At 47.6% G+C, this 144179-nt stretch overlaps 3 long non-coding RNA genes across 4 annotated transcripts; 2 read left to right on the top strand and 1 right to left on the bottom strand.

Moving 5' to 3' along the window:
- Positions 1–37189: 37189 nt before the first annotated feature.
- LOC140698465 (uncharacterized) lies at positions 37190–58354 on the top strand. 2 transcript variants are annotated; one of them, XR_012076258.1, is made up of 5 exons: positions 37190–37299; positions 42124–42204; positions 51649–51721; positions 52464–52528; positions 57038–58354. It is a non-coding gene; the product is annotated as an uncharacterized lncRNA (long non-coding RNA). The 2 variants fall into 2 exon arrangements; XR_012076257.1 differs by having other exon boundaries at positions 52451–52528.
- Positions 58355–77575: 19221 nt separating this feature from the next.
- Positions 77576–79727, top strand: LOC140698464 (uncharacterized). The gene is made up of 2 exons (XR_012076256.1): positions 77576–78048; positions 78291–79727. It is a non-coding gene; the product is annotated as an uncharacterized lncRNA (long non-coding RNA).
- Positions 79728–85353: 5626 nt separating this feature from the next.
- LOC140698463 (uncharacterized) lies at positions 85354–141590 on the bottom strand. Its single transcript, XR_012076255.1, has 3 exons — positions 141238–141590; positions 91767–91964; positions 85354–85492 (listed from the first exon to the last, which is right to left on the bottom strand). It is a non-coding gene; the product is annotated as an uncharacterized lncRNA (long non-coding RNA).
- Between the last annotated feature and the right edge of the window lie 2589 nt (positions 141591–144179).

The raw sequence follows: 144179 nt of genomic DNA, 5'->3' as shown, positions 1-144179 counted from the left end.
AACCCTTTCCTGGGACCCCTACGACCACAATTCAGAAATGAAAGTGTCGACCCTAAGCACAGAAGGGGTCCCTCAGGACCCTACACTATCCAAAACCTGGGCAGTGTCATCCTGGCTGGTGATGCCACAGCAGGGCACTTGTTCAATGCTGTCACACCACTCCGACAACTGCCCATGACCGGCTAGGCGATGGAGTGAGGCGGAGGCCAGCCAGGTGGGGCCATTTCAGGGAAGTGAATAAAACCCAATCCCGGGCTGGGCCGTTTGATATATTTGGCACTACAGGCAAAATAGCTAAGCTTTATTTTCACAGACCCTTACTTTTCAAAAAAAAAAAATCTTTCTGGCTCTAAAATACCAAAAGAAAACCCACAAAAATTAAAATTAATATATGTTTAAATATCTACAAACTATAAGCCAACATCAGTGACTCCACTGTAAGCCAGCTCAATTTGTGGAGAGTTATATAAAAATTAGGTTTAATGTGGACTGTGGGTGAGTTTTCATTAGTTCGATAAGGGGGCAGGGACTTCTAAAGGAAAGAGTCCTTGGGGTCAGTGGGGCCATCAAAGCCTCAAACCCGGTCCCAAGAAGGCAGTTCCAGTCCCCATGATCCATGCCTTCTGCTCCTCTGAGCCGCTGACTGTCCCCTTGCAGGGCTGCCCGCTTCCTTGGCCCATTTGACGTGATGGGATGCGTCCTCTTCCTACTCCCCTGACCATTTGTTGCTAGCTCTCTTGCTGTGGTATTTTTGGTATTTGAACTTGAACTGTGAGTATTTGCCCTAACTCAGCCTCAGCTCCCTCCTCCCACACTCTCTCCCTCCAAAAGATCATCCGCCCTGGCTGTATCAGCCATCACCTTGATGTGGCCGGCTTCCAGACCCACGTCTGTCCTCAGCCCCAGCCTCCACCTGAGTCCAGACACCTATCTCCACGCGTGACTGAATGCTTCCTCTCTCAGGTCCCCCACAACACTCTCGTCCAAAGCCACCTCCCTTTACCCGAACTGCTGTGCTCCACCCTTCCAGCCACACCCCATCTCTTCTACAGCGAACAATATCCAAAACATTTTCTCCTCCTTCTAGAACGCCAAGTCATCCCTGACCTCTTCCTCTTCATCTTTCTGTCCATTAGTCCACTTTGCACAGCACATTCCTTCTATCCTTTTATTAGTGCTCACGTCGGTCCATCCCTCTCATCCCCAATCCCACCGTCTTAGTCCAAGGCAGCACGGCAAGCTGGTTTCTTCTCAAGTCCCAGCTCTGACCTGTAGGAGGTAATCACCTGGAGTTCAGGGTGGAGAAGATTTCCAGACTACGTTTGGCCTCAATGGGAAGGTCGGCCATGATCAATTAGTAATGTCTGCCGTGGACACAGGAACAGAGGGCAGTGGTCAGAGCCTGGCCATCCTCAATCTTGGCCTTTTCAAATTGGCACTTGCACAGAGGTGAGTTGCTACCTGCCTGACCTCCCAGCCTTCAAGGGTGCCCTTCCTTCACATTGACTTGTGCACTGTAACAACATCAACCAGGAACAATACTTGCATTCAACCAACCCCTGCCCAGAAACCATCTTTGACAGTTTATCCAACACGAGGTCAAGCCCAGTACTTCCTGGCTGGCATTTGGAGCCCATGTGGTCTGACTCCAACTTCCTTCTTGCCCTTAGTTTCTCGCTAACCCCACTGTGCCAACACCTCGTTCCAACAAACCAGACTAGTCATCGCTCCCTGACTGTGTCCTGCTCCTCCTACCTCCACATTATTGCTCACAAGCCTCTACCAGCCTGGAGTCCCCTCCCCTTTCCACTCCCACCGACCCACGTCTTCCACTCAAGTGTCAGGCTTGCTTAATAATAGCTGACTTGCTGAAAGTTCTCTCTGTGACGAGTGTGATTCTAAGTGATTCACTCAGATGAACTCATTTGACCCCTGCAACAAAGCTATGAGGGAAATATCTATTCTGATCATTCCTATTTTACAGATGAGGAAACTGAGGCACAGAGAGGTTAAGTAACTAATCCAAGGTCACAGAGCTTATCAGGGGCAGAGGTGGAATAAGAACTCAGGAAGTCTAGCTCCAGAGTCTATACCTTGGTTATCATGTTACCTTGTCCCTTAAGTCTCACCTCTTCCAGGCAGACCTCCTTACATGCAGCCCCTCCTCTGTGGTGACTACTGTCTGAGCCACTTGGCTTTGACCATATGCTACCTTTGCTCAACACCATTAGCCTCCTTTGCTATATTTCAGGTATCAGTGAAGACAAGAACAAATCAAGCCCTTGGGTCAGAAGTAATAGCATTAATGACACAAGAACTAACAACCATCTAGTCCCTCCCAAGTTCTGAGAATTCTCTCTCGTGGTGATTTATACCTATTATTTTATTTTATTTCCCTCTGAGAGGCAGAAGGGTATTACTATCCATACTTAATATATAAGGAAACTGGGACCAGAAAAGTTAAGAAATTTACTTAAGCTCACACAGCAATCAGCCATCCTTTCCCCGCTTCCGGACAACTTTCTTTCTCTAGGTTTACAGGGAAGATGAGAGTGTGGAGAGGGTGGGTTTTACTTTTCTGTCCTGATGCACTGAAGTGTCGAGAGGATGAGACCCGTTTGCAGTGCACAGGAGGACACGGATGTCCAGAGCGGCAGGACACAGCTACAGCTTCAGACAAATCTGCAGTAAAAGTGGACACAGTCTGGGTGGTGTCTTGGCCCAGACTCCTCCTCTTTCTGGCTTTTCCTTTCTCTGCTGTTTTTCCTTCATTTATATCTTTTTTCCTGATCTTCCCATCTCCTATAAAATGTGACTTTAGACATCTCTGTGGGAATATGCCTGCCAGGCCCTCTTCATCAGAAAGGCAGCCGCAAGGAGCCACTCGTGGCAGATGCTCAAGTGCAGACGTCTGGGGCGGGGGGGTGGGGTGTGCCTGGCAATGAGTCCAGGTGATCCCCAGAGAAGCGATGTTTCAAAACAGAGGATGCCGAATTCATTTCCAGGATGGAAATCACATCTGTGCTTTTGAGTAACAGGGGGAGCCCCAAAGACCCCCTACTGCCGCCAGCAACCAGCCCAGTCAACTCCGTCAACAGAGTGAGTTCATAAACCATTCTGATCCGAGATCATTTGTATTACCTGAGTTTCCCTGAAAATCCTACATGAGGGTGATTGCCAGCTTCTAAATTTAGGCGTTTGTGGGCGCCTGTTGGCAGAGAGAAGAAAGACTTGCTTCACTGCTGTGGTTTGCCTTGAAACTCAGTCAAGCCCCAAATTCTAAACACAAAGCAGCTGTTTGCCCAGAATCGGAGCTGGGATGTTTCATATCGATGGCTCTTCCCATCCCCACCTCCACCCACCGCCAACCCTGCCACCTCTCCTCTTTTCTTCTCTCTCCTTTTTCATTGCTAAAGTGCCAAAAAAGCTCCGTGTGAATGAAAACGGGGATGGGTGCACATTCAAGCCAGCATTATCTGCCATAGACGATCACGGATGCTGGGGCAGGCCTGCGGGCAAGCCATCCAGGCAGACCTGCCCCAGCGCCACTGTTTACAGAAGAAAGGAAAAAATAGAAATCGATCTGCAGCCTTGGTACAGGGGCCGGGTCAGGTGGGCCAGAGGATTCAGTTGCCGCTCTTTCAGCCCCATGAAATGCCAACTGATCTCTATCGGGCCCCAACCTGGGGTATCTTTAAGGTAAATCTCCTGTTCCACACTCGGAGCCAGAGCCCTACTTTCCGATGCCTTGGGCAGAGCTGTCCACCACTGAATCCGCCCCGATCGGGTGACGTCTCGGGTACCGGGTACCGGAGCGAGGCAGGCATTCTGACACGCCCCCCTCCCCGTGGCTGGTCTGGAGGAAGGTTCCTTTCCTAGACCTGGCTCCAACTGTTTCCATAAAGCCGTGTCACATTCGCATGATGAAGTCCCACAGAGTCTGGCCTCCTCCTCTGAAATGCCCGATTCTCGAAATCATTAAAAATCAGGGGACAGTGGATGTCATAGTGTCATCCTGATGGGAACATGCTGCTGCCCATTTTACAGATGAAGAGGCTGAGGTGAAGAGGTTCGGGAACTTTCCCAAGGTCACGTCACTGAAGCAACAAAGTGAGAATTTGGATGAAAGTACACCTGGTCCTAAAGTTTATTTCTCCTCCTCACCCCGACACCTCCCACCAACATCAATGTTTCTTGATAGCAACTTACAGTTTATTTCTAGGTGTCTACACTTCCCAGGCCTCGGGTTCTCCATCAGTAAATGAGGCAGCTGGAGGAAAGCAGCTCTGGCATTTTCTTTCCAGCTCGGATATTTCTGAAATCGTGTGTCTATGGATACAGTCAGGGGCTTTTGAGCAATAAATCAAGATGTGTGAAAATGACAAATCAGCAATAGAAGCCAGGATTCACAGTGGCTGGGGCCCTTAAGCCGTGCTCTGTGAAAATAAAGACTGACTTGAGAGGTTTACTGTTGGCGGGCCAAGTGCCCAGCTGAACACGGTTCCTGCCCTGACGTCCTTGCACGGAGGCTCCGGAACATGTCTGGATGGAATGAGCTCTCTCTGCCCGTCAGGGTCCTGGTTCCATGTGAACCCTCAGTGGGCCACGGCCAGGAGCCACGTGGGGCGGCATCAGACCGGGTGGCAGCCAGATTTGGCAGGCCCCAGGGTGTTTTCTTTGCACAGGGAGCTCCAAGGAACTAGCTTTCCAACCCCCCTTGGCTCCCATCTATATCCTTCACCTTCCCTCTCCTGCTCCCCCTCTTCCCGCTCTCAACGAGTGTGGCGGGAACCTGGCCAACAACTGGGAGAAAATGAAGACATTTCGCAAATGGCATGTTCCAGTAGCTGAGCCCTGGCAGCCAGAGCCTGGGGGGAGCGGGGCCAATCCCTGTCCATCCCCTAAATATCCGAAGTATGTTCCCTCCTTGGCCGCAAAACCACAGCAATGTCTCCCTTCCCCCTCTCCGCCCTCGGACCCGGGCTCTGCGAGGAGATCAGCCCGCCGCAAGGTCCCCGAGGCGCCACCGCTGTTGAGGGCGGGGCCTCGGCCAGCTTGGCGCTCGTGGGGCCCCAGGGCTGGCGCGGGCCACCAGCGGCACGTCTGTCCTGCCCAAGCTCCCGCCTGCGAGGGCCTGGCCGCCGTTTCAGGAGCACCGCAAGGTCCCCTTGGGGTGGGGGTTGTCCATGGCCTGCTGACCCCATTGTCCCTCCTCCTGGGACAGGCTTCTCTCCTTCCACTCTTCCTTAATCACAACTCTGGGGGCTGCTAGCATCCACCCCCAGGCCCACTGCCAACACTGACCATGTGTGGGACCCCTTGGAATGATACTTCTTCCGTGGGCCTCTGTTGTACCATGAAAACCACAGGGGAGATGAGCAGTCTGGGAACTTTCTTTGGGGACTTTGGTGAAGGGAGTTCAGGCCACCAGAGGGAGATAGGCCACCAGAAGGGTCAGGCCCTCAACTCTCAGAGAAACCCGATTTTACCTGTTTCACATTCCCTCAATCAGCATTCTTAGCATATACCAAGCTTTGCGAGTCAAGACTACTGCTGATGTCACAGGTCCCTGACATGGTGCCTGTCTTCACAGGGGCTTCTAGTGTGACCAAGGATAGCATTTTCACCCACAGCAAAGGTCAGCAGTTGTATCCAATAAAGAAAAAGAGAAGACAGTGGGGTCCCACAGAAGACTTGAAGGAGACGGGACTTGGGCTGTGTGACTGTCCATCCCCGCCCCTCTCCTCAGCGTCCTCCTAGAGCCTTGGGGTCAGAAAGGTATTCTGTGAGGATGTTCCTTGGGACTGGCCACTCCTGCTCCTCTTCCTCGGCACCACCTCCAGATATCAGAGCCTAGAGTCCGGGCTTTTCTCTCTAGAGGTCCTGCTCTCTCTGCCTGGTGGGCTCAACCACGATGATGGCTTCCAATCCCACCCCGAGTCCCTGCGGTCTGCGCTTGCTGCCCCAGGCCGCCGTCAAAGGGCTGGATCTATGATCCTTCCCACCTCTGGCCAGTTTTCCAACGTGCCCTTCTCATACATTTCGCTCAGCATGGCACCAAACCAGCTGGTCAAGAGAAAGGCAGCAGGAGCTCGTGTGTGAGCGCACACACCAGAATGCCTCTCCTTGCACATGCACACGCATTTGTGTGCACATGGGTCTGTGTGCATGTGTGATTGCCCCATCGAGCAGGTGTAGGGGGCTGGGTGTGAGCACTCACCCTTAGCTCCGTCTCTGTGTGTACACGTACCTGAGCAGCTTGGAAAGGAGCTGGAGCCTAGGCCGGGTCACGGGCCTGGGTCTACACTTGGTTTTAGTGCTTTTCTGCAGGTGGCTAAATGAACAAAGACCAGCTTGTGGCCCCCAGCTCATACCTGCTGCCGCTCAGTTCAACCTGCTGTCACTGCCCAACACCCTCAACCTTCAACATCCACACTTTAATCCTCCTTGTTTGAAAGCTCAGCTCACTTTCCTCCTCCTCCAGGAAGTCTTCCAGGATGAAACCTCAGTGACATCCCTAGGGATCCCCAAACCCTTGCCTAAGTCGCTGGTTGTGTTCGTGTTAACTGCTGTCCACAGGGCACCCCTGTTATTTGTGTAAGTACCTGCCTCCACTTTTTGCCCAAAGGCCCCAGGAGGACAGCAGCCACTTTGTGTTCAGTCTTGTGATTTCCCCACCCTCTGCCCTCACACGGTGCCTGTGTGCAGTGGGTGCTCAATCCACACCAGTTGGATCAAAAGCGGTGCAGTCGTCTGTCCCTCTGGAGGCGGGGGATAGGGGCCAAGGAGGCTAGTGGCCTCTCCCCTGGTTGAGAATCACTTTTCCCCAAGCACCCCCAGTCCCACCCCTTCCACGGGTCCTTTTTCCTGTCCCACAGTCACATTAAGCATACACACGCGCGCGTGTGCCGTAAAAGTAGCAATAATCCCCCAAATGAGCTGAGCAGCTACTCCGTAATGGATGCTTACCACCCGGTTTCATCAATTCTAAGAGAATTTTTTTTTCCTTCCCATTTTCACGTTCTGAAATTGGGCCCCATCTCACCAGCGATGATGTCTCAAACCAGCAGCCAAGTGGCTGCCGTGATGCAGTTGTCATCGCCTGGGGAGCGCGGTCATAGCTGTTCCCATTGTTGACACGTCAGGGGAGTGCTCTGCATTGTTGTGCTGCCCGCGCTGAGTGTAATTGCCATTTTACGCATCTTCAGAAAGATCAGACTATGATTCAGCAATGGAATGAAAAGTTACTGTGCGCTCAGAAAGGCGCAGATGAGACGGCGGGCGTGCAGCTGGGATTAGTGAGGCAAATGCTTGTTGTCGGAGAGACCACAATGCATGATTTTCTTGCAAAGCCACAGCAACGTGCATTATGGAACCTAAGACAGGAAGATAACCCAAGGAGGTGAAGTTGTCGTTGCTTTATACGCGCGAGATATGTTTGAAAGAATTGTCTAGCACCTGCCAAGAATGAACCCAAGGCAGAAGAAGTTGCCAAATACCTGGGAATACATTACAAATACAAAAGCAACAAGAGACTGGCTCAGCTAATGATTGCCTCAAGCTATTCTTAAGATACTGCATCATTTTACTCAATATTTTTCTTTCTCGGTGATGCATAGTGCAATGTCGTGTCCTGCAACTGATTCTTAAATGAGATGTCCTATGGCACGTGCCCAGCGACATTTAATCCCCTCAAGACTCTAGGATGTGGGTATTACAGGGGAGTCAGGAGTCCTGATGGTCAAAGCCACTGTAGTCAGCCCAGCAGTGCCCTGCAAGCCCAGAGTGTGTATCTCAGAGGCTGAGACAGTTGACTGAGGCTTCTCTCTGTATCTCGCTTTTGGCTGGTAATCAGCAAACCAAATTGTCCCTTCACTATTCAAATACACCCTCTCCCAGGAAATGTAACAACCTGCTAGCACAAAGGCATTGTTTGCTCCACAAATGTCAGTTATATGCAGAATCCTGTCCTACTTTTTGCCATACCCACATGTTCTCTGCTGTTTCTATCTTAACCACTTTTATTTTAAAATCAACATTCTTTTCACTGTTCTGTACCAGTCAGCATAATTAGGATAATGCTGCAGTAACAAACAACCCCACAAATCTTAGTGCTTTATAGTAGTCTAGGATTCCAGCTCAAGGTGAATGACCTGTCAACAAAGGAAAAGGCTACATGGAGAAAGTCTGCTCTGACCAAAGTAGATGCATCAGAGCCAAAGAAACAAGAGGAAAACATTCCAGTGGGGGGACAGTCAGTCTCCTCTGGGCACCACAATGAGGATTGTCAATTACAGTCAGCCTTCTGTATCCTCAGGTTTCACATCCATGGATTCGGCAAACCACAGATTGAAAATACCTAGGAAAAATTTCCAGAGAGTTCTAAAAAACAAAACTTGAATTTGCTGCATGCTGCCAACTAGTTACTCAGCCACATGATATCACGTACTATAAGTAATCGACTGATGATGCAAGTTGTACTGAAGGATGTGCATAAGTTACATGCAAATACTACGCCGTTTTGTATAAGGAACTTGAGCATCCTTGGACTTCAGTATCTGCAGGGAGTGAGATGTCTTGGAACCAGTCTCCCAGGGATACTGAGGGACGACTGTTATTTCTTCCTTGCCTCCTTCAGACAGATCCAATGAGATTGTGCAGTCATTTGAAAACATTGAATTTTAGCTGTTGTTGGCAATCTTGTTGGTATTCTGTCCATATCTTAAAAGCCTGACCATTTATTCTTGCCCTGACCAGCTCCCAGCTGCCAATATCTGGATAGCTTTGCCTGAGAGCTGTTCCCCAAGACTTGGAAGGCCTTTCGGGCTGTGTGCATATCAGGCTGGACATTCTAGGGCCTCAGTGTTCTGCGGGAGGACTCCTTCACCGATGACTCCTGGAATTTGGCGTCTAGCTCCCCAGGTCCTTCACCCTTTGATAGCATAACTCTAAGGCAGAGTTTTGCCTCATTTTCTGGAGTTTCTGGAGGGATTCCACTCTGGGTGCCCACAGTGACAACTAGCTGAATAATGCACTCTGCCTCTGCTGTCTTCCCTGCCCACCGCCCAGCTGCTCACTCCCTAAGGAAACCACTTGCACTCAAAGCCTTCTCTCCAAATTATCTTCTAGGGAAAGAGAGAGAGCTGTTAAACCTCCATACGTAAGACACATGGAAGAAGCATCACTTGGCTTGTGGCAGAGCTGTGATGCCCTCAGCTGTGATTCCTGCCGCCCGCTATGCAGGCGATGACTGGCTGAGTGTTACTACCGAAGTCTGCTGCCGACACAGCCAGGAGCTGCTGGACTCGGTGGCTGCATGGGCGGGGGCCAGGCTCAAGGAAGTCCTCCTGGAAGGCCCTTAGAACGCTGCCCCAAGTCCAGGTTCACAGATAAGGCCATCAAGGCCCTGAGAAGGGGTGTCCAATGTTGCAGGGACACTTTGAGTGGAGACTAGAGGTTGGGATTTCTTTTAAACACATCTCAGGACACAAACCCACAGATGGAGTGGGCTGGGGCATCTCCTTTCCCTCGTCCAAGTTTAGGGTGCTATTTCCTGGCACAGAGCTCCTAAAGCCCTTGGAACCTCCTGGGTGGCAGGAGTGTCCTTTATTATTCATAAGGACACTTTTCTGCACCCTTGAGTTTATATAAGGAGGAGACTTAGGGTGGGATCCCTTGATAAACAGGGCTGCTCACCAGAAAGGTCAAGTGGCGGGAGGGTTGGAAATTTCAGCCCCATCCACCAACCTCTGGGAAGGAGTCTATAAACACTCTTGAGCAGTAAGATTTGGCGAGTGCCTGGGTTTGTGAACAAAGGAGGGTGGGAGGGTGGTGCACTGGGAGGGGCCGTGGAGGCTCAGTGCCTCCCTCACCCTCATACCTCACCCCAGCCTCTCTTCCATTTGTCTGTTCCTGAGTTGCATCCTCTTAAGTAAAGTATTTCTATAAAGCATTTTCCAGGTGGGAACCCCCTAGTCTTTGTAGCCAAGTCAGACAGAAGGGTGGGCACCCTGGGGACCAATATTCATAACTGACGCTGAAATAGGGACAGTCTTATTGGGATTGAGCCCTTGAATCTGTGGGTCTGAGGCTGACAGTAGGTAGTTAGTGTCAGAACTGGACTGAGTTGTAGCACATCCAGCTGCTGTCTGTGTTACCAAGTCCAAGCTCATATTTACTACTCGGCACATGACAAGCCAATGAATCGAGAGACGAATCGTTGGAACAAGGAACACTGATTTTATTCAGAAAGCCAGCTCACCAAGAAGATGGTGGACTAGTGCCCCAAAGAACCAACCTTCCCAAGTTAGAATTCAGGCTTCTTTTACGCTAAAAGGGAGTTGGGGGTGTGGTTGCTTGTTTCAAACTTCTTGGTGTTGGAATGCTTTGTCCCTGCAACTGTCCATGTGGGTCCGGTCATGACTTTCCTGTAAACCTCAACAAGACAAGGATTATTCTCTGTACTGCAATTTTTTTTATCTCTATATGAACGGAAAAGTGTTACACATTTACAGATCAGAGCCTTGAGAATGGATCTCCTGTACACTTCAGGCTGTAGACGACATTCTTAACTTGTAGCAAAAGCAACAGATTACAATGGTTCAAGAAGCAGATCCAACATGGAGATTTGTTCTTCCCTATTACATCTGGACAATCAGGGAATTGGTTGCTTGGTTGTCAGAAATGCCAGTGTGAGTAGAAACAGTAGGTCAGATCCTTTCCCAGCCTGGGGGCCTGCTCTGGCCCTTGTTAGGAGAGTCTCCCCCTGTCATCTGCTCTCCTGCAGCCTGGCCCCTGCTCACCTGTCCCACCTCTTGTCTCACCACTCTTTGCCCCTCGAAGTCCCTGCATCAGCATCAGGGCTCCATTCAGTTCCCAGAAGGAATGTTTCCTGCTCTTCACACCTGGGCTTCAGCTCTAGAGGATCCCTGCCCACTCTTCTTCCTTCCCTCTCCTTGCCCTGCCTCACCCTGCCAACTCCTGCCCACCCTCCATTCCTCAGCCCAAGCGCCACTTCCTCCAAGAAGCCTCCCTGCTTTGCTCTCTCACCACCCCCACCATTCCTCTTTGACAACTCTCGTCAACCACGTGGCCTGGGTCCACCAGATCACTGGCTCTGTGCCACCAGGACTGCACCCAGATCATGGCAGGCAGGTGTCCGGCATTTGTGGAACGAATAGGTCCACACAGTACCACGGGGAGAGGGGCCAAGGGGCTGAGTATATTGAGATGGGGGCTGGGGAGAGAAAACAAGATCCTCTTTTGACTGAGCCAGTGAAGTCACTGGAGAGAGAGTGAACCCAAGGAGTTATAAATAGCCTTGGAAATCATGCATATTACATTAGGGGTGTTGGTGACAGCTTAAGTATATTTCCATAAGGTTCCATTATATTTACGTATTAGTTAATGGATACTTAAAATATTATGTTACCGTAATGGTCATGTTTTATTAGCAAACTATCACATCAAACGGAGTTGCTAAGTGTGATGGAAAATTGGCTCTGCGGCTAGATTTCTGTATTTTCACACTGAATTTTTGATTTCTAATTCCCCTCCCACCCACTTCTGGTGAGGCGACGATTTTCTTCAAACACTTGTGATCACTGCCCTCCACCTGACTGAGAAGCTCGCAAGTGCAGAGTCAGGACCCCAGCCCTTCACCACAGGGCAAGAGTTTTAGCCTAGGGGGCTTTTTTGAATGATCCAAACACGGTTATTAATCTGCTATGTGACATCAGATAAGTTTATCGCCCTCTCTGTGCCTTAGTACCTCTCTCTATTAAATGAAGAGTTAGAGCTGTGTATTAATATTATTATTATTCAGGGTTCTCCAGAGCAACAGAATCAATAGAATGGATATAAATATAGATGTAGATAAAGATATAAATATTTATTTTAAGGAATTGGCACACGATTGTGGGGACTGGCGAGTGTGAAATCTACAGGTCAGGCTGGCAGGCTGGAGACCCAGGGATGAGTCAGAGTTTGACCAAACACTGGGTATTATGGCCTAGCCCGATACCTAAAATTAATCATCATGGTCTCTAAGCTTCTTAGGGCTCTTTGGGTCGAATTCCAGATTATCTACAAAAGGACTTCAAACTCTGTTGCCTCCAGGCTGAGAAGGTGGCTGGAGGTAGCCATACGTCCAGAGGGACCCCAGGGCTTCCTAAGAGGGGGCAGGACTACACTGATCTTGTCCCCAGTGGGCTTCACTTCTTCCCTCTCCTCATGGTGGCCCAGCCCCAGAGGAGGAGGGTTTGAAGCTTTGTTTCTTACAACCAAAGGGCAGCCCCCAAAGCACCTGCTAAAAGGTCATGTTTCTTTCAGCTTTTGTTCAAGAAGGCAAAGAATCTGAAGAGGAAGAGCCAGGGGAAAGGTGCTCCAGGTGGAGGGAAGAGTGTGTAGGCTGAGGCTGGGTCGGGGAGAAATTGCTGGCATGGGAGGCAGAGTGAGAGCCGGGTCCTGGGAGCGTGGGGACAGGAGGAGGAAAAGTTGGGGTGTCTTCTGTGGCATCCTCATGCCCAGCAGCCCAGAGCCCTTGGGGTCCCCAGGTGTGATGCTAGAAGCAATGGTTTCACCCTGCTCACAGGTAAGTCGAAAACCAGTGAGGGATGAGCTCGGGGCTACCCACCTCCCTACCAGATTTTCCCAGACCCCAGGCTCTCAGTTGTGCCCCAAAGCATAGGACAACAATGAGGCCTGGTGTGGTAAGAGAATGAACTTTGATGAAGATGGTTTAATCCCCCACTTCACCACTTGCTAGCTACCTAACCTCGAGACCAGTGACTTCTCTGAGTCAGTTTCTTCACCTGCATTAGGGTTGCAGAAAGGATTTGACACACCGATACACTGAAACCAATAAATAAGTAAAACTCAGTGAGGACCCCAGGATGTGCTCCAGAACACTTACCAGCTGGATGGCCTTGGACAACTTCTGCAGTTTTCCGATCTTCAGTTTCATCATCTGAAAAATGGGGCTATTAATAGCACATACCTCACAGGGACATCCATTCCTACTAGGTGCCAGACACTGGGCTGGACGCTGGAAATGCAAATGATGAACATGACAGGAAAAAATCCCTGTCCTCGTGGAGCTGACATTCCAGCAGCAGGTGTGGTCGTGGTGGCGGTGGTGAAATTATTATCAACATAGGACAGCAAAAATCTGTTTTAAAATATATGATAAAAGTGATGGAGAAAAATGAAGCAGGAAAGTGGGCTGGGGTCTGCCAAGAGTTTAATTTAATTTTAAATAGTCAGAGAAGTCCCCCCCCGAGAAGGTAACATTTGAGCATTAAATGAGATCATAGCATAAAAACAGAGAGAGCAAACCAAGACCCAGAGGGCCCATCAGGCCACGCCCATTCCTTCACTCATCACCTCTGATGCAGTTGAGTAGTTGTAGGGGATGCCCTACGGCCCACAAAGCCTCAAATAGTTACCCACTGGCCTTTTCCAGAAAAAGTTGGCCAACCACGAGCGGCAGCACGGCAGAGATGATCTGAATTCTACTAGGACTGGAAGATCACTCTTAGGACTATTGTCAGGTGACAGCTAAATAATGGAGGTGCCAGGCACAGGGGACCCCAGGTGGCACCCCCTCCCAGCACCAGGCCAGGGCTATATGTCTCAAATCCTGTTTGAAGAGTGTATAGCATCTTGACAGACAGAGCCGGGGAGAGGAGGGGCTGAGAAAAACAAGGGGAGACCAAAAGATTAGTGGTCGGAAATGACAGATTGTGTTTGGGAAATGGTAAGTGGCACAAGGAAACAGGCCTCCCATTTCCACCTCCCAAAATATCTCTCCCCTGCACGTGGCCAGCAGCAGGGCCCGGCCAGGGGGACCACCGGCTGTCAGCGGCGGCGGGGCGGCCGGCGTGGGCTGGCGGTGCCGGGCGGCCCGTTAGCCGCCTGATTGAGTTATGACAGCTCTTCGCGCCCAACGGGAAGCCGGGCAAGGCGGTCCTAGCGGGGCCCTGCAGACAAATGATGATAAAGTGCTCACTTTAAGGAACCATCTCCATAATATTTCATGCTCACGGCGGGGGGAGGGGGCGGGCAGGCTGCCCTGGTGACACAGCTAACTACTCCATCAATTGATTTGATTCACGGCGGCAGCTACTCCCAGTCATAATATTTCAAATAAATGGGGCCGTGGATAGAAATAATATCTGCATCAATATTAACCCTGAAAGAACTAATGGACATAAGCTATAATTTCCTGGACACCCTAATAACGCATTTTGACCGTGGTTGGCATGGGACAATTTTTCTCTTTTTTTGCCTCTGCTTGTCTGTCCGTCTCTCTCCTCCTTCACCTCTGTCAGATCTGCTTTGTTCACCCCACTCTTATGGTTTGAGGGCCTCAGGGGATCTCCATCCTCACCTCCCACCGACCAGAACACCCGACCTAAAAGGAAAGAGAGGGAGACCAGCGTATTTCTCCTGAGCTGCTTGTGAAAACGCCAGGGGAAGGGGTGAGTAGGGTTGCTTGGCCAAAGACAGCTCACCTGGCAGGCTTGTTAGAAAGGAAGCCTGGCCCTTTTCTATCCTTCAAGCATCCAACAGAGGCTCCTTGTGCACCTACTATGTGCTGGGTACTTTACTGGGTCCTTGGGACACATCAGTGGATAAAAATGGAAAAAGTGTGTCCTGAGGAGGTTACATTAGAGTTGGGTGGGGGAAAGGGATAAACCCCAAACGCAAAAGTGATGAATTGCAGTCTGTAGCAAGGCTGAGATCCCTGGCAGTCCCAGAACTGCCCCGTCCCAGACCCAGAGGAGCACAGTGTGATGGTTGAATCAGAGACGGCACGGACCTGTTCTTTTCTGCAGTGGTCAAGAACCTCAGAGAGCTACACGCAGCCCTCAGGGCGGTGAGAGGGGGGGAGTTGTTTGGTCTGCATACTATTTTTCAAAAATTCATTGATAAAATAGGAAAAGTAGATTTTGCTTAAAATCTGGTTTCCATCTTCTCTTCAGAAATGGGAAGATTCAGCATCACCCACCTTCTCACATAATGACAACTGGCTGGAGATGGTTAGCATCTGCTCCCAGAGAGAGCATCCTCTGCAGTTCACTGCAGTCACCACTGATCCCCAACTGTCGGCCCCGCCCGCCCATCACCGCCCAGGCCGTCCTGGTGGACATCGGTACTCGTGGCCTCTGGTTTTTCATCTCAGCGCTGGTTTCCAAACTTCCCTGTGCTCCCCCAAGCCCTTCTCTCTCTAGACCCTTACTCCTAGTCACACCCTCTGCCCTTTCTTTGTTCCTCCTTTTGATCTCACTGCTTTCTTTCTTTCTTTTTTTTAATCATTTTGTGGCTCTAGAATCACGATGCTTGGGACACTGCATCACTTCCTGGAAACATTTAGAAGTGGGGTTGAAAACCAGGCATCTTCCCTTTCCAGGATTATCCCTGCCACTGCTGTTCGGTTGACTTCTGGCCTTGAAATCTTATTCCCTAATTTAAAAAGTGAACGAATACAAATGTAAATACTTGAATACAGTGATGTATATATACAGGTATATTATATATGTACATATGTATATATAGATATACATTTTATTTAAATTTTAATATTTTACTATATATAAATAAGTGAATAACAGTGTTCAGAATTGGAAGAAGCAGGATTTGTGAGAGTGTGAAAGTTGTGGCTGGAAGCAGGTAGATCTGGGTTAAGCCCAGCTGCTAAACTCCCGCTGTCTGCGGGAACTTGTCCCTTCGCTTCCTTATCTTAAAATGGTAGAGCAACAGAATCTACATCATAGTGTTTTTTTTTGTGGGAATAAAATGAGATAAAGTATTTAATGCATATTGAGTGTCCAATCAGAATAGTGACTATTACACCTTTTCCATGGTTCATACTCTTCCCATTGTATTACTGCTCACTCTCCCTGGGGAGACGGGGCAGGATGGTGTGGGTCTGGGAGCTGGAGGTAAGCTCTGGCGATAACCCAGGGGTCACAGTTTTTTTAGGGCCTGGGTGGCTTTTCAAAGTGGTTTCCTGGCTAAGTTGACCACACTATTGAACGTCTACAAACACTTCCCCTGGAGAGGGGCTTTCGCTCCAACCTGGAGGGCAGATGTGAGGGTTGTGTGTAAGTAACTACCATTCATTCAGACCAGTGGTTTTTGAACTTCAACAGGCATCGGAATCACCCGGAGGGCTTGCCAAAGCCGAAATTAGTTGGCCTCTCCCACAGCATCTGAGAATTTGCATTTCTACCACGGTCAGTCGCCGGTGATGTTGATGCTTCTGGTCCAGCACTTTGGGAACCATTCATTAAGATGATGATGTGGCAAGGAAGTCATGCCGAGGAAGGGTGGTTAGAAAGATGGACCCTCAGGATGCAGGGGCCAGAGAAGGTCTTGCTCTCCGCTGTCTGTGCCAACAGGCTGCACAGATAAGTACGTGAACAAATGCCCCCAGCTCTGTACTCAGAAACCCAGATTCCTCTATGTCTCCAGTGGTTTCCCTGAGTGGGGCAGGCGTAGCCACCAAGGAATGCAGTCTGACTCCGAGGACCCAGTGGCTGATGGCTGGGGCAGGTGGGGGGTCGGTGGGGACAGAGAAGTCTCCATGGGGCAGGATCTCTTCCTGAGATGGGAGGTGAAGTGGGGGTATGACAGGGATGGTGGCTCTAGGTGTGATCTTCGTACCTGCCAGAAAGAGCATACAGTTATCACCCATCCTGTGGATGGGGGAGCTCCCTGCCCCTCCAGTCTGGTCTTGTAGAAAGTTGTTAGCAGGTCACTTCCACCTTCCTTCCACTAAGGGTGCTCCCCATCCACTCCTTGGCTAGAAAGAGGAAGATGCCCATATCGGACACCTCTTGTGCATCACTTCAAAACCTGTCACCCTCACCTCCCATTCTAGCCACTGCTGCAGAAGCCATATCCGCAGAGGCAGCGATAGCTTCGCACAGGTGCAACCCAACAGCACCTCATCTTGACCGGCACCCTGTTGGTCTCACTCCCTGCCAGAGCTCCTCTAATACCGTCTCATGGGATTCCCAGTACCCACGCACGCACAACCCAGAAGTGAATGCCTTTCACTACAGGGGATGGAAACCAATGGATTATTGCTTCCGCCTTTCATCCTCCAGGTGGCAGCTCTGATAGGTATGCCCTAAAGCTCCCCCAAAAGTCCCAGGGGATCAAGTTCAGTCATCCACATCAGTGGCCAACACCATTCAGCATCCTCGCGTTGGCCTTCCGAACTTCCCAGGTTCTTGGCTCTCACCCTGCGTGCCTACTTCCTGGCACCGTTCCTTAATGCACGGGGGAGGGAGTCAACTGGCTAACTTCAGCTTTGAAGGGGAAATAAATGCCATAATCAGGAGAAATGGAGTGGGCACCCAAAGCACTCTGCCCAGAAGAGGTGATATCTGAGCTGAGATCTGTCACTAGACCAGGAAAAAACCCACATTACCTCTTCAGTTTTCAAAGTCCACTCCAGGAGGACAGGAATTGGATACATGCAATGAATATAATTTACTGTGTCATCCTTTCTAGAATATACTACAATCTTCTGATCTGCCCTCAGCTCTCCCTTGAGTCTGAGCAGAGCCTGGCTACTGCTTCAGTTTGTCCATTTTCTCCTGCACTGGTCTTTAAGGAGACGGAGAGGAGCAGTTTCTATACCAGGAGACCAAAATGCAATCAGTCCTGAGATTGTCCCTCACAACCCGGAGGGTCTGTGCTGACCCTGAGCCTCTGTCTTCTCCCACTCTCAGCCACCTTTTCTTCATGTCTTGATTCCACCTGGGTCCAATCCCCTCACTGGCCCACATTTGGCAGAATATTGAAGGGGAACTTGATCCTGCAGGCACCAGACCCACCCGTGTCCATTGCCAGCCATCCTCCTCTCAAGAAGAAATCACATGAGGCCAGTTGGATGACATTCAAGTGTGTGTCGGGGGTGGTGCAGGCGTGTTTTGGCATCCCTGGGCATTCTCCCTCAATTCTCAAAACATTTTTGGTTTTACTTTGCTTAAATTTCTTACAAGAGCACATGAACACAAAAATAAGCTAAAGAGAACTTATTAGATAAAGGGAAAGAGGCAGCCAAGTTAAGTGTCATCTTTCCTAGCTGCACAAAGACTGAGGAGGCTCCAGCTTAGATCCACCTGACCTGGGACAGGGTGACATGGATGAGCGGCTCACCTCAGCCCCAGATGGAGGCGGGGCTCTCTGGGCTAAAGCATCTTCTATGTTTCACAAGGCCACCGTGACATGGTCCCCAGGACCTGCCATCGGGGAGGGGACTTTGCTCTCCTTTGCTGAACTCTTGTTCCTACTCATTCTGGGAAACGTGGGTGCCAGCTCCTTTGGAGAATGTGGGATTTGGTTCTTGGTTTCTGCTGAGAGCCAGCATTTCGTGGGGCTGAAATTCAGCCAAGTCCTCTGTGTGGCACAGTGAATCTTCCTTCTTGTTCCAGCTCTCAGACCCCCTAGGTGGCGGGGTCAGCAAGGTCAGCTTCCTCCCTCCCTGGCACAGGGGGATCTTGGCCAAGGCCAAACCGAGGTCCTGTGGCAGCCAGCCCAGCAAGAGTCAGCTGCGCCTTGGCACAGCTGTCCTAAGGAAGGAAGTCAGCTTACCAGGACGGTGTAGCTTGGGCACTGGCTTGGCAGCCCAGAGACCCGTGTTCTGCTCCCACCTCTGCCATTACCTTGCTGTGTGATCTTGGACAAATCACTTTCTCTCTCTGGGTCTTAATATCTCCATCTGTAGAATGAATAAGCTGGGGCATGTCTCACATTCTGAAAGACTCACTGTGATTCCAGGAGCTCCAGAGAGAATGTCTAGGTCAGTGCAAGTTTCGAGGAAGAACCCAGTAGCCTGCAGCATCCTTCTGAGCAAAGTAATGGATTTGGAATTCAAAGATTGCAAAGGTTCTTTATTGCTGAAGGGGGAAAGGTCCGAATATTGCTTAGCAAATTACCATCTGCTCGGGGCACCATTATGCCTTGACACAACCATTGGTCAGCAAATTGGTCACATTATTGGTTAGTAAATTTGAGGCTGCAGAATTATTTATTGGCAAATTAGAGATGGCAGAATTATTGGTTGGTGAGGCCAGAATTGCAGCGATTGGTTAGCAAATTAGAGATGCCTGTTTTGGTCTGTGAATAAATCACGGCTGGTCAGGGTATTGGAGGCCAAATTAGAGGTGGCCGGGTTATTTATGGTCCAACCAGGAAAGCAAGAAAGCGCATTTGCCAGGCAGAGAGGGGGTCAGCCCTCAACGTGTGGGGCTACTCCTTGAGAGTGACTCCAGGTTGGCACTTTTCAAAGGAGCAATTATTATTTTGTAAGGATGAGGTGGTGTGAGCTGAATTCTTGTTCTGCACCCTCTAGCCCCCATCTCTCACTCGTTGTTTCCAAAAAGAACTGGAAAGATATTTGTAGTCCTGGAGCTGGGCAGTGGGGCAGAGGCTGGAACTCCAACCTAAGAAATGATTTGAGCAGAGCTTCTGGCTAGAGAGGGAGCCAAGTCTGATCCTGGAACATGCTTTCTTCAGACAAGATTTCTCTGACTGTCCTCTGGCTCAGCCTAGGATGGGGAACCATGGGGCATGAGAAATCCCTGACCTCAGGAGCTCAGGATCAAGTTGGAACTTCTCTTGTTCAAGGCTCTGGCCAGATCCCAGGTCCCTGGGAAGCCGGCTTCTTCCCTGGCAGTCTCCAGTGGTCTCACTCCTGTCTGAAACTCTCCTGTCTAGACCACTTATTACTCAGTTACCTCTGTCTTGCTTTCTAGTTGCTTTTGACTCTTGTTGAGTTTTTCACAGCACTGTTGCCAGATGAGAAGTTTTTTAGAGGCAGGGTTCCTTGTTCCACCCAGGGAGCCTGGCACAAGACTGGGCATATTGATGCCGACATGGATATATGGATGGATGGATGGATGGATGGATGGATGGATGGATGGATGGGTGGATGGGTAGATAGGTGGCTGGATGGGTGGTTGGGTGGATGGGTGGTTGGGTGGATGGGTGGATGGGTGGATGGATTGATGAACAGATGGATGAAAAATGGATGAATTAGTGGATGGATGCTGTTTGGATGGTTGGATAAAAGGATGAATAAAGTTGCTGAAGTTGTTTGTAGAAGCCAGGGATCCCAATGTGGAGAAACACAGAATCTCAGAGTTTCAGAGTTAAGAGGGATTTGAAGTCATGCAATCCATGCTCCTTCCCTTGCCTAGTCCAAGTTTTTAAATTAAAAAAAAAAAGGCAGGGGGCGGCTATTGTCACTGTTCAAACACCTGGGAGCAAAAAGAAAAGTCAACCAGGGTCTTCCTGTTACCCCACGAGCAGTGAGTCCCACTCATCCTCAGTCTACACAAGAGAGCAATTTCCAGGGAGAGCCCAGGGAGAATCGGGGTGGAAGGAGGATGATTGTGTCCTGGGGAACTTTGGCCTCCACGGTCACCATGAAGTCCTCGACAAAACAAGGGGGCTTATCACCCTTGTAATGACAAGCTGAGTTTTAACTTTCCAAAGTGGCTGCAACTCACCTGGTTACTTCTCCCACCTCATCTGAGAGGGTAGCTTGGTGGGGACTCCTCATTTTACAGATGAGAAAACTGAAGTTCAAAAGGAAGGCGTGACATCCCCCCTGGGGGCCCACAGTGAGTTAGGCCTAGAATCCAGTCCCCTGATCACTGCTTTTGTGCCCCTCCCACTTCAGCTCAAGGTCATAGAACCTGGTTAGGGAACCACTGGAGATTCGAGTTCAAGTCCATCCGACTCCAAAGCCCCTGCTCTCAAGTGCTTGCTGCCCTGTGTCCACCTGTGGCTTTGTTGTGATGGGTTGGCCTCTCTCCCTAGCACCAGGCCTCTGTCCCCCTGCCTGGGCAAAATGCCTTCCTGGGGTTGTCGGGGAAGAGGCTACACTTGCTCAGGCATGGCTGGAGTGGGGAGGCAGAACCCTCTCAACACCCTTCCCTACCCTGCGGCACTCCAGCCTCTTACAGCTCAAGGGACTCTGAGTAACAGGCTCCTAGAGAGTTAGAACCAGGAGGGACCTTGCAGAGCCCTGAGGCCAAGCCTTTGCTTGCACAGGAATTCACCTGGCACCCACCTCCTGGGGACTTTTCTCAGCCAAGCCCTTCTGAGGCTGGAAGAGAAAAGGCAGGGACGGAAGCCCATGGCAATCAGCTTTTACTGGATGGCCAGGTGAGAGGTGGGGGTGCGGTAGTGAAGCAGATAGGGCTGGTCCTCTGTTCTCCTTTGCCTTTCTCCCCATCATCGGTTTTGCCACACTCTGTTGAAAATCTCACTGTGCAGATTTGGCCACCTGATCCTGATCCTCACAAATCCGAATCCTCTGTAGGTGCACAAATCTACAGCCTTCAGCTCCCAGGGCTCTGAAGGGAGGCAGCGAGTGCAGGGGACGCTTGGTGCCTCCAGGGAAGGAGGGGTCCTGACTGGTCCAACTGGACGTGCTCCCTGGCAGTCCCTGCACAACAGCCTGGGGGCTGGCATCCCACCGTGGCCTCCGTCAGGATCCCAGGACCTTCAAGAGAGGCATTGGTTTCCTACCTCTCTGGCTCTGGGGAGAAACTGCAGGAGCCTCATGGGAGGATTTAGAGCCAAAGCCGAGTTGTCTGTTGGGTCACAAATCAGGCTAGGGGTGGAAAGCTCACGCACAGCTCTGTCCTCTTTCTGGGCTGGGCCAGAGAGGAAAGGCCAGGGCTGGTTCCCCAGAGAGGCTCTAGTCCAACTTCTTCCACTCTGCAGACCTACTGGGGGCTGAGAACCAGGCAAGGCAGGACCACTGGGGCCACGAACTGGACCCCAGTCCCTGACCATCTGTAACATGGGCCCAGCCATGTTCTGTTGGGGCCAAGCAGAGTTCAGAAAAATATAAAATCACAGGCAAACTTTAAACATTAGAAACATGATAATCAGGGTGTCTGGCTGCTACTGAAAAACCCAAACCCCAGAATCCTCACATCAAAACATCTTTTTCAGTGGCCTCTGTACAGCTGGAAATTCCAGCATTAGTACCACTTCTTCCACAATTGCCCTTTTACCTGCACCAAGGCCCTAGGTGGGGAAAACTCTCTAGCCATCAGGGTAGGGGGTAGTGAGGGAGCTGTCACAGTCTGAGACAGGTTAGAGACTGGTGGGAATTGGGGCTGGGGTGAGCCTTAACCTCTGCCTTGTTTAGGGCTGCGGTTTGTCCCTGGGTGGGAAAGACTTCATTGACTTTGATCTTCCAGCCAACAAGCCCTGATTCCATGGTGGTGCTGTCACTCTCCTGCCCCAGCCAGCCCTAATCCAGGTCCTGGTCCACAGACATTGTACAATAAACATTATTAAAGGAAGGAAGGGGAGAAACAAAGGGGACGGAGGGAGGCAGGGAGGAATAAAGCAAAAAATTGGGATGGGGGAAGTAATCTGTTTCCCAAAAGGGAAATGTGGCCATTCATTCTCTCTTGGTTTGGGGTCCCCCAGAGGCAGATCTGGAGGCAAAGTTTCCAATGCAAGTCATTTCCCTGGGAGAGGATTCCAGGTAGGGCTCAGGGAAGTGAAACAAAGAAGGAACAAAAGCGTGCATGAGTGAGCACATCATGCTGTGGGAAACCAGAGTTGGATCCTGCTCAAGATCCTTGGGGATCTGGCACCTAGAACTGGCACCTCAGGATTACTCCTCTCCCAAAGAGAGAGAGCTGGGATATTGATACACCATGTCCATCAGTCATTGCTTGAGGGCTGCTCCCAGGGGGTGTTACTTTCCAGGCCCTTCCAACAGTGCAACCTCAGGCAAATAGTGCAGATTTGCAGGAAGAGATGCAGGGGCAAGCAGTGGACATGAGACACCTTAGTGATGCTCTGAGGGGTATTGGCCAGCACTGACCGTGCCTGCCTTATGGGCTGAATTATGCACCCCCACCAAAATTCATATGTTGAAGTCCTAATCCCTAGTACCTCAGAATGTGACTGTCTTTAGAAATAGGGCTTTAAAAGAGATGACTAAGATAAAATGAGGTCATTTGGTGGGGCCTAATCCCATTTGACTGGTGTCCTTATGAAGGAGGACACAGAAGAAAGACCATGTGAAGGCACAGCAAGCAGATGTCCCCCTCCAAGGCCCTCGGCACCAACCAACCCTGACAACACCTTGATCCTGGGCGGCTAACCCCTAGAACTGTAAGGGAAAACATTTCTGTTGTCTAAGACATCCAGTCTGGTCTGTGGTACTGGGTTACAGACAATACGGTCTGCTTCCCTCTAGGGCAGGACAGATATGCCCATACCTTAGATGCGGGCCCCAGGTTGAGACTGCTGCCCGGGGAATTGTGAACAGGACCATCGAGAGATGTGGGTTCTCATGTCTATTGGATGCACCCACTTGGGTATGTCCCCAACTCATCTATAAAATGGGAGTTGTCAAGATTGGATGAGGGGGTCTACTGAGGCCCCTACAAGCCTGTGCAGCTCTGGCTCTGTGCTTCCAGGAAGGCTCCGGTGAAAGGCAGTTATGCCCTGATAGCCCCCTGAGTACCACCCTCTAGTCTCCTCCATCAGCCATGCCTGGCTCTCCTGGCTTCTCTCTGCAGAGTTTTGCCTCACTGCTCACCAAACGTCTACTGAAAAAAAAACCTCTGGGTTTGGCTCTGTGGGAGTTATAAACATTAGTCAACATGACAATGTGACCCCTTAAAACAAACAAAACTGGTTCCTTCCTTGGGCATCCTCGTTGGGAACAGCTGAGCTAGGGTGAAGCACGGTCCTGGAGGTGAGAGGGTCCAGCAAACGGGAGGCCTGGAATCCTGGTCTGTTCCTTACCTCGCCCGATCTCTGCTCTCCCATCTGCAATGTAAGCAAAATGACAGTTCCCAGCTCCGGGTTGTTGAGAGGGTTAAACGGGTTAATACATGTAAGAGCTTAGAACGCTGCAGACAAGTTTTAGGCATCATTTAAGGGCCAGGCTTTGTTCCTTTGTTCATTCATTCATTCATACTAGAAAGAAACAGAGAGAAAGTGAAATAGAGTTTTTTTCCATTGATCAGAATGAAGCATACAAAGAGAAGGGTCTCGGTGGGGAGGGTATAGCTCAGTGGTAGAGCGCATGCTTAGCATGCACAAGGGCCTAGGTTCAATCCCTGGTAACTCCATTAAAAAAAAATAATCGAATAAATAAACCTAATTACCTCCACCTACCCCCAAAAAAATTAAAAAAAAAAAAAAAGAAGAAGAAAGCAAAGAGAAGGTTCTCTAAACAAAGTAGTCTCTAAAACCTAACTCAGAAAGTCAGAGGCCAAAACGCTCAGAATTTCAGGCTCCAGAACTGGGTGGTGGGAGAGAATTTCGCTGGTGGGTCGTTTGCCAGCAACCAAAGTGTTGTGCTAGGTTGGCACAAACCGGGACAGTGAGTGACACCGTCACCCAACACCACATAATCATCTGGATATTTGAAAATGGAGACAGCCCTTCAGATGGGGGTCCAGGGTAGTGGTAGGCTGGAAAGGTGTTCGTCTGGTAGGGCGTTTTCCTTCTGCACAAAGCCTCCTGCTGTAGCTGCCTCATCACGGGAAAGTAGAAAAATAACCCAGATCTCAGTGGGTCATTCCAAAGGCTTCTAGGTCTAAGTGTGCGTGCACGCATGCATACGTGTATGTGTGTATGCATGTCTGCATGCATATGTGTGTGCGTGGGCACATGCGTGCATGAGGGAGGGATACATTGGAGGGACGCTGAGACTTTCTGAGCTCTCATGGGAGAGCCCCAGGCCCACTGCTCCCTGCTTATTCCGCCTGAGGGTCGGTCCGCCCCCACAGCTGCCCATTACCTGCCACCCAAACCACTGGCTCCGCACTGAACTCAGCTGGCCCAAGGGTCCTCCCAGATTTTGGCTGAACTTCCTCTTTCCCCAGACCATGTGAAGGAATCCAATAGATATTTCAAGATTCTTTTTTCCCTCCTCTTTATCATTTTTCTTTCTTATTTTTTTTTCTTTTTGAGTAAGTTTTTCTCTCTGAGTGGGTTCTCCGCTTGCTTTCTCACAGCCTAATCATTATTACACGAAAAAATAGCTCCTCACACCTAGGAGAGAGGCTCTCTTACTGCAGGAACTAGGAATTTTCAATGGCAGTCACTGAGCAATTACACGCTACGATTTCCACTATATCCTCCAGTCTAGTCTTTGACAAAACGAGTCCCTATTATTAGACAGGCAATAATCAAATGCCTAAAATAGGCTTATAAAAGATCTCTAAACTACAGGAATGGGCTGTTACCAGGAGTTATGACTACAGTTCAGGAGCCGGTTTCCAGAAAAATCTACAGTGACACGCATAACATTCTCTGTTTGCTGGGGAGAGGCTGCATACTACAGAAAACGCAGAAGGAAGGAGCGGGTGCGGGTGGGAGACCACAGATCCATCAAATTATAGTTCTTAGCTCATGGCAAAGCTTCTGGGAGCTAATACATTCTCTGGGGTCTTTTATGCAAAAGGACAATTTGTTTAGACACTGTTTGGATTTCATTACCCAGGAAACCACTTGAAGGTGTTATAAATTCTGTTACAAGACTCTGTTTTAGAAATGCCTACAGATCTACAGACTCATTCTTTCTTCTTTCCGGTCTGTTCTGGAGGCATCTTGATGGACAACAGTGTATCCCAAACCTGGGTCATATTTTTTGACGTATTGTTCTCAGCTTTTTCTTCATATCTGTGTGCCTCCTGTAGTATATCATTGAGTTGTCATTTTTCTTTAAAGAAATTTATTCGAAATAATAAATGCAACTTTAAATTCATTTCTTGGAGTAGGCAACTTTAGAACATTCCTCTAAAGGGAAAACCCATCTGTTTCCTTTCTAGCTGAAAACCTGGGTCACTTCTGTCCCAGCCTCCTCCTGTCTGCCACGGATGAGCCTCCCCCACCACCTCTGTGGCCAAGCTGTTCTCAGCTCTCTCCAGGGTTGGGGTGGGATGGAGAGGCACCTTCTCAAATGGGCAGCAGAAAGTGTTGGCACCACCCATGGACAGATGGGAGTATGTGTGTGAGCCTTGGATGTCTGCTATGTTAATATGTTTTGACCTGAAACCTAAAGCAGTCTGTATCATCTGAAAACTACTCAGCTTCCTTCTGGGCTTCTCTTTCCTAGTGTTGCAAATACAGCAAACTTAGCTCTCTCTCCCATCACCTCATAATCCAACAGAGCAGGAGTACAGGGTCCATCTCCCCCCTTCACTGCTTCAGTATTTTGTTTTTCACTTACTCTTGGTCTAGAAGAATATCCTAAGGAGGAATCTGCACACATTTCAAGTCTTCTCACTGCTCTTTGGAAGAGTTTTAAGTTTGTTGAGATCATCTCCCAAAGAAGAACGTCTCTGGTTTCTGCTGGGTGTGAAATTTGTGACATGGTTGCTATGGGCACAGGACTGGGACGTAAGGAGACGCCATCTTCTCTCAGCCTTTGCCACACTCTGCCCACTGCAGGGTCCAACACTTGGAGAGCATCTAACTCAGTCCCTTGCTTCCCACGCAGGAAAGCAGCACCCTGGCACATCCCGCTATCCCAGCTTCTGCAAAGTTCTCTAGCTCTACCTCTGGGGAAGATACGTGACCTCTCCGCATCTCCATGTCCTTTCACTGTGAAATGGGGAGGATGAGGATGGCTGGGTCCCACATACCCAGCCAGGGGGCCAGGAGGACAGGGGCAGGGGCGCGTGCTAAGCGCCCAGCCCAGCCCTGGCACACCCCTTCCCCAGCTGCATGCTGGTACCTGCCACTGACCTCCCCTCGCTGCTAGGCTCAGGTGGGCCGGCCACGGGAGGGGCTTATCAGTTTCTAACTTTGTTTAACAGAGAGCAAACATGTACCAGTGTGACCTCCCTCGCAGTGACCCTGTATTGTGAGCAGAGTCTTTCCCCTTCTCAAGGGCTGACCCAGGTCAGCCTGACCTTGTCAACATCCCCCCAGGCCCCAAGATTCTGGGGTTGACTGGTCACAGGCTATTTCTCCCATCCCTGGTGAGCAAACAAAACCCTACGGCAGCCCTCCCCCTCCTCCCAGCCCATCCTGCCAGAAGATCGATCCTCCCATTACAACCTCACCAGAGCAGAGAAGGGACAGGGGTCTCCGTCTGGACCAGCCCACGGGAGCTTACTGGCATCCTTATGATCTCCTGGACACATATGAGCGATGGCTGTGGGACGCTGCTGAGATGCAGCACGAGATAAAGGGTTGAAAGCTCTGGCTTTTGTAAGCCATGTGACCCGGGGCAGGTGAATTTGCTTCTTTTTAGGTCTTTTTGCCTATAAAATGAGATTGTTTCTATCTTTCGAGAGAAGACATACTGTCTTTTTAAACTTTTTTCCTTTCTAAAGAAATTATAACAGACAAACAGAAATGGACAAATGTAGATGTATAACCTGGGAGTTGGCTTACTTCCAAGAGCCAAATAGAAAACACTTTAGACTTTGCAGGCCTTACCATTTGTCTTTTTGTTGTTATAATATTTGTTTTAATTGAAGTCTAGTCAGTTTACAATGTTGTGTCAGTTTCTGGTGTACAGCACAATGTTTCAGTCATACATGTATTCATTTTCATATTCTTTTTCAGTATAGGTTACTATAAGATATTGAATAGAGTTCCTTGTGCTATACAGTATAAACTTGTTGTTTATCTATTTTATATATAGTAGTTAGCATCTGCAAATCTTGAACTCCCAATTTATCCCTTCCTGTCCCCTTTCCCCTCTGGTAACCGTAAGTTTGTTTTCTATGTCTGTGAGTCCATTTCTGTTTTGTAAATAAGATCATTTGTGTTTTTTTTTAAGATTCCACATATAGTGGTATCACATGGTATTTTTCTTTCTCTTTCAGGCTTACTTCACTTAGAATAACAATCTCCATGTGGAAAGAGAGCAGAGATGTGGTTGCACTAGAGGCAGAGACCCAGAGCTCATCCCTGCCCCACCTCTCTACATTCTGGGCCCTAATGGTAACCACAGAGGCACTGCCAAAAGCTCTGAGGGTTGCCTTGAACCCAGCTTGGAAATCATGCCTTCAAACATTCATTAATATCTGAATGAGACAAGTACTCAACTTCTAACTCACCATTGATGACCCACCACTTCATGGTCCCCTGGGAAGATGATCAAGGACACAGCGAGGGGTCTGTCAAGGTAATGGCAGACAGGTGAGTGGTGCCAGGTGGCCCTTGTGTCAAAGGAGAAAGGCTGGCCTTGTAGGCATCTGTGGGAAGATGGACAGTGAGAACAGGCAAGTTGAAGATGAATTAGTGACATAATTAGAGAGGCTGACCACTTAAAGAAGAGTTAGAGTCACACCAAAGAGATCTGGGCCTATGGCTTGGCTTCTCCACTCAGCTCCTGTTTGCCTAGCAAAGCTCACTCAATCTCTCTGAACCTCAGTGAACACTGTGTAAAAAGGGAAATCACTCCTTACGTAGGCTCCCTGCTAGAATGTTTGCACTGTTCAGATGGGATAATGGGAATGAAGATGATTTGTCCCTCGAGGACAATTGTTCTCAGCCGGGGAGGGAGGATTTTGCCCACCCCACTATCCCCCAGGGGACATTCAGCAACATCCAGGAACATCTTTGGTTATCATAACTGGAGGATGGGAGAAGATGCTACTGGCATCTAGTGAGTAGAGGCCAGGAAAGCTGCTTAAATGTCTCACAGTGCCCAGGATACCCCCACACACAATAAAGAAGGATCTAGTCCAAATGTCAGTAGTGCTGAGCTGGAGGAATTCTGCTCTAGAATCTTCAGGATGTGTGATTTAAACAGAACGGGCTGTCAATGGACACCTGAGGCAGGGAATGACTGATGGTACCCTGCTTTTGGTTGAGTGTGTATATGTCGGGGGGATGCGGTGACAAGAAAATGTCTCAGATTCCCCTTGGCTGGACCAGCTCTGGAGTTTCAGCCCAGAGAACTTGTCGGCTACAGACAAAAGAAACATGGCCCTCGTCACTAAAAGAAATGTCTTCCCCAGCCCAGAGGCAGGCCATGTGAACATTAACAGCCTTCCGAAGAAATTCATTCATCACAGGGGATCTCGTTACCCACACTTCCCCACTCAAATTCTCCCTCCTCTCTGGATCCCCACACCCCCCTCCACCACCACTAAGTGTCATGGCTTCCCCTCCGGGTTCTGATTAGACCTTATCAGCCATGTGGGGACCAATGAATGGAGATCACTCACAGATCAAGACCCCTGATACCGCTTACATCCTGTCCCCAGTCGCCCCAGTTGCCGGCTGCAAACAGAGCAGATCTGGCTTTGGGTGATATTATTCCATGTCCTCAACCAGAGACATTGAGATAATAACTTTCCAAATATTGTCTTACGAGATGCTTATCATTGTAAAACAATATTTTGTCACTGGGCAGTCGACTGGCAGGATCATCTTGCAGAAACACACAGGTTGGCGAGGGGAAGGGAGGTCATTGAACAGTGGGGAGGGTTGAAGGAAGTAGCCTATGGGGAGAGACAGTGGTCTTTCCAGACACTCAAAGGGCTTCAGGACAAGTCAGGGGCCAGAGGAGCTGGTTTTCAGGCTGTAAACCATGAGTGTCAAATCAGAGGGGACATCCAATGCACTTTTAACCTGGGGTGCAGTGGAAGATGTAGTTACGAAGGACCCCTTCCCTGCTCTCAGGGAGTTTACAGTCTAAAAGGGAAGATGCAGAGCAACGCAGACAAGGTGATGTGTCATTGTCAGACCGTCATCAACTTAACAGCCTTTCAGCAAAAATAAGATAAATAATATTGAACCACATACACATCAGCTCTAAGGTACATTGTCCTTTGGCCTCTGACTCCGTCTTGGTAGCAAAGGGGTCTGCAGGGAGGGGAGCCTCAGGTCTATCAGCGCAGGATTCTGAGTCTGGAGGTGGGGAGAAAGGGCAGAGCAGGGAAGTGATAACAGGATTGAAAGGAACAGGGCAAGCCTGGTGTCAGTGCGGCCACAGAGCTGCACAGGGGCTGAGGCTGTCAAAGTCCACTCCCCAGCACCCACCCCTGTCATCAGAATCCCCTTAGAAAAGTCCAGTCCTCTGTGGGACCCTTTCTAGGAGATCCCCGGCAGGCAAATGCAGATGGAAGAGAAAGGGGAGGGGAAATGCTGTGAATGTGTGTTTTGGTTTTGCTTTGGTTTGGTTTGGGGTTTGAGGAGGGGTGGCGTGGGGGTCTTGCGCTGCTGTGACACAGTGAGACACGCCTTTCATGCTCTTGCTGTGAAGATCAAGTTGTGGTGAAAGGCAAGGCCTCTGTGGGCCGGCTACCTCGGCCCAAACTCTGACTCTGCCACTTACCACTAGCTGGGTAATCTCGGGCAAGTTTCTCAACCTCTCTGTGCTCTCTCATCTATAAAATGGGTACAGCCTTCAGGTTGCTGTGAGGATTAAGACAGAATGAAACCATCATACCTGGTAGGTTTTCTTATTATCCCAGAACTGTCGTAAGGATGGAGTGGGCATCTCCATGGAGCCCACAACATCTGTTAGATTAGCCGCATGATATGTCAGGTCTAAGCAACACCCCTGTCTGCAGGAGCTGATAGTCTAGGGGAGAAGACACATCATGAACGATACTTTAAAAATATCATTTCAGGCCATGATAATGGCTATGAAAACTATCATTGTTATGGAAAAAGGAAAAGAAGAAAGCAAAAGGTTGATAGAGCTGAGAGCTGTTTTAATTGTTTATTTTTTAATTTTTATTGAAGTATAGTCAATTTACAATGTTGTGTTAGTTTCAGGTGTACAGTGTAGTGATTCAGTTATACATACATATTCTTTTTCATTATAGGTTATTACAAGATATGAAATATAGTTCCCTGTGCTATACTACAGGACCTTGTTGTTTATCTATTTTATATGTAGTAGTTTGTATCTGCTAATTCCAAACTCCTAATTTATCCCTCCCCTACCCTTTCCCCTCTGGTAACCATAAGGTTGTTTTCTATGTCTGTGAGTCTGTTTCTGTTTTGCAAATAAGTTCATTTGTATCATATTTAAGAATCCACATATAAGTGATATCGTATGATATTTGTCTTTTTCTGTCTGACACTCTTATCCCACTGTTGAGCTGTTTCAGACAGCATGGCTGGCAGAGGTCCACGGCTGGGGCTGACACTTGAGCAGTGATTTGGAGGAGGCAACGGAGCAGAATGTGAGCCCTGCAGAGAGCCAGAGGCAGCAACCACTGGGCCCCAGGCAGGAACCAGAAACTAGGAGCAATGTGTTTAGGAGGGAGGGAGGATGAGGTGGCAGGAGTGATGCTCAGACAGGTGAGAAGGGGCCAATTCATGTGAGATCTTATGAGCCACGATGAGGACTTCAGATTTTATTCTGGGCCTGTTAGGTTCCTAGGGCTGCTCTAGCAACATACAACAAACTGAGTGGCTTAAAATAATAGAAATGTATTCCCCCACAGCTCTGGAGTCTGGAAAGCTGATGACAGGTTTTGGCTGGACCACATTCCCTCTGAAACTGGGTAGAATCCTTCCTAGGCTCTTCCTAGCAGAAGCTGTCAGTTCTTGGCTTGCTGCTTCATCATGCATATCCCTGTCTCTGATGACACATAGCGTTCTCCTTGTGTGTCTGTGGCTTCTTATAAGGACACCAGCCATACTGCATTAAGTTCCCATCCTACTTCACTGTGACCTCATCTTAACTAATTACATCTCAACTACCCTATTGCCAAATAAGGTCCCATTCTGAAGTACTGGGGGGTCAGGACGTCAACATGTATTTTGGCGCAAAACAATTTAAACTGTAAAACTGGGTAACACAGGAAACCAGTGAAGGATTTGGAACAGTGTCCTGACATAATCTGCCTTCTTTTGTAAAAAGATCATTCCACTTGCTAGATGCAAAGAAAACTCTAGAAGGCTGAGATGGAAGCTGGCATATACTTAGGAAGATGCTGCATTAGCCAGGTGAGCCACAGTTTCAGCTTGGACCAGGAGGGAGCCGTGGAGGAGGTGGGAGTGGCTGCAGTCTGGACCCGTTGTGAGGGAAGGCCTGAGAGGATCTGCTGATGGATTAGATGTCATGTGGATGGCAAGAAATAATTGTTAGGATGGCTCCTTGTTTTCTGACCTGAGTATCTGGGTAGAATCGTGTGGCCGCTTACTGAGATCGTGACCAAAGGGACAGGGGCAGGTTTGTGGTGGGGTGGGGAACTGTGATTCCAGAATCCTTCTTGGTACAAGTTAAGTTGGAGCTGCCTATTAGACATGCAAGTGGAGATGCTGCAGAGAGAATGGGACCCTCAAACTCAATGCATCCAAAACCCAACACATCACCTCTGGTCTCAAGCCAGCTCCTCCTCTAGTTCCGTGTCTCAGCTACTGGTCGCATCACCCATCCAGATGCCCAGGCAGAATTCTAGGGACCACCCCAGCCTCTAATGTGTCACCAAGTCCTGGGGATTCTGCCTGTTACGTGTTCCTTAAATCCATTCACAGGTCTCCGTCTCCACCATCCTCATCCTGGCCGCCTTCCTCTCCTGCCCAGGTGACCACAGTGGCCTCGATGTTCTCCCTGCTCTAAGTCTTGCTCCTTTCTAACCCACTGTCCATCCTGCAACTGGAAGTTGATTACTAAAGATAAAAGGGAACGTTTCTGGGTACCTTCCTTCAGCTGATGGTGTCAGATAGAGAGGCTGGCTCAAGGAAGATTAGGTGGAATTTCACATGCACACATCATTGCATAGAGGGAGTTCTGCAATGACCACATCTGTAGTACCTGGACCTTGAAACCCAAAGTCCCAGGTTCAAGTCCTGACTCCCAGCCTTCTTGGCTGATGACTGTGGTTGGGTGACCCCAGAACGTGCTGTCCTGACTGATGAAAGGGCTGCTGTTGATGATGATGGCAGAGCAATGGGCACGCATTGCTCGGTCGTGGGCTGACCACAGTGTACAATTGCCCTAGATGCTGGGCAGGTTATTAAATCTCTCTGAGCCTCAGGTTCCTCAAGGGCAAAGGAGGATAACCATGTCTAAGTAGGAAGGTTGCCTGAAGATGCAACAAGGCAATGCATGTGCAGACACCTAGGAGGGCGTCCCGCACGTAAGCAAGTACTCACGACTGACCTGCCGCAAAGAACCACCGAAAGCCCTTGTCACACACAGCCATGCCAACTGTCCCCGCAACATTTTTCGATTGGAAGAAGAGCAATTCTGGGAAACTACAGTCATTTGAAGTCCCCCTTCATTATTAATTTTATAGAGAGTTATTTTGTGGTTCTGGGTTTTTTCTTTCTTTTTTTTTTTTTGGTAATTAGATGCTGTAAAAAATTTTTAGTGATTTTCTCTTCTTTGTAATTAGAAATAGCGATTAGGGTATCTTTTATATTACATGGCATTTTTCCTTTAAACAATTGTATACATTTTGTATTCTTTGCTTTTCTCCATACAGACTTTAATGAGAATGGATTCATTGTGTACCATAATTTGCTATTATTATAGTGTGTCATGAAAATGAGTTATTTCCGTCACAGAAATATAATGCCCAGTGTAATGTATTTTTCTTTTTTCTTTTTTTTCCTTTTTTTGCTGGTGGGTTTTTATTTTTTCCCTCTAGGGACAGGGGAAATGTGTTTGCCAAGTTTAGAACCCACTTGAACTTGAAAGGCTGGGGATTTGCAAGGGGAATTCAGGCTTTCTGGAGTCTGAAAGTATTCTCTTTGCTTCCATACAGAGTAAAGCAGAAGGTTGTGGAGAGGTGGTTTTCCAGGTTTCATTAAAAAACACACAGGATTCTAAACTGTTGATTTCCAGAAAATTACATCTGTTCAAGCCAGGCACTGAGAAGCCAGAGCAGCTTGTTTCTTAAGACTTGAGCAAGCTGGGTCATAGCTCAGGTTTGACAGGAAACCAGAAGCATCTCTGGAAATCCACTGTTTCTCTGTGCTGCCCGATGCAGACCGCCCGCCCAGGAGACGCTCCACACCAGTTGTAGGTGGCACAGCCTGGTCAGCCCACAGAATGTGTCAGCCCAGGCTGGGGATGGTGGCCTGTCTGCTCTGACCTTCCAGAGCCACAGCAGGAAGGAGGAGGACATTATCCCTACCCTGAAGAGCGAGATGGGTGCCCAGTGGCTGAGCCACATCCACACTCCTGCCTACTGATGACAGGATGCTCAGCAGAGGTCACTCCCCGGGGCAAAGATATAATTTGGACATTGCTTCCAGGTTCTAGGCAGGTGGGGGTACCACAGAAATAGAGCAGCCATAGTTAGCCTGGGGAGTTCTCTGTGCTGTGATATCTCACAGCCCTGGTTAGGGTGAGTACCATGGACTGGATCACGAGGGCCATGACACAAGTGCCCGTGGGCGGTGGGTGCCGGCAGGATGGCATATGCCTAAAGGGTACCTGGAGAGCTTCCGACAGCCCTCCTCACACAGGTGCGGGCAACAGTAGTTCTGGAAGTACCCCCACCTCCAGTGTGCTGGTGAAGCATGGGGCTTGCAGGGGCTCATTATATATGTTGGAGAGGCAGCCCCCGAGCTGGCCCTCTTCCCATACCAAGCAAGAGAACTCGTCTTTCCTTGGAGATCAGAGGCAGGGTCCCAGGTTGCTACATGATAACAGCCCTCCCTCTGTCCTATAGTCTCTCACTTGCAAACTTCATCTTACCTCCTTCAACTCTCCCCACAGCCCTGGGAGACCACCCTTGGGGAAAATCCTTCCCATTTTATGGAGAGAACCAGGATCTGCCAGCAAATCACCAGAGTTCAAATTCCAGCCCTGCCACCTACTAGCCGTGACCTTGGGCAAACTACCTAACTCCGTGATACCTCAGCTTCCCCATCTGGAATCAGGGATGATCACTGCATCAACCTCCTGGGATCTTTATGAGGATGAAATGAGCTCATTCAGGGAAAGCCCCGGGGGTCACTCCCAGGTGCAGCTGCCCCACGGGTGCGTTGTGCAAAGTGCCCGGTCGGGGGAGACGGGGTGGCGACCTCCCCAAAGACAAACCTTGCACCTGTGAGCTTGTGCCTGCCCAGAGAGGGTACTTTTCCTAATTCATCCTCCAAGATCAGTGCCTTTTCCTCGCTCCTGACGAGATTCGCGGTGGCTAACAATGGCCTGACCCTAGAATGCCAATGCAGTCAAGGTGCTCAATGAATGTTAGTTATTAGGGTTTTTAGTCCCTCAGATATTCTTCTGCCTCCTGCTCAAGCTGTCTTCTGGGAAGGAAGGAGAAAAGCCAAGTGCAGTTGCTGAATCCAGAGGGAAAGGGTGTGATGCGGCCCCCACTGGGTCTTTTCAGTAGATCCCTGTAAATAGCCCAGAGCTTGGACCTGGGATCCCCGACTCTCAGCTGCCTGGAGATCAGCCTAGATTTCCCACACCTCCCACCCTTCCCTGCAGGCGAGCAGAACACAGCCCTGGCCCCGCAGTCTGTTCACCTGGATCTTAGAACAATTCCCTCTGGCTTCCCCTCTCTTCCCAGCTGAGGGCTCATATTTAAGCAGGGCAAAGTGACATTCCATCATTAACACCTAATGCGGGTGTACTGAGTTGTGTAAACTCGCTCCCTGGTGCAGAGCCCTGTCCCCACCCATGCCTGGTGCCCCCTCCTCCATATAATTGTTTTCGCTCCCCTAAATTCAGATGTAATTCGAGCCGGAGAAATCACGGCTGGATTACATCTGCAGCCAGGGAATTATTAGTATGACTTTTTGGCGGCGTGACAGTGATGTTTCGACAATCTATACATATTGATTTAGGTCGATAATAAACAATTTGATTAGCCTCCCCGTCCCTGGGCTGTCATTTCAATCACTGACAGGGGCCCAGCAGAGTGGAAGGGAGGCAGCACACACAAGTGGCAAGGATGCTCAAAATAAGAAACTCCGTCCTGATTAGAGGCCTGGCTTCAGTGAATTGGACAAGACAGCTCAGCTGCCACGTTATTAACTCCCTGGGAAAATACTCGGCCAGTCCCCGGGGCCAGCCCGCATATTCTGATGTGGATCGATAAGCAATCTCCGGTGTATATGGAATTCAGACTCGAATCATTTGTCTCCGGCTCCTTTTTCCAAAGGGAGCCCAGTGGTCAGACCTGGCTTGGCGCCCCACCCCCACCCCCACTCCCACTCACCCACACTCCCCTTTTAACTAATGACCTGCTGCAGAGGAGGCCAGAGAGCGGAAACCTCTTCCATCATCCAGAGAGGCTCTCTCAGGTGGGCCTAATGATGGTAATGGGCTCCTTTCAATTTTTTAAAAATGATGCCCGCCCTGATGTCTTGGGGGTGAATTTGTGTAAGTGATGGGCACGCCCCTCTATGACAGATAGACCGATGTCGGAGTAATGGACGCCCCCTCCCAGACAGTGTCCACACCTGATGGTGACACTGTAATAGGGCAGGAAAATGACCCTTCATCCAGGTCTCAGTGAGGGAGACAGAAGAGTGGGTGCCACCCAAGGGTGCTGGTGGCCTGGACTGGGGCTGGTACAGGACAGAAGAGGTTACACCGCAGAGGTTCCAGGGCTCCCGGTGAGTTGGTTTCTTGGGCTACTGGTCACCAGTTGATGGAGCTCCCTGTGCTACAGCAGGCCTTCTGGACCATTAGACACCACGCCCTTCGGTTACGGGTGGAAACTGAAGAGCACAGAAGGCAGGGGACACACAGGGGACACAGGGCAAGCCAGCTGTTGGCAGGGACCCTGGCTGTCCTTGCTCCCCACAGTCGGGAAGGCATTATAGTTAGTGGGAATGGCAGGCTCTGGGTCAGGGAAATCGAGGGGTCACCTCTGGTGAGTTACTTCACCTTTTGGAACTTTCGTTTCTCCACAGGTAAAATGAGGCTACTAGCACTTACCTTGCATATGTGTGGTAAGAATGTAACAAAATAATGCAGAGAGGAGGTCTAGCACAGTGCTGGTGGCATAAAAGATGCTCAATAAACAGTTATTATATTTGGTATCAACAAATACAGTAAGTTTACACACTTTGATTTACATGTTATTATTACCTTTTATCATCAGACCACCCTCTTTTGAAAAATGAGATCTCAAAAACCCAGTGTGTGACCTAAACAAAAGCAGTGACTCTGCCTGAGGGTGAGGCTGGAAAAGAGGGCTTCCCGCAGCTGGCCACACCCAGCCGGCCACACCCATGAGGCCACGCCCTGTCCACGCCCTCCTAGCCACGCCCCCTCCCATCAACTCCATCTCTGCGGAGCACTGAGGGCTCTCTGCAATCAGTCCAGAAACTATGCGGTGGAAAGATGATGACATCAGGAGGCACGAGGACAGGCTTCTGCCCCCAGCTGTAAGATGCTTGGCGTGTTCCTCTCTAGAGGTCCCTGTTTCCCCAGCTGTAAAATAAGGGTGGACGGGGCATCCCTGAGGGCACCTCAGCTCCTAGGTCCTGTACACCTGTGGAGGGAATGCTCTATAATCTGTAGATTCGACAACACTGAATAGTTAGAACACCAGTGCGACAGAGCCCTGGTCTCCCTGGCCATGGCCTTACGGTCTTCAAGAAGGTCAGGGGGCGGGGCCTGGATCCCCCTTCCCCACAGAGCGGCCGGGATCTCCACCCGGGGAGCCTGTGTCCCGAAGAAAAACAAGCAAAGGGCAGTATCAGAATTGGATTTGGCTGTGAGAAACAAAGACTTAAAATAACAAGACTTAAACAAGATCAGTCTTTATCTCTCTTTTACATAAAAGCCAGGAAGTTGGCTGTCCAGGCCTGGGGTGGCTGACTGCTCAGCTGCGTGAAGTGCTCAGGGACCCGGTTTCCTCCCAGCTCACTGTCCACCGTCCCTAGGGTCTTGGGGCTGATTTGCCTTCATGTTCCAAGATGGCAGCCCCTAGATCCACGTTCCAGGAAGTAAAATGGAGGGAGGGTCAAAACAGATTGGGGCAAAGGGTGCATACCAATTCTTTTTTCAATTAATAGATTTTTAATGAGTTTCAGATTTACAGAAAAATTGTGAAGATAGTATAGGGAGTTCTCACAACAGCCACATCGCGATTCCCCATTGTTAACATCTTGTATAAGTAAGGTATGTTTGTCAACACGAATGAACCAATATTGATACATTATTAACAACTGAAGTCCATACTTTATAAGATTCAGTTTTTATCTAATATCGTTTTTCTGTTCCTGTTTCCAGCTCTCATCTAAGATACCACAATGCATTTAGTTGTCATGTCTTCTTAGGCTCCTCTTGGCTTGATAGTTTCTCAGACTTGCCTTACTTTTCAGTTTTGAGGAGCACTGGTTGAGCAGCTTGCAGAATATCCTTCAATTGGAATCTGTTCAATGTTTTTCTCACGATTAAACTAGAGTTATGGGTTTGGGAGAGGAAGACCACAGACAAAAAGTATCATTCTCATCCCATCATAAACATCTTGGTTGCTTCTGGTTTTTAATGATCATGAGTAAAGCTGATATAAACATCTGCATATAGGTTTTTGTGCAAGTCTTTTTAAAAGATGGTTCTTAGAATTAGCTTGGCAAAATTTCGCCTATACCATAAGTTAAATTTAGTCACCTGGCGTACATTTCTACAAGGGAGGCTGGTAAGAGTAGGCTTTATTCTGCACTCAGATAAAGTGTAGGAATTTTCTTACTATGGAAGAAGGGAGAGAAGAGAGATGGCAGACAACCATCAGTCTCAGCCAAGGGACATAGGCCAAGGAAGGAGGTAGCATGGAGAAAGCAGGAAGGAGAAAATGAACTTCAAGTACCCAACCCCCTTTCACTTAGGGAATCAAGAAAAGGCAGGCCAACTGACACTGAACTGTAAAAGTCTTGTGGTTGGAAAATGTTCAATAACTCACTCATTCAAAAAGATGTACTGATGGTACATTGGAACAATGGAATATAATTCAGCGCTAAAAAGGAAATGAGCGATCAAGCCATGAAAAGCCCTGGAGGAAACTGAAATGCGTATGACTAAGTGAAGGAAGCCAATCTGAAAAGGCTCCATATGGTATGATTCCAACTGTATGACATTCTGGAAAAGGCAAAACTACAGAGGCAGTAAAAAAACAAAGTCAATTGTTGCCAGGCATTGGAGGAGGGAGAGATGAATAACTGGAGCACAGAGGATTTTTAGGGCAGTGAATTTGTCATTATGAATTTGTGCAAACCCATAGGATGTATAACACCGAGAGTGAGGTCTAATGTAATATAAATTATGGACCCCTGGGTGATAATGATGAGTCATTGTAGGTTCATCACTTGTAACAAATGTACCATTCTGCTGGGGATGTTGATAATAGAGGAGTTTATGTATATGAGGTATCAGTATATGGCTCTCAATTAGGCTGTGAACCTAAAGTCTAAAAAATTTAAGCTAAAAAAAATGTATCAAGCATCTCAGGGGACAAAGTGGAAATGGTCCATGGCTGTCCTGAGGTTTATAGCCTCGTGATGAGAGTCTAACAATATTTAGAGTCAGAAAAAAATATTTTGAAGCTCTGAGATCTCTTAACAGGACAGGCAGGAAGTCTGCCGAGGTTCCTACAATGCCAAGATCCACGAATCATTCTCTAAGTGTGATCAGATTTGTAATTGCTGGTTTTAGTAGCTGACCTTCTAAGAATTGTTCATTGGTGTCTAAGTTTCCTGCACAGGAAGCCATTTCCTTGGGCCGGAAAACCCGATGTTCAGCTCTGCGGGTTTGGCGAGGGGCTCTCATGGAGGTGGAAGATCTCTTCTAGATGAAATTCTGTCTCTTGCTTCCCTGGTTCTCGAGGACTTCCAAGAATTTTCCTGGAAAATATTTTTGATGCCATTTCTGAAACCGATGGGGATTACCTGGAACTGCCTGTAGGTACAGGCAAAGTTTTACTCTGGGTGGAATTAAGCACTTTAAGATATTTGTCTCTTTGTGTTCATTTATAAAGCTTCCCAGTGATGCCAAGTGGTGTTTCTCAATAAAGGAATAGGCAAGCTTGAGTCTTCCTAGACTCCCATCTTCAAGATGCCTCTAACGTGTATTGTGACATCAGAGGAGTTTCCTCAGGACCCAGGGCCTGAGGCTGAAGGTGCTCAGCGATATAAAGAACAGGGTGAGGGCAGGGCCTCCCAGGCATTACTCAGGGCTGATGAACATGGCAGGGGAAGCCTAGGTTCTCAAAGGAGTTGGTGGCTCCGCCATGTTGTGAATCAATACAAATAAACACATATAGAAATTTTACCTGCACTGCCCTTGCTAGGAAGCCTGACAAAACTGGGGCCCAACCATCTCTAGACAGTCTCAAAACACATAATATGATATTTCTGACTCTTCATTCCCGAACTGAAGATTGATTCTCTCTGTCTCCTTTGTGCCCCATAATAACTCATAGCTCACAGGACAACTGTAGCATTTACATTGCATCTTGCTTTCTCCTGTTGTGAACTGTATGCAGGTTTGCCTCCTAACTAGATGTAAACTGGTCCAGGGTCTTGGATGTGGTCCCCTTTGCCTTCTCCAGGATGCTTTGTGTTTAGCACCTGCCTGTGGTATGCCGCCCAAAGACCAAACCTTCCTACTTACCTAGTCACGTGATCTGGGACCAGCTGCTGAATTCAACTGAGCCTTACTTCTTCATCTATCCCAATGGGCTAGCATCCTCCCAGGGTATGTGTAAGCCCTAAATGATATAAGAGATCACAATGCTGTGCACCATGACTGTTCCATAGCAAATGGCGAGAAAGCACGGGGTGGAAATAAAAACAGACGCTCCTGAGTGTCAAAGGGCTGAATGCATGCGTGCGTGAATGTTTCTCTCCGGGATAGTACAGGCAGTTAACAAGAAAAGGCTGGCATTCTGTTAATTCCCATTAATATCCTCAGAGGGTGTCGGGCGGGGAAGAAGATGGACTGGCTGGCTTTGCAACCCAATCAGATCCCAGTTTTATCTCCTTTGCTACAGCTTTATTGTCGTGAAATATGTTCGCTCTAGCCGAGGGCAATCACCCTAAACAGACAATGCAGGAGGCATGAGATGCCAGTGGGGATTTTCAGAGCGTCTGCCCTGGACGCCCAGCTCCAGGCCGTTATGGTTTATGTATTAAAACTGCCCACAGATGTGATTGTGGGTAGCCCACTGATGGATATTTGCCGCGGTTAGACTGCATTAGACTCGATTTATCCCCCAGCACTCATTGTTGCTATTGATTGATTTTTAAATTAGATGAAGGCAATCAGTAAATACCACCCAATCACGTTCTAAAAACATACAGGAGATTAGACAATTTAGGGTAATCAATGGAAATATTCCTTGATTTGCTACCACTCAATTTTGGTCATAAATTACAACTATAACTTGCAAGTTAGTAAGCTATAAAGCAAGTGGATGTGACAAGAAAAACTATAAGAAATGAATTAAGGGGCTGGGGAAGAGCCACGGATGTTGTCCGATAATGAGGCAAAATGACTTCCCTCATATCTTGCATTTCTTGCTGGGTCTCGCCACCAGTGTTAAGTCAGGACCTAGAGGAGAGCTCAAGATTTGCCTGGCTTTTTAAACCAAAATAAATAAATAAATAAATAATTTTTTAAAAATTGGGGGAGGGGGAATGGCTGGAAAATTTGTGTGTGATGGAAATAAAACACAATAGTCATTCTTCTAACAGACGAGTTCGAACTATAACTGATCAACCTAGTTTTGCAATTGCTAACAAATGTCGTGTAATTTTAGGCTCCAAACCCCACAGTTTGTTAAAACCCTCACCTACCTCACAGACACTCTCAAATGCTAATTTGATAATCACACTTCTGTACTGTCGTTTCGTACAAAGTCTAAAATGTAGCAATAATGAAATGTAATTTTAGACCAGAACTTCGTACTCTTAAAAGCTCTAATTATCTGATGGGACAATCTGCCCATCTTCCATATTTTGAAGAGACACACATTCAGACTGGTTTTTATTTTTCTCCACCTGACAGGCATATGATATAGAAGAAGTAAGTTTGTTTTCAGGAGTTCATGGTTTCATAGCCAAGGCAGCGATCCCACAGCAGCTGATTTTCATTCATTGATTCATTCATTGATTCATTCATTGACTCATTCATTGGTGAACATGAACATTGAAAGAGAGACAGCTTGCTTCAGGTTTTCTCATCTTCTTTCCTCTTTTTGGTGCTCCTAGGTAAAACTGGGAAATGAATAATCAAACTGGAGTACTCTGCCGACACCAGCAAGAAATCTGAGGACATTCTGAGACAGCAGGGTAAGTGGATCAACTCTTCTATCTCTGCCCTGGACCATGGGCAGGACGGGCCTGGGATGGGTCTCCTTTGGCTTCCGGCTTCAGGGAGGGGGATGGCTTGTTGTGACAGACCTCCAGCTCTAATGGGTCCTACTGACAGGCAAGGGCCATTGGGTTTGGGGACTTGATCAGGAAGTCATGGGGCTCTGCACCTTGGGGATCCCAGAGGGGTCTACTCTGAGAACAGCCTTGGGAATTCAAGACAGAGGAAGACTTCTGAGCACAGGGAGTTCTCTGGAAAGCAGTTGGCTGGGTGGGGAAAGAAAGTTGAAAGCTAATTTTTTTCTCTCTAGAAGACTGGGAACTTAATTTTTGTAAATAAAGTATCCCACTCTGATTTTTAAATTAATACATGCTAACAATGGAAAACTTAGAAAATTCAGAAAATTACATGGTAAAAAATTAAAATCACCTATAATCTGAGGACCCCAAATTACTCCTGTTTTGATACATCACGTTTCTTTCCAGCCTTCAGCCTATGTATACAAACATAAAGTTAGCCTGTCTGGTACCTGCTTTTTCATTTAACACTGAATAATAGACATTGTCTCATACCATTAAATTTTCCAAACAACACAGTCTCCACAGATGCAGAGTTCCCCACGATAGTGATGAGGCTTTTTGAGTGCTGTGAATCAAGAACTTTTGGGCATCCTCGCATTGTGTCCTCGCAACATCCCAGTGACATAGGTACCATTGTCATCATCGTCACCACTTTGCAGATGCCATAACCATGGCTAGTAGCATTTGAGAAAGATGCCCCTGGCAGAGCAGCAGGGGCAGGACCTGAACCTGACTAGTCAAGCTCTGGAGCCCTTGACTCCAACCAGCCACTGATGGATTTATGTCCAGAGCCTTGCAGAGATAGAGAGGGGAGCACTTCCACACCAAGAGGATTCTGACTTCCGGTCCCGACTCTTTCCACTTTTCCTGTTCACACCGTCCGTCTTGGGGTTGCCTCATTTCTCTAATGCATCATTTGCCAAACACACCCTTCCCATTCTTCTAAGAATGGCTAAATCTCCAGTTTGGAACATCATTGTGCACCAGTGCTAGTTGGTTGGCTGGACCCTTTGCTTGGGTACAGCATTCTACAATGATGCAGTCTGATGAACCAACTGGCAACACTTTCCCAGAAAAGACCTCATCTGGTGCTCATAACGGCCCTGGGAGGAAGGATATCAACCAAACACTTTCTCAAGTGAACACAGTCCTAGTCGAGCTATGTGTCAGGCATTCTAATATTTCAAAATCAGAACACTTCAAGGGGGAAAAAAATCCAGATTTCCCCATTGTCTGGGAAAATCAGAAGATGCAACCACTGGACCCACATTCTCACATGGCAGCCGTTGGCTGGAACCAAGAAGAAGCCTGCTTCCACTCAACAGGATGTGCTCCCCAGGGCTCCCCAGTCCTCACCACTCCCTATTGCATCACACCCACCTGCTTCATTCATTGATACTACTTGCCCACCTGTGGGAAGAGTGTGAGTTCACCACCCTCGCACTAAATATTTCTGGGAGACACAAGTCTATTCCCATCTCCTCTAAGTAAGCCTTGTTTACCCTCTGTTTACTGCTACTCAAATATTAGCTTCACAAGGACCGGTCTGTCTGCTGCATTCTTGCTTCATCCCAGCTGGCCCGAGCAGGGGAGATACCCAGTGTTTGTTGTGTTCATGGATAAACAAGAGGGAGGCCAAAGAGGTCTGTAAGAGGCAGGCAGTTTCCAGGGTGACACAGCTGAGAAGTTTGATGAACCAACTGGTATCGGCATCCCAGTGGGTGGAGGCACCTGCATCAAGGTACCTGTGGATGCCAGTCAGGTAGACTGGAAGCCTGGGAAGGCTCAGATGAAAGATAGAACGGGCCAGAAGTCTGCTGCTCCCCAGGGCCTATGGAATAAATTTCTCTTAGTCCTCCTCCAGCAGAAGGGAGGGTGGCCAGATTGCAGGCAAGACTCTCCTGAGATCTATGGAGACAAGGAGAGTAAGTCCTTCCTCGAATCTGTTCTTGACTTTGCCAGTTACAAAGCATCCTCTTGCCCTGTCTTCCTAATGCCTCACCACCACCCTGGGGGATGGAGAAATGCAGGTGGGTGGCTTGCCTGTTGTCTCAGAGTAACTAAGTGGCAGAGCTGAGCTTTTCTCTTGGGTCTCCGGGCTCTGGTCTGGTTCCCTTTGCCACAAAGTCATAGCTGCCTCCAAGAAGGGGATCTGTGATGGTGAGGAGCTGCCTGCTGTGAGCAAAATAGCATCCAGTGAGAGAATGCCGGGGTGCAGGCCCAGAGGCTCTTTCTGCCTCAGCTTAGAACTGCTGTCATCTCTGAACAGACCTAGAGCAGCTATTTCCTATCACGTCGAGGGTGTGGGGAGCTCGCTGGTTAAAGGTTAGAGATCAGCTGGTCTATATCTAATCCTGACTCTGCCCTTTCATTGAAGCTTCAGCAATCTATTTACCTCTTGGTGCCTCAGGTTTTCCTACCTGTGAAATGGGGAGATTAGTGGTCCCTGCCCCTCAGGGCTGCTGAGTGCTACCAACACAGCCAGCACACCTAGAGTTAATATTTCCTGAGTACTTATTATGGGACCAGTGCTGTTCTAGGCCCTGGACATGCATTCATCGTGCCCAGTAAATGCCTGAAGAGCCCGAGGTCAGGCTCTTATTATCCCCACTTTAGAGATGAGGAAACCAAAGCATAAAGAGCTTATATAACTTGCCCAGGATTGTGCAGCAGTTAATACAGAAGCTGAGATCCAAACCAGACAGCACGGCTACAGAATACTGGTTCCGCAGCACCGCCCACCTCTCATTCACAAAGGGTTCCACTCGTAACGTCGAGTTGAACTGTGTGAAGCTACAATGCCTGTCAAATCTCAAATTGTCCAGTCTCAGTCGTTTTGTATGGATCGATGCACACAGGGCTCGGCAAACTCCCCTGATGGAGACGAGGCGGATGAGGATGAGGAGGGCTTGGGTCCAGGGAGGAGGATGTCAGGGCGTGTCCCAGGCTGCATGCTGGCTTCTCCCCAGGGGGTCCTCGGAGGGGCGGGAGCTTTAGAAGAATTGCCTGGGAGGTGACCAGGAGAAGCGAGCTTTACTTTATCATGATACGGAACTAAAAGGGCAGACCAATTAATCATGGAAGTTTCTAAAAGTGCTTTTATTTTGCCATTTAGTATGCCAGCGAGATCATTTCCCTTAATGTATACTCCTGGTATTAACACGCCTTAATCCATCACACGCTGTATTATGAAATTACTGTGTTTTACTCCCGGGTCCTGCTGAAGATCATTAACCCAACTCTTCTCCAGGCCATACATCATCAGAGGGATTACCTCATGGGTCCAGAGACCCCTCTCCCTGGGCCGCGCAGTGGGGCTGCCCTAGTCATTTTTCCTCGCCTCGCCTGACAGACGGGGCTGTTTGCATTAGTGAGCAGATGGCTCCTGGGTGAGAAGCAGACGTCACCTCCCACTCGTCACCTCTCCTTCCAGTGACCCAGGTTTCCAAGGAACACAGCCGAGACTGAAGCAGTGTTCACCCAAAACTGTCCTTCCCCTACCTCTCCCGTTGCCCTCAGGCAAGCCAGGGGCTGTGTTCTTCTGTCCTGAAGCCCATCAGGGACTTTTGCTGTCAGATCGCACCATCCTGTGACTCACCTGCTGAGGGCTCTGCTCTGGGGTCTGGGGGAAGCAGAGGGGGGCCAGAGGCATCCTGCATGAACTGGTCCTAGGGGTCACCCTACCTCATCCATCTGGATGGCCCCATGCCACCCCTGTCTCCTCCCTTCCCCAGGCTGCTTTGTGGCCCCACAACCTACCACGTTCTCAAAGCCAAACTGAGATGTTGCCTCCATTCCTCTCTTGCTCTGACTCATCCCAGTCTCTCCATCAGTGATTCATTGGTTCTTCCAACAAAAAGCACCCTGACTCTTCCATTTTTCTCTGTTTCCACTGCCTCTGCCCTAATCCAAGCCTGGAGGACCACAGTCACCTCTAACTGGTCTCCCTGTTTGCACTGTCATCCGTCTGTGGTATGCTCTCCACCCAGCAGCAGCAGCAGGAAGGAATCTTTTAGAAACACGAATCCCTGGGGTCCTAGAATTGGCCAATACTTTGACCTTGGTGCAGCACAGATGCACGCGTGTGAACACTCACTGGGACGCTAACTAGGGTGTGTGCCCTCAGGCGCTCCTTGCATGTATTTTATCCTTCAATTGTTAAAAATGGGAAAAAATGCAAATCAGATGAATCCTCCTGCCAAAAATCCTCCCGTGAACTCTCCCTGTCCTTACATGGGGCTGTGGCAATCCCAATCCTGGCCCCAGGTGACCAGCCATACTGCCCTTCCTGACACCATGTCTGGCCAGGACCCCTTGTTCCCAGGCTCCAGACCCTCCGCCCTTCTCTCCACATCTGGAGCGCACAGAGCCCACCAGCCTCACCTGACCTGCTGGTTTAAAGCCTTCTTCCCTCCCCATCACTTTCACTCACGTTACCCTGGTTCATCCTCTTCATGGCACCCACCGCTACCCGAAATTATCTTGGATATTTGTGTGTTACTGACTCTCGGTGGCCTACAAGCTCGGTGATAGCTAGAAGCACTTCTGTCTTGTCCATCCCTGCCCCCCAGGGCCCTGCCTGTCACTTCCTGGCCTGGCCCTGCCCAACTTTTGTCTGGGGTGATCATACGTGTTACATGTCTGGGGTGCAACGTGTTACATTGTTCTGAATCAGTGGGAACACGAGGGTGGGGGGGCAACATTGGCTGTGAGAATGGTCTTGGTGGCCGGAGCCCAGGCCCAGGCTCTCTCTGCAGGAGTTGAAATGCAAGGCCCTTTCCTGCTCTGGAGTCCTCCGTTCCCCTGAGCTGAACCCTCCCAAGTCACATGACGCCGGACTTTACATCATGCAGGCGTGAGAAGACACAGCCGGGCCAAGGGCCATTCTGGGTGACTCCAAACACTCCATGCAGAAACCCAGGAATCTGGGCCTCTTGAAGACACCGGTCTAGGGACAGAAAGGAGCAAGAGGAAGGGTAGGGGCCGGTGCCTTTGGCTTAGCCCTTCACCAGGGGAGGGCAGGAGGGCACCTGCCGCCTGTGTGTCGCTGGGGTGCTCAGCCGAGTCGCCCACTCTGGTGGCGAGGGCCTGGGTCCGTGGTGGGCAGGCAGGGTTAGGGTGGGAGGAGAGGCCCTCAGGCCTTCACAGGGGAGGCAGCAGACCGCGAGTCTCTGGCCCAGCACGTGGCTCCCAAGTTGGCCACTTTGGAGCTCTTAGCTGAGGCATCAGGGCACACTGGGTCCCAGGACCCAGGGCAGGTATTTCAGGTCTGTCTTAGTTTAGTTCCTTCCAAAGGCAGATCCCAGCTGGACGCAGGTAGTTCACTAGGGACCTGGTCTCAGGAAGCACAAGTGAGGCAGTGGAGAGAGTGGGCAGGGAAGGAAAGCCAACAGAGGGCTTGCCAACCAGCTGGGATGGTCATGGGCAACGGGGCTCATTCTCACTGGGCCTCGCAATAATCCCCTGGGGATGGAGGCTGGGCCATTTATCTACTGATTCTCATCCCCATTGGCTGAAGTTGGTTCCAGGGCATGTGCACACAAACTCTCTCTCTCTCTTTCTGTCTCACTCACACATACACACACACACACAAACACACTCTTGCCTGGTTGCACTGGCATTTACCCATTCAAGCTCTCTTAATGCCTGAGAAGAAAAGGAAGAGAAAGAGACCGACAGCTGGGATGGGGTGCGGACTGCCTACCAGAGAGGACATGGGGCTGCTGGGCGGGGCATCAACAGAGGATACTAGGGAGGCACCGTGGTCACAGGTCAGGACAGTCACGTGGCACCTCAAGCCGAGGGCCAGCAGCCGCAGCTGTGGACTCAGCCTGTGCGTCCTCCGGGTGGCTCTGTGTTGCCAGGGCCGTGGACCGCCGGATAGCAGCAAGGCCGAGCGGTGCTCCCCACCTCCCCATCCAGGTCACATCATCATACCCTTCAGGGCCAATGCTTAGAGCCTAGGTGTGGGAGGAATCCACCCTTAAGTAATAATCCTCATCTGCATTTGCTTGCAACTTACTGCAACTGCTAAAAGGCATCTTCTCCCATCTCACCCTCACAGAAGCCCAGAGCAGCAAAGGCCATGACTTTCCCACTTTACAGATGAGGACACCAGGGCACCAGGAGGGGCAGTGCCTTGGCCGACACCACACGGTGGAGAGAGCACACCAGGTCCATCTGAGTCTGAAGCTCACTCTCGGAGCAGCTGGGAGGATGCTCCCTGCAGGAGAGGCTCGTAAGCCTCGGGGAGCCCAGGGCATTCGCCTCATGAGCCACCATTTAATCCCATGAGCACCTCAGTTATCCACGGCCACACTCAGCACCCACCTAAGCCCAGCAGAGTGTTAAGGCCAGAGCCACACCACCCTTGTGCCCTAGGGAACACAAGCCGCTGGTCAGAAAGGAGGGAGATGGGGCCTCAGCCTGTGGCGATGGGCCCTGGGCAGCTGCTCTGACAGAGGGCAGCAGCCAGTCCTCGAAAGGCCAGGCCTGAGAACGCGCCACCCAGCCCTGAGTCAGGATGTCACTGCCCCCTTTCCCTGGATCTCAGCCGGGCGTGTCGGCCAAAGCTTGGCATTTGCCCTACTCCCAGGGCTGGATTTGACTGAGATGGACGGGGGTTGTCACCCCTGTTCCCTCTCCTACATCTCTGCGCCTGTGCAGTCCCCTCTTGGGAAGGAGCAGAGTCTCAGGCAACACCAGGAGAGGCGACTGTGACGAGCAGACATGCACGTGTCAGCCAGGAAATTGACATGCTGATGGGTGGCTTTGCCATTAGCCCTTGCACAGACTCTAGGTTTGGTTCCTTTCCCAAACCAGCAGGGAAATGCTTGGTTACAGATGAATGGCCAAAGCCTAAATCGTTCTGGACAAATTGGGTGAAAACCACACAATGGTCTACAGGCAACCAGGCTTATCAGTGACCCCAGGTTGCCTTGTTCTTGGAAGAAAGGACATGAGGATGGGCTACTGGGCTCTGTAACACTAACCCTAAAATGGCCTGGCTGGTCGGGGTTGGAGAAACCAACCAAGGGGCCCGTGAGGAGAGCTGTGCTGGCCCGGGACTGGCGAAAACTTGGCCAGCCTTCTAGGGTTCCCGTCAGTGGGGCAGGTGAGCTGTGGCTTGGACAGCAGCGGGAACAACCCTGGGAGAGCAGCCAAGAGGCCAAGCTCTGATCGGACCCCATCCTAAATTTTCCAAGGGATGGAGCCAAGTTTCTTTGCCTCTCTTGGCCTCGGCTTCCTCTGTGTGTACAAGGGACTAATTGTAAAGCAACACATCACTTACCGGGCAGGACGAGGGAAGAAGGCATTTATTCCCCTCAGGTGACATTCCAGAGAGTGAATCTTTTACCCTCAAAGGTGCCCAAACTCATCTTTTTCTCGCCAAAGTCATGGAAACCTCTTACAGTATCGTGCAGGACACCCTGGAGCCACGGAAGGCCACTCCTGATCTCCTGGTGGTGGCCCACCTGCGCAGCAGGGCCCAGAGCTCAGACATTTCCTGGTCCAGGACCTTGAGCTCACATTTAACCCCACTGGGTTCCTCAGATGCAAAAGGGAAGCAAAACCGCACCCAGTAGCTCTGCCTCCGGGGATTCCCAATGAATGGATGATGAATGAACGCAATCATCTGAGCTGTCCCCACATTTGAAATGGTGCTGTAGTCAACTCAGAAGTCAACCCTTTGGCCTGCCGAAAGAGTTCCCACTTTGCTAGCTTAACCCTGGAGGGTGAGTCTTTAAAGACCACCTACGATGGATGCAAAGTTGATCAGGGCCTTTGGGTATGCTCCCTTTGCCTGCGATTCCTTTCTCCGGGGTCCTCCCTTTGCTCCCCCAACACCAACCCATCTCGAATGAGCCGCTGCTAATTACTTCTAATATGAAACCACGTCTTGTTTAAATTAGGTGTAAAGTGGGAGGGAAGAGTCCCTAAGCAGAGAAGGCTGTTTGTGAATTAGTTGCAATCTCTTTTGATTCCTCTAGAGATTTTTTAAAAATTCTTCTCAGTTTCAGGAAGTTAATCCAGAAGAGTTGAAATTCAGGGGATAAGTAGTGTCTTGATTAGTAAGTACCATGCTGTGTATTTCCATAGGGCTCTTAGGAGACTCGAATGAGAGGATCCATGTGACAGTCCGTTAGGAAGGAAATACATCAACTTGAAGTTATAGATATTATAGAAGATGCTACTGCTGCTCCTGCTTAACCTTTATTGCAAACTTATTAGGGTGCAGAGGACTGCGCTGCATTTTCTATTTAATCCTCACATAACCCTCTGAGGCAATATGCCCATTTTACAGAATAACCTGTTCAGACAGAATGAGCCTCTAGGCTGAACAGTCATCGCGTTGCCCGGGGGTTTTGAAAATGTGGATCCCTGGGCCCCACTCTAGACCAACAGAATTTTAATCTCTGTGGGGTGGGACCTAAAAAATATGCATTCTTAACAAGGTCCCACAGGAAAAAGGATGACTGGCCAGTTTGGGAAAGTCATTGAGGTGGGAAAGAGAAAGTGTAGGTTTGGGGTCTGTACTGGGTTGAATAGTGTCCCCCAAAATTCATGACCACCCAGAAACTCAGAATGTGACCTTATCCAGAAGCAGGGTCTTTGTAAATGTAACTTCAGTCAGTCCTCGTAATTCACAGTAGTTGTGCCCTATAAAGTCACCTCAGATGCTGAATTAGCAAACACTGAACCGTGGCTCCTGGGGAAACACAGGTTTAGGTTCCTGCCAGCCCCTTCTCACAAGATTTTCATCAACCGATCACGTATATTTTTGCACGTTTTATGTGTATTTCTGTCTGAAGACACATTGTTTATTGTATACAGTTGGTTAATTAACAGTGAACTCATTCCCAGTGGCACTGTAACCCACGCCTGAACGAAGCTTGTCTGACACACGTATTTTCTCCATAAAGCTTCCTTGCTCGGAGGAACACTAGACAGCACTTCAGCACTATGCCTGGGGGCCACTTTCAACAGCAAAGTCACCAAAAAAAAAAAAAAGCACAAAATTGAGAAAAGCAAGCGACGCCTGTTTAGGAGAGCTGAAACGAGAAGGCAGAGCAGTCTCACCTCTGCGATGCGCAGCGTGGTGCCCACCGACGCTGGGAAGGAAGCATGCGTCACTCAGTCCACCGATTCAAATGCTAACCTCATCTGGAAAGACCCTTACAGACACACCCAGAAGTCATGTTTAATCTGGGAGCCCCATGTCCCATCAAGTTGACATATAAAATTATCCATCACAGGAGCCCTTCCCAGGAATCCAGCCCTCTGCTCTTAGCAGGAAAGGTGCAGCCAGGTTCACACCCCTCCCTGCCCCTTCCTTCCTAGATCCGCAAAATGTCAGAGCAGGAAGGGCTCAGAGAGACGGCTAATCAGGGATCCCACACTCAGGACCAGACAGGTAACCAATATGGGAGACTGGACCAGGTGGGGGCCCCAGGGAGGCGATGGTCTGTGGCCCCACCTGGAGAGCAAATGCATTCAGTCGTCATCACTTTTATTGTTGCATCAAACACAAAGCACCTGGCAGGCCCGACTCAGTCTTATACCCATTGAATCTAATCCTCTGATTGTCCTGCTAGAAATCCTGACCCCGAGAGAGAAGTGGGGCCACAGTGGGCCCCGTGGTGAGAGATGGGCAACTTTGCAATGAGAACCCAGCTCTGCCCACACTCAGACCGCTGTCTCTTGTCGATTCATTCATCTAACCAGCAAAGTCTCCCCCAGCCAGGCAGGGATGAGACAGTCTATTTCCCAGGAGCTCGGGAATTCTGGACACAGCAGAGCTAGAAGGACCTCAAAGAAAACCCCATTATCCGGCAGAAAAACTGAGACCCACAGAGGGGAAGCAACTCTTCTGGAAAAACGGAGGGTGTCAGGCAGAACAAGGACTCAAGCCAAAATGTGACTGATTGGTGTGTGCGAGTTGGGAGTGGCTGCGTTTATGTCTCCAAGCCTTCAGTGAGGGCCGAGCAGCAACTGGCACAGAGCAAGGGCTCACACGGTTTGGGGATGATTACAAACTGAGGGATTCTGCTTTGGGTCCCTGTACGCTGGGAAGGTGTTCTGATATCCATTTACCCTGGGAAGGCATCTGAGCTAATCAACATTTCCCCCCCAAATACCCAAGCATTCTATTTCAGTGCCAAGTTCGAGAGGCCCTCTCCAAATTCATAATGAGTATGAAATCAACAGAAAGCAGCTCAAGGTGAGTCATTCATCAATCATAAACAAAACAGTCCCCGATCAAGGACACATCGGCACAAACCAGAGAAAGAGAAGGGAGGGGGCGTTGCCCAATCTCTGTATTTAATATTAACCACGTTATGTTTTTTCATTTGTGTTCTGAGAAAGATTGCTCCCCATTCCTGGCTGTTGTATGAACTCCATCCAAAGTCAATTTTTTCTTGAATACGTGGGTGCCCATGTCATGGGTGCCGACGGCGAGATGCGGGACTTTGGAGCCACAGTCACTCATGTTGGGTGGATGCCCAGCTGGTAGGACCATCTCTGTGGGGCCTGGGAAGGCCTCACCCTCAGCCACGTTTTCAGCATTGCCTGATGTATGTGGAGGGAACGCAGCCACCAGTGTCAGAACCCGTCCAGTGTAAGCTCACTTCTCTGGGGTAGAAATAATAAGCACCCAAGTAACTGAGCAAATAGTCATTTACTGACGTGGCTAAGCTGTGGCCCCTGAGCGCACGGCCTCATTTGCGGGGGTGAAGAGGATGAGAATCGGGGCATGAATGTCCTGTGGCTGTAGACGGCTCAACTACAGTTACATTTTTTCTCCTCTGCTCCTCACAAGTGTCCCACAATGGAGACAGGTCAAGAGGTACAGTCCCGTTTTATAGGTGGGCAAACTAAGGCTCAAAGTGTGGAAAAACGTCCAGCGCAGGGCTCTTCCCTTTCCCCAAGCCACCTTCAAAGCAGCATGGCAGGGGGCCCCAGGCTCCAAAGGAGCAGCTGTTATTTCATGACTTAGCTTCTATCCCTGCCAGGGCTGCTCGTCCAGCTGAGGTGGGAGACTCTGGGCCCTTTGCACTGGCCATGGTGCCCCAGCACCTTCTCCCCTCACTGGCATTTGCCACCTGCCAGCCATTGGCTCTGTTGTCTCCCTCCCGCTGGGGAGATGGCTGAGCTCTGCCAAGCCCCTGATGAGTTGTGCAGTTCTCCGGTGAAGGTGGTGGGGTCCCCGACTGGCATGGTCATGCCCCCTCAGGCAATTTGCACATCGTGGGGGTACTGTGATCCAAAGGTGAAATTCAGGAGTTTTCCCCTAAAAAAGCCCAGAGATGAAGAGGAAGGATAGGGAGCTGAGGGTAAAATTTGACTCAAATTCCCCACTGCTTGCTGGAGCAGAATGAGGCGGTGGAGCTCCCAGGGCAAGTCTGGTCAATGCCATCTCAGCAGAGCAGAGGCCGGCCTGGCAGTTGGGGGCTGGGAGAGGGGCAATGACATGGCCTTGGAGTGGACATCACGTGGAAATCCCAGGACATCAGAACTGGACAGGTTCTGAGGGGTTTCCTTGCCTGAGAATTCCAAATGTCAGGTGCCCAGTGGGTTGCAGTAGAATCACCCAGAAGCTTGCTAAAAATGCAGACAACTGGGTCTCACCTTCAGAGATTCTGAATCAAAAAATCGGGGCTAAAATAAATAAGTCCTGGGCATGTCCAGTCCAGCACAGTGACTACAGTGAATAAAACTATACTGCGTATTTGAAAGTTACTTAGACAGTAAATCTTCAAATTTCTCACCACAAGAAAAAATTTGTACCTTTGTGTGGTGATGGATGTTAACCATGTTTATTGTGGTGACAATTCTGCAATACATAGAAATATTGAATCAATACATTGTGCACCTGAAACTCAAGTAATTTAAAAGATAAGAAAATTTGGGGTGCAGCCAGGGTGACCAGATTATTGTTCAGGGCCAGGTGTGATCCTGATGCAAAGCCTGCTGGTAAATCACTGTTCATTGATTTTCCCCTCATTTGACAGGGGAAAAATTTAGCCCAGAAAGGAAAAGGGGGGAAAAAGAAAGAAAAGAAAAGAAAAGAAAAGGGTCTTAGCCAAGATCCCATAGAGAAGCACATCTTTCAATGACCTCTTGATTCCTCCCTACCTCCCTTCACTCCTGCATTCATGCATTCATTCAACAAACATTTGTTGAGTGCTTGCTATGTGCCAGGTACTATGTTACATGCAAAAACAGCCCTGATCTCTCCCCTGCTAGAGCAAACACCCTATTGGGGAAGACCAGAATTGATCAATCACATGCATAAGTGTAAAATGACAACTATGACCAGGAGAGGCACATGAGAGGCTGTGCCGGGGTGTTCAACAGTGCACAGTGTCCTCATTGGTGAAATGGGACCGTCTCATCTGCCCTGCTTCCTTCCCCACCTGTACAAGTCACACAGGATGTTAGCAGGGAACAGATTTTGCAAACATAAAAGTAATTCTTCAAATGCCAGGCTTATCCTAACTCTGATAGACATTCAATAAATATTTGTAGAATTGAATTGCTGAATTGAATTATGCTGCAAAAATAAAGCAAGGATTAGCAAGAATCCCCAGCTCCAACCCAGCGTTCATTCAATGCTCCTATTAATACTGACAAGACACAGGCTGGGTTGGTCAGATCTGAAAAGAGACCCACAGAAAGATGGCCTTCTGCAAATCCCTGAAACGTCCAAGCTGGAGGAGGGATTCACATATCATCTGATTCACATTTGTCTTCATCTTCACAAAATGAGAAATGAGGCCCAGAGAGGGAAAGATTATTCAAGGTCACACAAAGCAGGAGTGGCAGAGCCAGACAGGACCCAGGCTTCCCAAATCCCTGGACAGTTGATTAGAAGATGATAGATTAACAGAAAAATGGACATGTCTGGGGTCCCCTGATGCTAGAAGCTGTTATTCTGTGCATGGAAGATGCCAAAGTTAGAAATATCTTCCATGTATCAAGTAATGCTATACTGTGGGACCCATCCCCAAATTCCCGGGATCATTGCTCCACAAGCCACAGCCAAGAGTAAATGTCTACCCAAGTTCAATAGACATTGCTTGCTTCACTGTTTCCCGTTCTGTTAAAAGCACCCATATTTCTCTTTGTGGGACCATCTGACTATCAGTCTGTGAACTTAGGGTTGAATCCACCTGCCTCCAGGGGAAATGAACACATATCTCGGTTTCAGCCAATCAGCTTATCCTATCTCCCTGGCCATAGTGATTGGTTCAGGGAAGGACATGTGATTCAAGGTGGTCCAATAAGAGTCAGCCCTGGGATTTTGGCTGTAACTATTGGGAAAGAGGCAGTGTCTTTCCATTGTATTTGCTAACCGGCTGAAATGTCATCCTGGAGCTTCTGGCTGCCATCCTGCATTAAAGCTTTTCTATAAATGAGTCATAAACAATGGGGTGGGGGAGCCAAGAAATGAGGAGAAACTGTGTGTGTGTGTGTGTGTGTGTGTATATATATATACACACATACATACACATCCAGCCATTCCTGAGGGTAAATGCTCTGTACTTTACAGTTATGGTAGGCAAAAAAAATTCCCTGTAACTAACCCAGTATGACAGAGACCAGGGACCTGTGGAGTTTTTGCTCAGACACAATTATCCCATCAGGGACTCTATTTCCCAGCCTTCCTTATAAGTGCCACACAATTGAGTTCTGGCCAGTGAAATTAGAGGCAGAAGTAAAGAACACCACTACCACCAAAACCTTCCAAACCATCTTTCACACTCTTTTTCCATTCACTGGCTAAATGTCAAAACATCCAGGATGACTTTGAGAGCTGTATGCTGAAAATGGCATTGGGCAGGGTCCCTGAATGGCATCATGGAAGAGGGTTCTGCATCCCCCACTGCCAACTGGACTGAGATGAATGAAAAGTAACCTTCCATTGTGTTAAGCCACCAAACTTCTTGGCTTTTTTGTAGTAACAGCTACCGTTATCTTCATGCTTTCACTGATTGTTGCATCATAAGCAATAGAAATCAAGTCTGGCTAACTTAAGCTAAAGAGGAATGTATTAAAAAGATGGTAGCTGCTCACAGACACTTCAAAGGAACAAGAGAACCAGGACTGGGAGCTGTGCTGCTCAGAACAGTGCCCAAATTCACACCACAGAACTGGAGCCAAGGGGACACCACCGGGTGCCAATATCTCACCTTGACTGCTGACACTCCTGATGCTGGACCATGATGCTGTCCTACAACCACTCTCCTCCTGCCTTTGGGAATTTGGTAGAGCTGCCACCGAGGCCACAATCTTTTTCAGCATGAATTCTGAGAAGTCCCTGCTTCTCCATGGCTGATGGAAAGTCTAGGGCAGGTATTGGTGGAGCTTAGGTCACATGACCACACTCTAGCTGCAAGGGAGGCTGCGAAAGTGGCTAGATGGCATTTTCCCACCACCGTAGTGTAAGGTGGACTCTGCTTCAAAAGGTGGGGAATTCTCCAAACATGGGAAGGGGTTCAAACAAATAAGAGCCTAAAGGACTGATAAATATATGCTACAGACAGCTTGCAATGGACTTCTGCCGCTGAGAGCCTGACTAATAGTGTGTACACAATGTGCTCCCAATTTTGTACAAAGTAGAACATAGGTATGTTCTAGAGATTGTGTTAATAAGCACTTGATAGATATTGTCTTACATAGTCCTCATAATGACCCATTATGAGAAACTATTATTCTCATTTTCCAGATGAGGAAACTGAGTCCTGGAGAAGGAAATGACTTGCCCAAGGGCACACTGCAAGGATGCAACAGAATCTTCTAACTCAAACATCAGTGTCACGGCTACTTTTCCCAATGGAGCAAGTCTTAAAGCTTAAAATCACAGTGAAATTCAGATGAATTTGGAAAATGGGAGAAGTATCCTTGGGCAGCTGCAGGAGTTCTTCTGGGTGTAAGACTCAGCCTCCTGAGACAGCCTACCCTGAGGAAGAAGTCCAGGTGTGGTCAGCTTGACTAAGGAAGGAAACCTTGGTTATGGGATGTTACGGAAGGAACTGGGATTATGAATATAATGGGGGAGCAGTTTGTTCCCAGTATGGAGCAGCCTTGAGGACTACCATCAGAGTCCTGAGAGTTAGAAAGATGAAGGTAAAAAATGAAAAGGATGTTTCACTCAAAACAACACACAAGATGTTAGCATCCACACCACTGCTTTGGGACCCCTTTGGCATGGGGAGGATTATCTCTGGCTCTCTGCAGACCACCATGCAGCTTTGTACCGTGGGATTCCAACGCATTGGTGGTGGTTCCCAGAGCAGAGCTTACACCCTGGGTTCTGGAGAAGACTTGTTTAGGAGCACATATGAGACTTCTTCTGAAAACTCTCCAAAATACTTGGAAAGGGAGAGTCTTCCAGGAGCTGGGAAGTGCTGTGGTATCAAGCAGGGATAAGAGACAGTGGAAATTGACATCTCAATGTCAGTATGAACTTCAGTGCTACCCGCCCAGCTGAGTCAGAGGCAAATATGCTAGGTGTCTTCTGTCTGCAGCTCCAAGTCTTCTCTCCACCCTTTCCCACCCTGTTTGGGGCCCTATAGACTGAAATGTATGAGCTACAGTAGTAGGATCCCTTGTCCTTTGGCTTTGGGTTGGGTTCAACCAATGGGAGGCACTAGTAGATCTGCTCCCCGAGAGTCGCCATGATTGACTGCTTCCTCCACCTGGCCCACCCTCCAAGGTCATGGCCCTGCCAGTGGCCCTTCTCCATACAGCCCTCTGTCTCCAGTCTGGTCATTGCCCCCATCCTGTGCTGCTTTAGGCCTAAGGAAGGTTATGGCCACCACTCTTCCTGGCCCCATGGGCTGCTCCATCCCAAGTGAGTTTTCCACATCCTGTGCACATCTTTGTAAAGAGTCCCAGTACCAAATGGGCGACTAGTTCCCTAGTTTGAGTGTGCCATCTCCTTCTAGCCAGGACTCCCACAAATGTAAAGACACTTTGATTCCACTGAAAGGTTCTCTGCATCATGATACTGTGAGGCAATATCATACGGAATTTTGCATTATCTTTTATTTTTCTTTTTTTTAAACTGCCAAACACGCCGGAACCAGAATGTTGGTGGGGTTTTTGCAGCCCCCCGGGCATCTGATAATCTTGTCACAGCACTCTTGTTACTTTTGGGCCTGGTCCAGCTGGCCTCAGATCTGTCATTGTTGGGGAAAATGCCAGAAACCAGGGAGTTCCTCCAAATGACTGAGGGAAGATGTCATGGAAACAGCTACTCCGGGGGCTCAAACATAGGCCAAATCCTTAAAGACACCAAGATGAGGAGAAGCCTGGGGTTGATCCATGATTGGATTCAGGTTTGGAAAGGGCTTTGTGATACAGTAGGGGCTCCAGAGCCGTGAACATCCTCCTAGAAGAGAGCCACCCACGGTTCTCCTGTTGACCATCCATCCTCATTGGACCATCATTTGACCCGGTTGCAAATAGTCCCAGGCTGAGAGGAGCAGGAGGCAGCTTCTGATCTCTAGCTGCAGTAGGGCCCCATCTTTAGAGTCCAAGTGGTCCAGGAGCCTCAGACTGAGCAGGGAAGGCAGTGGAGGGGACAGCCTGGGACCCCTCGCTACCCCCCAACCCAGTCAGGGAGATGTTACTGCAAACATGCTTCCAAATCCATGAGCTCATATTTACTGGGCCTATTTTTAGGAGAACAAATATGCCCACTCAGAGCTTCCAGAAGAGTGACTCACTTACGGCCCAGAACCTCCTTCCCAGTGAAGACTGACTCTCCTTCCTGCCACAGCTCCAACTCTGCCCCTGCTTCTCCCCCGGGGGTGACCTGGGCCTCCACGGCACTGTCTGGGGCATCTGATTAGGGACTGAGAACTTCCAGAGGAAGCATCCCAGATGGGAGCCACTGTGGCCAGGCCCTGCCTCCACGTGGGCACTCACAGAACCCTCGAAGGCCTTCATGTTTGGAGGCACAAAGAGGCCATTTGCTCCAGGATTAAGGCTGAACTTCACCTGCTCAGGGATTTTTTCCCCACCACCACTTATGTTCATTAAGCAAGCTCGAGATCAGACCCTAGACAGAAATAATCTGAAAGGAGGAGAGAACTTCCCTTTGACACATGGTCGTCCCCCAGGGCCTCTGGGTGTGGCTGGACCTGTTGCCTTGCACAGCTTCTGGGGGCGTCATTTACCACATGGTCACCCTAGCTCACCAAAGCTATTAGGACTGTTTTCTGGTGGACTGTAGTAAGTAAACTGAGACAGCTGTCTCTAATTCACTTTCTTCAGAGGGACCAAAGCCAACCCCTGAGACTCTAGAACAGAAAGGTGGTTAGAAGTACAGTGGTAGACAGGAAACTCCAATTTGAAAAGACACATGAACCCCAATGTTCATAGCAGCACTATTTACAATAGCCAAGACATGGAAACAACTAAAACGTCCATCAACAGATAAATGGATAAAGAAGTTGTGATATATTTATACAATGGAATACTACTCAGCCATGAAAAAGAATAAAATAATGCCATTTGCAGCAACATGGATGTCCCTGGAGAATGTCATTCTAAGTGAAGTAAGCCAGAAAGAGAAAGAAAAATACCATATGTGGAATTAAAAAAAAAAGACATAAATGAACTTATTTACAAAACAGAAATAGACTCACATAGAAAACAAACCTATGGTTACCAGTGGGGAAAGGGAGTAGGAAGGGATGAATTGGGAGTTTGAGATTTGCAGATACTAACTACTGTACAGAAATAGGTAAACAACAAGTTTCTACTGTATAGAACAGGGAACTATATTCAACATCTTGTAGTAATGTATAAAGAAAATGAATACGAAAAGGAATATATGTATGAGTGAAACACTATGCTATACACCAGAAATTGACACAACATTGTAAACTGACAGACATCAATTTTTTAAAAAAACAGTACAATGGTTGAAAATGTCTCCTTCCTTCTTTGAAAGGATGGGACTCCTTCCCTGGGGCACCCATGCCACCCTGGGTCCTCTCCATCTAGCCCCCCAGAGAAGTGTAGGCACTAGTAAGACCTCAGGATACTGCTCCATAAATTCTCTTTTCGTTGGAGGCCCAGCAGATAATAATTTAAAGAACTAGTCACTGCTTGCAATTAAGCACAGAGAAAATAGATCAGGGCCATAATTTATGTCTGGGCAAGGTTGGGCTGGATTTGTAATTAATGTTTGCTCCTTTTAATGAAATAATCCAAAGGTCTGCACTTCTGTCATTCATGAAGGTAATTTTTCAATTGATTAGTAAAATAATACTTGAAAAGTAAATGCACCTGCTGCTTCCCCGAAATGTCTCAGTCAACTGGACACTGGTTGAGACGCTAAGAAAAATACCACTCCAACCCAGTGGAGACTGGGCTCTACACCATCAGCATGCAGAGTGCCCGGGAAGGAGGCAGGATGGAAAAGTAATTAGAGCAGCCGCGATGACCGGAATCCCTGGGTGGCCCTGGGCTGCAGAGCAGATGCGGCCATCCTGCCCGGCTCCTGCCTGCTCTGGAGGGGCCAGACTGGGAAGGAGCAGAGGCCAGATACCCAAGCACTCTGGTTTCCCCCATGTGGTCCCAAACCCAGGACTACATGGGGCACTGAGCTGCGCTGGGATGGCCTTAGGGAAGATGCATCACAGGCCAGACAGGATGCAGGCAGCAACCGGAAGGCACTGTGGTCAGGGGTGGGGGTGGGGGATGCTGGCTGGACAGAGCACCTGGCGGAGGGCCAGGCACGGCATAGATCCTGTTCCCTAACATCTCTATCGTCTCAGGGTCACCGGTTCTTGTGAAAGGCTACTTAAATTTAGAACCAACATTTCTTAGTAGTCAGGGGATAAAAGGTTTGATTGGGAGCCTTCTCTGGAAAACTAAAACTAAAAGTTATGAACAAGACTTCGCTTTATGTTCAAGGAAATAAAATATAGGCAATAAAGCATTAATTCTAGAATAAAGAAAGACTCCGGCATTGATTTTGGTGGGGGTGGGGTCATTTTAAAAAGTCAGAATTGTTTAATAGCATGATATAACATCCTTCCCCTCACGATAGATTTTCACCACACCAGCTTAAAGAGAGTGATTTGGGCAAAACTATTCAAAGGCTGCATCAATTTTCCGAAGTCCGTTCTTCATCTCTGACATTTAAAGGACTCGGCTATCAATTATTAAACCTCAAATATTGGAGCACTCAGCCCATTGTCATCCCTGCCGATTATTTCCGCTCCCAGCAGGTCATCCCCTGCCAGTGGCTTGGTGGGGAGTCCAGTGGCTCTCCCATAACACTTCTGCAGACTTTATGAAATCCCGCATCTTTGGAAGATCAGCCATTTCTGTTCGCAATTAAAATTAGCATTTTAAAGACGATCAGAAGTGTCACTGGTGACAAGAGGAAGGGGCTGTTCCAGGGGCACTGATTTTACAAGGGGCCAGTTCATTAAGGAGTATCACCATGGGTTTTAACCACGCTGGCTTCTCTCTGCAACCTCCGAACAGTAGGGGCTGGGGTGGCCAACAGTCAAATCTTCTGTGGATTCCCATGGATCCGTTTCCTAAAATTTCCAGACAAAGTTGCTGGGATTGCCACCTCGCAGAAGAGTGTATCCACTCAGGATTGTAGCTGGAATCAACAGAAATGGACTGGGTGATTTAAGCAGGAAGTAAAAGCAGGAAAGTGACTCCCTGGGAGAGCCCTGACGGTTCACTAGAAGAACCAGGGCTACGGTTTATCTGCTGTCCCTCAAAAGTGGGGAAACTAAAAATGGGCCAAGAGGGCAGCACGTTGCAAGAAAAATACGAGATGGGGTTTTTGTTCTTCTACCCAGTGAGCTCACACACGTTAATGTCACATGTCTAAACCTGCAGGAGCTAGCCTTTCAGAGCATACCATCTGGGACACGCTCTGCTCCCTGCTGTCCAAGATGGGGCCACGGGTCACGTGTGGGTATTTGAATTTATATTTAAATTCATTAAAAATAAATGCAATTAAAATTCCAACTCCTCAGTCACACCAGCCACATTGCAAGTGCCCCAAAGTCACTCGTGGCTCGTGGCTATTGCATAAGCCGGCCCAGGAGTCTAGAACACATCCGCCATCGTGTGTAGTTCTGCTGGACGGCATGGCTCTAAATCCCCACTCTGGTCCTGCCACCGTGCCCGATTGTCCCTTTCAACCAAGCAAGTGGCCTGTTGCAGACTTCTGAGGCGCCAGGGCGCAGTGACCCAGGGCTGGGCCCTCCTTCCCTGCTCCGTCAAGGCCTTCCGCCTCCTTTCCCGGAGGAGACTAATCTCTATTTGCAGCCCCTTTTCTTCCCATGAACAATGAGGCAGCCCTAGGAAATGGCTAGATCACTTTCCCCAGCACCTCCTTTAAGACTCCCCTAATAGGTGGAAATGCTTGATTATTTCAAATGAATATAATTACAAAATCCTCTACTTAGAGTAATCTTCCTCGTTTGTGGGAGCAGACATCTCTTTTCTCTCGTTTTCTCCCCTTGGAGAGGCACTTGGCTGCTTTGAAAAGTGAAATTCAATGGCCACGGCAGGACAGTTTCTCCTCCCCCTGTGAGGGGCGGGGCGACAACCCTGGATCAGCGCTGGCGGCTCACACCAGCATCGCTAGGCTCCTTCTCTGGGAGGGTGCGATGCTGCAAGAAGTCACGTATTTGGAGGATGAGCTGCAGGTCCCTTAGCTCCCCAGGAGGTTCTCACCCTTCTGCTCCCAGGCTCGCCGCTCCCCATGTGGGCAAAGACATGCCAGGCCTCTGCCCCTGCTAACCTCCCTTGGCATTCTCTGTCCCTGCTCTGCACCTCCTACTCAGGGGGCTGTTGCGATGACTCCGTGAGGGGCCCCTTCTGTCCAATCCAAAGCCTGTGCCCTCCCCGGACTTGCGTTCCTGGAAATACCTTCCACTGTGTTATTGTGGAGATGGCACAGGCTCCAGGCTCTGCAGACAGAGTGATTTGAGTTCAAATCTCAACTCTCCCACTCATCGGCTGTGTGGTCTCTGGCAAATTAATCATCTTCTCTGAGCCTCAATTGCGCCACCTCTAAAAATGAGATATTAACCATAGTGCATAGCAAAGCTTCCATGTTTGTACAATGGGATTCTGCCCTGGCCCCAAATGATTACTCCAGAAATGGGCCCATGACTCCTTTCCCATGGACCTTTGGACTTGGAACAAGAGAGCCTCGTGCTGCTGGGGGGACCTCATGTGGTCTGCGGCCACGTTTTCCCCAGGTGCAGAAAGCCGGCCAAGGAGGAATGAGCAAGAAAGGAGCCAGGACACAATGGGAAGCCTGTTATCAGCCCATGAGGACAAGGACCATGCTGGTTTGTTCACTCCTGTCTACCCAAGTCCTGGAACGATGCCCAGCAGGTACTGGGCACCCAACCAGCTCTGATTGCATTGTTGAAATAATGGGAGACAGAGTGGGAGCCTCTGGTCCCCATTATCCTGAGGTCCAGATGTATTTCTGTCCTTCCATGTCCTTGATCATCCAGCCTTTCTCAGACTCATCCCCTCTGGGCTTCTGCTGGTTTGACTTCAGTTTCTGCCACTTGCAACCCACAGAGTTCTGATATAGCCAGAAGCATCTGGTCCACCCTCTACTTCCCCATTTTAAATAAAACAAAAGTGATGCTGGACTTGCCAGAGCCTTGTTGCAAGCTGGTGGCAGCCCAAGGAGAGGGCACAGGTCACATCACACCAGCCTCCTAAGGCTGGTCCCTTTCTGCATTTGAAATCCTACTCCTTTCTCTGCTCAACCCCAAAGGCAATCGATCTCTGGGTAGCAGTGTTCTCTCCCCCAACCAGGGCACCCTTCCTCTGGAGAAGACGTGGGCTCCAGGAAGACACAAGCTCTGCTCCCACGTTCAAGTGCACTGCTGAGTGAGAAGAGTGCTTACCCCCACCCTCCAGCAGCGGCAGGGCCTCCTCCTTCCCCATTCTGTGTGCTAAGAGGGATGCCTTTAAATCCAAGGACACAGAACCGAAATGAGGCGTGTTCACAGAGCTGTCAGCAGAGAGGAGGCCCCACTGTCCAGAGACCAGATACCAACCACACACAGACGGACACTGCTAACCTCATGTCTCCCTTCCAGACATCTGTGTGGACTCCTGTTCCCTTTTTTCCATCAGCACCTCCCTTTCCTGCAGAACCTTGTACATGTCTCCAACAAGACTGCAGGGCCTGAACAACATGTACTGATGCTCTCTGTGTGCTTTGGGCCTCAGGACCAATTTTGCTGTACAAACTAAGGCAGTGTGACTTGGGGACAGGTTTGCATTCAGGTCCCAATGCTGGGGGTCCCTGCCGTTGCCATTGGTTGTTTAGCTGCTAGTACTAAGTGCTAACTGGATCCTCGTAGGCAAAGTTCTGGAGGGAGATGGATGGGGAGGACACGGCCCCCCAGGCAAGCCCCTACCCCACCCCCGCTTCTGGTGGGCACACTGGTAAGGCAGACACACAGGGCGCCCAGCATCAGCATGACCTGAGGATCAGGGAGGGCTTCCTGGAGGAGTGGTCATGGAGCCAGTCAAGGAAAAAGGAGGATTTGGATCTTCATGGATGAGGTGGGGGCTGAGGGGAAAGGGCTGCCCAGCCAAAAGGAACACCATGAGCAAAGCAAAGAAAATCACCCCACTTCTTGAGACGCCGAGTCCAGAAACAAAACGAAGTCTTGTGACCACAGTGTTCCTTGTCACTAATAAATTATTATTCATAGTCTCATTTGTTTATTCATTCATTCGTTCACTCAGGCAGCATATATTTATTGAGCCTCGTGAAACTGACCTTGAGACAATTGAAGCAAGGGCTGAAAACCGTATTCAGAACTGTTTTGTTCTTGGGAGAAGGATACAAAGGCAAACAAATCAGCTGGTCCCTGCCCAGGGGGAAGAGGGCAGAGGAGAAACCAATAAGCAGAAAAACGAAGAAGTCCCAACAGGAGTTCACGCTGGAGTGTGTGGGAGGGAGGGCCCGGGAGGCCAGAGGAGGCCTCTCTGAGGCTGAGGCGGGGGCATCTGAAGCAAGTTGTGAAATTTGAGACGCAGCCAGCCACCCCAGAGGGAGCAAGGGGGAGAGAAGATTCTAGGCACAAGAAAGAGCAAGTGCAGGTGCCGAGAAGGAAACAGGGCAGCAGACAGAAGGCCCATGTGGCCAGAGCACCGTGGCTGGGAGAGTGTGGTGGGGGGAAGGGAGGGAGGCTGGCGGGGCAGGTCACAGGTCACAGGTCATGGGGCCTCAGAGGCCAGACCAAGGAGGCGGCTGTGGATTTTACCCTATGCCTCTGCCCCTGCCCTGAAGATGAAACACACTGTTATGGAAGTTATGTAAGCACACGTTTCCCCTTGGAAGGGGGATCCGCACACAAACCAAACAGGGATCACCACCTGGTTTGGTCCAGCCTGCAAGCTGAGAACGGCTTTTCCACTTTTAATGGTTCTTATACAAGTCCCTACATAGCATCCTTGTTTTTGCCTCTTGACTCAAACAGCCCCAAATATTTACTATTTGGCTCATTGCAGAAAAATGTTGTGGATCCCTGGCTTACCGTGATGCCAGATAAGCAATTCCTCTCTAGGAATTTGTTTATCATCACTGGGGGGGAAATGTTCTTCCCCTTGGGGAGGAAAATAATAAAAATAACCAAAGTTTGGTTAAAAAAAAAAAGACACCCTCATCAACTTTCCAGCATGTATCCTGGGTGCAGAGAAGATTCAAGGGCCCACCCCCCACTGTCCCAAGTCCCCCCACAACTTTTCACCCTCCCATTTCCCAGCTTCTGGAAATCCAATTTCCTAGCTACGCCTGTGCTTATTAAAAGCATGACTGTGGAGGCTGTTTACCCCAAGATCTATTTTTGTCATAACTGTTTGTAATGGTTAAACCTCAACAGCTTAAACACGCCATACAAAATAATGTATCTTCAATAAACTGAAATATTAACCAATCATATGTAATGGTTCATTTCTAACAAATGCCCAGCTCAGGGTCCTCCGGGCATCGTAGAAATTGAAAACCGTATTGATGGACTGGCCGGCCTTCAAATTACTCTGCGTGGGGATGAAAAGGCATAGGAAAAGTTCTCATTATGGCTCTCTGACATTAATTTGAGCATTTTTATATGTGTGTCCTATTAAGCACTTTAAGTGCTTTTTGATAATTGTGCTTTGTAGTTTTTACAGCACTTCAGCCTATTCCCAGTTCAATTTCCTCTTTTATCCGATGTTTGAAATATTGATTTCTGACAGATAAAAGCAAACCTTATAATCTCAGCAGCGAGTAATAAGTGAGTGGGACGAGGCTTCTGAATGCATCGGGGAATGGTCATATTTGAAACAGTCTTTGTTTTATTACATTTCGTCAACAGAATTTACTTACTGCTCGCTGATATGTATGTAAAAAGCCGGGCCGCTCAGAGGGCCGCGATATTGCCAATTTCAGCTCGACTTTTTGCATTTAGTAAGATAAAAGAAGCCTCTCCCTGGGAGCCCAGTGATTGCAGTGGCTTAAACTGCTGTCAGCCGGCTGCAAGTAACTGTGATTTATCTTCTTCAGATTGTGCCGTGGCGTGGCTGCAAACTTTTCTTTCAGTTTTGCATTAAAAAACTGACAGCCCATCAGGATGTTTTAAAGCCTCCCCTCTCAGACCTGCCCGGGGCCCCGGCAGGGACTCTTGTTCAGGGAGACGCTTGGAGTTCTCCCTTAAGCTCGAAGTGACCCCAGAGATCACACTGTCTGCATTTCCCAAATGCACACAGCTCGAGGACCTCCGAAGGCAACCAGATTAGGGCAGGTGCTACACAAAAATCTTCCCCCTCTTCTAATGATTCTCTCACAATTCATTCAGCTCAGCACTATTACTTATTAAGTCATGTCTGGTTGCTGAGGGTACAGAGATGAACCAGGGAGGGAGGTAGTTACCCTGTTCTTACGACATCCATCTTCATCGCCATAGTGATGCTTGACAGTCGGGGGTGATTCTGCCCACCCCCTCACCTGGGACATTTTTGGTTGTCCCAGCTGGGACAGGGAGTTGCTGGCATCTGGTGCACGGAGACTGGGCATACTGCCGAACAGGAGTCTCCCACAACCAAGACTAATCTGGCCCCAACTGTCAATGCAACTGATGTGGAGAAACCCTGTTCTAGTGGAAAAGACAATTAACCTCTAAATGGACAAGAAAATAGCAGGTGGAAATACAGGCAATAGGAAAACAGAACAGGGCCATGCCACAGCGACCAGGCGACATTTACACCGAGGCTGAAATAATGACAAGGATCCAGGCAGGAGAAGGTCTGGGGAAAGAGTGTCACAGGCGGACGGAACAGCTCATGCAAAGGCCGTGCAGCCCGAGGGAGCTCGGGGAGCCTGAGCTGCAGGATGAAGGCCACTGAGGCTGGAGGCAGGACCAGGAAGAGCAGCAGGAGGGCAGCAAGGAAGTGTTTCTGAAGCGGCGTTGACAGAACTTTAAAGATGAACGTGGTATAAGAAGGAAGACAGAGGATTCAAGAATGGTGCCAAAGTTCTGCACAGCTGCTGGTTGGTTTTATTCTGGATGAGAAAGCTTGCTTAGGATGAAGATAAAGTACATAGGGAAAGAAAAAAACACTAAGGAAATCATCATTCAGGTGACACGTCGCTAGAACAGCTGTTGTGGAGCCGCGGGGGAATGAGTTGAGGTTGGGAGGAGGAGGCAGAGACGGGAAGAGTCCTGCCCAAGGCCTCATGGCACATGGAGAGCAAAGCTGCTCCAGAATCATACTCAGGACCTGCCTGGTTTTCCAGTAGCCTCGCGGTGAAGAGCACGGCATCTGGACTCAAGACCTGTTTTTCCCTAGAACTTCAAGAGTCATTTATAACCAAGGAAAGACTTTTCAGAGACCCAGCCAAGCTCCACTAAACACTACAGTTGATTGCAGCCTCCATTGGACTTCATGACCAAGCACCCTGATGCATGAAACCCTCCCATGGGACAATACAATCATTCACTGAACAAATATTTCTTAAGCACCTACTGTGGGCCAAGCCCTGCACTACACACTGGAGACACAGCAGAGAACAAAGCAAACCAAAGGGCTGCCCTTCCCATCTGCTCCTACTAACAGTCTCTCTGGGCTCTGGAGGGCTGGCCATGAACACAGTAACTGTGGATGAGAAGCTGCTGGTGACAGTGAGGAGCAGCTAAGTTATGCTGCTATAACAAGCATGCCTGAAACCGTCATTCACTCTACACAGAAGTGGGGTCTGGGAGCCGGTGGACGGAGCAGCTGGCATCTAGAACAATACCTGTCGTGGTGGCAGAGGAAGACAGAGCCTCGGGAAGCTTGTGCTTCCATTTTATTGGCCAAAGGAAGGCACATGACCTCTCCTGAGTTCAAGAGGATGGCGAGGAGCAGGGAGATATGAAAGATCATCAGCCCTAATGACCAGCACAGTGCTCTGGGGCAGGGGCATTGCAGGAGGGGAGAGCTCAGATTGGGGAGCAAAGTGAGGGCCTGACCCTTGGAATGAATCCCAAGACGTCTCATGGGCGAGGCTGCAGGGCCAGAGTTTCACACTGTGGGCCGGGCCCGCAGGAGGCACTCAGCCCACAGCCAGGCAGTGTTTGAATTTTTAAAAAGCCATTGCCAATAGTTTTATTGGGGAGATTTTTGCCTAAAAATCACAGCTTCTCTTTGAAAACCTCAGATGAACTAGCCCCATTGGACTGGCATCCCCCGTGGTGGCAGTCAGATGCTGCTGAGAGGCTGGCCTGCAGACAGGGCCCCGGCTCTGCTCCATCACTATATCACCTGCCACGCCCATAGATTTTGAGTTTGCAACCCCTGGTCTAATTCGATGTACAGATAGGGAAACTGAGGCTTGGAGACAGAAAATGACCTGCCCAAATTCAGACCCATTAATAGCAGGCTCAAAACGGAAGCCATCCCGATATCTGGCTTCACAAGCTGCTGGGAAAGAAAAAGGTTCTGACGAAACTGGTGAGGTGGTGGGGGTGGGCATGGTTGGGAAGGAGAGGGTGGGGGATTGGCGGGGCCGGCTGGACCATGCAGACAGTTCCAGCAACTCTGCCCTCTGGGCAGACTCACTCGCCCCCTGCCAGGCACCGAGCAGAGCTCTCAAAGCCTGGGCTTGGCTGGCGTCACCGGGTTGCGGTCAGCCGGGCAGCACCGAGCACCGCTCACCCCTCGTAAGCCAGTGGCAGCCTCAACCCCAAACCTCTTCAGAGACTTGACTGTAAGCTGGAACCAGACATGCTTAGAATTTCAAAGGGGATCGTTAGCATTTTCCATACTGGCCTGGTTATTTACAATTCATTAAGAGAATTAACTTTGAGACTGGGTTCTTCTGATAAACCACCAAAAAGGAAACGGAAGGCGAAGGGACAGAAAGCAGGGAGGAGAACGAGGCCCCGGGAAGCCCATGCAGCCCTGCATCTGCACACCTGCCTCCCTGACGTCCAGGTGACAGAGAGGGAAACACACAAGGACCCTATGACATCTCCAGGCTCCCCCGCATGGGGCCGTGCGGACGGCTGGGAGCCCGGGCACAGAGTCCTGTCCAGCGAAGCCCACGCTCCTCTCAAAGTGTTTCAAGTTCTTATAAGCAGAAACTGCTAGAACCACCAAGGCCCTACAAAAGACAGAACAGCTCTACTGTGGAATCGGGGACCACCGGCTGAAAAAGGATGGAGAAAGCAGACCCTCGGCCCTAAGACAGCACCACCTGTCGGCACTCAGAGAAAGAAAGTTCCAGTCTAAGAAGAGGATGGACCTTCTCGTGCTCCTGGGGCCCTGCCAAATGTCTGCTATTAGCACCTCTTCCAAATAGGCTTTTGGAAAGTTTGCCAATGTATGACTTCAAAGCTCAGGCGTTTCACGAGACCTCATCCCCTCCACCTGAGGGCTAGCAGCCTCCCCTCCCTGCGGACCTCAAGGGGTGTTCGATTTAACTGTGTATAAAAGGTTTATAGTGTTGATAAACTGAGAAACTGGTGAGTGCTTGCTGCTTTCCTTCTAGCGGTGCCATTCTTATGCACAATAAAGTCCTATTTTTAAACTCTGAATCTGGAGTCTAATTTTTTTTTAACTTTTATAGTTATGTAGTCTTTTCTACAGTTACCTGTATTTAATGTGAGGGACAAAGATTTCTTTTTGAAGGTGGTTGAGGAAACTTCCTTTTAAACATAAAATAGGTTACACACACAAAAAAGGGAATGTTAAAAATAAAAAGGCAGCTTAAAGAATAATGCTAGGTGAGTATCAGAATAGGGATGTGCTGATGTGGTCAAAAGTGTAGTGCTCCAGTCCAGAGAGTGAATCTCTAATGTGGGGATTTTCAAGCGCCCTGGCAGGAACCTTGAGTTGCTTGAGAACTGCAATGATGCCTTATTCCTTGTTTGATTCTCAGCATGTGGTATGCAGACATTAGCAAAATTGCTCTGTTAAAGCAATGGAGGCATCAAGAATCTAGAGACACCAGGGTGAAGATCTGAGCAATGACTGGGGTCAGGGAAGAGGGTTTGAAACCTACCAAGAATGCCAAGCCCTCAACACACACACCAGCACATCAGGATTTCAAGACCGTGGTAGACGTTACTAATCCATCACATCTTTCATTTCCCCTGAACCAGAATACAGCCTCAGAATCCTTCTTAACACTGCACTCCAGGCACCTAATCAGAATGAACACACAAGATGAAGTCTGTCATTCTTGGACTGGATGATCTTTTGAGGTTCATTCCAGCCCCTAAAATTGCAAGGTGGTATGAGACGCGTGGCCAGCAAAGCTTGTAATGCTATTCCTCAAACCACCAGGCTGTCCAAACAGCTGCCTCTGAGTTTAAGCCAAAAGTCTCGAAACTTTCCGATGGTAGGTGTTCTGTTTTCCTGTGAAGCAGGATATTCCCACAAGCCTCAGAGTCCCTGTTTGGTGAAAGTGGGGGCAGTGGGTGATCTGGAGGCCTCTCGGCTATGATGCTGTCAGGAGGCAGTGACTCTCCAAAGTGATTCACAGCCTTCGGGCCATGCGCACACCTGGCACCTGCCAGGCCTCAGGGGGCAGACCCCGGAGACAGGGCAGGGACTTCAGCCAGAGCTGCCCAATTTGGCCAAAGCCATTCCCCAATGGCTGGGGTCAAGGATATCAGCAAATCCTCAGAGCCTCCAACCTCCCACCGACGAAAGGATTCCCCTCCACGACATCCCTGACAGATGGCTATGTGGACCCCCCCTGGCATCCTTGAAGGGCTGGGAAGGTCACTACCTTCTCATCCACCAGAATTCCAGCTGCTGGAGGGCCTTTATTTTTATGCAATCATTAAGATTAATGACCACGAGGAATCTTTAACATCCTGGAAAAAAGACTTGCAATAAAATGCTAAATGGAAAAAGCTAAATAGCAAATGTATGTCACTGTGGGCTTTTTTCAGCTTTGTTGAGATATAATTGACAAATTAAATTGTATATATTTAAGGTGCTCGTGACGATTTGATATATGCATACATTGTGAAATCATCACTACAGTCAAGTTAATTACGTATGTCATTGTGTTTAAATATAAGTTTAAAATGCATTACAAAGGGAGAGGAGGTGGGCAGAATTCAGTTTCAGATATCATCCATAGTTGAATTCCAGTGATAAGGTTAGAGGTGAATATTTTTGTTTTCCCCTTTCCAAGTTTTCTGTAAAGTCACATCACTTTCATGATCGCGTAGTAGATTCCAGTGGTTTCTGTCAATCTACCGGCAATGCCCTCTTCTTCTGGTAAAGGCATGCCAGATTTCCTTTCAAAATCATCCCTCCCCATTTGTAATCTGTATATTTGGAGGGAACAAAACCCACGCCCACTAGATTCAGGGGAGGGCACGTGCCCCAAGCATTCCCTTGCTCCTGGCTCCAGTCATTGGTTTATCAATGAATTCACTTCTGGGTCATCTGGAGCAATTAGGGAAGAGATGAGGTTGTGAGGATAAGTGTCCAGGGTAGCTACCAGCAACCATTTCATCACCTCAAGAGGAGAACCTGCCTGAAACTGAAGCTGGACAACAGGAAAACAGAGCAAAGATGAAGGTGCTGAGGGAGAGAGAGAAAGTACCAACATAGTGTTGAACACCTGCATCCAGCCATTCCTGAAGCCCATGTTCTCCTGTAGTTATAGAAACCAATAACTCCTTTTACTGCTTAAGCCAACTTGAGTTGTAAATCTATTACTTGCAACGGTGAGAGTCCTGAGTAGCCCAGAGGGAAAAAAATGTAAAAACAAAGCAGCAAGCCCTGCATAGGTTTTCTCTTTTTAGTCTTAGCTTTGAGTTCAGGGAAGAAAGTGTCTTCCTCTCCTTTTAGGCATTTGAAGGGAACTCTCAGCTTTCTGCCTGCCTTCCCCTACTACTCTTCTAATACACACACTCACAAACACACACACACACACACCAAGCTGGAGGTAAGACCTGGCTCTGTGGTTGCCATCGCTTCTGATGGAGTAGTGTCCCACCTAAACCAGTCATTAATACTGTAGACTTCTCACCCCTGAAAACACTCCACTGTTATCTTATTTGGGGTTCCCCTTGAAGCAGACCCTAAGACAAAGACTAGGGTCATTTTTTTGGATATGAACAGGTATTCAAGCCTCCTGGGGACTTCCGGAAGTCTGCACAGAGCACACCTTAGGGTTGTTCACCTGAGGCGGGAGGAAACTGAGAATTTAGCCACTGACTCCCATTTGTCCTTGGTAGAGGGCTGCTCTCAGGGCAGCAACTCTTTACCATTTCTGGTCCACCCAGTGCTCAGCTGAGAAAGGCTGCCAGGAAGGCAGGGAGGGCGCTCCCACACGAAGTTAAAGGCATGCACTGAACAATTCACTGCGGGTGGGTGGGTGCCAACAGGGTCTGCTGCAGCAGTGAAAATCAGCGCTCGGCATGGCACAGAGATTCACCAGGTGGTTAGCGATCTCCACCTGGAAAGGTTTATCGAAAGGGCACTCTGGCTATGTTTTCTCTGGATGGTTTGTTAGGGTGAGATTCTATGACTCTCTCGCTCCTGGGTTGCTTACTTACAGAGCAATTTCTGCATTTTCCTGGCTGGAAAAAAAAAAAGAAAACAATGTGGAGAAACTTCAATATTCTAAGTAAATTTGGCTCGACAAAGATACCATCGACTCACTGCCCGCTTCCTGCTAATCTAACCATTTTCGAATTCCCCTTCGCAATGACTGCAATCAAGTTATTATCAATCATACTATCAATTGCTTGCCCCGCTCTAGGATGTAGGTTAAATATTCTTGTGTCAGTGGGATGCTGCATCCTAGATTTTCATTGAAATCTAGTGACTTTCATCTTCAAAGAAACCATTTGGAGCTTACGCTCCATCCCCCCCCTCCTGCTGCTTTAATTACAGCACTTCGTACATTTCACATTCTGAAGATAAACACTCCCTTCAGTGTTTATCCCAGGGAGATGCTTTTCAAGGGGTAATGTTACAAAAGTGCCCACTCCAGCGAGGTGGTGACTCATCACCGGACCTTGGGAACTTGTATTTTGCTTTGGGTGGGATGCAGCCTGGATAGTCCAGTGTCTGTCTGTCTGTCTGTGCTGGGACTGGGCCATGTACTCCAAACAGCCTCAGAGAGAGTCTTCTGTGACCAGCATTGGAAATAACACCATGTCATAAGCAGGTAATTCTGAAAAAAAATGGAACGTTTGGTATTTTTCAAAGCGTTTGTATATGTTTAACCCTTCTCCAATTTTCCCATCATGTATTGAACATTCGCTTGACAGGTACCTATAGACTATCTGCCATGTGCCAGGCACCAGGGCACAGCAGTGAACTCTACAGGGGTCCTTCGTAGCACCCTATGGGCAGGAATTTCACAGTGCAGAGGCAGAGGCGGACCATGAGCAAACAAGTCCAGTTATGAAGCAATCTCACATCCAGATCAGAGCCACGAAAGGGCAAACAGAGAAGCCCTGGTGTAAGAAGAGAAGGGCAGAAAAGGCATGCCACTTAGGTCTTCCAAGAAGCAGACGTGTAGACAGGAGTGGATGTGTGAGAGATTCCTGGGATGCAGGTCTGATACCTGGGAAAGGAGAGCGAGAAGGAGGGCTTGGGTAAGGAGAGTCGCAGCCTCCAGCCAAGGTCCAAGACAGTCTCGGTCAGGTTCACGGGTAGGAGCTGAACAAAGCAGCCTGCATGTCGGGCCGGAATGGTCCAGGGCGCTCTAAGACCCGGGGTGTGCTCAGTCACAGCAACCCCAGGGAAGCCTGGGCCCAACGTAGTGGATCCCCCCGTTGGGGAGCTAGGGGTCCCCTTGCAGAGACAGCTAACCGAGGCACCTCCCTGACCAGCACGGCTCACCGTCAGGTGATCCATTTCTCCGTGCAAGTTCAGCTCCTCTGAAAGTCCCATGGGCCTCTCTTCCTGGGGGACACCTAGAAGGGGGAAGGCAGTGGAATGAACGACAGCCCCCATCACTGCTGTTGGTCTCAGCTCCACAAACCCACGCATCCTCTCTCTCCTCCACTGTCCTTTCCAAAGTCCCTCCGTCCTTTGCAGATCTGAGACTTACTTGGCAGTGTGACTCCACCCTTTGCTGCAGAGGAGTCTGGGTCCTCAGGAATCATTAGTTTCTTGTGCTGGGGTTGCTGCTCGTGTCACTTACAGTTACAGTGGGGCGAGGGAGGAGGGAGAGGCGCTTGAGTGGGTCGCCTGGCTCCACACGTATTCCTCTCTGTCCACCATGTAACAGCAGGGTCAGTCACCCCTGCCGGTCGCCAAAGCCCTCTTCTGGCAGCTATAGCTTGTAACTCGATGGAACTCTTGCTGTGTCCCTTGGCAAGAGTGTATCCCTTTGGGAACCTGAACTTTTAATTTCAGCTAAGTGCAGAGTTGGGAGAATGGAAAGCACGAATTTCCCCAGTGGGCCATTGGGAGCAATGGTAGGTGAAGTCACTCTCACTTCCATCTCTTGGTTCTTGGGTCCATGCATTTTTCCCATCCGGGACCCAACACCATATAGACATCTCTGCTATAACACATATGTTGCATTCGGAAGGAACAGTAACTTGCCCAAGCTGGCACTGCAGCTGTGCATTCTAACACCCTATGAGGCAGCTGTTTCTGGATGGTATGCTATGTGATACAACCAGCAGATGCCACGGTCATCTGCTCCAGCATGTGTGTACACAGAGCCTCAGGCCCACTCCTTACCCGGAGAAACTCTGGAAGCAGAGGGTGGGTGAGAGCCTGCACCCCTTCAATTCAATATCACAAGACTGTATGAGTTTCCTAGGAGCCACACAGATGCCGCAGCAGGTAGCCAGGCTCCTGGTGTCATGATGGTACCATGTCTGCCACCTGCGGGGTATCCTGCAGCGAAAGGAAGGTCCTATGAGGGCAGACAAGGAGCAGGCAGCGCACGTCCAGAACCTTGTCCTGCAGAGATGCCCACAAGAGCCAGCACAAGTTGCCACTCACAGTTGGCATTGATAGCTTCTTTACAACGGCCCATGGATGAGGACAACTTTCCTCCCACCCCAGGGCCCAACACAGGGCAGGCGGTGGGACACCCAAGGCAGCAGATGTGGGGAGGAGAGGGAAGAAGATTGGAAATTGCTCTGAGATTGAATTTTATAGAAATAGGGCTGGACATTTTCATACCTGAAAATGAGTCTTAATTATAAAAGCTATCAGAAAAACTAAACCATCACTTGCAATATTGACAAGGAAATGAAGAGACAACAGAGTTTCAAGGTGGATGTGATTGAAGACTTGGTAAATTCGTAACACTCTGGTCCTGATCCTCCATCCCTGTTTCTGAAATGCCCTCGCCCCTTGGCCCTCCCAAGACTGAATCCTTTCTCTCCATTGGATACGGGTTTTTCAGCCAAGTGGCATCTCTCTGGGGAGACAGCCCTCAGACCATCACAGTAGCTTGTTCCTGTCTCCCAGATGGGATTCACCTGGTCTCCCAGAGTTGGGCACATCTCCCAAGCCTGACCAATAGGAAGACTCCGCCTGACTGAGCTATCAAGAAAGAGCCTCTCCCAGGGTGTTCCAGCTGTGTTTTCTTAGATTCTGTGTTTGTCTACTTGGCATCCATTCCTCACAAGGCCAACCATGTATTAACATATTAGTTTATCTTTTGTGTTCTTGGTACTCTGGCCCTGAATACATCTGGCCTTGCTGACTGGGGAGAGGCTGTCGCTCCCAGGGCTACCTTATTCCTCAAGATGATAAACAACTCACCTGCGGACACATCTGGCATATATACATAACCAATCCCAGTCCCACACCCCCAGCCACCAACTCCATCTAACCCCCACCCATCAGCCAACATCTCCCCTGCCCTAAAACAACCCAGGGCCAAATGTCAAAATACTAGGCGACACCCCAACATCACCAGGATTATTCAAACTAGCCAATCCCAAACTGTTTCCCTGCCTTTCCCTTGGAAACCCCAGTAAAGCCTCTGTCCTAGACTTGCCCCTCACTCGGGCTGCCTCCCAATGTGGCCCTGCACACTAAGGCAGCTCCTCCTCTTGGGAATTGTAAGTCATAAACATCTTCTTTCAACAATATTGACCTCTTCATGTCATCACTCAGTCACCTCCATAAATTAAAATCCCGTGGGGACATTTCCAGGCACAGGGTACAAGGACCTTGCAACCTGGAGCTGCCAGAGGCACCTTTCCTGCCCCTTGTGGAGAGCTGCTAAACAATGACATCAACCCAGAGGGATGCAGAGCCAAGAAATGGGCAGACAGAAATAGGGCTCGGACCACATTGTTGGAGTACCTGGGTCCATAAAATTTACTCTGAGCTTTTGGGTTATATTAGCCACTTCCACCACCAGTTTTATTATGTTTTGTTTTTTACTTTGCTTTAACCAAGTCGAGATAGGCTTTCTGACCTTTGCAGCTGACAGTATTGGCTAATGCACTCTCCTCCAGGGCCCTGATCAAACACCTCCTCCAGGGAGCCCTCCCAGGTTACTTGAAATTTCCAGTCTCTCTCTCCTTACAATGTCAACTTTGCCTAAGATCTTAGTACATTTTCTATTACTCCCTCACAAATGATTTCATAATATTCCCTAACCACTCAGATCCCCCCTATCCCTAGTTTCTGGATGGCAGGGACACTCTCTGATGACTGTCCCTGAGTGTGCTCTTTCGCCCCTAGTCATTCTGGAACACTTTCCGAGTTGCCATTGGTGACCAAATCATCAATGACCTAACAACAGGTGACCTTCTTGCCCCGAGATGTCCGTGCATAGCCCCGCTAGATAGCCTCCAAACCCAGCTGCAACCTTCTCCCCAGGCTTTTCTAAAATTCAGACACATCAGAAGGCCCACTCTAGACTTTCCTAGCACCACCAAGAACCACATCACTAGTCAAGCCTCCCCCCATCTGGCTCACCAGCAGACATTAGTGGGCAACCCTGAATGGGCTGAACCAAAGGCAAACCTTGCTGGTGCCTCGTTCGACTTTGCTGTCTACCTCCCCTTCCAGCTGGCTGAGGAGGGAGAGGGGAGATAATGACCTCACTTCCCGAGTGGACTGACCCATTCATGGCCACAGCACTTTGGAGTCATGTGGCCCTGGGTTCGAGTCCTGACTCCACCACCAGCTGGCTGGCTGGATGTCTTCGGAAAAGTCTCATCCTCTCTCCAATCCTTAGGAATTTTCCTTCTAAAATGGAGATCTTAATAACTCTGCAAGGTGAGTAGAAATTTGAAGCTCAAAGAAGCTACCCTATGGGATGGGTTCTGTAGACTGTGACATCTGTGCACGTGTTGCTGTCAGTGCCTTCCCTTTAATAAACCCTCTTTCAGGAGCACCAAACCTCCATGGAGATTTAGCAAAATCAAGCTTCCTTCATCTTTGCGTGCCCTTCCAACTACACACTAAGCACTCTCAAAAAGGAAACATTTCAGCTCTGCTTCCATTTTACCCCACTTCAGGAGCTGGAGTCAGAGCATCATGGACCTCTCACCTGGCGCCCAGGAAGAGGAAGGAGCTGTCCGTCATCCATCACAGGAGACCTTCAAAGACTCAGCTACCAGAGAGGATGATTTTGAGGGCAATGACCCATTTTCCCCAAAATAACTGAGCAGAATGGGGAATTCTTCTGCATGCCCTACCCTTAATTTTTTTTTTTGACATGTTAGAGGGGGAAAGATTTTGGAATTTATCTCCACCTGCCTAGCTGTTCCAAAGACTTCAGGGGTTTATCAGAGGCACCTCTGCATTGCCATGGGCTTCATGGAAAGCCCTGAGCTTCTCACTGCTTTTCAGAGCAGCCAGAGAAACTCTGAAGTTATCTCTTGAGTTTCACATTCATCTGTTTAATATCCTGGTCTTCCTGTAAAGTTTCATTTCCTCCCCTGTAATGGGCCTGGAGCAGGGATGCTACTGGGATGGGTGAAGTCTTTGGTGCAGGTCAGCAGTCTGGGAGCATCAGGAGGGCATCGCCCTGACCCATTTTATAGATGGATAAACTGAGGCCAAGAAATTCTAAGTCCCCACGGACAGAATTTGCTGACTCTTGTTTGGGTCCTCTTTCTGCAAGTTCAGCGTGTTCAAAGTGTTACCCCCACCGCCACCCTCAGGCTGCCCCAAGTATAGCCAACAGACAGAGCTGGGCCGTGAACTATTTCTCACTGATTCGTACCAAGTACAGAAATTGAGGATAAATATTCAGAAAATGTTACTGAAATTGCCAATAACTTTGGAACTGCCACAATATCCAAGAGCCCGGTCGGTGGACTCATTTCTACAAACAAGATAAAATCCTTTCAGGTGGCAAGATACATGTGGTGGGAGCTGAATGATGGACTCATGACGTGGACCACATATCACCCCAAAGTGGGCCGGGAAGAAGAAGAAAAACTGGTCCTTCTGCACTGACAGTTTGACAAGCACAGTCATTTGGATTTGAAATTTAATGAGCAGTATTTTTAATGATAATAGATATTTATTTTGATCTGTTCTAAAAGATATATAGCTAGCCCGTGAAACGCCTGAGTACATGGATATTTCGGCTTAGCATAAAACTAGCAGGGGTATTTCAGTAAAAAAATTTAAAGTCAGACAATCTAAAGAAGAATGTCAACAAGATACTTGTACGGTTGGTCCAAGAGCAGAAACAGCAAAGTATAATAAAGGTAACATGTGAGAAGGGTGAGGGCTAATACTCAATGCCAAAGATATTTGTGAGAATTTCAAAGCAAGTTTCAGAATAAAAGCTTGGAATGCATGAGAGCAGGCAATACCAGATTTCATTTTGATGGGCAGAGTACTTTCCCACCCATGATAGACTGGGCTGTTACAACTTTACGAGGTGAATGTTCTTGCTCCTCATGTGACAAGGAAAGAATAAAGTGAGGCAAAGCCAGGAATATGAGTCAGACTATTTGGGAACAAGGAACTCCCAGCCCTGATTCAGGGAGAAGAGGGCAGTGGGGGCCCGTATTTTGTTTTAGCATCTTCTGCGCTCAAGACAAACCCCAAAGGTAGCACGGCTTATCCCCTCCGGATGTCACGGGGCGCGTTCTCCAGGTCCTGAATTAAAACGTATCTACCTTGTGAGTCCAACTGACTGGCAGCTTCCAATCTGGGTCTCTCCTCTCCATCTCCTCTCCTCTTCCTTCCTCCCCTACCCTGGACCCCCGACACCCCATTGGAGTGGCGACTCTTTCGAGGATGCTAAAAATTGCTTTCTTTTTCACTGCTAATTTGCCAACAAGCTCAGCCATCAGTCCAGTTGGCCCGAAATGAAATTCTATAATTATACAAAAGCCCGGGTCAGCGACCTCCTGATGGCAATATCTTGTCTCTTTTGTCCCTCCCTTCCAGCACCTCACCCAGGGGACAAAATTGCTTCGGTTTCTCCAGCCGCCTCCCGAATGAGGTGGTATTGGAAACTAGTGAGGCGTGGCTCGGCGGAGGTGTTCATAGCTTTGCAATAATTTAGCCATTTTCATTTTGTTTGATTTCATTAACACCTGGGTCTCGGGGGAGAGCCCAGTTGGGAAAGAGGAAAAAACAAATGATTTCCGTTGAAATCAAGTGGGTATCGCCACCTCGTCGGGCAACAGCAAGGGAGTGTAGAACACTGAGGGGGCATTCCAGCCCCATCTTGGTGATGAAGGAGGACGTTCGTTGGAGGCAGCCCGCACTGCGCAGCCCCTCCCTTCGTGCCTTTCTGCCTTCCAGGGCCCCTGTCTTGTGCTCACTCCGTTGACACCAAGCATGGGCCTCATACTCATCCTTCTTTCTCCAGGAGTCAGTCTTATCTGCCCAGGGGACCAGGGTTAGGGGTCCAGGCAGTAACGCTCAAAGAAGGAGCTTCCACTCTGTACGTCTTGGTTCCCTCCTACATAAAGTGGAAATGATAGTTATCTACCTCGCAGGGTTGCTGCAGGGATTGGCGGAGAGCATGGCTGCGGGGCATTGCATGCGGTCTCTGACACATCGTGGGTGCTCAGGAAATGCAAGAAGCAACAGTGGGAATGGTTGTCATCCTCATCATTTTTTCTTTCCTCTTCCTCCTCCTTCTCCTCCTTCATCATTCTCAGGCCCTGTTCTGCCAACTTGGCCTCTACAAGCCCTCACCAAACAGAACCCAGTCCCAGGGTGAACGTGAAGGGCTTGTCAAGGGTGTTTATGGGGTGAGGACCAAACAGTCCACAGATCAGAGCCTTCCGGGGAGATTCTCACCCAGTACAAGCCATGCTGCTGATCTGCATGGGTCACTCTCTCAAAGGCCTAAGTTCTCTGGGTGACTCCATGACGCCAGAGTGATGGGGAAAAACACTCCACTGACTGGCGGCAACCAATGGGGAGAGAGCCCGTGATGGCCAGGACGAGCCTAAACACCAGGTCTCACTGTCTATCCCTCCATTTCCCTAGGAGACACCCCAGAGAGATGTCAGGGCTGCTTTTGCCACCACCAGTTGGACCCACGACTATAGCAAGTGGATGGAAAACTTGCTTTTGGGTGGAAGGGTCTTCAAGGAGCAAGACAGTCCACTTCCATCATCACAGGAGGCTGAGCCGCCTGTAAAGGCAAGGCCTTCCATTCTTAATTATAAGAACAGAATGACAACTAAGCGGGCATTTATTAAGTGCTTGCTGTGTGCAGTGTTCAGAGCGCTGCCCACGTATTAGCTCATTTTATCCTCATGAGTCTCTGCGGTCATTGTCCCCAGTTTCTGGCTGAGAAAACTTAGGCAGCTGAAGTCAGTCTCTGGTTCCAGGCCTGACAACCAAGAAGCGACAGAGCTAAGAAGCCGCTCTGGTCGGCGGGTCCTGGGGTCCACGTCTCTAGCTGTTGGACAGCTCCGGCGGTTGCAAAGTTCTCCACTGTCTTGACCTAAGACCTCCTGGAACTCGTGTCCTTGGATCCTGTTCTGCATTTTGGGGGTCTCTGCGCTGAAGTCAGCTCCCCTCCAGTGAGAGACCCCTGCGGGTGGGGGCTTTCAGCTCCTCGGCTCCAGACTGAAAACACCGTCAGCCATTGATCACTGGCTGTGAGGTAAGGAGCTCCTCCACCGTGCCTTCAACTGGGGCACTGGTGACAGGAGCCCCAGAAAAGCTCAGCGGGCAGCAGAGGGAGAACTCATCTCCATCCTCCCTGGATGCTTGGTCTCTGATCAGGAACTCTTGGCTACACAGTTTTCCGACTTCCACATGCTCCAGAATCTTCTAGGTCAAACGTGCGGATTCCGGGGCTCCACGTCCAGACATGTGTCATTAGGATGATATGGTGAACCCAAGAATATGGAAAGAGAGCTGCAAGGGTTTCTGAGTGGGAAGGCAGAGGGTGGGGGCGAGGGGAGATGTCCCAGCCTGAAGTCCCAGCCCCTCCTCAGTCAGCCACTCCCATTCAATTGAAATAATTCTTGTGACACGCCCCCAGCCACCCTCCCACCTCCTGCTAGGCAGCTGAGGCCCCCAGCCCAGGACCTTCCATCAGCCGTTGGAAAGCCCAGGGTCTGAAGGCATTGGGCTTCCTCAGTGAAACCATACTTCCTCTCTCCCACCCCGCTTCTTTCTGTTTCTTCACTCGCCTCAAGCTTATTCCCATCTCAGAGCCTTGGAATTTGCTATTCTCTTCCCAAGATCTTTTTGAGGTTGGCTTCTTCTCAATGCCTCCTCCTCACTGAGGCCTTCCCCGACCATCCTCTCTGCAGCTGAGTCCTCTCAGGCCCCCTCCATCATGTTACTCTGCTCCATCTTTTTTTTTTTTTTCACAGCACTGAAACTTCCTGTTTGTTTGTTCGTTGTCTGTCTCCCTTTCAGAGGAAGCCTGTGTCTCTTACTCCCCTCTGTGCCTCAGTTTCCACATCTGTAAAGTGGGAATAACCTGACCTCTCAGGACTGTTGGGATAACCAAAGAAGTCAACATATGTAGAACACTCCAACAGCGCACAGGGCCATTGCAATCACCATCGAAGTGATGGTTTTATTACTTACGTTATTATTCGTTACTCTGTTCTCAGCATCCAGAATTGCACGTTGGACATAGTAGGCACCCAATACATATTTTTGAATGAATGCACACGTGGATGGATGAGCCAAGATGCAGAGGGCCTAAAAAGTCCCGCCCTATCTGCTTCCCAAGACCCAGGCTACCCCCTCCTCGTGGGCTGTAATTACCCAATAATGAGCACCCCAGTCCCCGAGGGCTTCACATGTGGCGCATTCTCCAAAGATGAAAAGCTCATTTGTTAATAACTACATAGCAATATCTAAAATTTTGGTTGCATTGTGAGGCCGGGTGCCTTCCCCATTCACCAATAATGACAGACCACTTAAAAAATAAATAACACGTATAATTTAAGCAACTAAAACAAATAGCAGTGTTGGCTTTCCCTGGGGAAATATTTTCACTACTTCCTCGAGACGTCCTCACGGGTGCCCCTGCCTTGGCCTCCCCTGCTGAGATGCTTTCTCAGCAGGCGGCCTGGGAGTCGAGCAGCACGAGGAGAAGTGGCAGGGAGCAGACTTCATCCCCAGCCTCTCTGGAGACTGGGGTCATTTTCTCCAGGGCTGGGAAGAGGAAACTGCTTTCTCCCTCCACATCCACCCCTGCTTTCTTCCCTGGTACCCTCTCCCCTCAGGGGTTACAAACTCAAATGCCTATAGGGGCAGGCAGACAATGTATATGAGCAATGTAGGTGGGTGGAGGAGGCGATAGGGATGGGTGGGGCTTGTGGTAAATTGAAAAGCAAAGGTCCCTCCCACTGTTGACAAACCTGGCCAATGGTTGTTATGCAGATAAAGAGGAATGAAGGTTCAGTTTTGCTAAATCTCCTGAGGTTTCAAAAGATGCCATCAATTTGTACTAAAATGTTGAGCACTTTAATGATCTCAAAGTCCTACATTCTGGCCCCTGTTGCCTCTGATGTCATCTCTTACTTCTCTATGCTTCACTCATTCTGCTCTGGTCATCTGGCCTTTTTCCTATTTGGGGACCAGGCCAGACACACTCCTACCACAGGACATTTGCACTGGCTATGCCCGCTGCCTAGAGCTTTCTTCTCCTAGATAAACTCCCAGTTTGGGAGGCCAGTGTGGCTGGAGTACAGTAGGTAAGGAGGGACATGGCAGGGAAGGGAGTCAGAGGAGAACCCAGGACAGCCAGATTATGGGTAGGGACAGGGAGATTAAAATCATACAGGGATGTTTTGATTGTCACAAAGGTCGGGGGGGTGGTAACAGCATCACACAGGTAAGGGCCCAGCACAAAGAAATATCCACCAAATATCGAAGCACTTAAAAAACCTAGGTTTAATGTTTGGAGCCTAGAATCTCACTTTATTTCACATTGGATATAAAGGGTTTTTTGTTTTGTTTTGTTTTTTTGTACAATTTAATTCAACACCAAACTTTCTAGAGCTGCCGCTTGTGCGTAAATCAAGGGAGTTATGCTCTGTTCTGTCTGGAGCTTTATCAGGAGTTGGTCACCTTGACGGGGACTCTGTCATTGAAAGCTAGGCCACTTGTGAACCTGGAATCAGCAGCAGAGCCTCCATCTGCATCTGCAGGTCATGGAGATGTAGGTAGCTACGTCGGCTGCAAGCTCTTTATACCTTCGCTGTGTCTTGCAGGAGAGCTGGCCTGAAATATCTACATTCTGAGATAACTGTTATTTTATTATAAATTAGTTGCCTTTTAATTCTCCTCTAGAGTGTACTCAGGACATTATATGGCTTCCATGGATTTATTTAAATGATATGTACAGATAGGTTATGGTGTCTATGAACTTCATTTCAGCACAGTGTAAGCACCATTTCAATGCATTTGTTATTTAATAAAGAAAAGAAAAGAAATGACTGATATGCTTGAGTCCCCAGATGTGGAAACTTGCAGGACACAGAACAGGACTCGGGCCCTGTCTCGGTCGCCTGGGAGCCCTGGGAGGGCCCTCGAGGGGGACAAGGGCAGAAGCGGGGATGCTCAGCCATCCAGGAGAAATACCAGGAACAGCCGTGGAGCAGGTGGGGTGGGGAGCAGAGAGACTTGCTGATGGATTGAATGTGGGATGTGAGAGGTGACCCCATAGTTTGATTCTGGGGGAAAGAAAAGAGGTCAGTTTCTGAGCTAGGGCAATCTGCATCTTGATGTCGGTGTCACTCTGTGCCCAGGGACTAGAAAAAGCCCCCTGGCTAAGGCTAGGAGGCCACCCCCTTCCCGCCACCCCACCCCACCCCTGCCCATCACTGGCCCTGGCGGGGCCACATTATGGAGCAAGCACAAGATCTGGAGTCAGAGTGGCTGAGCCCAAGCCCTGGCTCCACCACTGACCAGCTGTGTGATCCTGAGCGAGTCACTCGACTCCAAAGCTTGGTTTCTCCACCGGGAAGAATAAGGTTGATAATAATACTTTAGAATGTGGTTGTGAAGACAAAACTGCATGCCAGCAAACTGGGGCCCTGCAGGGAGCCACTAATGGCTCCAAGCTTCTAGGCTCTCTTGTGTCCCCTTAGGCTGTCCTCAAAAATTTAAGAGACACTCGGGCCAACTCTCTGCTAGATTTTTAATTTGTTATCTCCATCTTGCTCCTCTCCCAAAGATGTCTTTTACAAATGCGCGTTCAGAGGCGAAGGTATAGCTCAAGTGATAGACCGCATGCTTAGTTCAATCCTCAGTACCTCCTCTAAAAATAAAATAGTAATAATAATAATTAATTCATTGAAAAATACATAAATAAATCTAATTACCTCCCCCCAAGACAAACAAACAAATAAATAAACTGCTGGTCAATTCTTTTAAAAACATGCATAGTCATACAGACACACACACACACACACACACACAAATGAAGGTATGAAAGGGAAGGAAAGAGAATTAAAGAGAAAACAAAATAAATTGAATCAAAGAATTAAGAGATTAAGAGAGTTGGCATGACTGGGCATAAACTGGGCATGAATTTCCCAATGGGTAAGACAAAAACAGAGAGTCGGTTATTGCTACATAGCAAACCAACCCAAAGCTAAGGCCCTTCAAACATCACTTGTTATTCCTCACGAATCGGCGGGTCAGCGGGTCAGCCTGCTGCACTGGACCAGGCTAGTCTGATCTTGTCTGGGTTCACTCTCGCATCAGAGGTGGATGGCACACTGCTGGCGGCTCTGAGATGGTCTCAACTGGGACACCTCTACCCTGCCCAAGGAGTCTCCCATGCTCCAGTAGGCTGGTATGGTCTTGTTCACATGGCAGTGGCATGATTCCAATTCTTTTAAACACGTGGAGACCTGTGTAAGGCCTCGCATACAGTCTGGGACCTGAGAGGGTGGAAGGTACAAGATGTCTTGGAAAGCCTATTCCTCTAAGCTTGGAACTGGCTCAATCCCATTCCTGCCACAACTCAGTTAGCTGAAACAAGCCACGAGGTCGGTCCAGATTCAAGAAATGGACCCCACCTCTTATTGGGAGGAATAAAGGAGTGTCACCATTTTTGCAGTTTACCACAACGGCAGATGGCATTGCTCTAATTATCAGAGAAGAAATATGGCAGTTCCTTGGGGCAAACTTTTTCCCCTTGACCAACTCAGAGAAATGATCCCAAGGGGCATACACCATATTGGCTTCATGTTCTCCACAGCAACGATCTTTTATTGAGTATGTACTTACCCCGTGCCAGACCTGCTAAAGCACTCAGCATCCATGTGCTTCAAAAAATGCAGAAGGCACAGTGCAGCTCTTACTCGTGAGCGTGATTGTTAGTACAGGCTTGAAGAGTTATTTGTGGTCCCCTTTGTTTTCTCTTATTGCTTTCCATTTGCAGTAAGTGATACCAATTTTCCTCTCATGCAAATAATATAAAAATTTCCTTTTGAAATAGATCAATCTAAGTCTTTTTAAAGTAAGTCAATTTGAAGGAAAAATAAATAATGTTTAATTAAAGCAAAATAATTTTTATAAATCATAAGAAATCACAAGAAATAAATATGGTGCAGGTAGTATGTGCTCACCGCAGAATGCATGAGGATGCAGATCATGCACTGGAGCTTGTGATACACATTAAATCATCTCTCCATCCCTGAGATCTAAGCATTGTCATTTCCATATTGAAGACAGAGAACCTGAGGACAGATCGGGCCCACGGAGGCTGAGATCCAAGACGCTGACAGATGTATGACTTTGCTTGGAAAGACCCTGGGTGAAAGGTCCCATGTGGCTTGTCATAAGAAGCCTGGCACACTGCAGAGGCCCATGGCAGCATCTGTCCCCATGTGAGACCCCTGGGGTTCCCTGGGTGGCCCCCATTCCTGACTTCTGAGCATAAATGAAGATGGCAGGCCACATTCTCAGAATCTGAATCAAATAGAATTGGAATCAGAAAGTTCCATGGAGACCCAAATGAGGCTCTGGGTTGAAATCTCCAGGAGAGGCAGGTGAGAGAGTGGTGCATGCAAACTGAAAAAACTGCACAAGAGAGGCTGAGAGCATAGGGCAACACTGAATAAATTAGGAGAAAATAGACATGCTCGTGGGAGAGGGGAATGGGAGACCCTCAGGCCTTGCACTTTTGTGGCTGCACCTCCAGTGGGCCATCCTGGGGCCAGATACCGAGGACCAGCAAGGGACAGGAGTGGCAAGGGGAAGTGACAAAGCTCTCTGTGGCTCCAGACCCCAGGTTCCCAGCCTCACAGGCCTCCAGTTGCTCCTTCAGGGCCCCCAGTGTTTAATATCACTCGGAAGTGCTTCCTGGTGTCTAGCTGTTTCTCTCTTCTTCAAACAAACCCTGGCCAGAGAGGAAAAGTTGACCACTTCTTACGGGGCACTCATGCTGGAGCATCCTCCAAGCAAGGACCACGTGAAGCAGGGGTACCACCTGATGTTCCCAAAGTTAAAGGGTATCCAGGGAGAGGCCTGGGGTGGTGAGTGCAGCCAGGAGTCAGGTAGGAAGGTGATTTCTGTTCATTCACTCTCTTTGATGGATTAGCCCTGGTCCCATGTTTGAGGAGTTAGGGGGGAAGCCTTCCGAGTTCACTCCCGCCCCAATCACACGCAACACGGTGGTGGCTCTGAGGGCAGAGAAGAGCAGGGTCGAGTGAGGCCAGTGGGTCAACAGCCCGGGCTTGAAGTTTGAACCTGCCTTTATGGACTGTGTGACCATGGCAACCCCTCCAACATCTGGAGCCTTGGTTTCCTTACCTGAGAATAGTAATCAAATCTCATAGAGATTTATTAAGGACTAAATGAGACGGCAAATAAACTGCTTACAAAACATCTGTCGCTTGGTCAGTACTCAAAAACAAGACAGTTGTTTGTTGCTTTTATTATTATTTCCACTCCCTTCCCTAGCAGATCACCTGCCAGTGCCCAGGGTTGTTTTCACATGGTCCATAGTCATTTCCTGCTCCAGAGCCTTTGCTCAGGCTTCCTCCATTACCTAGAATGTCCTCCCCTACTCCACTCCTAATCCAGCCTGTTGCTGGGGTCAGAGCACTTCCCACCTCCTCCAGGAAGCCCTCACCACCTCCCTTGAGACCCTGCTTCAGCATTCACAGCAGTTGCCCCTTATCACTTCTCAGGATCTCATCTCCATCTCCTCAGTGGTGGGACCCTCTTTGGCCAGGCCTAAGCCCTCCCCTTTTTTCATACCCTCCTACAGCCTTGCCCAGGTGTATTTCCTGGCTATCTGATGGGATTTGTTCCAGAAAACAGCTCCAAGCGTCATCCTCTGAGGCAGTGGTTCTCAATCGGGGGTGACACTCACCCCCAAGCATTTGGCAATGTCTGGAGACATTGTTCATCACAACCGTGGTGTGGGGTGGGTAGGGTTGCTACTGTCACCTAGTAGGTGCGGCCAGGGAGGATGCCAAATACACCACCGTCCACAGGATACCGCCCACAATGAAGGCATCTCCGACTCAAAGTGTCCATAGTGCTGAGCAAGAGAAACCATGCTTCCAGGAGACACCTGTTCTTCTAAGAGCGTGAGCTCTGGGCCTCCGGGTAACTCGGTTCTCAGGACAGCACAGATCACAGCTGGGCTGCCATCCCCGTTTTACAGCTCCCAGCACCTGGAGTTGTGTCTGCGCCTGAAATGGAGCCCCCTCGCACCCCGCCCCTTGTGAGAGCATCTGCAAGTCCCTGCGGATTTGTATGAAGCAACTGACCTGTGACTAAGGCCAGCTGAGCTCTCCTTGTTCCCGTGGGGCAGGGACAATGCGCCATTACCAGGAGGCCAGGTCCCAGCCCACAGCACGGAGCAGGGGCTGGAGACGGAGAGAGAGAGAGAGACAGGGCAGGGCGAGAGCAGTCCTGGGAGGGGTGTGCCGAGAGTCCCTGGCATGAATCATAATTAAGACACCACAAATGTCAGTATCTCCTTCTAGATGCCCAGTACGTGAGGGTTTATGCTTTACTCTCAACCCTGATGAGATGCCTCCTCCTGCCACCTTCAGGGGTATCGCTGGTTGTTCTCACAACCAACTAGGTGAGGAAACTGAGGCTGGAAGAAATCAGGTGATTTGCCAGGGTCACCCACTGTAGGTGAAACAGAGACCAGAACTCGGTTTATCTGAAATACGGTTTTTATAAAGCACCCATTCTGTGTCAAGCACAGTGAAAGTGCCAGGTGGCGAGTTGGTAACCTCAGGGGATCAGAGAACCCCCTAAAAACCTGGTGAAACCCGGCCACAGCCCTCCTTCCAGCTTCTGCAGCTTACCTACGATGAGGCTCCGCCCCACCACCGTTGATTGGGCCAGGAGAGGGCGTGACCCAAGATGAGCCAATCAGAATCTCCCTCCAAGAAACTGGAAATTTGGACAGAACTTGTCCGAATCAGATAGAGGTGGGCCGGGAAGATGAAGGTCCTGAGGGAAAAGCATCCTTATCTGATCTGGGTGTTCAAAGCCAAGGGCAAGTGGAGGTGAGAGAAGGACAAACCCTGCCAACTTCTATGTGTATCGGAGGCACTCCGTCTATGAAGCAGCCGGGAACTTCCATGCGCAGAGCAGCTGACCCACCATGCAGCCCTGGAGGCAGAGAAGGTCTCTGCAACCACTGGTCCTCCAAGTGCCTTACTTCCTGCATCTTGACTGCAATGGAATCCTTGAAGTTAGACTGTGTTTTTGCTCTTTGCCTCTAAATCCGAAGTTGGCAAACTTCCTGTAAAGGGCCAGGTAGTGAGTATTTTTGGCTTTGAGGGCTACACAGTCTGCATCCTAACCGCACAACTCTGCCGTTGCAGCAGGAGAGCAGACAACAAGGAAATGTAGGAGCATGGCTGGGTTCCAATAAAGCTTTAAATACCATCATGCACAGAGGGCAGAATTTGGCCCACAGGCTGTAGTTTGCTGACCCCTGATCCAAATAAAGCCTGAGGTCCAGTGCACAGCATTTGTCTAAAGCACAGCTCCTGTGTCTCAGGAGACAGCTAAAAACCTGGTGTAGCTGAGCGGTCAATGCCCGACCCCATCCTCTGGGCACTGACCTCTGAACCTGAAGCTGCTGACTACAAAGCCCTATGACCCCCTGGGACAGTACAGTGCTGACAGATGGGGACCCAACCCCTCACCCCTAGGGTCTGAGATGTGTGCTCCGCCCAACACCCACACGTCCCTAGCAGAAATAAGCTGCAGATGCCCACAATGGTAACTTCTTGGTTCTGCGTCTTTATCAGCTGTTTCCGAGCTCATTTCTCTCCCCTGCGAATGCTTCCTGGAAGCACCTCTCAAGTAACCCCCTTCCCCTGGGATCCTGTTCTCAGGATTTCCTAACCCAGAAGAAGGCACCCAGGAATCATCGATGGCTCCCCTCATTCTCTCTTACCCCACACCCAGACTGTTAGCAAATCAGCCCTCCCTTCAAAATATGTCGAGATCCAGCAGCTTTCCACTGCCACTGCTTTCCCCTTGGTCCAAGCCACGGTCATCGTTTGGACCCTCACAGTCCTTTCTCCACATACACAGCAACCAAACAAAGAAAACTTAAACCAAGTCCCACCTCTGCTCAAAACCCTCCAAGGGCTTCCCAACACATTCAGAATAAAATGCCAAGTCCTTAACCTAGTCTCTAAGGCCTTACAAAAATCTGACTCCTGGCCACCTCCCTGATCTTTCCATGCATCTCTCTCCCTCTCATTCACTCTGCTCCATTACTCTGGCCTCTTCACTATTCTTTATACATCCCTCATGTGTTCCTGCCTCAGGGCCTTTGCACTGGCTGTTGCACTTGTATAGACCACTGTCCCCTGAAATATCTACATGGCTCCTCCTCTCACTACATTCAAGTCTCTACTCAAATCTGCATGATTAATGAGGTCTTCACTGTCTATCCTCCTTAAAATAGATCCTCTTGCAGTCCATTCCTTTGCCCTACTATCCTGTATGTAGCCTAAATATTACATATTTACTTGCTTATTTGCTTTTGTTTGGGCTTTCCCAAGTAGAATGTCGTCTGCTCTGGCCTGTACCTAGCACGTATTAGTTATTTAATACACACTAATTAGGGAAGGTAAAAAGGTCTTAGGCTGCCTGGGTTCAAATCTTGGCTGTTCCGTGTAACAGCTGTTTGACCTTGGACAAGTCATTTTCCCTCCCCATGCCTCAGTCTCTCAACTACATCATAGGAATAAAAAATAAATAAATAAGAAGCAATAATAATAAAACCTATCTGATGAGATTCTTGTGGGAATCAGGTGAGGTAATTCACGTACAGTGCCTGGCAGGTATTCAAGTGCTTAATAAAGGGCAGCCACGTTTATCATTAGGGTGGCCATGGGGCCTCAATTTCCCAATCTGTGAAATGAGACTGTTGGAAAGATTAAATGAGGGAGTGAGTGGAAATTGCTTGGCACATAGCCCTCTATAAACATTAGTGATTATTTTTTATAAATACACATGCACACACACACACACACACACACACACACACACACACACACGGCCCCTCTTAAAGTGCTATGCATTTCTACCTTCCATAGGCAGATCCCCTGAGGGCCGGGAATTGGCATGAACAGAAGACTTCAAAGTCAATGGTTGAAGAAGGACGGCTCCAATTTGTATCCACACTGGTTGCCTCTGAGCTGATGCCAGCACATTCTTTCTGGGAGTTTGCTCCTCCTGCAGACTGTGCAGCCCCTGGTCTCCAGCAGACAGGCAGCCTGGCGTCCCTGTAAAAGCCCCACGCTGGCTTCAGAACCCCAGCTGCAGCCCCTCCGGAGCCCAGACCACCAGGCTGAGCAGCCCCTGTGTGATGTCGCTCCTTGTTTGCATCATTAGGTACACAGTAATTATAATAATTATGTGCACTGCTTAGGGGACCATCCTCAGTAACGACCACTGCTATTCAGAAGTCATAATTGCTGCATCAAAACTTAAACTGAAGGCTAATTCGATGTCAGTTACTCCCGCCACCCCAGCTCACAGCCCTCGACGTAATCTCTATACCCAAGGTGCCCCATGGCTACCAGCCATCCTTGATGAATCTGCAGAAACCAAAACAAAGAATTTGGTCCACCAGAGAGCGTGGCTGTGCCAGTGGGATTACAAGGAAACACGAGGATGCTTGAGGATGACTTGCAGGGGGTTGAATCGTTGAAAGGAATTTGAGGGTGAGAGGTGGCTGAAGAGGCTGGGCTGGGAGTCAGGAGATGGGGTTCAAGTCCTAGTGGTGTTAAAATCTTCCGCGATATGGAGCAAAGTTCCATGTCAGCGACGTTGGGAGGAGTTGACTTGGAGAAGCACCAATGGAGGCTTTTGTCCTAGAGATATTTTATAGCAGAGCAATAAATAAAGAGATGCAACAGAGCTGCTTTGATAAAGGACACACAGGAGGGTCTAGAGACGCCCTGCCCTATGCCACCTCCGCAGCACCTCTGAAATATCTCTGCGAACCCCCAGATTTCCAGGCATGTCAATGCTCTCCAAAGCACCAGTTCTCAAGCTTGCCCCACACTGGAATCCCTGGGGAGATTTAAAGACTGCTGAACTCCAGGGTTCTGATTTTGTTGGTCTGGGATGCAGCCTGGACACCAGGATTTTTTTAATTGCCCCAGGTGATGCTAAAATGTGGCCACATTTGAGAAGCACTATTCTATAATCTTGTATCTGGACTTTCAAAGGGACTCTGATCCTGCCCTCTCTGGACCTCAGTTTCCCCATTTTCCAAGTTAAAGTGTTGAATGTAATGATTTCAAAGGGCCTCTCAGTTCTCAGTTTCCTTCAGATTGGGACCATGCCACAGCCTGGCATGCTGAGAGGGCCTGAACCAAGGCTGTTAGTGTCCCTTTTTCCCCGCCAAATGTTTGTATCCACTCCTACATGTGCCTGGCCTGGTTCATGTGCTATGGAATAAAAACCTAAGAAGAAGACAACTAAGTACTCCTTATGCTCTAAGCACTTTAGGGACCAACAGAGAACCATTTATTGGAAATTAAAGGATTAAGCAGAAACACACACGCGCGCGCGCGCGCGCACGCACACACACACACACACACACACACACAAGCCCCCAGCATTTGACTGCCCCAAAGATAAGCTACAGTCCTTGTAACTCAAATCCAGCATTTCTGCAGGTAGGTTGGGCAGAGCACTAATCCCACAAGGAGATGCTTAGGGAAGATCTGGACACACAGCAGGACATTCATTGATTCCTGCATGTTGGGGAGTCACAATGCAAGTAAACAGAGTAAGAATGATTCTGCAATAAATAATCCTGTTTCACTCTGTTTAACCTCGAGTTCCCAAACTTCTTTGACTAGAGAACTCCACTCAGAGTCTTCAGAACTAGTGGTCCACTGAGCACAGATTGGAACAGACAGAGGCACAGGCATGGACACCCTGTGAATGCGGTCTAGGGAATGGAGGACTAATTTTGAGCAGCTTTGGGCAGAACGTTGGTAACATTGCCACAAATCTGTCTGACTTTGGCTTCAGGAAAGACAACGTTCTCATGTGGTCCTGCAGGAAATGAAGACAAGCCATGGGTACATTTCAGGGAACGGGGGGGTGGGGTGCAGCGCATACCAGCCAAAGCCTGTCTACACGGATGCAGAGTGGGGAGTCAGCAAGAAGAGGAGGCTATCCATCCAGAGGGGATTCAGACAGAAGCCCCTGTGTTACCCCCGTGAGAAGGGATGGGTAGTCAACAGCCCTCTCTTGGATAGGTCAATTATTTGCAGTGCAACATTCTACCACCTTTATAAAATTCCAGGTCTATAAAAAGTATCTTCAGGCAAACAAGAAATGGCTTGGACATCAGTAGCATCTCATGAGGAGGAAAACCTTGAGATAGCAGTGGCTGCCAAGTATCCCCAAAGTCCCTAATGCTTCACCTCTCCACCCTGGGTAGCCACCCCCCCTCCCAAGTCATTCCTGAGTTTATGAAATCAGAGAGGGCTTCACAGAGGCAGTGACAGTGAGTAGAGCCTTTGCAAATGGTGACTCCAAAAGGCAGTCACCTAGCTGGCTCCTTGGAGAAATTCATTCATGCGGCAGGATTTTTCTAGAGTGTGATTGCCCTCCTGATCTACAGATACCCCCAAAATCTCACACAGCTCAGGAAAGGGGCTCAGAATGAGCCACTCTCACCATGAAGCTGTCTTCCAAGGGCTGTCATGGGGTGCATGAGCCACAAACCAGCTCTGTGGGGCCAGGAGGAAAAACTGCATATAATTCTTACGTAGCACTCACTGCATGCTAATTACTGTTCTAAGTACTTCACAGGTATTATCTCATTTAATTCTCATCATAACCCTATCAGTTAGGTCCTACTATTATCTCCATTTTGCAGATGATGAAACTGAGGCAAGGAGAAATTAGGCAAGCTGCCCTAAGCTCCTTTCCATAGCTGGAACATGGTAAGAACCACAGTGTAGGAGTCTTCTTTTCTCAAGTTTTTCCCTTGAGCACTTCACCAGCCTGAACTCCAGGTTTTCGAGGCAAGGCACTGGAATAGAGGAGCTACTTAAATGCTGGGAACCAGAAACTTCTGTTGGGATCCCCTGACAATCCTTGACCAACAGAGGTGCTGTGCATGTGCAGAGCAAGACACTGTGAGGCCAGCTGAGGGCTGATGCTGAGGCTGATTCATGAACATCAGAGGTTACACCATGCAGGGAGCTCTGGCCCAGCTAGAGTGACGAGATCCTCACTGAAGACCTCAGGCACACAGCTGAGAAACTGGAAAGTCTATGCATTAGAAGAACCACATCCTAGAGTAAAGACCATGTCCTAAGACTGAAGACGAAACCTACATAGACCCATCATAACAAAAAATAAAATAAAGCCAAACAGAATCAAGAGAATCCACCAATAATTTAACTGGCCACCAGAACAGAACTCAACACCACCTAAAAGAAGACAGCAAAATCCACATTATCCAAAATGCAATAAAAAGTTGCTACATGTGTATGCAAAAAACAAAACAAAACAAAGTAAACAACAACAAAAACACACACAGGAAAAGTGACCCAAAATTAAGGAGAAAAGCAGATAATAGAAACAGATCTTGATAAGTTAGAAGTTGGAATTAACAAACAACTATCTTAAAACAGGTATTATAAATATGTTAAAGAGCTTAAAGGAAAATATAAACATGAAGAATTTTAAAAATGGGGACTCTCAAATACAAACCATAAAACAGAACCAAATGGAAATTCTGGAACTGAGAAGTTTCATGACTGAAATGAAATAGTCTCTAGATGGTCTAAAAAATCAGATTGGAGGTGGCAGAAGAAAGCTAGGAAACTTGAAGACAGATCAGCAGAAATTACCCAATTTGAAGAACAGAAGCAGGAAAAAAAAAGTTAAAAAAGATTAACTGATCCTCAGCTACTGTGAAACAATATTCAGCGGTCTAAAATAGATGCTATTGAAGTCCTAGCAGGATAAGAGAGACAGAGAGGCAGAATAAAATATTTGAAGGAATATTTTTCAAATTTGATGAAAAGCATCATCTGAGAGATCCAAGAAGCTCCGGAGACCCTTCCCCCACATAAATGTAAATAAAAGAAAGTCACACATAGGCATTTTGTAGTCAAAGTGCTAAAAAGAAAAAGTAAAAGATGTATCTAAAAAGCAGAGAAAAAATACAGTACATGCAAGTAATAATGACATAATTGATAAGTAATCTCATCAGAAAGCATGCAGATAGGAAAAAAAAAAGGAATGATGTCTTTAAGATGCTGAAAGGAAAAAAAAAAAAAAGCTATCAATCCAGAATTGTATATCTAGCAAAAATATGCTTCAAAATGATGGTGAAAGAAAGACATTTTCAGATAAATAAAAGCTTAGAGAATCCATTGTCAGCAGGTCTGCACTATAGAAAAGAAATACTTTTAAAAATTTCTTTAGGCTGGGAGCTAAATAAATCAGATGGCAAGTCAGATTTTGAGGAAGGATTGAAGAGAACTGGAAATGGTAAACATGTGATTAAGTGTAAAAGACTATCTTTTTCTTCTCTTTGGCTTTGTAATAGACAACCGACTAGTCAAAGCAGAAATAATAACATTGTTTTGTGAAGTTTATAACATATGTAGAAGACAGATGATGATAACAGTGATGATGATGATAATAGATAGATAGATAGATAGATAGATAGATAGATAGATAGATAAAGATATACAAAAATAATAACACAAAGAACAGGGAATAATAAATAAAACTGTAGCATTTAAGGTTCTTACATTTCAGGTAAAGTGACAGAATATTAACTCTAAGTAAAGTTAAAAATAAAAAGAGATAGAGTTTAAAAAAAGAATAGAGGAAATAAAATGGAATTTTAAATTATTCTATATGCCCAAATTAAAGCAGAAAGGGAGACAGGAAGAAAAAGAAATAGGTCAAGTTGAAAATAAATAGTAAGATGACAGATTTAAACCCAACTGTATTAAGAACATCAGATGTCAATGTTCTCCACTCCAATTTACAAGCAGATATTGTTATTCTGATTCAGACAAGCAAGACCAACTTTACTCCAACAAAAGAAACAGTTAAAATATTAAGACCAATTAAAAAGAGGGAAAAGTGTAAGAGGGTTTCCTTTTCTCCACACCCTCTCCAGCACTTATTGCTTGGGACTTTTTTTAATGATGGCCATTCTGACTGGTGTGAGGTGATTCCTCATTGTAGTTTTGATTTGCATTTCTCTGATAATTAGTGATATTGAGCAGTTTTTCATGTGCCTATTGGCCATTTGAATGTTTTCATTGGAGAGTTGCTTGTGTAGGATTTCTGCCCATTTTTGGATTGGGTTGTTTATGAAAAATAGTATGGAGACTCCTCAAAATTAGATTTACCATGTAATCCAGCAATCCCACTCCAGGGCATATATCCAGAGGAAATCTTAATTCAAAAAGATACATGCACCCCAATATTCATAACAGCACTATTTACAATAGCCAAGACATGGAAGCAATCTAAGTGCCCATCAACAGATGACTGGATAAAGTTGTGGTATGTGTATGTATGTATATATTATATACACACATACACACACATACATACATACAATGGAATACTACTCAGCCATAAAGAAAAATGGAATAATGCCATTTGCAGCAACATGGATTGACCTGGAGATTGTCATTCTAAGTGAAGTAAGCCAGAAAGAGAAAGAAAAATACCATGTAATATCACTTATATGTGGAATATTTAAAAAAAAAAGATGAACTTATTTACAAAGCAGAAACAGACTCACAGACATAGAAAACAAACTTATGGCTGTGAGAGGGGTAGAGGGTAGGAAGGGATAAATTGGGAGTTTGACATTTGCAGATAATAATTAGTATATATATATAAAATAGATAAACAAGAAGTTCAGACTGTATAGCACAGGGGACTATATTCAATATGTTGTAGTAACTTATGGTGAAAAAGAGTATGAAAACAAGTATATGTATGTTCATGTATGACTGAAGCATTGTGCTGTACACCAGAAATTGACGCAACATTGTAAGTTGACTATATTTCAATAAATATATATATACATATATATATATATATATATATACAAAAAAGAAAGAATGTTCTAAAGAATCCACAAAAATATGGGAAATTTTTATGCATCAAACAACACTGTCAAGAGAGTGAGAAAAATAACCTATAAAATGGAAAAAAATATTTATAAATCATATATCTGATAAGGGTTTGGTATCCAGAAAGTATTATCTTGCAACTCAACAATCAAAAGGTAAGCAACTCAGTTAAAATGTGGGCAAAAGACTTGAATAGATACTTTTCTAAAGAAGATATGTAAATTAACAGTAAGCAATGAAATGAAGCTCAATGTCATTACCAGTCATGGAAGGGCAAGTCAAAATCACAGTAAGATAGCACTTCACACCAACGAGCTTGGCTATACTTGACAACAACAACAAAGAAAACTAGAAAATAACAAGTAATGGTGATGATGTAGATAATTTGGAGTCTTTGTACATTGCCAGTGGGAATGTAAACTGATAACAGCAATTTGGAAATCATTTTGGCCATTCCTCAAGTAAGTTAAACACAGCTAACTTATTGTTAAACCATATGATGTAGAAATTCCATTCCTAAGTATGTGCCTAAGAGCGTTGAAAGCAAGTGTTCAAATAAAAATTGTCCACAAATGTTCACAGAAGCACTATTCATGATAACCAAAAGGTGGAAATAGCCAAATGTCCATAAACTAATGAACGAATAAATGAAATACAGCATCTCCATGCAATGGGATATAATTTAGCCAAAAAAAAAAATGAAGTAGTCACATAGACTACAACATAGATGAACTTTGAAAACATTATGCTAAGTGAGAGAAGCCCAGCACAAAAGGTCATATATTGTATAATTCATTCATATGAAATATCCAGAATAAACAAATGCATAGAGACATAAAACAGATAACTGGTTGCCAGGGGCCAGGAGCAGGAGGGGATGGGGAGTGGCTGCTTAATGTGTATGAGATTTGCTTCTGGGGTGATGAAAATGTTCTGGAGCCGGATAGCAGTAATGGTCACACAACATTGTGTATGTACTAAATACTACGGAAATGTACACTTTATAACGGTTACAGTGGTGAATTTTATGCTATGTGTACTTTAATACAATAAAAATGGTGACATACCACAAAACACAGACACAGATATTACAATAAAAGGAAATTGTGCAGTAGGTACAATCTCCCTCTTATACAGTGAAATAATTAACAAAATATTAGCAAATAGAATCTAGCAACACGTAAAAAAGGGTAACACATCATGGCAACAAAGTGGGATTTATCGCTGTATGTAAGATTGATCTAATATTTGAAAGGCATACACTGTAAGTTACTACATTAACAAAATAAAGGAGAAAACCCATAGGATCATCTTAATAGATTTATCAAAAAGCATTTGACGAACTTTAATACCCATTCAAAAACTTGTAGCAAACTGGCAAACCACAATTAGAAGGTAATGTCCTCTATCTAATAAAGGAAAACAAAACAAAAACAAACAGTAACAAAAGAAATTCTGCAACAAGTGTCATACTAAATATACTATAATGGGGAAGTACTGAGTCCTTCTTCCCTGAGATCAAGAATAAGGCAAGTATGTCTGTTCTCAGCATCTCTATTCAACATTGTTTTGGAGATCCTGACAGCAATAGAGTAAGAAAAAGAATTGGAAGGCATATATATTGGAAAGAAAAAAATTGCATTTATCTACAGATTACATGATTATTTACATGGGAAAATCCTAAAGAATCTACCAAAAACAACATTAGAACTAATAAGTTAATTTAGTAAGGCTGCAGGCTATAAGATCAATATACAAAAACCAACTATATTTTTATAGAGTAGTAAATATAATGCTGCAATTGTAAAATAAAATTCTACAATAATACTGCTTGCAATAATATGAAAACATAAATAAAGATGAATGTAACAAAATGTGGACCAAAACTCTACACAGAAAAGTATAAAACTTTTGAGAGAAATGGAAGAGGCTGTAAATAAATGGACAGATAAAACATGTTCATGAGTTGGAAAATCAATATTGTTAAGATGTTCATTCTCAACAAGTTATATAAATATTCAACACAATATTAATCAAAATAATAGGAAGTTTATTTTTGTTTAAATATACAAGTTGATTCTGAAATTTATATGGAAAGCCAAAGGACCTTGAATAGCAAAACAATCTAGAGGAAAAAAGACCAAGATTGAAGAACTCATACTACTTCATTTCAAGATTTACTATAAACCTATAGTAATCAAGACAGTGTGGTGATGAAAAGTATAGCCAAATATATCACTAGAATAGACTAGAGAGCCCAGGATTTGACTCACACATATACAATCATTTGATTCTCAATAAAGTCATTAAAGAAATTCAATGAAGAAAGGAAAGTGTTTACAACAAATAGTGCTGAGACAACTGGATAAACACAGAGGATAGAAGGAATCTCAACCCCTACCTCACACCGTACACAAAAATTGAGACAGAGCGTAGACCTAAATGTGAAAGCTTAAACTATAAAAAAAAAAAGATGAAAGCATAGAAGAATATCCTCATTATCCTTCAGGTAGGCAAAGGTTTAAGAGACAGGACCCAGAAAGTAATAACTACAAAGAAAAGTAATAATCACTTAGACTCCATCAAATAAAAGAACTATTCATCAAAAGGCATCATTAAGAATATAAACAGGCAAACCATGAACTGTGAGACACTATTTGGAAAACATACCTGACGAAGGACATGATATATAAAGAACTCCTACAACTCAATGACAAGAATGCAAATAATCCAATAAGTAACAGGCACAAGATTTGAATAGATACTTCACCAAAGAACATATATGAATAGCTAAATATGTGTAAATGAAATGCTTAACATCACTGATCTTCAGGAAAATACAAATTAAAACCCCAATAAGATACAGCTACACATCCACCATAATGGCTGAAATTAAAGACTGACAACACCAAATATTGGCAAAAATGTGGCGTAGCTAGAAGTCTTCACACTTTGGTGGTGGGAGCATAAATTGGTACAACCACTCTAGATAAATGTCTGAAGTAAATATATATCCACCCAATGACCAAGTAATTCCACTCCAAGGAAGTACTTACTCAAGGTAAATGGAAAGATATGTGCTCCAGAATACTTGTATAAAAATGTTCATAGAAGTTTTAATCACACTAGCCCCAAACTGGAAACCATCCAAATGTCTATTAATAGGAGAATTATAAACATATTATGGAATGTTCAGCAAATTAAACTGATAAAACACTGTTATTAAACATGGGTGGATCTCCAAAACATAATTTTGGGCAAAGGAAGCCAAATACAAAAGACTACATATATATAATTGTATAAAGTTCAAAAACAGGGAAAGCAAACTTTTGTTGATTTAAATGAGAACTCTGATTGACTATGGTGGTAGGAGAAGGAATTGAACCGAGAGGGGGCTCAGGAAATTCTCTGAGGTGGTTCTGTGCCTTGATTGAAGCATTAGTTACATACTTGTCAAAATTCAGATCTTAAGATCTATGCATTCAGCCTCAAGATCTATGCAATTCAGTGTCTGAAATTTTATCTCAGTGTTTTACAAGCATGTATTACACACACATACACACACATAAACCCAGAGTGTAATCTGCCTATGCTCCTTGTCCTCTCTATGGCCCTACCTGGCCCTACCTGGCCCTACCCAGTTTCCAGAACCTATCACATCCACAAAGTGGTTTCAAAGATTTCACTCAGATCTCTAGGAAATAGAGAAGAGATTACAAGCTCACTTTGTTTTATTGTGCTTTGGTTTATTGAACTTCACAGATAGTTCATTTTTTTACAAACTAAAGGTTTGTGGTAACCCTGTCTCGAGCTACTGGTGCCAACTCTATTGGCAACAACTCTACTCACGCCATTTTTCCAACAATATTTGCTCACTTTGTGTCTCTGTGTCCATTTTGGTAATTTCACAATATTTCAGACTTTTTCGTTATTATCATATTTGTTACAGTGATCTGTGATCAGCGATCTTTGATGTTACTGTTGTAATGGTTTTGGCATTTTTTAGCAATAATGTATTTTTAATTAAGGTATGCACCTTTTTTAAGCCATAATGTGATTGCATACTTACTAGATTACAGCAGAGCGTAATACAGCATTTATATGCACTAGGAAACCAGACTATTTGTGTGACTTTCTTTATTGTGATATTTGCTTTACTGTGTTGTATTCTGGAACTGAAGCCACAATATCTCCGCTGTGTGCACTCTGGTTCACAAATGAAGAACTTGTGAATAAACCAAAATGCAGGTATCTAAAGGTGGGTAAGAAGCAGCAGTAGCAGCAGCAATGCTAATACTCACACCCTTCTATTTAGTAATGAAAATACAGCCAGCCATGCAGTATTTTATTTCATTCATTACGCACGCCGGAGCTGGCCCATACTAGCTTGCCAGAGTCAACTGTTATATTTTCCCCCCAAAATCGTGAGTAGACTGTTAAACAGAGCCATTCTTAACGATGAAATTATATAATGTACAATTAAATGAATTATATTAAAAATAAAAATTATAATACTCAAAACTTGTCACTTTCTAATTATTTTACCACTATCTGTGCTCTTAAGGTTATTTATATTGATTGTGGTGAAAACAAGATATATCTGTGTGCTACTGCCCTCTCTTCTGGGCTCCAAGTTCAGTGACATTAAGCTGATAGCCTGAAATTGGCCATAGCAGGAGTATTTACACCATAAGAATCAGCAAACACTAGACAGCAGGGGTTGACCTACTGTTTTGTTGATTGTCTAGACTTGCGGAACTGACGAAAAAAACGATTATAATGTATATTAAACTTAAAAGTAAGTCGTGTCTGTAGCCACTATATTGCTACTAGCACAAAAAATGAGGAAATAGTCTTCTAATACTAAAAAATTATTACTCAATTCAGCAAGAAGTCACTCATGTCACTCACAAATGAGTGACGTTCTGGTATACGTATTAGTTGCTTCACTTTGCAGAACTACGCTCATCCATCAGTTGCAACCACAGGTTGTTTATGAATTGGAGAGTTTGGCAAAAACCAACAAAAGCATTCTGGGAGCAACAAGTATGCAAAACTTACAATATACAACTATACAAAATTTACAATAAAAGTACCATATGGCTTATTACTATCTGTAAATTGTGTGCTACATTCCTTCACATAAGTAAATTTTACTATACACATATATAATAAATATATACACACACACACAAACACACAATTTTTTTCATCAAGCTAGTTGGTAAACAAATACCAGCACAATCTCATTTAGTCTCAACACAAACATGCAAGGTAGAAATATTATGTATTTTTCATGGAAAGGAAAAGGAATCTCAGAAAGGTTAAGTAACTTGCTCAAGGTCAGAGCTGACTGGCTCCAAAACCCAAATTTTTACTCATCACATGAAAAGAACAGCTTGACCAAAATCACAATTCTTAGAGCCATGACTTTCCGTTGCTAGAAAGAATCTCGGGGATCACATAGCCCAGGTCTCTCCTGCTCCCACTTTACAGCTGGGAAAACTGAGTCTCAGAGAAGGGAGACTCTTCCCCAAAGTGGATGACTGGGGACACGGCTGGAGCATATTCTGCCCTGGTGGACAGGCAGGAAGGGGTTCGATGGCCTCCTTCCCTCCCAGCTCACTAGTCTCCAAGAAAACATCCAAAGACATTTTCCAGTGAAGCCAGAGTGAGTCTTACTGCAGAGTCAGGTTAGCGAGCAACATAAATCAAATCAAGCTTTTCCTCCAAGTCCCCATTCAGCAGGCCTGGCCAGAAAATCAGTCCCAACTATTCTTGGTTCACCCAAGAGCCCAGGAGGATTCCCTGGGGCCCAGCAAAGGGGGAAACCTTGACATTGTGAGTCACTCTTGAGCGTGGTATCTTTCAGCCAGACACCAGTCCCAGGGCGCTGGTTTCCCAGGAAGGCTGGATGCTCTCAGACACGTGGCCAGACAGATGCACATATACATACATGTTCACTCACATCTACACAGTCCCAGAAATTCATACATGACACAGTCACAGAGAGACACACACTGGCAGTCCCATTCACACTGACGCAAGCCACACTGGACACGCACCACAGCAGGCATCCCAGACACACACCTGGGGACACATACTGATACACCCAGCCCCGGGCTTATGTACTTATGACTACACCATATGCTCACACACAACGACCCAGTTACAGATCATTGCTGAGGTTTCCACTCAAACAGAGGTGCACACTCACAAACAAAGACATGCACACACGTTCTCCAGCCAGACATCAGAGACACACACTGTCCAGCTCGGCCACGAGACAGACCCAGGCACCACAATTAAACAGGCACAAACGATCCGGCACGAGCAGCCAGACCCGCAGAGACAGCACAAACACACACCCAGGGATTCACACCCAGCCTCCCGCACAAACACACACCCAGGGATTCACACCCAGCCTCCCGCACACAGACAGGTTTGCACACTCAGACACCAGCACACACTGCACATGTGCTGAGAACCAGCGCGCTCCCCGACGCACGTGCACGCAGGCAGACACAGGCGCGCCCAGCACACCGGCGGCGGCCCCAGCCGGCGGTTCCCAGGCCCATGCTGCCACACAGTGGAGATGCAGCATCCTCCCCGCGCCCCTGCCCGCACCCCCGCACCCCCCCACCTCGGCCGAGGCAGTCACATGGATGAAAAGACAAAAATATGGATGGGGCGGGGGAGGCGGGTAGTGAGAAAGGGAAGGGGCAGAAGATGAAATAATAATACTGCTGGGTTTGTTCATTTCGGTGATAATTAGCGGTGCATTCACGCCGCCTCACCGGCCGCTCCCGGCTGATCCCGCGTGATGGATGCCTGGTGGTGCTGAATGCAAATTAGCATAATTTCATTACCGAGGGACCCGTGAAAAGGTTCAATTATAGAGCAATCTCATTAATACCAGGGCTTGTTAAACTAATAGAAAGAGACAGGCCCCGCAGCACCGAGAGGTAGACATGTGCTCGGAATGCAATTAATGCTGGAACCCCTAGCGCCCGGGCCACGCCTGGCTCCCTTCCACCAGCCCCCAGTGCCCTGCAGACTTGGGCTCCCAGAGGGACAGGGGCCCTGACCTCTATGGCCCTGAGCTTGATAAGTAGATGCCCATCAGAGAAGCAAAGCATGAAGGCTGGGTCAGCCTTTCCTAATCTAGTCTGAGGCCACAGATGGGAAGACTGAGGTCCGCAGAGGCAAGCGACTTTTCAAAAGTCAGTGGCAACAGAGGCAGCAGTGGGGGTGGGAGAGGGGGCATCCAGGCGGAGGGAGGTTGATGCTGATGGCTGTTTTAGGGACTGGCCTCCTGACAACCTCCCAGGAGTCTCTGCCACTGTGACTCAGTTTCTCCACTATTGTGAAGGCCCGTGCGTCCCCCTGGTGTCCCCTCAAGTCCTCATACATCTTAGCAAAGCAGATGCACTTGCTTCAGCCCTTCCCCAGCTGGAGCCAGACACTCTGCCCCCAGCTCCTCAAGGAGAGGGCTCTGTCGGAGCACCGCAAAGCGAAGCCATGGACCATTGGAGGGAGCAGAACTTCAGCATTGTTCCCTCCATCTCCACTTCCATCCAACCCCTCCCGCCCCACGCATCCAGTCTGAAGACTGGAGAATCTAGAAGGCACAGCTCTCACAGAGGGAAGAAACTTCACTTTCTCCCTGGACCCCCAGGAATTGGATCAAGACGCCAGCACATTCTGCTGAAGATTTCTTAGGGATGTCATACTCACCCCCTTTTCCGACTTCAGCAAAAAGGGATCATGCTTGGCCTTCAACCTTACCCACTCCCGCCCTCAAGAACCCTTGACAATGACCTCATGCCTCAGCTCCCTTCCCAGCCCTGGCATTGTGCACATACTGAGTTGGGTCATATGAATTTGCTGTATTTTTTATCACCTCTGTAATATTTGATTTTTTTGCTGCAATTGTAAGTAAAACAGCACAAGTCCCAAAATACCCCCAAGCTGGAGAATGACTCACACTGTATATTACTGAACACATAAAAATATGCGGTGACTCAGAAGGGCCCAGCAGAAGCGACAACCCCCACAAAAGGCCCATTGTTCAGATTTTAAAGGTAAAAGAGGGGGGCTACCCAATTACAAACTCTGGCTCGGGCTGCTGACACTTATCAAATGCCCATTGGTCTGTGGTCTGTTTGGGTTCTCTCTTTTTTCTAATGATACAAGGAAGCCAGATAATTTTGAAGAGAAAGCCCCCCTCGAAGCCTTCACTTCTGTTTCAAAGTGCCGATGGGGAAGATGGAGAGGCAACATCAGAGACCGTCTGGCCGAAGGACCCCAAGAAGCTGAATGTCCACAGGAAGGACTTCTGGCCACACTGACCCCCTGTCCCTTGCAGGGGACCATGCCAGAGCCTGAGGTGGGGGGCAGAACACAAGAGGAAAGGAACCAGAGGCCCAGGAACCTAGGACAGCCATGGCCACCAGTCCCCGCAGGCATGTGCTTGGACATCAGGAGAAGGGGCATGTGGAGCTGCAGGGAAGCCTGGAGCGCCTCCTCTGACCAGAAGGGCTTTGGGAGTCGCAGGAGGGGCAGCTGGCCCTGCGGTGCCAAGAAACAAAGGAGGAGGTGATGTCCCTGAAGTTTGAAGTTCAGAAGGTAAGGGCCGGAAGTGCTGGAGATTAACAACAGGAGGCCGCGGTGAGTCGAGGCGGCGTGAGCGTGAGCGCAGTCCTCAGCGATCATAGCAGAAAGTCAATAGATAATAATGTCTAAAACTGATGAATCAGGAAATAGTGGCAGACATGCATTATTTAGAGATATGGGCAGCGCTGGGAGCGAGTGTGGAAAGGAAGGAGGCTGGGCTTTGCGTGGGAAGCCACACAGCACTTCTTTATTGTTTGAAATATATTCTTCAAAATTTGTTATGTATACTCCTGACAGTGGCTCTGCTTCACCCATCCCCATCACCCTGAATGGTTTTAGTCACTCCCTGAGCACATGAGAGGGGGTGTTGCCTGTGCCTGGTGTGTGAGTGTGTGCGTACACGTTCACACCATTCTATGCATCTTGTAAATCATTCACTCTACTGGGCAGACAACCACCCACCCTCTTTCCTCTTTGGGTCTCAGGCTTTCTTATCTGTATATCTGGAAGCTTGATTGAGGGCCTTTCCCTTCTAACAGTCTGAGGTTTTGTGAGAAGTTTAAAGCCAGAAGACCCAGATTCTAATCCCGGTTCTGCCACTTCCTAGCTGTGTGACCTTGAACAAGTCACTCACCCACTCTGCATCAGTTTTTCTCATCTCTAAAATAAGCAGGCTAACTTCAGAGTCACCACAGGGATCCAGTGGAGAACAATGGGTATGAGAGTGGCTTGCCAGCTTCGCAAATCTGTGAGGTTGTGTAAATCCATGGGGTCTCTGTGGGCAAATCCTCAGTTCTCAGGCTCCATTGATTCAAATGGTGCATCTCTGCCTCCTGTTCCATTGCCTTCTTCCACTGAGTCTTCTTTTCCATCATCTCCTCCCCTACTTTTGGTGACCACTGGAAAGAAGCAGATTAAAAGCTTGGTCTACAGGGAAGGACCAGGAGACAGAGAGGAGCAAGATGAGGAAGGGAGATGACCAGGAGACAATGGGTAGATGGATGGAGGACAGAGGGGCACCAAAAGTGACTCTGAGTTAATGAGGACTCTTTGGGCTGAGTCACAGAACCCAATTCAAACTGGTTCAGGTGAAAAACAGCATTGATTGGCTTATTTAACTGGGAGCCCAACACCATGTTCAAGCATGGCAGGATCCAGGGGTTCCATGTCACTCTGTGTCTCTCTCCAGGTCTCTAGTTCTACTCTTCTCTATCAGTTAAAATATCAAACAGGCTTGTTCCAAGTGGCAGGGAGGATGGTCTTCCCTGGTCTTACAGCTTCTGATTTCAGAAGCTCCTCTTTCCCAGCACCACTGGTGGTTTCCCCCAAAGGAACTCTGATTGGCCCTCCTTGAATCACATGGCCAGTTCTGGACCAACCACTGTTTCCAGGCAGGTGAGGCCTCCTAATTAGCTGGCTGGAATCACATGACCTGCCCTGGGGCAGAGAGGCAAGATCCTTGATTGGAAGGGGGGAAAAGGCAGTCCCCAAAAGAAAGAAAAGGGGAGAGGGAAGGGAGGGAAAAATTATCCAAAGGCTACTTCCCATGCCAAGGTTCTTAACCTGGGAGTGAGGTTTTGGGAAAGGAGAGCAAGGTCATCCCTGATGCGCCAATGAGACTCTTCCCACCACCACCCCATTTTCTGCTGCCCAAGGGCTACATCTCTTCCTGCCCTTGACCTGGGGTGGAAGAAGTTCCCTGTGGGCTTGTTTATTGAGCACTCACTATCTGCTAGGCACTTTAGCTGCACCATCTCATTTGATCCTTATTCCAAATCTGATTTATCCCTATTTTGCAGAAAAGGAAATCAAGGCTCAGAGAGGTTAAGTAACCCACCCAGGACACACCATTCAGAAGCAGCAAGTGTGCATCAAACTCTAAATCCTATGTTCTAACCACCAGGCTCTGCTGTGTGTAAAGAGTTCATATTTATTTTACAAATACCTCTGTGGTTTGTGCTAGGGCCCAGCAACTGTCCAGAGTACTCATTCTACATGCACCACCCCACTTCATCCTCACAAAGTCCCATGAGGCAGATACTTTTGTTATTCCCATTTTACAGATAAGGAAACAGGTACAGAGAAATTAAGCAATTCATGCCAGCGCCTGGCCAAGCTCCTTAGGGGATGCATCTGATTGCTCTGCAGGCCATGAAGATACTGTGAGCTTTTGTTGAATGGCATCCATTCTGGCGGCAGGAAGCTCTGCAAAGAATTCAGCACACTGACTGCCCCAAACCCCTGACATCAGGAATGAAGAGGCCCCTCTCAGTGCTTCAGTTTCTTCATCTGTAAAAGGGGCTCAGACATGAGAGCAGGGGAACAGGGGATGAGAGCCGTCAAAGAAAACAGAGACACGACACCAAAGAGAGACACACAAAGAGGAGACAGAATCACACAGAACCTGAGTGGGCACACAAAGCCCTGCTACCACGCCCAAAGCACAGTGGGGCGGGGGTCTCCCAGATGAGCAAGGGAGGAAGGAACCCCCAGGCTGGGCCTCCACAGCCCAGATGGCTGTGCCTTTCCTGCTGGCCCACTGCCCAGCAGGCCTACAGCAAGTCACTGTGCAGACCTCTCTCTAGGACCGAGGAGAAGGGACAGAGTCGGTGGGTGGGGGGAGATGCTTGGAGATAAAGACAAGACTTCAGGCGAGCCAGGGGTCCAACCTCAGTCCCTTCCCCTAGGAATGCCCCTCCAGAACAGAAAAGCCCTTCTTGCCGTCCTGCCTGCTCTCACACCTGCCATAGCGCCCCAGTCCCCAGCAGAAACAGACACATTCCAGCTGACCTCATGGCCCTTCACCACCTCTCCCCACCACGCCCTCTGCCCTTGGACAAAATACCCACATCTCCTTACTCATCGCAGGATGTTTGGCTTCCGAGCCTTTGATTCACTGAGCTCACTCCAGTTCCCCATCTGTGCCTCAGTTTCCACTAAAATATCACTTAAGTATCCATCTGCAAATGTGAATAATGGTAGTACCTATATCCCCATATTACAGAGGGCAATCTGCTTTACCATGCTAACCAAAATGTCAATCGCATCTAAAAACAACCTCGCAGAAACACTCAGAATAATGTCTGACCAAATATCTGGACACCCCATGGCCCAGTCAAGTTGATACACAAAATTAACCATCGCAAGCAGGTCAGGTGTGGGTTGCCAGCTAGCCCCCGCCGGCAGTGGGGTGGGTCTTGATGGAAATACGACCAGGCCTGGGTCTCAGGTGGAGTGCCTCCACCCCCACCTCTGCCTCTGGACCTACAAAGCCAGGCACTGTGCCATGTCGCGGGGTAAGTGCCCATCTGGGATTAGCCGAGACCTCCCCCCACCGGCACAATCTGAGGTAGCGCTGGTGTCCCCAGGGTGTCCCCAGTAAGCATGGTCCTTTCTGATAAGCACACTCTGACCACCCTCTGGGCACCTGCTTCCTCCTGTCACAGTCAAAGTCTGTTTCTGACTCCCTCTGGACCTCCACAGCAGTGGAGGGAGAGAGCAAGGATTTGGAAGCCAGCCTCACTACTTTCCCACTCTGTAACCTTGAGAAAGTACTTCAGCTCTCTCTGCCTCAGTTTCCTTATCTATAAATTGGAAATAATAATGATATCTACCTCACAGAATATCTTGAAGGGTCACTGAATAATACATGCATGGTCCTATGTAAACTGGTAAATAGGAAGGCCTGAATAATTATTTAGAGAGTCAAGTATTATTATTTTTAAACTGGCCCGAGCACACCAAAATCAATTGGTGACTACTGACAGTTTTACATAAGAAATCCATCAGTACATTGTTCCATTGGTCTTTTTTACCACTCCAAAAATAAATAGAGGTTAATTTCTGAAGTCTAAAAACCCCAAGCTATAAAAGAAAAATATTTTTTTAATCCTCCAATACTTTTTGAGGATTTAAAAATTAAAACTTATTTTTTGCATCTGATAATAAACAAAATCAGAGCAAAGCCAAAAGGTCAATAAACATATGGAAAGATGTTCAAACTTTGGGCTATGCAAATTAAAATAACAAGAGGATATAATTTTTCAACCATCAGACTGGATTATGTATTTTAAGTGCAGTAACATCAACTGCCAAGATGATGTGAGGAAATGAGTTCAAATCTAGGAAATGGGAGTTATTTTAGACTTTTTGTGTTTTTATTTTTTTTAGGGGGGGAGGTAATTAGGTTTATCTATTTATTTATTATTTTTGGTGGAAGTACCAGGGATTAAACCCAGGACCTCTTGCATGCTAGGCATGCACTCTACCACTGAGCTATACCCTCCCCCTATTTTAGTGTATTCTAGCCACAGTCATTATAATGTAAAATACATATATCCTTTGACCTGACACTCTCTATCCAAGAAATAAATCTTATATAATAAAAACACTGATCCCTAAGAACATATATTTGCTCATCAAACAACTGTTCACCATGATGAGACACTAGGTGCCTACCAAGTCATCAATGGATGGCTAATATCCATCTGATGCAGCCATTAAAAAGAATAGATTAGAGCTATGCCAAAATCAGGGGGATTTCTTCAAGGTATTGAAGAGTATGAAAAGCAAAAAGTAGGAAAACATGTATAAAATGATCCCATTTTTGGTAAAATAAATAAAAAGTCCAAATTCATGCAGCTATGTAAATATTTGTGTTTACAAAATTAAAATTATTAAAAACATAAATGCAAAAAAGTATATGCTATTTTTAGATACATATTTACACATAGAAAAGTATAAAGATAGTCTGTCTAGAAGGTTAACCACCAAAATAGTGAGAATCATGGTCTCTGGGGAGTTGGGGAGGGATTAAATGGTCTTTAGCTTTATTTTTAATACCTTATTTCTCTGATAAAAAGCAAACTATAAGCAAATATGAGAAATAGTTGAGTGGTGGGGGAGGGATGTTTGTTACATTATTCTTTGAAATAAAAACAAGAAAGTTAAATAAATCCGACTATATATCCTGTCTTAGTCCACTCAGGCTGCTATAATACCATAAACTGGGTGGCTTATAAACAAGAAAAGTTTATTTCTCACAGTTCTGGAGGCTGGAAGTCCAAGATAAAGGCACCAGCAGATTCAATGTCTGGTAAAATTCCACTTCCTGGTTCATTGACCACTGTCCTCTCACTGCACTCTCACATCGTAGAAAGGACAGGGAGTTCTCTGGGGCCTCTTTTATAAGGGCACTATTTCCATTCATAAAGTCTCAACTCTCATGACCTAATCACTTTCCAAAGGCCTCACCTTCTAATATCATTACCTTGGGAGTTAGGATTTCAACACATAGATCTGGGGGGAGGGGGGAGGTAACATAAACATTCAGTCCATTCCACATTCATTATATAATCAGATGTCATTAAAAGTGTTTGTTCTGGGGGCAGTCCATAGATCTACCACGTACAGTCTCCCCATTTGTACAACGGGCATAAATGATAATATGCACAATGGGTTGTTGAGAGGGTCAAATGAAAGAATGCATGTAAGAGGGTCCAGCCCTCAGCCAGTGTCAGTGGGCCCTATCTCCCCAGGCACTTGAGTAGATGTTTGCAAAGATGTTTTGGTGCCCCTCCCATGGGGCAGCTGATAATTTGGCCCATGCATGGAGGCCTGGGTGACCAATCTGAACTCGGGCATTCTCAGAAGGCTAGAGGTAGAATGAACATCACAAGAAAGGAAAACTACAGATAATATCTCTTATGAATACAAATCTAAAAATCCTCCACAGAAATATTAGCAAGCTGACTGCAGCAACATATAAAAAGAACTATATGCTGTGACCAAAAGGGATTTATCATAGGAATGCAAGGTTGGTTCAGCATCTGAAAAATCAATGAGCATAATACATCATATCAACTGAATAAAAAAGAAAAATCTTGTGATCATCTCAATTGACATCAAATAAGTATCTGACAAAACCCTATATCTTTTGATGGTAAAAAGACTCAACAGGCTAGGAATAGAAGGGAACTTCCTCAACCTATTAAAGGGCATCTGCAAAAGTCCCACTGCTAACATCATACTCAATGGTAAATGATTGGATGAATCCCCCCTTCGATCGAGAACAAGGCAAGGTTGTCTGTTCTCACTACTTCTATCCAATGTTGTGCTAGAGGCTCTAGTCAAGGCAATAAGGCAAGTAAAGGAAATGAAAGGCATTCAGATTGGAAAAGAAAAAGTACAAACTATCTCCATTCACAGACACGACCTTATATACAGAAAATCCTAAGGAATCCACTAAAAACAGTTAGAACTAATAAAAGAGTTCATCAAGGCTGCAGGACACAAGATCAATATATAAATATCAATTGTATCACTCTACACTTGCAAAAAATGATCCAAAATGAAATGTTTAAAACAGTTATATTAGCAATAGCATTAAAAGAATAAAATAGAATAAAATAGGAATAAGTTAACAAAAGAAGTGCAAGACTTGCACACTGTAAACAATAAAACATTGTAAGAAATTTTAAAAGATTTAAATAATTGGGAAAAAAAACCCTACATTCATGATTTGGAAGACTTAATACTTTTAAGATGGCAATTTCCCAATCTGATATACAGTACAATTCCCATCAAGATTCCAGATGACTTCTTCATAGAAATTAACAAACTGAGTCTAAAATTTATATAGGATAGCAAGGAATGGACCATGGTGGACAGCAAAAACAATTTTGAAAAAGAAAACAAATCATAATAGTTTTCTTAGGTCAGTCTCCTAAGGTAATAGCAATAAAAGCAAAAATAAATAAATGGGTCCTAATCAAACTTTAAAGCTCTTGCACAGAAAGGAAATCATAAACAAACAACAAAAATGGACTGGGAGAAAATATTTGAAAACAATGCAACCAATAAGGGCTTAATTTCCAGAATATACAAATGGCTCATACAACTCAATAACAAAAAAACAAACAACCCAATCAAAAAATGGGCAGAAGATCTAAACAGAAATTTCTTCAAAGAAGGCATACAGATGGCCAATAGGCACCCAAAAAGATGCTCAACGTTGCTAATTATCAGAGAAATGCAATTTAAAACTACAGTGAGTTATCACCTCACATTGGTCAGAATGGCCATCATTAAAAAAGGCCACAAATGATAAATGCTGAAGAGAGTGTAGAGAAAAGGGAACCTGCCTACACTTTTGGTGGGAATGTAATTTGGTGCAGCCATTATGGAAAACAGTATGGAGATTCTTAAAAAACTGAAAATAAACTTACCCTATGATCCAGCAATCTCACTCCTGGATATATATCCAGAGAAAACTAATTCAAAAAGATATACACTGTTCATAACAGCACTATTTATAATAGCCAAAACATGGAAGCAACCTAAATGTCCATTGAGAGATGAATGGATAAAGAAGATGTGAGATAGATAGATAGATAGATAGATAGATAAAATGGAATATTAGTCAGCCATAGAAAAGAATGAAATAATGCCATTTACAGCAACATGGATGGACCTAGAAATTACCATATTAAGTGAAGTAAGTCAGACAGAAAAAGAAAAATATCGTATCACTTATATATGGAATCTAAAATATGGTACAAACCAACTTATTTACAAAACAGAAACAGACTCACAGACATAGAAAACAAACTTATGGTTACCAAAGGGGAAAGGGGGTAGGGGAGGGATAAATTACAAGTTTGGGATTAGCAGATGCAAACTACTATACATAAAATAGATAAACAACAAGGATCTACTGTATAGCACAGGGAACTCTATTTAATAGCTCATAATAACCTATAATGGAAAAGAACATAAAAAAGAATATATATATGTATAACTGTATCACTTTGCTGTACATCTGAAACTAACACAACATTATAAATCAACTATACTTCAATAAAAAAAGAACCAAGTCGAAAAACTCACACTTCCTGAGTTCAAAACTTCCTACAAAGCTACAGTAATCAAGACAGTGTGGAACTAGCACAGGAGAGACATGTAAGTTAATGGAACAGAATTCAGAGACCAGAAATAAACCAGCACATCTATGGTCAACTGATATTTAACAAGAGTGTCAAGACCATCCTTTTCAACAAATGTTGCTGGAAGAACTGGATAGCCAAATGTAAAAGAATGAAGTTAGACCCTCACCTCACACTATGTTAAAAAGGCAATTCAAAATGGATCAAAACCTTAATGTAAGAGCTATAACTATAAAACTCTTAGACGGAAACAAGGGGTAAATACTCATGACCTTGGATTTGGCAGTTCCTTACCTTTCTTACTCATCTCTCATGGCTGTGCCTTAGGACAGTGCATAACATGGGGTAAGTACCAGGAGAGTCAATGTTGAATGCCTAATGTTTCCTCTACAAGAGCAAGAATCAGAGTCTCCTCTGGATACATGCCCAGGAGTGGGATTGCTGGGTGGGGGTTTGGGCACACAGGCCCTCAGGGTGGAGGTGGAATTTAGGGCAGTCTGTTTGGAGTACAAGTTCGCAGCATGTATCAAAATGCAAGATCCTCTTACACTTGAATCCAGCAACTCCCCTTCTAGGTCTCCATTCTGCCAGAATGCTCTCACCCGCCCACAAAGACATATCCAAGGATGCTCACCGCTGCATCATCACCTATGATCTCAACAGGCTGGAAACAGACTGAAGGTCCCCTGTGGGGAAGTAAGTTAAATCAATCACAGTCGTCCCTGCTCTGAAATCCTCTGCAGCATTCCATCAGAAAGAATGGGTGTGTATATTCTGACATGAAAAGGAGGTCTTCAAAATATTGAGTGAAAAAAGCAAGACCAATACATTTAGCATAATCACATTTGTGTTGCGAGAAAAACTTGGGGGGTAGATATAGCTCAGTGGTAGAGCACATGCTTAGCATGCAGGAGGACCTGGGTTCAATCCTCAGTACTTCCATTAAAAAACAATATGTGTGTGTATATATATGTAACTTCAATATATGACTCTGTATATGGATATTGATATAAATGCACAGAGAAAGGTCTGGAAGGGTAGACACTTAATCTCTGGGGCAGGGAGTGGATTGGTGAAAGATGGTAAAAGGGCCTTTCTTTTGATGGCCTCTACACTGTTCCTATATTGTATGAATTTCTTACTGTGCAAATAATAATAATAATAAAAACTTTATGGAAAAAAGCATCTTATAAACTCTGTAGAAATGTGTCCTCCTGATATTACTCCAAGTGGAGAAAAATCAGGATACAGAATGCTGTTTGGCTGAAAGAGAAACTTCAAAAAAACAAACATTCATGAGAACAGAAGAGAGAAAGCATGGAAAGACCCTTAAAATTTAAGAGATTTTAAATGAGGAGTTTTTTTGTTGTTTATTTTCATGGTTGTTTCTACAATATCGTTTGTATAACTCAAAACACTAAAATCAAAGCCGGTTAAGGCTGCTTATAACTCAGATATCCCTCGTGGTATTTAAACAACCATGCATCGAACACTGAACACCAAGTCTCTGACTGGCCCTGAGCTGGGATTTTAGGATGCTGGAATCAGAAAGACATGGAGCATGTGCTTGAGAAACTCACAATCAGGGACAGGAAGGGGCAGCTAGAACCTAAACAGGTCATCATAACATAGTGGAAAGGCTTTGAGCAAGGTGGGCATAAGAAATAAAAATGATAATGCTAATAAGAATAATGATGTCCAACATTCATGTAATATTGTATTAGTCAGGATATGCTGCAGTAACAAACAGACCCACAATCTCAGTGGCCACAGATCTATTGCTTGCTCATGCTTGTTCATTGCAAGCTGGCAAGGGGGGAATCGGGAGATGAGGAGGTGGAGACACTGCTCATTATAGTTATAGACCTGAGCAAGTGAAGCAGCCTCTGTCTCAAAAGCTGCTGGTCACTGTCCCAAAAAGAAAGAGAACTCAGGGGAGTCTTACATCTGCAGTTAAATACTCTGGCCCAGGAAGTGACACCCATCATTTCTGCAAATAATTCATTGGCCAGGGCTACTTCCATCTTCAAGGGGGGCAGGAAGTACAATTCCACCACGCTTCTACAAGGCAGGGGGCTGGAAATCTTTACTAAACTGCATTAATAACTATCACACTCTTTCAGGGACTGTCCAAATGCATTACAGACATTAGCATATTTAATTCAGATTACAACCAAAGAGGGAGGGACGATTATCCATCCCCATTATAAAACTGAGGAAAGTGAGGCCCAGAAAGGCGAAGTCATGTACCAAAGGTCACAGTGTAAGTGCTGGAACTGGAATTTGAGCCCAGGACTCTGGCTCCGAATTGGGTCTCTTCACCACATCATTCCACTGAATGAACTCAAAGGAAGAAAAGCTCTCGGGGACCCAGGGACAGGAGTGGTCTGGGGGAGTCACGTCGGAGCTGATGATCTAAAATCTTGCCATTGCCAGAACCAAGTCCACAGCCTTGAAGGATGCTCTCGCACCGTATCGTGTATCGAGTATTCTTGCCAGAAGTGCATAAACCTGAAAACAACCAGGAGGAAACAGACAGACCCAACTGGAGGGACGTTCTACAAAGCAGCCGCTCTGACACCTCGACATCAATGTTGTGAAAGACAAAAACAGCAGGCAGGTCGGGGCTGGGACACCATTCCCGATTAAAGGAGACATACAGGTAAATGCAAGCCTTGCTTCCCAGCTGGATACTGCACTGGGGGGAAATGCTTTAAAGGCCCTTACTGTGACAACTGGAGAACTCTGAATATGGACAGTATATTAGGTAACAGTACTGTGTCCGCAGTAACTTTCCTAAATTTGATTATTCTACTTGGATACACCTGTTTTCAGATATTCCCTGAAATGTGTGAAGGGTTCAACACCTGTACTTTCCCTCAAAGGAGCCAGCAATAATCATTAGACTACTACATACATACAGAAGGGGAAACAAAGCAAATGTGGCAAAATGCTCGCGACTGGTGAACACAGGTGATAGTGAATAGGCATTCAAGGCATTCTTGCAGCTGTATACAGGCAGGAAAAGTTTCCCTCCAAAAAAAGTATTTTTTTTTAAGTGCAATCTGTTGTCTGTCCTGATCATGGTGTGTGTTTGTGAGTGCGTGTGCGTGTGTTGCGCCCACCATCTGGTTGGTGACATGGTCCTCACCCACCAGCCACCCCTTGGAGAATTGACTTACGCTCTCCCAGTGGGTCTGAGTGGGTGCTCAGTGCTGCGGCCACTCAGCTCTGACCTTGTTACTTGTCACAGCCCCGCTCTCCCCTGTCTTCTCCTACCCCCTCCCTCCAGTTTTTTTCAAGCCTGTCTTCCCCTACTTGAATCAAGAAAGGAGTGATTTGCAGCCCCTGCCTCATCACCCGCCAGAGTGACACACACCCTCTCATGGGTGAACTAATCCCCAGCCCCTCAGGCAGGAAACAGCCGGCCCCCTCTGCCCAGCAAGCATCGGGGTGAGATCCAGCCTCTCTCCACCCCTCCGGCCCCTTTCCCTGCCCACACTACCCGACGGGGGTCTGGGATGGTTCGGCACAGATGTGTAAATATGTGGCCATTTGCTCCTGAGCCAGCATGAGTCACGCATCCATTTTCTCTTTCTACAATCATGGTTCGTAAGGAACTACCCTAAAATTCAGTGGTTTAGCTAACAACCCTTTATTATTGTTCATGAGTCTTGGGGATCTTCTGCTCTAAGCCAGGACCCCTGGTGAGTCCGCTGTCCTCTGCCGCACGACTGACTCCGCTCATCCGACCCGGGCTCCCTCCCAAGACCTCGGCTGGGACGGCTCGACTGACCTCCTCTGCTCCGTGTGGCCTCTCACTCTCCAGCAGGCTAACCTCGGCTTGTTCTCCTGGCAGAGACAAACTCTAAGAAAGAGAGAGCGTGGAACTAGCATAGGTAGGTCACTTCCACCGGATCCTAGTGGCTAAAGCAGTTCACAAGGTCAAGGGCTGGAGAGATGGACTCCATTTGGTCAGAGGAGGTGCTGCAGAATCACACTGCCCAGGATGATGGAGAAAGGGGGCCAATTTTGCAAGTAATTTATCGAAAAGTGTGCATGCCCCTGGGTTTGTCCTTAGGTGCGTGTTTGAAGGTATGCGTTTATGTGAGGTGCGTGGACATGAGAAACAAACTGCTTCTACCGCATGGCAGGCTTCTCATACTCAAGGATTGCTAATGCCAGCCTCTCTGTCCTCCCTGACTCCTGAGGGGCAGAGTCCTGTCCCTGGTGGCAGTACTACCTGGAAACTCTTTCCAAAGTCAGTGCTCAGCCCAGCTGTAGAATGAATTAACCTCCAGTAACCTCAGGGCTGGCTCCACAATTTGTGGAACTCTGTGCAAAATGCAAATTCAGAGTCTCTGATTCCAAGATTATTAAAAATTTCAAGACAGAGACAGCAGAGCTTTCAACCAAGCACAGAGCTCTGCTAAGCCTGCACCCTACACAGGTCACCCCCTCGTGACTCCAGGCCTGCCTGCCAGTCCTCCTCGCCTGGCCTGACTGTGGCCACCCCACCACACAGCCACTGCTGGCCCCCCTTCATTCATTCACTCAGTACAGGTGTACTGAGTGCCCGCTACACCCCAGGGACTGTTCTAAGTACTGGGGATGCAGCAGTGAACAGACTAGTCTCTGCCCTCATGGAGCTTACACTCCAGATCAGGAGACAAACAAGTAACATAAATAAGTATGTCCTATGTTGGACAGTGAGAAGAGCTATGAAGAAGAAATAAAACAGGAAGAGACACATAAAGTATGCTGGTAAGGAGGTGGAATACTAACTAGAGTCGGCAAGGAAAGCTTCACAGAGAAGGTGACTTCTGATTAAGGACCTGAAGGAAGCGACGGACTGATCTCTGCCCAAAGAATTGAGAGTAGGGGACATCACATCCTAGGTAGGGAGAGCAGCCAGTGCAAAGTCCCTGAGGCAGGAACATAGCTGAAGTATTTACAGAGCAACAAGAGGCTGGTGTGACTGCAGAGGAAGGAGCCAGGGGCATAAAGTGAGAGGCAAGGGCAGAGAGGAAGGGACCAGGGATCCTGGGGCAGACATGCAGGGCCTCGGTGGTCATGGCGAGGAGTTTCCCAAAGAGAAAAGGGAAGATGGGAAAGTTTTGAGCAGAGGAATGACCTGGCCTGACTAATGTTTCAAAAGAATCAAACAGGCTGCTGAGTGGGGATTGGACAGGGGTTGGGGAGGCCAAGGCAGAAGCAGAGCGACCAGTTAGGAGAGGCTGGCCTTCCCCCACCATGAATGTTGGCCCAGGGGCAACCCCTGGGAACTCTCTGTGGCTTCTGCAGCCAGCACTTAGGCGGCCAGAGGTGCTGGGAATTAATACTCCAAAAGTAGCCCTCAGCCAGTGACCAATGAAGTTGTAGACAAATACACCATCTTCATCACCTCCAAGTGGGACACTCCCAAAATACAACGTACAGCACTGCCCCCCAGGTGCCCCAGCAAGACTGAGCTCCAGATGGATGTCACCTGCTTGGTAATGTACCTCTAGGGTTTCCCTCTCATCTCTACCATTGCTTCCCGGGACCACCTCCCAGAGAAGCACTTTGTCCCCCAAACCCTCGTCTGAGATGTGCCTCCGGGAGAACCTTCACTAAGACAGAAGGATGGCAGGACCCTGGTGGGAGCAAAAGGGAGCCGGGGAAGGGAGGGCATCACAGATGGTTAGAAAGGATCAGATTCTGGCTACACTGGGGACCGATTCAAGACCAACAGGATATGGGTCTATAGCCTCAGGGCACCTGTCACCCCTACCCGTGTGTCTTTGCCCCCCCCCCAAACAGCTGCCCAGTCCTGAGGGGAGTTCAGCCTCCTGGGGACCACGAGGCAGGACTGTGGCCCGGACATGGGCCCTCAGTGCCCAGCCGCCAGCCCGTGTCCTGCGGGGCGGAGGGGCTGAGGCCTCGGGAGTTAATGAGGTCCCCGGCTGAAGCACAGCCCGCTGAAAATGACAAACGAACAGCATTACAGCCCGTTCCCACAATTACTATCAGTTGGCTGTAATATAAATATGCAAATTCCCTGGGCTTGAACTTTAGCACCCTCTGTAGAGACCATTCATCTCTTTAAAGTATTAATTTAAGTTGTAAAAGGGCCCATACATCACCGCGTGTCATTTTGAAAACAAATATTAATCAATTTTACCCTCGGAATTGCTGCGGCGGAGGCGGCCCCCATTGCCGCGGAACAAGGAGGCGGCGGCGGGAGATTTACATATTCATCCGAGCTTAAGGAAGCCCGTGATAATGCAAGAACCACCCCGAAACTTGCGTCTCCAGACCTTATCTGCGCGCCCCGCCGGCCGGCGCTGCCACCGCACCGCGCAGCCATGCAAATGAAGCCCCGCGCTATCTGGATAACCTTGAACGCCGGACAGCAGGCGGGGGCCGGCTCCCAACTTCTCTCCTCCCAGAAACGCAAAGTACTGGAAAAGGGTGGCTTCGCCCGCCCTCCCCAAACAGCGGAGGAACAAGTCTGGCTTGTGGGATTCCGCGCAGCACACAGGCTGGTGACTGAGCTAAGTTTTCTTTACCGCCAGCCTTAGGAACCAGGAAACAGGAGGCGAGGCAGGCCCTGGGAGGATGGCGCCAGCTTTCAGGGCTGGGAGCACCGGAGGTGGTGTTCTTCTGGGGACAGAAAGGGGCTCTGGGTTCCCACAGCCCTGGGTTTAGGAACTGACTCTGCATGTTCACCCTGTGTAAGTTTGCATGGGTTGATTTGGTGTCTCCAAGACTCAGTTACATCATCCGAGAAATGGGCCTAGTTGTTAAGATATCGACTCATAGAGTGGTTCTTGGGATTAGAAATTATCCATGAAAAGCACCTAGCACAGAAATGGGTATATAGTCAGTGCTAAATTGCGTTATCAACAAGTAATATTATCCTCAATTATTCTCCGTCCTAACCATTCTTCCCCTCTTCCATTTCTCCATCCTTGCATTGGAAGTGAGTTTAGAGAGACAGGACTCCCCCACTACTAGCAACGCTGTCAGTTTTCACAGCCCACATCTAACAGAATCTTCTGCTGCCTGCCTGAATATCAGCCACTTCTTCACAAGAGAACAGGGCCCCCACAAAGTCCTTAGGATGAAATTTGAGTCCATGTGAAAGGTTAATGGCCCCTAGTCCTCAAGGCTCTGACCAACCTCAGCTTCCCCAGGGAGGATACCCCCATTGCTCAAGCCAGCCTCCTGAAGCCAGGCTTGCAGACATGTGATCAGCACCCTGCTGCCGCTGTTCCCTGATCAAGCCAGCAGAGGGCACATCACACCTGGACAGGTGCGTGAGAGGGCACCCTCCTTTCTTCCCGAGGCATCCCACGATGGCTTGCTTGCACACCTGTGTGGGCACCCACTACATTGCCTCCCTTCATCTGCCCGCCTGCAAGGTTGGGACAGGCGTTCCCTGATAGACTCACTGGGTGGAACTGTGCACAACCGAAAGATTCTCCTGGGACTTTTACACTGGCTGGTGAACATTGTCCACAATCTTCTGGGAATGTTGGCTATCAGCCCATGTCAAACTTGCGCCAGGGCAACTGCAGGTGCTGGCTCAGGTGAGGATCAGGAAACGCTCCCTATCCTCTCCTCCGTGCAAGGGAGAGCTATCTCATCCCTTCTAAGCCTGGGCAGGATAAGGGATCACTCAGGGATACAATGAAACTCCCACCTCACAGGTGTATCTGAACCACTCCAAGCATGTAACACACATGTATGTCGAATCACATGTAAGCATGTGCAATTCTCCTGTTGAACCAACGTAAGTGCCTACACGTGTATACTGAACCACACGAAAGTGTGTACATCTGTGCGTGTGTCAGTCTGCATGTAAGTATGGACGTTCACACATCTGTGCAGTGGTCCACGTGCAAGTGTGCACACACTGGTGTTAGACTACATGTAAGTGTGTGCACATGGATACATCCATCCACATTTAAGCATTGCACATGCTCGGATGTGTGCTGAACCCCAGGTAAGTGAATGCACACAGGTGTGTTGGTCTGTGAGAGTAACTGCCCAGAATGACAACCAGAGATAATGACAGGGAAAAGTTAAGCACAGCACAGTCAGTGGCAAAAAAAAAAATCCTTGTTCAAAACACCCTACATTCCAATGTTAATTCACCAAACATCCATCTCACAAGTGTTTATTAAGGATCTAATAAGTTTCAGGTAAATGTTCAGTCAGGAGACCGCAGGGCTGTGTGATGGGGAGTGGAGCTGGAGTTTTCATCAAACTGAGAAGGAGCTCTAGGCTGTGAATGAAAGTATGTTCTGATAAAGTCAGGAAATCACAAGCACATCCTTTAACCTGTGCCTTGCAACTTCGAAATCAACACGGTTATTCCCTGCTGCTTGAGTAAATCCCAGGATTTTGAAGGACAGTGATAACATACAGGTGGAAAATTTCAGAAAAGAGGTATTTTTTTTTTTCAAAAATGGACAGCAAGTTTTTTTTTTTTCTATATGAAACACTGAAATAAGTTCTCTGCCAGGAAATCTATCTTCAGACACAAGCCATACTTCCCACACAGGCCCAGAGTCCCTGGTCAGCAGATCTCCAAGTTCCTGGAAGCAAACTACCTGGTAAGCTGCAGGGCAGGGCTAGTGACCTTGGGCAAGTTACTTACTGTGCTTCCACCGCCTCACCTACAGAACAGGGGTACCTGCCTCACAGCATCATTGTGAGGATAAAACCTGTCTAAAGCAGTCCTTGGTACGTGACGAGCACTCAGCAATGTTAGCTGTCATTTCACCATCATCATCATCATCATTAATCAAAGCTAGCAGACATCTTATCAATAGACTAGGGGTTTATCGAATTTTTTAAATTCAGCGCCAACACTAACAATTAAAACACTTGCCATAAAAATTCAGAATTCTAGTTTCTCTTTAAAAATTCAAACCTCTGGGTCTGTGGGCTTGAATTCACCCTTGGCAATATTCAGCTGCAGAGGAACAGCGGTCGCACCCTCCCCTTTGCCATAGTCCCCACTCGGCCCAACTGATCATCTCTATTGCTGCCTGGCCCCAGTGTGAATCTGGCATCCTCTTCGCTCCCCTCAGTAAACAGATGGGAAGACCGAGGCCACAGCTGGGTCCCAGCAGCCAAGGGCACCCAACCCCTGGCCCAGAACCCTTTCCACCCTCCCTGCCTGAATTCTTTTGGGCCACAAGACCAGAGAGAGGCAGCTTCAATTTCTACAAGCTCTAAGAGGCAGATTCCCTCCCTTACTTAGTGTAATGGGATTTCCAGCCATGGATGGGGCCACTAGTTGAGGGCAGAGCTGGGATTGTTGCAGGAGTGGACAGCTTGTCTGGGGTTTAATGTTTCTGCCTCTCTTCTGTGTTCTTCTGCATTGAACGTATTACCAATATTAAGGCAAAGTCGATCTATTAGACGATTACACAAGAGAGCCCAGCTGCTACCATAAAGTCAATGAAGTTATGACAGCAGGGCCCAGGAGGAATCAAAGCTGAGTAAAACCTGTCGAGGCTGCTGACAAATGATGATAAAGTGATCGCTCGTGCCAGCGCTCGATGGAAATTGACAAGGTGAGCCTCCTCACCTAATGAACAGATGCAACCCTTGCTCCCAAGGAAATGCATGGCAAGTTTAATCTCCATGAGCATCAAAATAAATCTGCTCCCATGTTTAGAAAGGACAGACACATGGGCAGAAGGAGAGGCCTTCGCCAAAGGGACCCCTGTGTATGGTGAGGTGGTGGCAAAGGGTCTGAGAGCTTCCCCATATTCAATATCCCTGATGTGCCTGCCTGAAAATACCTCCATTGCCCACCTGTCCTTCTCCCAGAACAGAAACTGAGGCTCGGATGGCACCTACGTCACAGGGACCCAAACTGCTCAGAGAGCAATTGTCTCCATGACTCCTATTAAATGTACTCAGCTCTGGATTCTTCTAAAGTAATGTCAGTTACAGAACAATACCAGCCTGCCAGACAAGACACATTAGAGGAACAAGGCGGGTGGTGTGGGGGTGGGGGGAGACACCCCCACCACCAACCCTCGGAATACAATGCACCAGCTGCACATTAATAAATATGTAATGTTTGATTAGAAATATGTATAGTATTTTTCCCTCCCCAAATGCCGGCTCGCCCTCAGGCGGAAGACGGGATCTGGCCCACACTGACGGGTTTCTTTCTTGCTTGCTTTGAAAATACAAACTCAAATGTTTTCCTGTCCCAGCTGTTTCCCATTGTTGCTGTTTATCAGCTTGAAGGATGAACAGTGGAATAAAAAAAACAGGCTTGCATTTCAAATGTGCCAGTCAGTCACTCCATTGTTCAAAGAAGAAAGCTTAATTGTCTATGCTGGCAAACTTCTTTTTGGTGAATGTCCAGGTTTTAAGAAAAGCTATTCAGCTGTGCAATTTGTTTAATACATGCAGAGAAAAGCATATAAAATCACACGTTTTGGGGGAAAAAAATTAAATAAAGGGGAAAGAGGAATTTGGGGAAAGAACGAGTCACGCGCTGAAGTTTTCCAACTTGCCCACACCGGGCAGGGTTTTCTCCCTCCCTTACTTAAGTCTCAGCTCTCCGTGGGGATGCTCCGGGGAGTCCCACCCCGTGGTCACACTTGGTGCAGAGAAACAGCACCCACTCAGAGCCACAGTAGAAGCTGCGGATTGCGCTGTCCAAAACTCTGCTTTCCATGCCTAGGACACCAACTTCTGTTTGAAAAACTTCTGCTTTCTAGGAGTGAGGGACAGGCCTAGCCAGCAATGCTCCAGTCTTATCTGGAAAGTTTATTCTGGAGCCCTCTTCAGATTTAAAACTACAGTGAGAACAAGTTTCTGTGGATAAGGTTAGGGATACCCAAAGCAGACGAGGCTCTGTCACTGCCGCTCAGCCAGAGCCCGTCCCGAGGACACTAAGGGGCAGGCCTGGGTGCCCCCCACAGGCACCCGCCTAGGGGCAGACAAAATCAGAGGTTGCCTCCTTAACCTGTAGGGAGAATCCACCCCATCTTGAATAGGCGGCAGGGTCTTCTGCTTGGGTTGAAGGTGATCAGCTTCTCTGCTAAAGGAACCCAGTCCCGAGCGGTTTCCCTGTCGGAGATGGATGCCGGGGACGGGAGAGCGACCAGCATCAGAATCAGTGGGCAGACCCTCCGCGTCCCTTGCAGACCCAAGTGTCTAAGAAACTGCCCCAAACTGTAGGTGACTGATCTCACCTCTGAGCAGAGGAAGGAAGAGGAAACTGGACATGATGGAGTTGAGGGGACATGAAGGAACTGGGGGGAAAGGGCCTCAAAGTGAGATGGAAATAAGAGTCAGTGTCACAATTTAACCAGAGGGTGCCATTATTACTCATCTTGATCCCTCTCTCTTCCCAGATTTGACCTCAGTGATGTTTTTCTCTACTAGAAAGGCATGCTACAGCCCTAAGTATCATTACAGCCCAATTCATTACAATGTCCCCTGAACTTTTGAACATGCCATGCCCCATGTCATTCACAGCCACCCCATTAGATCAATGTCACCATCACCTCCAAACGAGAGAGAACGAGAGGCTCAGAAGGGGGAACCATGCTCCTAGTGTCTCACAGCCTCCAGGTGGTGGCGTGAGGACTTGAATTCAGACCTCCCGAGTCCCGGTCCACCTGGGTTTGTAAAGAGGATTACAGGTGAAAGGGTGAACCCAAGCCTACCCAAGTTCTCCAGCTCCCAAACCAGCGTCCTCCTCAGAGTGGCAGAGGGCTGGCCAGGGGCAGCCCCTGCAGGCTGAACATCTGATCCGAGGGATGGCCCCCAGGACACAGGAAGCAGGTTTCCCCCGTCAGCTCCCTCTCATGATCTCCAGTTATGCTTTCAAACATTCGCTTCTCTCCAGAACCCCTTGGCTTCTCTCTTCCACCTCCACCCACTCCCCGTGATAACCAAATGTCCCAGCTCTCAGAGAACACAGAAGGATCAAAGGAGAACACAGTTCACGTTCTACCACCAAACCCAGGGACACATCTACTCCGGCACCTGCCCTTGACCTGTGCTGCCCGTCTGAAACCAGCCCCACCAGCCACCTTCGAGCCTGGCCCCTCAGCTCCCCAGGGAACCACACCACGTCAGTTATTGCCTCTTCCCTGCATCTTCAACTTTCCTTGCTCTATTAGCCTCTGCACCATCATGAAAGCATGGCTAAGATTCTCCTGATTTAAGAAAAACAAACACACAAAACAATAGGATCCAGAAGACAAGTAGGGCATGCCTACCTCCCTGTCCTCCTGCCCTGCATCCCCAAAAAGAAAAGCCATATTTAAAAAAGAAAGAGTGGGTCCATCCATCACCAGGCTGGAGAAACAAGAACTTGTCCACAATTCCTGGAAGATGGGAAGCAGATGGGGTGGAGTTGACAGGAGCAGAGGAAACCACAGCAAAAACCACCAGAGCCAGAGCCAGAGCCACAGAGAAAAAAAAAAAACCAAAGTAACCTTGTATTCAGAGGAGACAAATACAGCAAGCAAGGGGTGGAGCAATCGGGAGAGACATTCATAAAATAACCGTGTTCAGAATCAGTCTTCACTGGAGCCGATGGAGCCCCCTGTCCCCGTACATCAGACACGAGGCTGTGGTGGCATTTCAGGTCAAAACCCGGGGACTGCACGCTAAAGAAAGGGAACCCACTTCTGCTGGCAATGTTACCCTCTGATTTGCCAAGTGGACGTACAATCACCTTCACGTGGGAGCTAGAAACACTTCACCAAACCTAAAGAATCCTGTTGTGACGTAAGTACAATCCCAGAAATGCCCCAGGTCCATTCACAAGGAAGACAAAAGATATAAAATACCTGGGAATAAACCTACCAAGAAATATTCAAGACCTATGTGGAGAAAACTATAAAAATTTACTGTGGGACATAAAAAATGACCTGAATGAATGGAAAGGCACAACCATAGATCTGGATGGAAACAGTCAATATTGTAAAGGTGTCGGATCTCCTCAAATTAAACTATAAATTCACGGCCATCCCAATCACTATCCCTACAGGAGTGTTTACAGAACTGGACAAGCCAAAGCTAAATTTCATTTGAAAGAGAAAAATGCAAGGGGATAACAGAGAAAACTCTGAAAAAGAAACAAAATTGTTTTGACATTTGTTCTACCAGATAGGAAAACAGACCATAAAGTGTTTCAAACAGTGTGAAGCAGTTGGACGAGACAAAGAAACCAGAAAGGCAGAGTAGAAAGTCCAGAAATAGACACACATACATAGAGAAAATCACGAAAATGATGGTGTTTTTAATACATGAGCTCAGGACATCTGGCTCTTCAGCTGGACAAAAAAAAAAAAATCAGATCCCTACCTCACATCATGGATAAAAATTACCAGATTAAGAAGCTAAACAGGAAAGACCAAGCTAGAAAAGGATTAGACAATACCCCATGTTGTATTTGATGTGAACTGCAATGCGGTGATTTTGAACTCATGTAATATGAAAATGATAACATCCCCATGTTATGTACAAAATTGGAAATTCCCCTCAAGTAAAACAACGGTACGGCCAGGCCAGTCAGAGGGGTGCTCCCCTGCTCTATGTACATCCCCAGCTCGGCCAGGCCCTGCTTTACCCACAGGACTATCCAATCCTCTTAGTTACAGGAACTGCCTATGAGCCTGCCCCCTGCCCCAGCCTCTGGTTTCCATGGTAACTGATGAGCCAACCTGACGTCAGTTTCTCATATAAATGGTAGCTGCCTTCTCCCGGGAGTAGTAAATATTACTGCCACGTCTTGCCTGCTTTCTGCCGTCCACAGCGGGGAGTCGCTCCAGGACCTTGCTTCAGATCCCCTGTCCAGTAAACTATTAATGTCCCTGTCACTGTTACTGGGCTCTTTTTTCGGTCCCCAGGCTGGGCAACCACAATGCTTGCAGGTCAACATCATCAATGAGTCAAGACTTGCGGAATTTCAATGAAAGATGAATTTGGCTAATTACACGTGTCTAGAATATATTACATATCAGTTAAAGAAAAAGATTTTTTAAAGTTAGAGATAACCAATAAGTTGATGACTACATCAATAAATTAAGTTTGTAAAAATGTAAATGTATTACAAACACTAAATATTTCAGAAAAATCTTTAAAAAAAAAAGAATTGTGGAATTTCCAACTAGGGCAAAGAGAGCTGAAACTACATTTATATTAATGCGATATAGTGATGCCCCTTTAGCAGATGGAAAGGAGGACCTGCTGTCCTTTGTCATTACTGTGTCACCTGAGCAATGGTCCTCTCATCACAACGTTCAACAGTGTTTGATGACAAACGTGCATTATCATTAACATGAACTGATCTTGTGATTCAAAATATATTTGAATCTTTTGACAACACTCTCCAAGCATTTGTTAGAGTGATAATGCTAGGTTTGTGCTAAAACACACCCTGCCACACACACACAAACACACATACCCACACACCCACACATCTAAACATCAATAACTCTGGGCTAGAGAATGGCAGGGATAAAATTATTTTGAAGACCAAATACTCACCATGATGTGTGTTTAATTTAGGAGTTTAAAATACCAGAAACATTGCTGGTTTCCACTCCTGGGCATATATCTGCAGGAAATTCTAATTCAAAAAGACACATGCACCCCAATGTTCATAGCAGCACTATTTACAATAGCCAAGACATGGAAACAACTTAAATGTCCATCAACATATGAATGGATAAAGAAGGCCTGGGGTGTGTGTGTGTGTGTGTGTGTGTGTGTGTGTCTGTGTGTGTGCACGTGCACACACAGAATGGAATACTACTCAGACATAAAAACATGAAATAATGCTATTTGCAACAACATGAACAGACCTGGAAATCATCATACTAAGTGAAGTAAGTCAGAAAGAGAAAGAAAAATACCATGTGATATCACTTATTTGTGGAATCTACAAGAATCTACAAAAAAAAAAGGACTAAATGAACTTATTTACAAAACAAAGATAGATTCATAGACATAGAAAACAAACTTATGGTTACCAGGGGGAAAAGGAGTGGGGAGGGATAAATTGGGAGTTCGGGATTTGCAGATACTAACTACTATATATAAAACAGATAAACTACAAGGTCCTACTCATAGCACAGGAATTATATTCAATACTTTGCAATAACCTATAATGAAAAAGAATATATATGTATAACTGAATCACTATGCTGTACTGTATGCTTGAAATTAATAAAACATTGCAAATAAACAGTCCAATTTTAAAAAAAGAAACTTTTCTGGAAAAAATTCAGTCTCATTATAGAGTCATGTCCTACAACTGGAGCTGACCACCAGGAAAAAGAACTATGGACAAACCCAAATTCTCAGCCTAGGCAAGTCTTCTACACCGACGTCAGGACTCTGATCAGGAAGGGGTAGGACTCTGAAACTTCGAAGAGGGTCATCTGAGTACATGCACTGGAGAACTTTGCATCCTCTGGGTCTGCAGAAGTGGCCCAGTCCCCCTGGTGAGACTACCCAGGAAGCCTTAAATGAGGCTTATAAATAAGGCAGCGCTGGTCCTTCCAGGATCTGCTGCCCCCTCCCCTCCTGGCCACCAGAAAATTTCCAGGGGCAAATCTCAGCTTGAGTCAATTGTGCTAGGCTTGCAAAGGGATCAGAGGGTAGAAAAGCCAAAGGAGATGCAGGACCCCATGAACTTGTACCATGTACCAGCAGGACCAGCAGACTGTGCCCACCTGTGGGTCCTGAGGATGCTGGGGAGAACACACAGAATATACTGCTGGATAAGGGAGACTCCTCCTTTGATACAGGATTTAACTCTCAGGAAATGCGTCCAAAGACACAGCTGAGATGGCTCTCAAAAGCCTGGAAAAAGTGATGGCTCACATTAAATGAAGTAGAGATGCCAGAACTATCCTTGCGGATGGTGGGGGAAAGGCTCAACCAAGTCGTAGCTGAATTGCAGTTTCTGTACCAAACAGGGTATAGTAACTAGGGCGGCTTTCCACAGCCTCAGGGAGATGGTCTGTAGTTTCTGATCTAGCAAACGTGCTAGTTTCCTGGGGCTGCCCTCACAGATGACCGCAAATATGGCATTCTCAAATGACACAAATGTACTCTCTCCCAGTTCTGGAGGACAGAAGTCTGAAACCAAGGTGTCAACAGGGCCATGCTCCCTCAAAAAGCTCCAAGGGAGAAGGCTTCCCTGCCTCTTCCGGCTTCCGGTGGCTGCCAGCAATCTTTGGCTTGGAGACACATCACTCCAATCTCCACCTCCATCTTCACATCACTTTCTCCCTGTGTGTCTTCCCTTCTCTTCTCAGGACACTTACCACTGGATTTAGTCCAAGAGGATCTTATCTTGAAACCTTAATTACATCAGCTAAGACCCTTAATCCAAATGAAGTCATGTTTATTGGTTCCAAATGGACATATCTTTGTGGGGGGGGGGCACCACTGAACCCATGACACTAACCCATCACAAAAAAGGATCAGAGCTGTTTGCATTTCTATGCAATGGGAAACAGCACACATTAATAACCTGGCCCTGGAATATCATAATTCTGATTTCTGTCATAATATAGTTTGAAGTGACCTAAACCATCTGGACACTTCCCAGAACCCAACATTAGTTCCCTGTCTCAATGACATTGTATCAATTGGATCAGATGAGAAAGAAGAGGCAAGTCTTCTGGATGCTTCATAAGATACACGCTCTCCAAAGGATGAGAAGGAAAGGATTCAGAGGTATGCATCAGCAAGGTTTTTAAGAACCAGGTTATCTGGAGCAGTGAAACATTCTTTCCAAAGTAAAGGATGGGGGATGGCACCGTGCACCTCCTACCACTGAGAAAGAAGCCCAGTGCTCGGTGGACCTGTTTGGATTTTGGAGGCAGCAGACTCCCACACTCGGGGAGATGCTCCCAACTACCCATTGGCTCATGTGGAAGGATGCTGGTCTTAAGTGAGGTTGAAGGCAAGAAGGACTCTCCAGCAAGTCCACGCTGTGCTACACATCTGGCAGCCTGGACCATATGACTTGATGGGCCCCCTGGTGCTGACATGAGAAACAAAAGAAGGACCTCAAATTAATGACCTCAGCTTCTACCTTTAAAAGATACTAGAAAAGGAGAGTCAATTAAATCAAAGTAGAGGACAGGAAATAATAAAGACTAAGGCAGAAACCAATACAACAGAAAATAGAAAGAAAACAATTTTTAAAAATCAAAGAAACACAAATCTGGTTCTTTAAAAAGATCCATAAAACCAATAAACCTCTAGGGAGAATGATCAGGAAAAAAGCAACTACTAATTACTAATATTAAAAATGAAAGCAAGTACCTAACCATAGAGTCTATGGAAATTAAACTGATAAACTAATATTAAGAGGGAATTTATGTTAATAAAGTTGATAACTTAGATGAAAAGGACAAACGCCTCAAAAGACACAAACTACCAAAGCAAATTATTTGAAAAGAAATAGATAATATTCCATTAAAAATTTGATTCATAGCTTTAAATCTTCCCATAAACAAAAGTCCAGGCTCAGGTGGCTTCACTGGTGAATTCTGCTAAATATTTAAGGAAGAAATAATACTCCTCCAGAAAAGAGAATAGATAATACTCCCCATTTTCTGAAGCCAGAAGAAACACAGGAGAAATGTTTGTGATCTGGGTTTAGACAAATACTTTTTAATAGAATAGAAAAAGCTCGAACCATAAGAGGAACAATTAGATTTCATAAAAAAAAAAAAAACTCGGCTCTACAAAGGATAGTGTTAAGAAAAATGAAAAGATAGGCCACAAACTGGGAAATATTTGCAAAACATTTGTCTGATTGAGATAGACGTTCTCAATGAAGGTAACATTACCCTCAAGGGGGCAAAAATTGGTTCTGGGGGGACTAAAAAATGTTTTAAATATTATAAAAGTGTGTGTGTCCCTCCAAAGAGCAATAGTACATAAACAGATAAACAATATATCCATGGCATTAAGTTTCATTTGGTGGTGGGGAACAGTGTAGGCATTAGGGGAAAATGTCCCAAAAGGCCTGTGGGGGAAGGGGGTAGAGGATAATATTTTTTAAATATATTGCAAAACACTGGATAAAATTTTGGATCTAGACTACATAAAACCTCTCTTACAACTCAATAATAAGACAAAGAATCCAATAAAAAGAAATTGGGCAATAATCAAATGGATACTATATTAAGAAAGATACACAGACGGCAAATAAGTACATGAAAAGATGCTCAAAATTATTAGCCGTTAAAGAAATGCAAATTCAAACCACAGCAAGATACCCTTACAAGCACAGATGTTAAGAAGACTGACCATCCAAGTGACGGTGAAAGCGGGGAAGGCCTGGAACTCTCCGGGGAGACATTCCGCCAGCCTTTGATAAAGTCATGACGTTAACTCACCTTCTGATTCAGCAATTCCACCCCTGGGTGGAAACGGAAAACGTAAGTCCGCACAAGGTCCTATATTGCAGTGTTTGTGGCAGCATTAATGTCAGACGAAACTAGAAACAACCCAAATATCTATTAACCAAGGAATGGATGTGATGAAATACTGATTAGCAATAAAAAGAATGAATCACCGGTAAGTACAACGACACAAATGAATCTCAAAATCACCGTGGTGGGTGAAAGAAGCCAGACTCACTGTGTGTGACTTCGTTTACATGATATCCAAGAAAAGGCAAAACTGTAAGAACAGAAAGCCAGAACCTGCTTTTTCACCAGACCCCAGACCACTCCTACGCACAGTAACCCTTGAGAAGCTTCTGGTCTGGTCACAGGTTGAGCTGGATGGTGACTGAGGATCCACTATGGATGTCCTCAAACCTGGTTTTTCTGCCAGTGTTCCTGTATATGAATTAAATATTGTTCAACCCATGAAATTCGTGAAATTTGAGCGGGAACAATTTTTTTCAAGTAATTTGTATCTAATTTGAAGACTCTAAGATGGTAACTTGCTTTGAACATTGTTGTGGCCATAGGTGTGGGCAAGTCAACAGTTAAAAAATTAAGAGAAAACATTATAGAAATCTAGGTGTATGTATTCAGATTGCTCCACAAGTGTCTTTAAGTCTCACTGCACCTTTAGAAACTGAAATCGATGTTGCCAACCATACATCACAGCCGTGACTTAAAGGGGAGGGGAAGGATAAGTTAAGAGCTTGGGATTAGCAGATACAAACTACTATATATATAACAGATAAACAACAAGGCCCTACTGTACAGCACAGGGAACTACATTCAATACCTTGTAATGGCCTATAATGAAAAAAAAAAGGAAAAGTCCATATTCTTTCCACTCATATATAAATGTATAACTGAATCACTATGCTGTACACTTGAAACTAACACAACATTGTAAACCAACTATACTTCAATTTAAAGAATAATAATAATACAATTATGAAAATTTAAAAAACCCAAGGAAGACAGTTGTAACCACTGTAAGATTCACCCGTTCCGGCCCTTCCAAGAGGATTCAGCGGTGGAATTTCAGGCTCTGTGGCTGACTCCAAGGAACTCTTTGGGGCCAGGCGCCAAGGGCTCCAATCCACCCAGCCCTGGCGCTTTCCAGCAGCACCCCTCACCCAGGACAGCAGCCTCACTTTGGGGGACCCCAGGCTTCAGGGCTTCAGCCTCCTCCTTTTCTTCTCAACCCCTGCTTGCTTCCTCTCCTTCCCACCAACTTCCTAAACTGCCCCACACCCCTTAGCCTCCTGCCAAAGGTACGGTCTTTTGGGTTCTTTCGGGTTCTTTCGGGTTCTCCCACAAGGACCCTCTGGCTCTGACGTAGCGGACAGGAAACCCAGGGAGGCTTGGCAGAAGATGGGGCCCAGGACTCAGGGAGCTATGAAGGGACCAAAAACCACACCATCCTTTACAGACCTCTGCTGTGAGCCTCAAAGCCTGTCTGCTCTGCAGCCTTTGCATCGTGGTCTCAACAACTGTCAGGTCAACGAGGCCGTTGCCAGTGTCAGCTTCCTAGGGCTGCCCTCACGCACTGCCACAAACGTCGGGGCTTAAAACGTCCGAAGTGTATTCTCGCACAGTTTTGGAGGCCAGGAGTCTGAAGTCAAGGTGTCGGCCGGGCCTCACTCCTTCTGAGGCTCTGAGGGAGAATCATTCCCTGTCTTTTCTGGCTTGTGGTGGCAGCCAACATTCCCGGGCTGTGGGCTCGTCACTCTGATCTGTCTCCTTCTCCATCTCCCTTCTCCCCTGTGTGACTCTGTGTGTCTTCTCCCTTTTTTTTTTTTTTAACAAGGACACCCACTGTATCCAGGGCCTGCTCCAGTGCAGGATAACCTCACCTGGAGAGCCCTACCTCTGTTTACATCTACAAAGACTCTTTCCAGATAGGGTCACATTCTGAGGCTCAGTGTGGGTATATCTTTTGGGGGGCATTATTCAACCGCTACCTCCAGGCTCTACTCTTAGTCAATGAACTTAGAGACATCAGTGCCTCTGTCTTGTTTCCAGTCCTCCCTCCACAGCCATTCAGGAAGAATCTCTACTTGATACTAATACCCAGAGTCCAAGTCATTAGGAAATCAAAAACAAACCAAAAACTAAGATTCTAATTTCTTGAGAGCAGAAAGGGCCTGGTGAGAGCAGAAAGGGCCTGGTCTTTAAAAAAAAATCCAGCTGCTGGATCTCCAGTCCCTGAAGTAGAGGGAAGACATTTCCCTTCAACCTTAGGGAAAGTCTACCCTCCCCACAAGCCACCCCAGGAGCAGGTCACAGGCGTTCTTCACAGACAAAACAGATTGTGCACGCTCTACAATGCAAGTCCTGGAGTCCAGCCCACACAAAGGAGAGGGGACACTCCATCTCTAGAGGTGACAGCAGCCATATACATTGTCATTTTCTGAAAGAGAGATATGTCCCTTTCCCCCATTTTAAATTTATTCCATCATTTATTTATATCATTACAGATTGATGGGTATTTATTTTATTCTTTGTGTTATAATCCAATACTGTAGCTATGTATTTTGTCACCCAAATTATCCCAGCTTTGGTTAGAATTTTTAACATTTCATATGATAAAACCTACAGCCATTTAAGGAGGCTGTGATCAAGGCTAAGTTTGCTTGAGATCATCAGAAACTACTCCCAGGCCTCAAGCTTCCAGACCAGACACCAGAAGAGAAAGGATTGGGGAGTGATGACCCCTAGAGAGAGACCAGGGTTCAAATCCCAGCTCTGCCACTTATGAGCTGTGCAGCTCTGGGGGAGGGGTCAACCTCTCTGTGCCTCAGGTGAAACATCCCCAAAATGGGACGGTTATGATAAAAAATAATACTTCCTACCCCCAATTTTTGTGAGAATCAATGACAACATTATCTGGAAACATTCAGAACGTAGCTTCACATCCAGAGAGCATCCAGTAACCGTCAGCCAAGCTTGTCACGGGCACGGGACGGGCGGCGGGGGCTGGGCAGGGCTGGGGTTCCTGCACACTCATCTCCCCCCATCAGTCCTGGTTCTCTTCATGAGCAGGCAGAGGGCCCCCCACACCCAGGAGGAAAGGAAGAGCCTGGCAAAGAGAGAAGAGGCAGGAGGCCTGACTTCTGGAGCAGCCCACCTGTGGCCCCACCACGGGAGCCAGCTGTGTCACCCTCTGGGTCCGAGTCTTCTCATCCGTGGGGACGGGCTCAGGAAGCTGTGCTGCCTTTCTCAGTGATGGACATGTAAGAGCTCTGGAAACCGCCGAACTAGGAGGGGCCTGACAAAGCTGCGAGTGGTTGATTCTCAAAGCTGTCTCCCCAGGCAGGGGGTCCAGATGCTCTTCCTACCCTGGACGCCCTGCTCTGTTCAAGGGGTCCCCTTTCAGGCTTCAGCCAGTTCTAAAGACCCCCACCTGCCTGCCTCCTCTGCTCTGCCCCCAATGTCCCAAGCAGAAGCCAAATTGAGAGACACAGACGTAGAAAACAAACCTATGGTTACTATGGGGGAAAGGGGGCAGGAAGGGACAAATTGGGAGTTTGAGATTTGTATATGTTAACCTCTCTATATAAAATAAATGACAACTTTCTTCTGTACAGCACAGGGAACTATATTCAGTATCTCAGAGGAACCTATGTTGAAAAGAATATGAAAAGGAATATATGTATGTACATGTATGACAGAAACATTATGCTGTACAGCAGGAATTGACACAACATTGTAAATTGACTATACTTCAATTTTTAAGAAGTCAAAAATAAATAAAGCATATTTCTCCTAGTTCATTAGTTAAGTGAGAAAGCCCATCCCCCACACCTAATTCACTGGCCTGTGGTTTGTGTCTGTCAGGCCAGAGTGACAGAAGCAGGACAGTGCCTCATGCCCTTCCCCTGAGTATTAAGTAGCTGGGAGCCCATTTCACAGCCCTGGAAACTGAGGCCAAAGTGAACAGCCCAAGTCAACAGGGGAAATAAGTTTCCAATTAAGGACACACCCCGGGTCTAGACCTCCCCTAGGAAGTCCACCTTGACCACCACCCCACTGCAGCCATCATCTCTCTGGGCTGGGGGAGTAGCAGGAGGTGGCTGGAATGAACCACCTCTTTTCTTCCCTCCACATCTGCTCTTCCCACCCTGATCTTGTTCCCTTGGGAGTTAGCTTGGAACATCCACACAGCCCCCTCCAGAAATCGAAACCTTTCTTCCAGGTTCCCCACACCACCTCCCACAGGAAGTTCTATGGACCAGATGAAAACCCCAGAGAGGGAACCTGAGTTTGAACTCTGACTCCGCATCGCTCAGAGGAGACATCTTGGGTGAATTACCGATTTCGTGACATGGAGGTACCAATGCCCACCTCACGGGAAAGTCACAAAAACCAGCTGAATGTCTGTAAAGCACTTGCCTTGGGAAACGTTTAGGAAGTGGTAGATGGTCCTCTCTGGTCTCCGCCCAGCAGAACTTGCAGAGTAGCACAGTCTCGTCCTGCATCATCCAACCCCCAGGCATTCAGCAAGTCCTCGTGGAGTTCCTGTTATGAGTCAGAATCCAGGAACCCAGTGCTAAGTGAAAAGCTACAGGGCAGCTTCCACGGAGCTTGCAAGGAGCCATCAGAGTGTCACATGGATGTACAATGACAGCTGGGATGGGCACCATGTTGCCCTGAGAGCCCCTACTTGGGGAACTTGATGGAGCCTTGGGGGTCTAGTGAGGCTCCCCCCAAGCCAGTGATGCTTAAGTGAACCTGGAGGGATCACCAGGGATGAGCAGGTGGGGACCAGCCCAACGGCCAGCATCGCAGCTCCCGGTGGAAGCCCAGCATCCCTGCAAGGGAGGTGGAGGGCAGAAGGGCCGGTGGGCCAGGTGAGCTCAGGGACATGGGTGACTGAGGGAGCCGGGAAGCTCTGTGCTCAGGTTGGGAAGAGAGAAGCCATCCAGAGGTGAGCAGCCTCTTGCGTCCAGAACATTGTACCCCTGTCCACCCCAGCCGCCAGAGGGGAGTCCCCATGCTCCCTATTCATTACCTGACATACCTAATTGCCTGGTGACATTTCCCATATTATAGACAAATGTGAATTATGGGCCCAGCTGTTCCCCTTCTCCTCACCAAGAATCGGTTGATAAATATGTTTATTCGAGGTCAGCCCGGCCTCATCCATTAGAAATATTGTTTTTCTAAACATTACATTGATTTAATTTAACTCTAATCAATTTAAAATGGTTCTGACAATTAACAAAAGCTTCAAATATGACCTTAAAGTAATAGGATTCATTAGCTATGTTTAGGATTAAACTTACCCTAATAGGGCAATTTTTCTTCCGAGGGTATTTGGTAAGCGACTAGTGGTCAGTCAAAATGAAATCAATTATTATAAATTATACAGTGAAAGTTGATTATGTATCCCCTGCTAATTTGTATAAATAAGGGTCTCTGACAATGGGAGTAATTTATTAATAACTATCTCTACCCCAGCCCGGTATCACACTTCATGTAACAGCTGCCAGGGCATCTGTAACCCATGAAGTATTATTTTCCAGGGCTGCTCGTGATGTATGCTAATTAAACCCATAATTAATTGGAACAGTTATAGTTAAGACACAATGCTGGCGCCCTTTGCCCTATTATTCATGACAGTCAACTCATTCAAAAGGCAATCTGATCAAAAATTCATATGCTAGCTCGGGCGCCCCGAAAGGCAGGCGACCGTACTACAAAGGGGGCCTGTGCTGTGACAGCTGGTGTGCCGGGTGGGGAGCGAGGAGCCTCGGTCAGAATGCCAGCCCCGAGAGCGTCTGGGCTTCCCACCCTGCCACCACCAGCCAACGCCCTGCGCAGAAGGACCCGAGTCTCAGCGTGGCTGGGTGGAGGGGCTGGGACAGAACATCGAGGCCAGACCTCACGAACTGGTGGCCCACAGGGTGTTTAAAAAAGAACCCAAAACTCAGTTTCTTGCCAGAATTTTACAACTCTGGGAAATCTCACCTCTCTTGGAAATTCCTGACTTTGAAAAATCACAGTCCTCCGGGACTGCTTCTGCCACTCTTTTTATCACATCAACGCCTTTCCTTCACTTTCGTTACCTGACTGGTCCCTGTAGGCAGTGAGCTTGAGAGCTAAGGTCTAGGACACCTCCCCATTTTATAGATGGAGAAACTGAGTCCCAGAGAGACAGTCTCATCAAGGAGCTCCAAGCAGTCCGGGTGTGCCTGGTTTCATGAGCATCCAGGTGGAGCTGGGGGCCTGAGAGGAGGTTGGATGTTTGCAGGTGGAAACCACAGACTGAGTCCCACTAATCCCAGATTCTTTGGGATGGGCTGGCGAAGAGTGGTGGACATTCTTCCCAACCCCGACATGGGCTCTCTGAGGTGTGCAGCTGAAGGAGGGGACCGGACCAGAAACGTCCTAACAACTAAAATGGCATGGGCACAAAAGAACGTTCAGCTTGGAATGCCTGTGAAAATATCCGTCATGTGAACCGTTCAGTCCTCTAGGGGACTGGCATGCCTCCGGCCGGGGGGATGGATGCTGAGCAAGCAGGGATGATACAGCTTTCGCCCTCTGGTCGGCCTCCTACTGGAGCTGACAGATGAGTGTAAAGCATTGGGGAAGGGGGGTTATAGCTCAGTGGTAGGCTGCATGCTTAGCATGCATAAGGTCTAGGGTTCAATCCCCAGTCCCTCCATTAAATAAATAAATAAACCTAATTATTAATAAACCTAGTTACCCACCCACCCCCCAAAAACCATAAAGCACTGGGGAGATTGGGGAAATCTCAGGAGTCTTGGGGGCAGTCCCCTCGGGGAGAAGGGCAGACTGGAGCCCTAGAGGTGAGCTGGGCCTTCTTCTGCACTCAGGCGGGTGAGCGTAGCATTTCTCCCTCCTGTGTCAGCCTGAGGCAGGCAGTGGCAATTTGGTGAGGATAAGCGGTAGGGATGCAGCAGGTCTGAAGCCCCAAAGGCCTTGTTGGTGGGAAGCTTCAGGTGACTGGTCAGGAGCTAGAGACCAATGTCTGAGGCCACTCAGGAATTCTGACAGCCCCAGAGGTCCAAGGAAAGTCAGCCTCTGGGACACCCCACACCCTGCAACTTAGGGAAAGGCCACATGCATCCCAAGGGCGGGTCTGCCTCCACCCATGAAAGCCTGCAGGACTGGGGACCCAGCACAGCCCCAGCCGGCTGCTCCCCATCCAGCTGTTTCCCACTACTCAGCTTAGCAAACAGTGCCCCACGTCGGGGGAAGGCCTGGCCCAGTCTGGGGTCCAGGCCAGCTCTGCTCTACGAGGCGGCCTGCCCCTGGGCACCGCCCTTCCTTCACAGCCTGCAGGGGCTCCGACTATAAAAATGAAAGGTTGGACTCAGCGGCTCCAATAACCCAGGTCCCTGAGGTTAACGGTACTGCAGACAAGACCTGCTTACGGACTTGACCTTCTGGAGAGTTTTCTCATCCTGGGCTGGGCCTGGGTTTTAAAGAAACAGAGGGGACACACACACACACACACACCCGCCACCTTGAGCTGGGGGTGACTCATCAGTCACTGAACTTTAACGAAAAAGGAAAGTTTGTCCAAACTCATCAAAGTGGGTACTTAAAATACTCTATGTAAATTATACCTCAGTGAAGCTGGGGCTGAGGGGTAAACTGAGGCACGTGAATTTTTTTTTTCATAAGTTTATTTGAGCATTGGAATCAGTACCAAACCAAAAGTTGGATTAGGAACTGGGGAGAGGTTTCTACAGAGAAGCCGTGGAAGCAAAGCAAGGAAATGATTTGATTGGCGACAGCCGCAGCTGGCGCCTGGTTTGGGAAAGTCTCATTGGCTGTTTGCGGTCGGCGGGCCTTCACTCCTTGGATTGGAACGCATGACCGTGGCTTAGATTTTGGTTGGGTACCAAGGCAAGAAAGCCGCCCCAGTCCAATGTCCTCCTTGCTTAATTACTTTTACACTGTTTTGTTTTGTTTTGTTTTGTTTAAAGGAGGGAGTGGAAATCGGAGAACCGCTCTGGAAACAGGGTGGCAGTGTCTGCTGAAGTTAAACTCACACCTCTCCTTCAACCCAGCAGGTTCGTTCCTAGGTGTTCCCAGGAGAAAGGCTTACGAGCACACACTAAAAACACACTCCAGAAGGCGCACACCAGCATTATGCATAACAGCCCCAAACTGGAAACAGCCCGAACGTCCATCAGCAGAACCAATAAACAAATCACAGTGTATTTACGTAAAGGGCACGACAGAGCCATGAACTAGAACCACTGATATACACAAGTGAGCGAAAATCACACACACACCACTGAGCGTACAGGATCCTGTCTCCCTTTACAAGGAGTCCCAAAGCTGGCAAAAGGAGCCATGGTGACATAAGTCAAAATAGTGGTTATTGCTGGGGGAGGGAGAGGAACCGACCTGACCGGGAGGAACAACAGGAGCGTGACCAGGTGCTGGAAAAAGCCCCCGAGGTTGCCCAGAAGGCTGTACGGATGCGTGAATGAAGTTTGTGGAGATCTTCTCAAAAGACAGGTGCTCTAAGACAAGACGCATCTCAGTAATGGCCGCAGCCGCACGCAGACACGCCCGTGGTGGGAGGGGCGTCCCCCGGCCCCGCCCACCGGTGGGGCCTGGGCTCCCCGAGATTCTGCTCAGCTCTCCCCGCGAGTGCTGGCGCCCCTTCCTGGCAGGGCGGATGGCATGCTCTCTGCGCGCAGGCCAGAATACGACTCCAAACGCAAGGCCACACCGCAGAGCATCAGATCCGGCCCTTATCGGGTGGACAGGGGTAACCCTGCCAACGGCTCTGTCGGAGGGGAACCTGGACGAGTCAGGGTTCTACAGACGTGTCCAGTAAGACAGCAGAAGCCAGTGGGACCCAAGAGAACCATCTTGGGCAGAACTCCCCCAACCCCAATTAGAGTTAATGCCAGGTATCTGGAGCCAGACAGTCCTGAGTTCAAGTTTCACTGGCTCTGCCTGGGCCTCAGTTTCCTCATCTGGGAATTGGGGGCGAGGTTCTTGTGGGAATAAGAGTACATAAAGGAAGCACCTGCCCCAGGGCCTGATGTTCACCAGATGGGGACTCGGCGACCCAGGGAGCAAACAGACTCACTTCACTCAGGGTGTCAGGACCCTGTGATCGTGGGACTCCATGCTGGTTCCTCCTCCAGCCCCAACACCCCCAAGGCTGTTCAGCCACCAGCAAGAACACGTTCAATCCTGTGGTTCCTTCCTCATCCCTTGCCCTGGGTGTCAGGTCACAGTACTGCCCACTGCTGCCCTTGGTGTTGGCCCAAACCACCCATCTCTCAGCCTCCTGCATCCCCGGGTGTCCAAGCACACCTCCCCAGCCCTCCTTGTCCAGACCCCCAGCATACAAGGCTGGAAAGGACAGTGACATATGGGAGGGCAGAACCTCCGTGTTCTCTCTTCTCCACAGTGAGCAGGCAGCAGGCTCTGTGCCCGTGGCCTCCAGGGAGGGAATTAGCCAGGACATCCCAGTCCTGCCAGGCCCGAGGACAGACTGCTTATACTTCCGGAAGCCCCACAGTAGAAGTCTGGTTGACCTGTAACTCCTGCCAAATCCCTTAGCTCCTTTGGCCTCAATTTCTCCACCTGTAAAGTGAACCTCTCCATTCTGTGCATTCAGAGGGCAAGGATGAAGGCTGTGAGGGTCCTGGCAGCTACACGGAGGACTGAACACCTAACGGAGAATGGAGGGGGAAAGGCCAGTGTTTACACCAAACCTCCAGCAGCACGGTTCTCTTCCTTGGCCACCTGGCGCCTGCCGACTGCTCGGCTGCATCGTCTCCCAGGCGTGATCCTGGCGGTTTGTGCCATCCTTTCAAGACCACCCCCCCAATATCACAGAATGGTCCTCCTGCTCTGGCAGTAACTTCTGATTTGATCCAGCCATTGGCAGTGTCCCCGGGGCTCCTCACTGGCCCGCTCGCACCTTTGAAGTGGTGAGGTCTCGCCAGCCTCACCCTCTGGGCCAGCTGCAACCCCCTCCCTCCCTGGGGTCCTAAACACCCTCTGATCTCCAGGGCCCCTCCAGCCTCCCTCCCCTGCCCCAGAAATAGTTCTTCCCCGCCAGGACTGCCAGGAGAGAACTTCAAAACTGGTGGACATCTTCCTCATGCTAAATGACGTCCCAGAATACCACTCAAACTCCCCAACATCCCAGCAGAGTTTGACTTAAAGCTCCCATTCGTTAGCTCCTTCTGATAAATGGCCCCTGCCCAGCACCATCCCTGCATATCCTGTCCTTCAATCAAACGTGGGTTTCCACTTGGATAATACCGACCAGGGGAAAAAAATGAGAACCTAAAAATCACTTGCGGTCCCTGTAACCTACGCAGTGTGTGTTCACTGCTGGCAAACTTTTCAGGACACCCATACAATTCTTTGTATAAACAGAATGAGATGTATTATGATACGTGTTTTTATAATCTACTTTTTTTCACCTAATATAATTGCAGAACTTGGCTCACGTCATTACAAGATGATGTTCTAGAAGCCTCTTCAATGGTTGCCGAGTACTCCACAGTCTAGCTATGCCAGAAATTGATCAAGGTCCTGCACACTTTAGTCTCTCAAGTTTATCCACATCGTAAACAATGCTGCCTATGGTCTTATCACTAATCTTGGGCATCCCCGTGATCACGTCCTTAGAAAAATGTCCTTGCAATAGAATCGCCAGGTTGAAGAAAAACATTAAGGCTTTTGAAAAATAAGTACACATTTTGAGCACCCACGTGGTTCACAACCTGTACGTAATTGTTTAGGGGCTGAGGAAGAACCAAAGCAAGGGAAGTCAGCGGTCTGAGGAGGGGTCTGTGAATGCACCAGACCCAAACACTCTCAGAAGTGAACACGGAGAGGGAGCGGTGGAGACCCTGAGTGTCAGAGGACAGCAGAAATGATCGTTCAATTGCCCTATATTAACGGATGGAGGAACAGGCTCAGAGAGAGGCCACCCGGGAAGGTTCTGGACTCTTTCCCACACAGCCCTGGGATTTCTGTAAAGCAAGCCCTGCTTGGGAGGAACAGACCAAGGTGGCAGGCTGTGCCTGGGTGTGGGAGCGTGGGCTGGTCTTACTCCACTTGCCAAGCAGAGCAGGAGTGAGAGATGGTGGCTGAGAGCCAGGGAGACGTGACTTACAGCAGCAGTAATCAGTATGAGCACCCAGGATGCGCCAGGCGCTGGTCCAGGTCTTTGGGTCTGTGATCACTTAATCCACATGACAAAGTGAGTGAAGGTGGGAGCTGCTATGGCTTTGTGAGAGATGCCTGCTCTGGCTCACACAAAAAGCAGTTCATGCCAGCCTTAATCCACACACAAGCCCTTTCTATAT

The sequence above is a fragment of the Vicugna pacos genome, chromosome 9, assembly GCF_048564905.1.
Source record: "Vicugna pacos chromosome 9, VicPac4, whole genome shotgun sequence".
In the NCBI taxonomy this organism is placed as follows: Eukaryota; Metazoa; Chordata; class Mammalia; order Artiodactyla; family Camelidae; genus Vicugna; species Vicugna pacos.
The sequence above is the reverse complement of the archived record's forward strand: the minus strand, read 5'-3'. Positions and strand labels throughout refer to the sequence as shown.